The sequence below is a fragment of the Mustela nivalis genome, assembly GCF_964662115.1.
Source record: "Mustela nivalis genome assembly, chromosome: 1".
Lineage (NCBI taxonomy): Eukaryota > Metazoa > Chordata > Mammalia > Carnivora > Mustelidae > Mustela > Mustela nivalis.
The window spans coordinates 79159348-79303526 of NC_139020.1; the positions used below are offsets into that span (position 1 = coordinate 79159348).

At 39.3% G+C, this 144179-nt stretch overlaps 1 protein-coding gene across 5 annotated transcripts; it reads right to left on the bottom strand.

Moving 5' to 3' along the window:
* Nucleotides 1–14696: 14696 nt before the first annotated feature.
* On the bottom strand, nucleotides 14697–111658 carry MME (membrane metalloendopeptidase). Of its 5 annotated transcripts, none has more exons than XM_082685337.1 (23): nucleotides 111228–111658; nucleotides 106498–106664; nucleotides 105731–105766; nucleotides 78151–78312; nucleotides 77113–77193; nucleotides 76931–77026; nucleotides 76696–76814; nucleotides 74927–74992; nucleotides 62709–62843; nucleotides 60397–60498; nucleotides 58375–58511; nucleotides 58172–58265; nucleotides 56919–57047; nucleotides 56067–56165; nucleotides 53659–53739; nucleotides 52270–52373; nucleotides 35491–35549; nucleotides 29323–29442; nucleotides 27693–27826; nucleotides 26864–26929; nucleotides 23837–23932; nucleotides 23448–23524; nucleotides 14697–15884 (listed from the first exon to the last, which is right to left on the bottom strand). In XM_082685337.1, exons 2-23 carry the CDS (start codon nucleotides 106652–106654, stop codon nucleotides 15785–15787), a joined length of 2250 nt encoding a protein of 749 aa, XP_082541463.1. In that variant the 5' UTR covers nucleotides 106655–106664; nucleotides 111228–111658; the 3' UTR covers nucleotides 14697–15784. The 5 variants fall into 5 exon arrangements, with proteins under 5 accessions (XP_082541463.1, XP_082541465.1, XP_082541467.1 ...); XM_082685339.1 differs by lacking the exon at nucleotides 111228–111658 and adding an exon at nucleotides 110949–111068; XM_082685341.1 differs by lacking the exon at nucleotides 111228–111658 and adding an exon at nucleotides 110903–110922.
* Nucleotides 111659–144179: the final 32521 nt, after the last annotated feature.

Below are 144179 nucleotides of genomic sequence, written 5' to 3' on the forward strand. Positions count from 1 at the left end.
CCATCTGGTGTGAAGCAAAGAATTCCAAGATGGTGGATAAAAATGCCAGAAGGAGCCAAAAAACAGTCAAGAGTCAAAGAAGAACACCCAGGGAAAATGTCCAGCTGCACCAGATATCAGGTGAAGAAGAACAAAACTTGGATTGCGCTTTCCAGTTTGGGAGAATCTTCATTATAGGGGCTAGCATTGCTTACCAGGGCATGTTCAACTGTCCTTGGAATTTTATTTGTTTATTCATCTGAGTATGAGCTCTGGGAATTAATATGAGAGAAATGGCGGCCAAGGACAACAGCAAATTTCTTTATTTTACTCTAATTCTCTTTTGTCATATTAAATCCTGAATAGGACCAATTTCCATACTGTCATATGATTTGTAGTGTATGACATCTCAAGTTTAAGCCCACAGTTTCCTTCTTGATATATGTTAATCTCTCAGTGGCTGCAGGGTCCCTGACATTGTATTATATAGTTTCTCTGGGCACTCATATACAAATATTTAAATTTTGTTTCTTCCTTCCAGAGATGGATAACTTTCTAATGGCTCCTCCTATTTGTTAGTACACAGGCTGAGCTGTTGTAACAAGCAGACCCCATCCTCCTAATAAAATGCACTCAGACTCAAGCCAGATAGAAGTTTCTTTCTCATTTAACAGTCCAGAATAGGCCCAGAGTGAGCCTTCCCAGGGACCCAGAGTCTATCTGTCTTGTGACTTTACCTGCCCAGATTGAAACTAGCTCATCGACACATCTGTATGTTCCTGGATGTACTATGGAGTGCAAGCAATCTCCTTAGATAATAAGATCGGGAAGCTGAGTACTTCGCTTCTGTTCACATTCTATTTGCTGTAACATTATGACATATCCAACCACTCCTGACCAGAAAATACAGTCTCTAGCTGTGTAGCCATGTGCTCACAAAACTCAAAAATTCTGTCATAAAAAGGAAGAAAAAAAGGAGAATGGGCACTGGAACACAGCAGTTTTTACCTGACAAATCACACTGGGACATTAGGCTACATTTCAGTGTCCAGAAGGGATCTGATTGTTATATTCTGTACTACTGTATAGTAAGTATCTTTGCAGAGGAAAAGCACGGACATTCCTTGAAATAATAATCAATACATTTGTTATCATACAGCAACCTTACATTTTTCTCATTTATATTAAGCAACGAATGCACGGATAATGCCCTTTCCTGCAATATGTTTCAAGTGCCCTTTTGTGAGCCTCCATTGTATTTACCCTAGGATCTGGGGAGTCTAAAATAATTTCTACCAACCAATCAGAGCGGTCCCAGTGGTAAACAGATGGCACACATATTCAGGCGTCAACCAGCTCAGTATTAGCCCTGTCTAGGAGCGGGGCAGGCTCATCAAGAAGTTGTTTAGAGTGAAATGAAGAGCCTAATGAAAGGTAATTATCCTAAGGGAAGTGAGAGATGAGATTTTAAAGTTTTTTGGCAAAAATAAGATAAAACATAAAACAAAGGGAAGAAAAGAGAGAGAGAGAGAGAGAGACAAACCAAGAAACAGACCCTTAGCCATAGAGAACAAACTGCTGGTCATCAGAGGGAGAGTGGGTGGGGGATGGGTAAAATAGGGGAAGGGGATTAAGGAGGGCACTTGCTGTGATGAGCACAGGGTATTGCATGGAACTGCTGAATCACTATATTGTACAATTGTACACTATATTGTACAATCACTATATAGTACAGCTGAATCACTATATTGTACACTATATTGTACAATGTGTGTTAACTACGCTGGAATTTAAAACAAAATAAAATTTTAAAAAGTTTGGTTTAGGAGAAAGGAGATCCTTTCAGTACATTATCACCGAGCATGTTGCCACTAGTTCTGATTTGAGTCTTATGTCAAGAGGGCTGCAATAACAAGGCAAGTAAACACTGTCAATATATCTTTATTTGTTGTATAATGAAAGCATGTATTTTTTATTTATATTTTCCCCCTTAAAAATAAAAATCTTTGTGGGAGGTGGGAACGTAAGGTATCAATCACATGGTAGTTGCTGCAGCGGAAAGATTCCGCGTGCTGGAATCTCTGGCAGTAACAAGTAAGAGAGCCCGCAGCTGGGATCCCCATGCCCTCGGTGTCCAGCATCAGCGCTCTGGGAGCCTTATTACTGGGAAAAGGTGGCCATGTCTGTCCCTTTCATGGGGATTAGCAGAGCAGTAGCCCCCTTTGTACATTAGGAATTGGCATGAACAGGAAAAGTTTTCGGAGAAACCTGGGGCCAGAGAGGAGAGAGTTCTTGAGTGGTTGAGTGTGCTTGCCTTGGTGTGACAAGGAACATGAGTGTGGTCCTCAGAGGACCACAGAATACATTTGGGAGGAAGTTGAGATCTGGAATTTGATCCTACATAATGAATGGAAGTTAAGACAGAGGGAAACTGGTGAGACTTTCTGCCCCCCCCCCCCCCGCTTTATAAATGGTTAATGTTCTTAATCTGTTGTGTACAGTGTTTGTGGCCTTATCTAACAGAGCTCCAAGCCTGCTGCCTCACTGCTCTTGGACTTGTCATTGATTTGCCCTGATTCCCAGAAGAGGGAGGGGTTCCCACACAGCATCCTTTCTCTTCAGGGAACAAGGGATGCTGAAGTTGAAATTAAATGAAACTCTTCCCTAAAATATCCTCCTCGCTTTTCTCTTCAACTCTGTTTCTTTTCTGTTTCCTTGACCTCCCTTTGAGTACCATTGGCTACTTCTGATTCAAAGCTCCGCAACAGACCTAGAACCACACTAATAAGCAAGTCTCCCTTGTTCTAGTCTTTTGTTACAATTTTCTTTCTTTTTTTTTTAATGATTTTTTTTAAAGATTTTATTTATTTATTTCAGAGACAGAGATCACAAGTAGGCAGAGAGGCAGGCAGAGAGAGAGGAGGGAGCAGATTCCCGTTGAGCAGAGAGCCTGATGCAGGGCTTGATCCCAGGACCCTGGGATCATGACCTGAGCCGAAGGCAGAGGCTTTAACCCACTGAGCCACCCAGGTGCCCCTGTTAAAATTTTCTATTCTAATGATGTCTGCTTAGCACTAGCCTTGCCTCTTAACTTTAACCTTTTCATTTAAATTCAGTTATTCAACACATAGTACATCATTAGTTTTTGATGTAGCATTCAATGATTCATTAGTTAGTCACATATAACACGCACTGCCCATCATATCACGTGCCTGAATAATGTTAATCTGGCAAAATGTTACATAAGTCACTTTATAAAATGATTCAAAGAAGGGTTTGAGATTGGCTTAGTTGGAATATATTGGAAATATTTTGACAGGAGTGTTTGGTAGTAGAAGGATTGGGTACAATGACATACACTCAACTCATAGTCTCCAAACCGGAAAAACTTGATTGCTGCACTGTCTGGATACTGCACCAAGCCCAAAAGGTACTATGGTGAAGAAAACAGACATGAACTCTCGTGTTGGTTCCTAGGTGGCTGGTGTCACATTAGCACAATCCCCTTTTTTGACAGAGAATCAGGCTTTAAATTTCAAATGCACTTACAATGTGTAAGCTTTTTAGTCTGGAATTCTAGGTCCCCACAATTGGGCCCCAAACTACTTGAGAAGTAAATTTTCCTCTGGTTAATTGTAGACACCCCCTTCGGCTCTTTGAAGGATTGTCCCATTTATCAACTTTGACTCAAGTTGTTCTCGTCTCTTGGAATTCTTGTCTTGATATTTTCTCTTTAAAAATCTGTCTTGGGGCACCTGGATGGCTCAGGTTAAACATCTGCTCGTTCGTTAAACATCTGCCTACAGCTCGGGTTGTGATCTCCAGGTCCTGGTATCAGCCCCACAAGGGGCTTTCTGCTCAGCAGTGAGTCTGCTTCTCCCTCTGCCTCCGCCTCTCCCTGTCCCCCACCCGCCCCACTCATGCGTTTTCTTTCCCTCTCAAATGAATAAAGAAAATCTTAAAGAAACCTATCCATCTTTCAAACCTGGTTTAATGATGCATCTTACCGAATACAGTCTCATTCAAACTCCTTTATCATTTCTGCCATGACTAGACCCTATATCATAGTTAGTCTGATATCAGTTAACCTCCTCAAGTTAGCATTAGTCCACATGTTGCCATTGCATAAATCAGAGGAAGGCACCTCTTTCTCAACACACCTTACATTCATAGATTGGAAAACTGTGACATGTTAGAGTACTGAGAATATTAGAGCCATCAGTGAGAAAAGTTACAAAACACAAATCTGTTATATCTAAGACAAATAAGAAGTCCCCTAGATTGTGTTACTTCAGAAGACCCCCCTGGTTTCACTTATTAGATTTCACGTTGCCTTTGGTCATGGCCAGTTGGTAAATGATAAACAGCTGGATCTCTGGGAAGAATCCATCAACCAACCCATCAACCGAACAGCCAATCCTGACTTGCAATGTTGGCTGATCTGAAACTTCCAAAGTGGTATCTACTGGCTCACAAAGTTCATAAAAATTTAAGAATCAGCTCTTATCAGCTGGTCATAGCTGGCTCCCGCATACCACAGGCTGGGCTTTGTTCATCGATTTCTTTCTACAGAACTCAGCAAGAATGAGGAAGTCATGAGCAATGCACATATGGGACTTGTGGGTATTGGATGTTGAGAAATAAGGAACATTCTTGGTGTTGCTACCAAGAACAGCACGCACTTGCCAGTGTGACTATCTCCTCTTTATTTTTAATGTTTGAGCACTGGGGCAATATGTCTTTTTTATGACATAGCTGAAGTGTAAAAGTTTCTGAGAACACAGCAATTCATTAGCTTGCCCTAAGGTAGAAATAATACCTGTAAATAACCTTTCAGGAAAACCAATATGCCAAGTGCACTAAAATCTCAAGGCTGCTTTATGATTAGCACTTCCACGGTCCTGGGTTTCTATTTTCTCAAAGCTTTGCCTAAACAATTTGTATTTTAGTTACTTTAGTGGATAAAGCCATAAATATTTTCCTGACATATTAGTGCTTATACAGGGAAGGCCCTGTTGGTAGATAATTAGTTTGCATGCGGAGATGAAACGTGGGTGATAGGCAAGGCTTGTTAAGTATCAAACACCTAATCTCTGAAAGGTGAATTATGTTTATTTTATAAAGGCCAGTGTTTCAGTCTTTGCATGAGTGAATCAGGTATTAGTGAATCGTATTAGTGGAGAATAATGAAAATTTGTATCCAGTTATTTCAAACTGACGTCATACCATATACTTCACTACCTATAACAGATAATAGTTTAAGTATTCTTTGATTTGATAAAGTCGTGTGTATTTGCCATTAGAAGATAATATCTGAGTGTAGCACAATATTCAAAAACGTTTAAATTATTCTGAAGTATTACATAACTTGCAATATTTATTCCTACCGTATTTTCTACAGCTGCTATAACAAATTACAATCTGTTTGTGGTTGAAAACAACACAAATCTATTATTTTACATTTCTGTAGGTCAGAAATCGAATAGGGGTCTCCTGGGGCCAAAATAAATGTGTCAACAGGGCTGTGTTCCTTCTGAAGGCTCTAGAGGGGAGCCTGTTCCCCTGCCTTTTCCACTTTCTAGAAGCTGACTGCATCCTTTCGTTTGTGACCTTCCTCCACCTTCACAGTCAGCCACAACTGGTGCAACTCCCTTCGCTTCACTCTGGCCTTGGCTGCCTGTTTTCGTGTTTAAAGGCCCCTGGGTAATCCAGAATGATCTCGCCCTCCAAAGGTCCGGTAACCACCTCTGGCAACTATGAATTCTCCTTTGCCCTGACATATTCACAGGTTCTGGGGATGAGGAAGTAGACACCTTTGGGGACACACATTCATTTACATTTTCATATTTACTTCGGAGCAAACGAAGTTTCGAAGGAGTTCGACAGCTTCCCCAAGGTCTCTGGGCCGACGCCATTTTCTGAGCAAAGTGAAGAGGACTTGCCCAAATTGTTTCCCGTGGAATAACCGTCTTACGCAAATCTTCAATTTTGTTTTGAGTGTGTTCTTGCTTTCACTCTTTACTTTTGAAGAACTCCTCTGCTATTTAAAGTTTGCAGGTTTTGTGCTTTTTCTGTTTCAGGAATGTCTAGTGAGGAAAATGGTTTAAAAGGGATCAAGTAAACGACTCACCTAGAGCAACATGAAAGACAGCACAGGACGAGGAAAAGACAAAATTCTAGTCTTTTAGCTAAAAGCCCTCATATTTTTAAAGACCTACCGGCTTCATCAGTGTCAAGAAGTCAGAGGTAAACCATCAAGGTATTGGGGAGCCAAAAGCTTGCTGTGTAGCCATTGGGCTGGTCTTTGCTTCGACCTTGTGTGTCCCTAGGTCTCTCTGGCTCTCTCTGGATTCAGATTTTTTCCATAACACTGTGCCCTAGTTCCTCTGCACGATGATCTCTTTCATCATCTCCAAGGAGTTTGGTTTGCAAAATATTCCATCTGCCTGCCTTCTGGTTTTGAAAAGGCTTTGATCTTAACTCTGATTTTGACTCTTAGACAATGGAAATTCAGAGAAATCGTTATTTGCTAAATGTGATTTAGCAACAGGACTGGAATCAGAGTAGAATTCCAAGTTTCCAAGAGTGGGAGTAATATCCTTATCATACAACTTCTAGCAAACACAAGAAACGCACAGGATTCCTTTCAAAGTGGAGTGATAATGAGAAAAGTTTGAAAATAGTGTCGGATATCTGAAGAAATAAGGGAAGCTTTTCTTTCAAGAAATGCTTACAAGACATGTAAAAAAGCTAACGGTGAACACGGGATAGCTGTGTCAACAGTCTCACAGTGCACAGTCCCCTTAGCAGTGTCTGTCTTCGCTGGTGTCAATGTGGACTCCTTATTCGTTGGTTAGCTAATTTTCTGTAAGAGATACACTTAGCCACTATACTTCCTTGCCTTCTTCTCCCACTGACTAAGTCCCATCCATCTTATCAAGTGTAACATTTAAGTGTTACTTCTTCCAGAATGCCTGGCATGCTAGGAAAGAAAATTTTTCTGAATTCTCCGAGTTTGTTTTCTTATTATCTCTTGGCACATCCCACATTCAGCTGCATTTGTTTGTGTACAGTTTTGATGTCTCTACTATATTAAAAGGCCAGCTGTCTTATTTATTTTTATCTTCCAGTGGGCCCAGCAAAAGATAAATAGGCCTTTTTATGTGTGAAAAGGTGCGTGATGCTTCATCAAAGAAGAAGTGAATGGATACAGTGAACAAGTGTAGGGCCAGCCAAAGACTATCACTTCGTCTTGTTCTTCTTTTCCAATTATTTTTATTTTTGCTTCTAACACAGTACGTTGAACAGCAGATGTTCTAAAAGTATCTATAGATATAACTTTAAAATACTTAATGTCCTTTTAAAAATCACAATGGCTTTTGTAAAGCCATAGAAGTAATTGGAAAAAAAAACCACATCATTTTTCATTTATTTTTCTTAAAGGGTGTGTTTTGGGAATTATTAGCTACAAATGAGTTTATTTGGATGGGCTGAAATGCATTTTATACTGATATAGAGAGTTTTGATAGTAAATTTATGTAGATTTTGGACTTCTACATACCCTGGTTTGGTCCCTGGTCTTATCATTTACCACCTGTGTGAATTTGGGCAAATTAATTAAACTTCTGTGAAACTCAAATTCACCATCTGTAAAGCAGGGGTACCAACATTACCTCACAAGTTAGTTATATTAAGTGGAAACTCTATACGTACCTTGCGTACGTACGGTATAATAATGGTATTATTTATACCATTTATAATAACGTACATATAATAATACATATGGCATAATAATTGTATTATTTCTCTTCCTTTCTACCCTTCTATTATTGACTTTAATCTGCTTAAGTAGTAAATCTAACTAAAATGCATGGCTTCATTTTTTTTTTTTTTTTTTTTTTTTTTTTTTTTTTTTTTTTTTTTTTAACTTTTTATTTTTTATAAACATATATTTTTATCCCCAGGGGTACAGGTCTGTGAATCACCAGGTTTACACACTTCACAGCACTCACCAAAGCACATACCCTCCCCAATGTCCATAATCCCACCCCCTTCTCCCAAACCCCCTCCCCCCAGCAACCCTCAGTTTGTTTTGTGAGATTAAGAGTCACTTATGGTTTGTCTCCCTCCCAATCCCATCTTGTTTCATTTATTCTTCTCCTACCCACTTAAGCCTCCATGTTGCATCACCACTTCCTCATATCAGGGAGATCATATGATAGTTGTCTTTCTCTGCTTGACTTATTTCGCTAAGCATGATATGCTCTAGTTCCATCCATGTTGTTGCAAATGGCAAGATTTCATTTCTTTTGATGGCTGCATAGTATTCCATTGTGTATATATACCACATCTTCTTGATCCATTCATCTGTGGATGGACATCTAGGTTCTTTCCATAGTTTGGCTATTGTGGACATTGCTGCTATAAACATTCGGGTGCATGTGCCCCTTTGGATCACTACATTTGTATCTTTAGGGTAAATACCCAATAGTGCAATTGCTGGGTCATAGGGCAGTTCTATTTTCAACATTCTGAGGAACCTCCATGCTGTTTTCCAGAGTGGCTGCACCAGCTTGCATTCCCACCAACAGTGTAGGAGGGTTCCCCTTTCTCCACATCCTCGCCAGCATCTGTCATTTCCTGACTTGTTGATTTTAGCCATTCTGACTGGTGTGAGGTGATATCTCATTGTGGTTTTGATTTGTATTTCCCTGATGCCGAGTGATATGGAGCACTTTTTCATGTGTCTGTTGGCCATCTGGATGTCTTCTTTGCAGAAATGTCTGTTCATGTCCTCTGCCCATTTCTTGATTGGATTATTTGTTCTTTGGGTGTTGAGTTTGCTAAGTTCTTTATAGATTCTGGACACTAGTCCTTTATCTGATATGTCGTTTGCAAATATCTTCTCCCATTCTGTCAGTTGTCTTTTGATTTTGTTAACTGTTTCCTTTGCTGTGCAAAAGCTTTTGATCTTGATGAAATCCCAATAGTTCATTTTTTCCCTTGCTTCCCTTGCCTTTTGCGTTGTTCCTAGGAAGATGTTGCTGCGGCAGAGGTCGAAGAGGTTGCTGCCTGTGTTCTCCTCAAGGATTTTGATGGATTCCTTTCGCACATTGAGGTCCTTCATCCATTTTGAGTCTATTTTTGTGTGTGGTGTAAGGAAATGGTCCAATTTCATCAATAAAAGAAAGAACAAGAACCATATGATACTTTCAATAGATGCTGAAAAAGCATTTGACAAAGTACAGCATCCCTTCCTGATCAAAACTCTTCAAAGTGTAGGGATAGAGGGCACATACCTCAATATCATCAAAGCCATCTATGAAAAACCCACCGCAAATATCATTCTCAATGGAGAAAAACTGAAAGCTTTTCCACTAAGGTCAGGAACACGGCAGGGATGTCCATTATCACCACTGCTATTCAACATAGTACTAGAGGTCCTAGCCTCAGCAATCAGACAACAAAAGGAAATTAAAGGCATCCAAATCGGCAAAGAAGAAGTCAAATTATCACTCTTCGCAGATGATATGATACTATATGTGGAAAACCCAAAAGACTCCACTCCAAAACTGCTAGAACTTATACAGGAATTCAGTAAAGTGTCAGGATATAAAATCAATGCACAGAAATCAGTTGCATTTCTCTACACCAACAGCAAGACAGAAGAAAGAGATATTAAGGAGTCAATCCCATTTACAATTGCATCCAAAACCATAAGATACCTAGGAATAAACCTAACCAAAGAGACACAGAATCTATACTCAGAAAACTATAAAGTACTCATGAAAGAAATTGAGGAAGACACAAAGAAATGGAAAAATGTTCCATGCTCCTGGATTGGAAGAATAAATATTGTGAAAATGTCTATGCTACCTAAAGCAATCTACACATTTAATGCAATTCCTATCAAAGTACCATCCATCTTTTTCAAAGAAATGGAACAAATAATGCTAAAATTTATATGGAACCAGAAAAGACCTCGAATAGCCAAAGGGATATTGAAAAAGAAAGCCAACGTTGGTGGCATCACAATTCCGGACTTCAAGCTCTATTACAAAGCTGTCATCATCAAGACAGCATGGTACTGGCACAAAAACAGACACATAGATCAATGGAACAGAATAGAGAGCCCAGAAATAGACCCTAAAATCTATGGTCAACTCATCTTCGACAAAGCAGGAAAGAATGTCCAATGGAAAAAAGACAGCCTCTTCAATAAATGGTGCTGGGAAAATTGGACAGCCACATGCAGAAGCATGGCTTCATTTTGATCGCACAGAATTAAAGTTGGCACTTATTCAAAATTTAATATGCACAATCTGATCCAAACTGAGATGTCTTATAAAGCATTTAAGAAGCATCTAGTGTTACCAGTGTTCTGGACATCTGCTTCTTTAGCTTTCTCTCTTAGGAATGGTGATTTCTTTTCTTTTGGAAAGTTACTCTTCTCTGAGGATAGGGTAAGGGGATCAATGATCATAATTTCTACAACATCACCACTTCCCCACGCCCTCTCTAGTGAAGTAGACATGTTTTCAAAATGGGCTTTTTCTCTAGGATTTTCACTGGGTTTTCTCTAGGATATTAAATGTGGACTATAGTTAGATCCCGTGCTTCCTCTGTGAAGGAAGCAGAGAATTTTTGAGCCTGGGCATGGTTGACCATCACGTCTTTCTTTTGGAGAAAGGCAGCTGGCAACAATAAGGTAGGCACATGAAAGAAGGCCTGATTACTCAGACATGCCCCCTGTTTGGTACTGTGGATCAAGAAAATCTCTAGATTTGGCTAAACTAGCATGAGTGTGATCTTCATCTATGGCCAAAGTCAAAAAGAAACACATGGAAGCAGGGAGTTACCTCGGATTCATTGTATCCTGCTGTCTCCTCCCTATTCAACCTTTAAATTTTATTATCTGACCCCCAAGTAAATCATGGTGCCTCTCAGGTAGCATTTAGGTCCAGTCCCTATATAATTTAATGGATACTGTTTCAGTCATAGGCTATAACCTTAACCTTGGCCATGATTTGGTAGATGGTAGGGTGTTGTATGGCGGCAGACCCCGTGGGAGAGAATGCCAACATTAGCATCCTCAGGGGGAGTAAAGGCCAAAAAATCTCTGAAGCACATGGTTTGTTCTCAGGGAGCCATTCTGAGCACAGTCAGTGGAAGGTCTGAAAATTCCCTTGCTCTGTGTCAAGCGGTGTGTATCAAAGCCACCTTGGGAAACAGATCTGGCTTATTGTGGGGGAAGGAGGCTCCTGACCAAAATCTACTTCACTGCATTCCTTGGGTCTAAGTTGCCTGAGTACCAAAATGGATAGTTTCTTAAATAAATGAACACATCTTAAATTCAAAGGAATTCGGTTTCTTTTTTCCTTTCCCTTCCAACTTCTCTCCCTTATTTCTTCTTATCTTCCAAGTAACATTTTTTTTTTTAGGTGACTTTTAAGGTATAAGGTTTTTACCTTAGAGAAATATGTAAAATACAGAGGAAAAAGGAAATAAGAATCACCTATAATACTACCACTCAGATATTCCCTATTAATTTCTGGCACATATTCTTCCAACTCTTTTCTATGCAACAATATTTTAACATAATTGAAATGATAATGTATTTCTAACATTGCATCCTCTTCATGTTTTCTTTGAACAAATCTAAACATTTTCTCCTATTTCACTTTTTCCTTCCTATTGCTTTGATATTAAAGGTAGAGCTGCCATAAACATCTTAGTATCGCCTCTTTGATGCCGAATTTCAGGAGACACAGAGCATTGATAGCATGTGTTTTGAAAGATTTACACCCAGGTAAATAGATAATCTGGATACTGTACTTGGTCCCATTTTTGTCTTCCTGCATACAGAGAAAACTTTTCAGTTGCATTATAATTTGATATGATCAGAGCAGATATGACAACCAAGTGCATTTATAGGAGTTAACAGACATTAACACGTCTGACACCTGAAAAAAGTATCATTAGTTTCTCGGGAGGAAGGAAATTCAGAAATATAAAACTTGGTCACAATTGCTAGACTTCCAGTCTTCCCGCACTGTTCAAGCCGAGAGCCCATCATTATTTCTGGCAAGAGTCTATGCTCATTTTTCTGCCAGGCTTCTCCTGCACAGTCTAGAGGATCTGCTTTGTTGAACAACAAAATAGAAGCACAGTAGTTTGGCTACAAAGTGGAAAATAACAGTAGTATTTCTCACGTTTTAGAGGAAATGCAAAATACAAAGGAGTTAAAATTAAGACATTGTTAAAGAAGAGATTAGAATGCAATATACACGTGCCACTTTGACAACAGTCACAGGTGGCACCTCTCTTCACCTGATTAATCAAGTCCAATCCTTCAGCCCAGGGATGGTACACAAAGACAACTTGTGTTTCTACCTAAGTCATCATCTGGTTATGCCTCTGACTCTGTAACACTTGGCAACCTTTTCACTGAACTTTTGCAAAGAAATCAGACCAGAAAAGCATGGTATATTTGGAAGGATGCAGTGGTATATGCAAGAAAACATTGGTGAAATAGTTTATATCCTTCATTTTTAAATGAAGCCTGCAGGAAGCGTTAGATGGCAGGGACAAAAGCTCCATTTTGGCCATAACATTTTTCAAGGGGAGGCTGGAATAGGCAGAAAAGCAATACTATGAAAAATGTTTGTTTTTATTTTGTATTTTTGAGACTGGAACTGATAAACTTTCAGATTTTCCATCTTTGACGGGGTGGTGGGGGGGGAGTCTTCTTTCCAAACTAACAGGTATTTTCTACTTTGAGAATTCCCTCTGTGACAACAGGAATAATAAAGGCTTTAGAGAAAACTAGTAAGAACAGCATGGACCCAAATGAGATCACACTTTAGTCCTTGTCTTTGAGATACAATGTGGTCTAACTCGACTCAGGCAATTACATGAGAGTTCTGAAATTATCTTATACATTGGTTCTTCACTGGGGGACAGGTTACGAGCAAGGAAGTACTGGACACATTCTCCTCTTGTTGAGAACTACTGATAGAATCTTCTTTTATTTCATGTGGGAAAAGCAAAGGCCCAAGAGAAGGGATCAAATGCCCAAGGTCACTTTGTCATTAATGGCAGCTAAAACTAGAAGACTCTGCTCCCAGGATGGCATCGTTTCCACCTCACACCCAGAACCCACATGGACACTGCGGCATGGAGGCAGATTCCTTACCAATGAGAACTTCTTCCTCTGCTCATTCCTGAGTTATATTGGCTCGCAACCCTTTGTGTCTCAGCTTCTCAACTCTCTTCTTGACCAGAATTCAGCCACGATGAACTGGATTTATGTGTGAGATTACAAATAGGCCTCACGTAGAGGAACAACTCCAGGTGATTGGAACTCATTGAGAGACCCACACAACTCAACCACGATGCCATATACAATTAGTAATATCCTCACGTGTGAGGGAGGGGGTAGGTATTGATTGGTCTTTTCACTTTGGTGTATCCTTTAGTCCCAGGAAATCTGACATTTCTAGACACAGGAGATCCAGGCATTAGAAAGGCCTTTTCTTTCTTTTTTCCCTAGAAAATTTCACTCAAGTCCTTCCATAAAGGATGGGAGACAGACGTTTTAAAGAGTGGGGGAACTTAGTATCTTCTCGTAATTTATACTAGTTGTTCTTCAGCTGCTCTGACAGGATAGAAACTAAATGATTCAAAGACAGTTGTTTATTTCAGAACTGGACACTCCTATTGCTCTAACCACCAATCTTACTTGTGTTTTCAGTTTCTTTAAGGAAATATATTCATAAGTAGAATCTGAATTATCCATAATAATGGTAGCAGTGATATAAGAAAAAGATAAAGCTATCCATGGCTAGTTTAAAACTGTATTTTCAATATTTATAATAAGTTGATGAAATATTTGTGGAAATGAGCTCATTAAAATCTCAAGTTAAGAAAGATAGGTAAGTGCAAGTATGTAGGCTCATAACTGCACCATTTGTAACAGCCCCAAACCAGAAGCTTCTCACATGCCTATCAACAACGGAATGGATGAACGGTCCTATAACCACACAATAGGATAGTATTGTGTAATGACACTGAGAAACCCATAGTCGAATGCAACAATACAGGTGAATCTCAAAATGTAATACTGAGTGAAAGAAGCCAGATACAAAAGAACACATGCTCATCGATTAAAACTAATGTATGAAATTAGGAGTCAGGACAGTAGTTGTCCTTGGAGGAAGGAAGTGATGGTTGGAAGTACTAAGGACTAAGGCACTAGTAATGTTTTGTTTCTTAAAGGTGTTGGTTGCAGGGCTGTGTTCAGCCAGAGAAAGTTCACTGAGCTGTAACTCATGTTTAATGAAACTTTTGTGGATACACTATATTTTCATAACTTTTAAAAAAGGTAAATGGGCATTTTTCAAGAAGCAAAAACACTAACACATATTTTGAAGAGTAGTTCCCTCATTTTCATTTTTTTAGGAAAAAAGGGGAAAATGCCTCTTTTGTAAACTATTAATCAAGTAATGAAATTAACCAAACGAGACAAAAGGACAGGGAAAGAGAAGGAGATAAAAGCCTCAAGAGATAAATTCCTGTCAGGGACTAGACAGTGTCCTCCCCGAACTCTATGTGAGTTAGGGTTTCAGAAGCAGTCTGTGTGAGGTGGGGAAGCCTCCCATCTATGTTCAGAAATGCACTTTCCAAAGCTAGACAGCTGGCACAACAGGCTTGGTGAGTAATGGGCTTATAATTTCAATTTATTATCAAAATATTTCCATCAGATGACACACCTGAAAAGATAAGAAGATGCAGAGCTCCACAGACGCAGTGTTGTCCTTTTATCATAGCCCTCAGGAACAGAGTTTATTTTGAAAATCCCGCTTTAGACAACTGTCCAATGACAATTTTTAACCCAGAGTTTGTGCTTAAAGCTTTTGATCAATATGATGGATAAGTTTAAAAAGTCCCAAATCTTCCTGTGTACATCACTTTACAGATCTTGGTCCATAACTATTCATCTGTCTGAAACGTCAATATTCCATGATTACTTATAATAATAATTACTTAGTCATAAATGTAGTTAATAATTAAATATAAAAATTATTATTTATACATTACTACAAATCTCTTAAAAAGATCAAGTTTTGAGAGAGAGAGAGCTAGAGAGAACAAGAAATTGCTTAGAAAATTGCAGGGAGCCCCAAGAATCTCAGTATTGGTGAAAGCAGGTACAATGAAAACCAGTTTCAGACATTCATTTTAGCCCTAAGAGTAGCTTAAAATAAAATGATCTCAGAATGAATAACTGATGATTGGCAAAATTGGTTTAAAAACTACTTTAAGTCCCAAGGCCCCAAGATGTATAAGAATTCTTTGGAAGAGTTCTGTAGGAGCGAAATATTGCAAATAAAAGTAAAGATAAGTAGTTAGGCAATGTGCTTTTAACCCTCATGTCACAGCTGTGCTGTTGGAGCCAACTGTATGCTTCAATCTCTTTAATTTCCCTTTGATTAGAAATCCCAGTCTACATCGAGTGTTAAACACTGTTTTCAAACTGGCAGATCATATGAAAAACAGAAATGAACGGTAATATCTTCAGAGATCAAGCATTATTTACACAGTGAAAAGTGATTGATTTGATAGACACCGGACCCCCCCCCTCTCTCCACACCTTTTCCAGAATAACCTAACTTCATTTCTAATATGATGCTCTGTCATCTCTGTGAACTAACCCCATGTAATTACAATGACCTCTGTGGATAGAGTTCCCCATTTCTGTGGTGTTGGCAAATCTAGCCAAGGGCCACACCGCTTTTTCTGAAGATCACCAAACTCGGCATTTCTTTTCTGGATTCATGTATGAATTCTTGCGGCAGTGGAAGGCCTCTGAAAACTCGGGGGAGTTCTGCAAAGTCCCAATAATCCTGTGAAACAAAAAAAAGTCATTGTTAGCATTTGATACTTAGGCCTATGCCATGTAGGAGCTCTACAGAATTTCTTCATGTAGGCCTATCAAGGGAATTTGGAATTTACAGCCTGAGAGGAAAAAAAAAAAAAAAAAAACGTTCTACTCATTAACAGAATTTTTAAATGGACAGGCAACAACGTACAGGAGCACAGATTTTGAAGACTGTGTGGCTTGAAGCCTGGTTATGAGTTGTATTTATTTAGTGCCTCTGTGCTTCAGTTTCCTTTCCTGTAGGATGCATATAATAGTAACCCGCATCTTAAGGTTGTCATGGGGGAGTTAATTTAGAAACACCCTATGCATGTTGTAAAATAAGTGAATAGTTGATATTCAGAATTGCAGTTATTAGAAGAAGAGTTTGGTCAAAAATAACATCACAATTTTTCAGTACATCTTGGAGGGCTCACATGATACATATAATAGACTTTAAATAGATATTTGTTGATCTGATCTAGTAAGGAAGATCATTCTTTTCTTTTTTTTTCCAAAAGAACTTCATAGGTACCAGAAACTGGATTCAGCCTGAGTTAACTGGAAAGGGCTGGCAAAAAGTCAACGTCTTCTTATCTCTGACCTCAATGGGCAAAAACAACACTGACTGACCCACTGTCAGCACCAAGCAGCATTTGAGAGGAGAGATAGGTCAGTACAATGATGCAGAAGTCATATTTTCCCATAAACCCCAACCAGCTCCCTTCCTTCTCTTTCAGCTGGGACCATCCCACCACACCCACCTTGGGTTGAGAGGAAGGACAGGGAGGCAAATAGACGAGAGTGGTGGGAAGACCTTGGGCAAGGGACAGGAGAGTATGTTCTAATTACTGAGCTCTCCATACATGGCAGGTGTGCTAAGTATAAATCTTTGCAGTCTTATCTCCTCTGACCCATTCTCCACACAGCAGAATGATCTCTAAAGTTTAGGTCAGATTCCCTAATTCCCTTACTTAAAAATTTCTAAGGGCTTGAATGAAATTCAACTCCTCTCTATGGTCTCTAATGATCTGATGGTTCCAGCCTACCTTCTCAGCCTCCTCATAGTATGTTTCTTATCAGGCTCAAACTACACGGACCTACTTTCCAGCCATCAAACCAGCCATTTCTTTCCCTCTTCAGGGTCTTCTGTTCCTACGGACCAATACCCTGGAAATTACTGCCCAATGACTCCATGATCTACTTCTTCTCAGCTTTCTTGCCTCTACTTAAATACCTCTTTGCAAAGGCTTTCTTCAAAGAATGTCCTAATTAGTTCCTCTCACCAGTAGTAGCCCTATCAGTTCACAGTGATTTGTTCTCCTTCTTGACTTTGTGACACCAGCTTACACTGTAATCGGAGAGCAAAATCCTGTGCATCTCTGGTTCCCTGCTGCCCTCCCTGCAAAGCCTCACACAGTGCTTAGTATATTGTAGGACTCAGCACATACTTCCTGAAGAAACAAGCCTGTCAGCTGGTCATGGTGATTACATATATAGGAGGAACAGGACATTACGAAGAAAAACACTGCTTAGCATTTTTGTGTTTATTTGCTACTATGGACCAACTATGAGAAAAAGCAAACATTTCTTTTCTTTATCCCCATTCCAGGAAAGACCGATCTGTATCTAATTTCTAAAAGTCAGACTTCTTAATGTGTCAACCATTACCACATCAACCATCTCTCCATTCCCAATATCACAACTCCCCTATCCTTCAGGGAGAATGTAAACTTTTTGGTTGCATGGTTCTTTCTTTCTTTATTTATGTATTTATTTTATTTTATTTTTTTAGTACTCCTACAGGAGTCCTAAAGATTAACAGAAGTCTTCCTGGTACTGGAGTGTTGAGGTGGGGTGAGGGCCAGATCTCTTAATCCCCCTGAGATGGAGAAGACAGACCTCCCCAAAGGTGAGGAGGGGCCCAGAATGGTGGGTTGCATGAATGACAAAGACATGCTTCCCACTGTGAGCAGGGCCCTGAGAAGACCTCTGAGAGGATGGCGAGTAGTATGGGGCAGACTGAACTTCAAGGGCAGTGGTTCCTGAGGCCCTTGCCCATGACCACCAGAAGGAAATGAAGCTGCCCGACTTCAGATGAAGCCCTTGAATTGCAGAGATATCAGCAGGGACCATGGCAGGCTGGAGATAACTGGAGGCTAATTCCCTAGTTTCTGGGTCTTCAGATTCCCGTACAACCCTAAAAAGGAACACACTAAAAACTACTGAAACGTTTTACCTCCAAGCTTAGGGTGGGAGCTTGGAGATTGAATTAATTTGCTATAATAATGATGATGATGATGATGATGACGATGATGTGTCATTTCTTATATCTGAAAGCTCAAGAACAAATTCACTTGATGCTTGGTCAAAAGTGGTCATATATGTAGGAACAAAAAGACTTTTTTATTTTTAGTAATCTCTAAACCCAACATGGGGCTTGAACTCACAACTCACAACTCACAACCCCAAGATCAAGAGTCCCATGTACTACCAGCCAGGCACCCCAAGGAATAAAAAGATTTTTAGATATCAGGAATTTGTATTGGTCTTTAGTCTTTTAAGTTTCTAGGCTCATGGACTCTGAGACAGAGAGAAACCTTGTTTCTTTTAATTCAATCCCCTTCTCACTTCAGGAAGCCCTATGTGCTGGCTGAGTGACAGTCATCACGGCAGTCTGACTTGTTCCTCAAATGGAGCAATAAGCTCCCTGATGGACAGGGAAAGCATCTGGGATCTACATACTGGAAGAAAAGCTCTTTTCTGTTTTCATTTTATTAAACTTTTTTTTTAAAGGATTGTATCTTAGATATAATCATATGGGGACAAGTACTGCAGTAAAATGTCCAAACCCATGATTTAATTCTACATTTGTTAAAAAAAAAAAAATGAGGGGAATGGAAAAAAACAAAACAACCCACACACCTCTAAGAAGGGATGTCTTCACAAAGCACCCACAGCTGTTAGCCATGTAGCAACACTCAACCTAATGCACACTGACCTCTCCATTTCCGTTCCAGCTCTTGTCTTTCCATCCAAAGGTTCACCTAAGATCACTTGGTGCTGAATAATTAGGTCAACCGTGTACCAGGACTTCACTGACCTTCCTAGGATTCTGATTAATGTCTTATTGTTTACATTAATTCTTTGGGTGGATGACATAAATAATCTATTTCAGAAAGTGGATACATTATTAATCAAATGAATCCCTTCTCTTAAGAGTGGGGTCATATTTCATTAATATTACATAAAAGACTTCCATGAATTTCATGCTATATGAAAACTGTACAGTGTTTGTGTTTAATAACAAAAGATAAATGACTTTTATTGGTTATTTCTTAAAGTGATTTACTTGAAATTTTGACTTTATTATATAAAATGTTTTATTGTACTGTTGTTGTTTATTCCCTTGGCAAATAATCACTTGTTTTAAAAACATCTAAGGGATATGGAGCTGAACTTCAGCTGACCAAGAAGACTACTCCTGATTGTACTTAACTGGATTTTTAAATTACTGAAGGAGCTTTTTGCAATTAATTGGTCTTCTGAAAACCCTTTGTTACTTCTTTTAAATGAATGACTTGGTTACAAGGTTAACTAGCTGCATTCATAAATATACTATCCAATCTTTATCCCTGTTGTTCATGATTTTGTTAAAGGAAGGTCCCATTGATCAGCACATGCTCCACTATAAATTCACAAAGAAACAAATGCCTGAGTGGATTCCCAGATGTGATCTGAAGATTAACATTTACAAAATATCAGAGACAATGTTAATATTTAAGGCAAATAGAGGAAACATTAGTATTTCAAAGAGTAGATTTAGCATACACATACTAACTAATGGAATAAAAGGGAAGAGAATCACCATATTACCAGAAAATGTCTACATAACATACCAGAAAGAATATCTTACAAGTACTAGAACTTAAGCTGTGGAAAAAATATCTTGTTTTATTAGTGGTGTTAGTTCTATAAGTCCCCTTTTATTCTGAATGGAAGATAATATTGAGCAACTTAAGCATCTAAATGAGCACTACTTTACTATTGAGTATACATTGGTATCACTTTGTCCCTTTGGACATGCTTTAAAAAATGTATCAGACCCTTATATACTGTTGAGAAGTATTACATCTGGATAACTTTAGAGACACATCTGTAGATTAGATGGCCCATATGAGCACAACAACCATTCGAAGTGGGGACGGCGAACAGAAACTGAATTTCCAAAAAGAAGTCATTTAAATTGTGAGTTTAATTTCTAGCACATCAAGGAGAAATGTTTTTATTTTAAACACTAAAGTTTTAGAAGTTTATCTGAAGTACATAAGACTTTAGTTAGGAGGAATAAAACAATTACAGCTCAGACCTAACAAGTGGTTTTAGAGATTCAGCTTTATGTTGAGTATAATTTGCCCTCTGTTTTCATACTGTGGTATTCAGGCACAAGGTTACAAAATCTCTCTCTACTTCAGAAATGTTTCTACACAAGCCACTATGCACAATTTCTCAATAGCAATTCAGCGTCTATTAGATTTTAAGGCTCTTTAAAAAATATGTTTTACTTTGTACAGCCAGGAAGCAGCCTGTTTCCAAAACTAAATGTAACCTCAACCTTTTGCCAAGGAAATCCCTTTACCTCCAGAGAAAATAATAATTTCCTTGACAAAAGGTTGGCATTCCATTTACCCTTTTTAAAAAACAACACATACTTTTCTTACAATAAACAAAAAATAGTCAGAGGCATCTCTTGCACCAGAACAAAGAACGTTACAAATAAAGCCGCGAATAATTTTACATATTTTATTATAAAATAATAGGTATTTTTACAGAGAGCAAATTTTATGTATTTATAATATAGTTGTTTTCAGTTTAAAACTGAGGGTAGAAAACAGTTACATATTTACCTATATATCATTTAATCAGTGATCAGTTACTGACATTCTGAATTATCCAGACATAAGAAATGGACACAAAAATCCCCTGACTCTCAGGTAATAAAAACTGTTGCAAACTCCATATGTTTACTCCTGGAGACTCTTCTTCTGTTCAGACCTTTTCTTTTTTTTTAAGATTTTATTTATTTATTTGACAGACAGAGATCACAAGTAGGCAGAGGCAGGCAGAGAAAGAGGAGGAAGCAGGCTCCCCACTAAGCAGAGAGCCCAATGTGGGGCTCCATCCCAGGACCCTGAGATCATGACCTGAGCCGAAGGCAGAGGCTTTAAGCCACTGAGCTACCCACGTGCCCCTGTTCAGACCTTTCTTATCTAAAAACAATCCTAGCTCTAATTTTCAAACTTATATATATATATATATATATATATTATATATATATATATAATAAATGTTTTTTCTATATTAACACTAACGCTCTTAACTCGCAGGATAATCCTAATGTAAAATATCTAGAAACTGAGACACAGAGGTTAAGCAACAACTTATAAATGGCAGAGCCATGGGTGGAACTCAAGTGTTTCTTACTTCAAAGCTTGCATTCATTTTTCTTCCACCATTCAATTATAAGGATCTGCCTCCTGAGCTAATCAGAATGAAGGAATAGGATGGCAAAAGGCAGGCTATATAGTAACAGAAAAGAGAACGAGGGAAGAAACAAACAAACAGGAAAACCCTAATAAAAAGCCAAAATGAAAAGTCAAAAAAGCATCACCATATCCCCACTGGTGGCTCTTTAGTGAAGAAATAAATACCTCTCCACAGTCTAGCTTTTGAGGATTTCTCTAAGCTAATAAATACTAAAATGCAAACTAATAGTCATAGCAATAGTCTGTGTCACTTAAGAAAAAATGCTAGGTTTTGTTCAGGATACAGTGTTAATAAGGCAATAAGGCAGAAAATGTATTTTAAACAGAGAAATTTTAATCCAGCAGTTAAGGTAAAAATGTTAATACTCAAGGGACAAGTTTTAGTTATCAAAAACTTCCAATCTGCAAGCCCCATTCTCTCAGGATGTACCAGGTATTATAATAATATTACTTACACTCATTAGGTTTTTGCACATATATATGCTTTAGCTCATGAGGCTATAAAGGGAAGAGCTCTGACCAATTAGACTGTGATCATGGTTTATGTGAGCTTATAAAAATTGCCCTCTGTGCTTCAGAATGAGATTCCCCTATTTTCTCATCTGAAGACTTCAGTAAGGAAAAAGACAACTTCTAAAAATGAAAACAAAAAGTTACTTAGATAAACTGCAATGGGAATTGATCCAGTGACTTTTGCTGCTCATTATCTAAAAAGAAGTTAATTTGACTTTTCTAGCAAGACTGAATTTACCTTGGATCACATACTTAATGGGCGTACAATAAGCAGTTGTTGAGTGAATGAAATTTGAAAGAACGGTTAAGGCAAATTCTAAATGATGGTTATTACGATGGTGATACTAGAACAGGCTGAGTAAACTCTTTAATTTGTAAATGTGCTCTTTTTTTGTTTCATAATGGAATGTGGTTTTCCCCCAGGAATGATCCAGGCAGTATGTGTACATTCATTTTAGGTAGGGCTTTTAAAACTCAGCCCATTAATTCTCTTTTATTCTCAAACTGTTTTCCAAACCACTTTGCGAAATTTTAAGTTTGTTTTTTTAGAGTTCCTGCCTGAGAAGTATTGTTGATCAGTAAATCAGTGATGAAATGTTAATATTATGTGGGAAGGGGGAGCATTAATAATTCAGTCCTAAATTGGATACATGGGGATCCAGGATTTAACACTGGAACAATGGTTAGAGTGATTCTCTTTTGATACAATGCTCTCTTAGATTTTCTCATCTCCAAAGGACTTCAGATCTCTTCAAACTCAACCTTTCACTCTACAGAGCATTTCTCTCCAACATCCTTGATGGGCTGTCCTCTGACCTCTCTGCTTCAACGTACTCTCTTCTGGAGTTCTGGGGATAACTATGCTATGTTGGATAACATCTAATTAAACCACATTTCTCTTGGGACACCTGGTGGCTCAGTGGGTTAAAGCCTCTGCCTTCAGACCTGGTCATGATCCTGGGGTCCTGGGATCGAGCCCTGCATGGGGCTCTCTGCTCAGCAGGGAGCCTGCTTCTTCCTCTCTCTCTGCCTGCCTCTCTGCCTATTTGTGATCTCTGTCTGTCAAATAAATAAATAAAAAATCTTAAAAAAAAAAAACACGTTTCTCTTTATACATTGAACGGAAATCTTTCTTTGGAAAGGCTACTCATTGGTGCTAGGCCTCAACTTTTCATAGGCTCTTAAAAATGTCTTTGTGCTAGCTTTAAATAGGGCCACTATTCTCAGGCAACATCTTTGTTGGAATCCATCAAGCACTAAGCATAGGTCACGTACATTCTGAGGCTAAGAGCAGTCAAGGCTCTGCTTATGTAAACATGACATTTATCCTGCTGTGTTCTGTTGATCCTATCCGTGACCCTCAAAAGGAAAAAAAAAAAAACCCTGGTTTTCCAAATTTTACAGTCAGAGTTACAAAAAGCTAATTTCGGAATGTGGAAGTAATGGAATCAAATGTCGGAACAGTTGGACTGCTGCTCAAATCCACGCACCTGAAATTCCCTGGACTGTGAACATCTGTTTTAATGGAGTTGACAGCATACTCTGGCCTGTAGGTGCCACACCACACCTAGGGATAGAAACAGAAAAAGGAACTTAGTGTGCTTGGGTTCCATCAAAGAGTATTTGTGTACGAAAATTAAATTGGAATTCTGCATTTCTCAACCATTTACTCTTCAAATAATGTTCAGTGATAGGCAACCAGGAACATAATTACTATTAATATGAGCTGATAGTGTTTTATAAACAGTAAAAGTCAGTCACGTCAAATGCTCTGCCACAACTGATTAAAACAAGAAAACTCAGCATGCAATATCTAACTAACTATGAAATTGTAACTCAAAATGATTTTCGTATCTATCAATCAAGAAAGATATAATACCTGGGCAAAGTTCAAGAAGAATAATTGTTTGTGGTTTAGGTCAAGTCCAGGAAGTAATTTTTCTTCACCATTCTTTTTAACATAATTCTGATAGGCCTAGGCAGTTAATGAAATGGAAACATGATGATTATAATTTTCTAAATTCATGTATAAATATGTGCAAAAGACCATCCCACCCCCTGTAATAATCTATTTGCATATGGCAACCTACAACTGGTTCATGGATTAGAAAGAAAACCAGAATTTATTTACAAATGCTTTGAAAATGTCAATGATCAGAAAGTGTCAGTTGAATGAATGGATGACTTATGTAAATGATTAAAAAACTTATCTAAACGTCATTCTGTAGATAGATGGATAAGTCTTGCCAGGTGGAAGAATGAATTGCCAAGGAAGTCATTCTGTAATTGCCATATTTAGCTCAGTTACTACTCTTAGCAAAAAAGATTTACTCCTGACTTTGAATGATTCATGCCAAAAATCAAGGGACTCCTTAAGATCTCTTAAAAATTAATATCTAAGCATATGAGTAATTGTGGTGGCACCCCAGAAGACAGCGCAAATGGACTAAACCTCAGTTACATTAGGAAGAAAGAATTTAGGTCACTTGGATGTCAGAAAGTGTCTTTAATTCTTAAGGCTCTATGAATACTATTGAAAAATGCAGTTTTCTTCTACTAAACATATTTAAGGAATTTACAATAAACTTTCTGAGATGTGTTACTTCCAATTTAATACAAAGGAAAGTGATCAATTAGATAAGCAGAAGATATATTTCATGTCCTCCTCCTTGCCATTAACACAGATTAATTGAGTCTCTATTATGTAAAGATACTAGGAACATGGGGAAGACTTGAGCCTGCTCCCTCCTGGGAGCTCACAATCTAGCAAAGGGGACAGGGTATTAGATGCTATGATTTCATGTATAAAAAATTATAATTTGCCGGGCACCTGGGTTGCTTAGTCATTAAGCATCTGCCTTTGGCTCAGGTCATGATCCCAGGGTCCTGGGATGGAGCCCCACATAAGACTCCCTGCTCAGTGGGGAGCCTGCTTCCCCTGCTTGTGTTCCCTCTCTTGCTGTGTCTCTCTCTGTCAAATAAATAAATAAAATCTTTAAAAAAATGATAATTTTGGTCATTATAGTAAGTCTGTACTTGTTTTAGGTGAAGATCGTCATGGAAGTACCATCAATGCATTTTTTATAGCATTTTTACAGCAATGATTTTTAATCTGTCTGAATTTTAGAAATAACTGCGGGAGAGTGAACAGTGCCCATGCCTTCCACTTCCAGGCAAGATGGAGTGAGAGGGACTGGATTCACCTTTCTGCTGCAACAACAAATGATGGACAAAATATATGTGCATGACACTGGACATCAGGCATAAAAGAGAGTGATTGCTCTGAGATGGTAAACAAATAATTTAAGCCCTATAAATGTCCCAGCTTATTGCCTTAAGGATTTCCAGGCTACAACACAGGGAAGGGAAACTCAACTGGAGCCCAAGGGACTGCCTGAGTTGAGAAGGAGCTGAGAGTTCAAGGACACCAAGGAGAGGGTCCTAAAGAGGAGAAAGCTCTACAGGACAAAATCTCTAGAGATCAGATGGGCACCTCAAGATTCACCCAGTAGGTCTTGCCTCAACAGTGGAGAATAATTGTCCCTAGACTAAGCACGACCCTAGCCCCTCTAACAAGTTGTAAAAGCAAGCTCCAGAAGGATCAAACCATTTCTGAGGAATTGAATCATGTCCAAGTATAAAGCTCAAGAATATCTGTAGGAAAATGAAAGTACCTAGCATCCAACAAGGTAAAATGCACATTGCCTGGCATTTAGTCAAAGTATTGCCAACCATTCAAAGGAGCATCACTTTACCATCCCCCAGGATTCTGCTGGGACTCACTCTTTTGTCAATTTTGTAGGCAGTTGAATCTTCCAAAACTCACACTTTGATCATCCATGGTCACTGCCAAGTTATGGGCTCTACCTGTCATCTTTCCCACAATGCTCTGAAGCTTACCCTTTCCTGGCCCAACCACTGCCTCCTCCCCTCTAATCCATACACTTCTATGGTGGGCAAGTAATCTTATAACCTCATCCACTGCACAGAATACTCCATCCGTCCTTGCCTTACAGAAGCCTGGTTTTTCCTGGGGCACGTTGTCCCCTGTACCTTCTCAAGCAGATGGTGTTCATTATTCCAAATGTCAATTACCTCAGCATTGGAAGAAACACTCAAAACTACCCTCACTCCTTCTTGTTGCTTCCAACACCATTATTCCTCTACTCATTTGTGAAAATCCCTACTTTTTTTGTGCACATGGCATCAACTAGACCATCTTTTAATCTCTGCTCCAATTATCAAATAATGACATATTTTATGGAGGGTTCACAGCTGTGTCTCTAACACTGAGAATAGTGCCAAACACACAGTAAAGTCCTCAACAAGTATTTGTTGAATCCAAGAATGAATGAAAGGCTAAATGAGCTTCTAAGGGATGTTCCATCGATACACTCCGTTGGGTGTAACAGTTTGGATGACCAGAAGGCCGTGTGTTGGAGCTGAATCACTTCAGTCTCTAACTGGGTCGTTGTAACTGGACTGTGGTTATCGTCCCAAAGATTGCATCACCTGCTGTAAAACTGAAGGTCCTATTTAATACACTGGTCAATGACTGAAAAAATTCTTTCGAGGAGGCCCCTTTTATTAAAAAAAGAAAGTATTTTAGAGCTCATTTCTTAGAAAAATGTTGCTTCCTCTGTGGAACTTGCATGCCTCCTCATTTCTGATATAACATTCCAGGTTTCCTCTTCTCAGCTTCTCTAGACTGTTCAGCTCAGTCATAACCATATTGCTTTTTCTGGCTAGCACACTTACAATCCCCTTTTCCCACGTGTATTTTCTACTTTCTATTCATTGTTTACTGCCTACATTATATGTGCCTTTTGCAAAAGGCTTTAAATGAATGATTAAATAGGATATTATCACTCCAACCACTAAAATGGGAGAAAGTGTTATTACTCACTCTGTATGCTTGGCCAATACCTCCATTATCAGCAATATTTTCTCCCAGCGTATTAATTCCATTGAGCTGTTAAAAAATAAAAGATGCTTAAAAAACCTTACCTGTATTCGGATTGTTAAGAAGGCATCAATAATGCACTTAAGATTGGATTTGTCCATTCTTTAAAAAGTTAAAAACAGAAATCCTATATGATCCAATAATTTCACTACTAGGTAATTACCCAGGGGAAATGAAACTACTGACTTGAGAAGATATATTTATTTACTGCAGCTTTACCTTAGCTAAGTTATGGAAGCAACCCAAGTGTCATTGGATAGACAAATGGATAAGGAGGAAGTGAAACACGTGTACACATATGGACCTAGAGTGTATTATGCTAAGTGAAATAATTTAGACTGAGAAAGACCAATACCATATAGCTCCACCCATAAATGGAATCTTAAAAAAAAATGAATAAGCAAACAAAAAGCAGAATCAGAACTATAAATACAGAGAATAAACTGGTGGCTGCCGGAGGGGAAGGGACTATGGGGAGGGGCAAAATGGGTGAAGAGCAGAGGGAGATGCAGGCTTCCAGTTACAGAATGTGTAGGTCACCGGAATAAAAGCAGAGCATAAGGAATGCAGTCAACGATACAGTAATAGCAATGTATCAGGAAAGATGGGAGCTACTCTTGTGAACATAGCACCATGTATAAACTTGTCAAATCATTAAATTGTACACCTGAAACTAATGTAACATTATATGTCATCTATACTCCAGAAAAGAAGCAAAAGTGATAACAAAGACTGAATATATCTGAAACTTTTTAAGAGAATTCCAACGTACGTGCTGTCCACCTGCTAGGTCCCAGGAGAAGTTTCCATACTGGTACACCATGCACTGGGATTGGGCTTTAAAATTATTTGCTGACTGTTGAGTCCACCAATCAACGAGGTCTCCATCCTTGTTAAAATTCCTGCCTGTAATAAAATGATTTAAGTAAAAGGGGAACTCATTACATCAAGAATTATGGTTAAGATATCTTTAATTCAAAAGGTACGGACTTAAGATTGGATATGTCCATTCTTTAAAAAGTTAAAAACAGAAATCCCATAGGATCCCACTCAAGTGGGCCGGTAATGAGAAGAACTGTTCCCCTTTCACATCCCGTGTTGATGAAACGTGGACTGTGAGGGCCTCCTTTGCTTGTGGGCCTTCGTATTGATCCAGGCTTTGTACCCACATGGTTCCTGATACCTCAGCCGAGGCCACCAGTTAAGTCACTCCTGAAATCGTGCCTTGTTTCTCTTGGATGGTTTTCATATGGACCAAGTCTGTTTAATTTGATATTTTGAGACTGAAAAATACTATTTTTATTCTGCATTCATTTCATGTCTCAAACCCCTCATGAGACACTGTGGACTCAGAATTTCCCTCTACTTCAAGCACAAAGAAAGAGTCACTTTTTCTCCTGGAGCTTTCCTGCTAACCCTCCTCAATCTTTCCTTTTTCTGAACATTATCTGCCACGTTTTACCACTTCATTTTATCATCCTTTTAAATAGTTACTTACGATATAGTGAATGAGAAGCAGGCTACAAAGGAAAACTACTTGGCCTCACATCCTGATTCCACTAATTCCTAGGTTTGTAACTTTGAGCAAGTCTTTCATGTGCCTCTACTTTTTTCCATTAAAAAAAAAATGGAAGTGGTATTAGTACCTACCCATGAATATTATTATATGCTTGAATTAACAGGCATGTAGTAAGTCCTTTCCAAAACTGTACCGTTCCTGTCATCTTTTCTTTTTATGGCTCTAAAGTTAAGTCTAGTTAAGGCTTAATTATTTTCTTTCTGTTATTTTCTTCCTATTGTCTCTCCACTCGCAAACCAATTTTTGCCATAGCTTCAACTATCACTTCTCTATTTATCTCGTGCTTTTTTCTACTTCTATGCCTCTCAAATTTCAATGAAACTCTAAATCTATTTTTGCCATTTGAGGCAGCATATAAACATTTAAGTGCCCATGATTTGCAAAGTCCTGAACTAGGTAAAGGATGAAAAAAAAAAGTTCTTCCCGTCCGTGAGCAGTTTAAGTCTTACAGGCACCTTTCTTTTACTTTTTCATTATTTTACATCTGGTTTAAAACACGGACCCTGTCCTCCAGAAGTCCAGATAGATGATATGTAATGATGAAATAAGAGCAAACATTATCGTTGGTGTTAACAAACACAGTTATCTTCTAAATGTGGATATTTGTGTTACTTTGTCAGAGTGCAAAGCGCACACTGCTTATCTCACTACTAGATATTTCTGATCTTCCTAAGCAACAATTTAGAAGGGACACTGAAAGTATGATTATTAGTCAATGGTACCCTTTTGATTAAATGTGTTCTCCTACTGATCAAGTACAATAACACTGTTCAAGTTTATCAGGGTGTGTCCCCGCCAAAGGAAAGTGTCCATGGTACTTTACCATTGTCATCGAAGCCATGGGTGATTTCATGTCCTATGACCATGCCGATACCCCCATAGTTCAATGAGTTAGACTGATGGGCACTGAAGAAGGGAGGCTGGAGAATGCCTGCTGGGAAGACTACAAGGAAAGAAGATGGTTAAAAATGATTTGTGGCATTCTTCTCCGACGGCAGGGCTGGGCTGGGCTTTCGGCCTGCTAAGCTACTTTCCAGTTCATCAGTTTCACTTAATTGTATACAAAAGTCTTCTTGTGATGAAACAAGAGTAGGTCTTTTATGATTGATGACAACAAAGAGTTCATCCCAAAGCAGCACCAGGATCTATGATTTGTAATCATGATTCACTTGTATAAATGATACCGTATAATCACTATATGAGCTCTGCTAAGATTGTTGTTTGCTCTGAGGAGTTTAGAGCTAGGAGAAATTACCATCTTCATTCAGAAGAACTTTTCCCACTGCAAATATTTGGAAGGAACAGTTATTTAATAACACAAATACTGCTTTTTAAAAATAAAACCACAAGTATTACTTTTAATGTCATCTCTAACATTTTATCCATCTATATTAGCTTGTTAAATAAACAGAACTACTCGATCGAAGGCTTCTCCCAACCACATTGACCTACGTTATTTCCCACAAGGCATCTATGGCTATTTATTTCCTTCTTCTCAGTTGTTGTCTTTCTTTTTCTTATCATCCTCACCTGCTCCAGCACCTCAAATACCAGTCCTTTGAGAACAGACACGTGTGCACCTGTAAGTACACTTCTTTACTTGCTGAGTCCATTTTCTTTTTTTTTCACTCATTATCTCCAGCACCTAAATCTAGAATGGTGCCCGGAACAAAACAGGCGCTTAGGAAATATGTTGAATAGGTGAATTATCAATGATAAATGAGTGAGCCAATGAATTTACCGTGGTGTCCCAGAGACGACTAAATAAATAAATCACACATTTTTTTTTTATGTCCACCTTGACATCTGCCTTATCTTGGCTAGCCTTCTACACATATATGTCTCACAAACTTTAAATTTCATGTGTCAAATATCAAACTCGTTTTCTTCTAAGCCATCACTCTCTTGACTTTATGTCTGCTAGTGGCATTTGAAGGGTCTCAACCACCTGGCACGACATTTTCTACTTATCTTAGACACCTATTTTTTTTTTAATTTTTTAAATATTTGTTTGTTTATTTATTAATTTATTTTTACCAAGTCTTAACACAGTCTACTTAGGAAAAGACGAGGTCATGCATCTTCCTTCCAGGAGCATCATCTTCTGTTTATTTCCTCCTATCAGTCTTATTGCCATCATCCCACTTCATATTATCATTCCTTGTCTTAAGAATTACTTGAGGGGCGCCTGGGTAGCTCAGAAGGTTGGGCCTCTGCCTTAGGCTCAGGTCATGATCACAGGGTCCTGGGATCGAGCCCCACATTGGGCTCTCTGCTCAGCAGGGAGCTGCTGCTTTCCCCTCTCTCTCTGCCTGCCTCTCTGCCTACTTGTGATCTCTGTCTGTCAAATAAATAAATAAAATCTTAAAAAAAAAAAAGTGTAACTCTGGTCATTATCACTCCCCTGATTTAAAAAAAAAAAACAAAAAACAAAAAACAAACAAAAACAACCTTCCAAAGGATCGGTTTGGTGCTTTCTAATTAAATACAGCATCTTCTTTCTGGCCTTTGACTCCATGGTCTTCTCCTACTTCATCTCTCTTATACCTCCTCCTCCCCTCTTAATGCTCATACTTAGCAATTTCATCTTTCATGTTTCAAAATCCTAGTGTCTACTGAATTATGTTCTTAGCAAAAAAAAAAAAAAAAAAAAAATCTTCAGTATCAACACCCATCCATGTAAAGCCCTAAGCGATCACTATTTGGGATTCCAAGAACACAAGAGAAGTCCCTGACCTTAAGAAATCTAAGATCTAGTTCAAATAGTAGCAAATGTTGTTTCTTTGTCTTTCCAGTGAGGAGAACATGGCAGCACCTCAAATGGATTTCAAAAGATAAATATTAGATATTTATAGAAGAGACTTTAAAAAACATGCTGGACAATTTAAGTGCTCTCCAGAAACTTAAAAAAAGAATCTGGAAAGTTGCCACAACATCCAAAATGACAAAATAGTTAGAAAATAAATATTGCTGTCCTTGGAGAATTTTGATGAAAGTTATACCTCACATGTAGCTGCTTGAGTTATCAACAGTGCCAAGAAATTATTTTTAGCTTAAAGCATTAAAATTATGTGCAGTACTTTATTAACTTAAAGTGAATACTATCTCCCACACTATGTACTTTGATTAAAATCCACCCTTTATATAAAATGTTCTTATGAAACGTGCTATCAAGACTAAACATTAACTGTAAAGATCCTGCTGCTTAAATTATATCCTGATATGTCACTCTTCAGGCAAGTGATAAGATTTTTATGGCTCATATTAATTACTAGTCTTCAAGTTCAGCTTTGCAAATTATGACTTCCCCTTTTACACTGTCAGCTAAATCTCAGTGATGAGGACTTCCCCATAGCCTACTGCTGTTACTAGTAGACTTCACAACTGTTGATAACAACCAGCTGCTTAGTTGTACATTTTTTATGTTCACGATTGTCAACAAGTAAGTTAACTGAATAAGTCATTGATCCATACCACAAAAAATTCTGTTCCTCCCTCCCGTGCCCTCAATTCCCTGGTTTGGTTTTTTAAGGCTGCAAGCAATTCAATTTCAGAATCTTTGATATAAAGGTTGAAGACATTAGGTAAGATCAATATTGGGTGAAGAAAGTTAAATATTAATTTTTACGTTAAATGAAATAGCAATATGTTTTGAAACATTTGCTCTTGATTTTAAAGTCTGAAAATAAGACTCCTAAGAATGAGGAAGGTACCTTTAGAAAAAGTTGTTATTTCAAGGTAGTCAAACACCAATATGCTGAATACACTAAATGATCCACGGAAGGTTTCTGGAGTTGATGGGGCAAATGTGTGGGGAATGAGAGACAGAGAATTCATCACTTTCGGTATGCCTTTCCATACGGGAAGGTTTTTGTTTGTTTGTTTTTTGTTTTTAAGATAAATTTTTTTTTAAAGATTTTATTTATTTATTTGAGAGAGAGAGAGAGAGCGAGCATGCACATGAGCCAGGGAAGACAAAGGAGGAGGGGGAAGCAGACTCCCTGAGCAGGGAGCCGGTGCGGGGCTCGATCCCAGGACCCTGGTATCATGACCTGAGCCAAAGGCAGCCACTGAACAGATTGAGCCACCCAGGTGCCTCTGATTTTTTTAATTGACATGAAATGACAGGGGTGCATAAAGCTTAGAAAATAGTCTACTTGTGTGAGTTGTAACAAAAAGTCATTGGAATTGAATTAAAAAGAAGAAATTATTAATATGAATAAATCCCTATATGGCAATAAAACAAGTTCTTTTTTTTTTTTTTTTTTTTAACCATAGCATAGAAAGGCCAAGTCCATGAGAAATTGTATGTGATCTAATTTAAACTATTTGTGTGCAGACGGAAGGGTCATTATGAGACATATGCTAATTTTTTAAAAAAAGATTTTGTTTATTTATTTGAGACAGAGAGGGAAAGAAAGAGCACAAGCTGGGGAGAGGGAGAAACAGACTCCCCACTCGAGCAGGGAGCCTGATGTGGGGCTCGATCCCCTGACTCCAGGATCGTGACCTGCGCCAAGCGCAGATGCTTAACCAGCTGACCCACCCAGGTGCCCTGAGACATATGCTAGTCTATACCAGTTCTAATTCTGTAATGCACAATATCAAGATTAAAAAGTTGTGTATCTATGTATATAAACAGACAGGCAAGCACACACACACACACACACACAGAGCTACAAACTCACTTTTATCAAGAAGAAAGATGGAGGTCAGGATCTTTAATTATCTTTTAGTTAGGACTATCCCCACTTTGAAGATTTAAATGAATTGTCAGAGAGAAAACGTACACATGTCAAAGATTTCTCCTCTTGCATGACACTTTCCCTTCTTCTGAACTGCTGTTATTAGCACACAAGCATATGAAAAGACATTAACAGTTTTTCAGATTTCAAGTTTCTATCTGATGATTTATCTTGAGAGTCTTTAAAAGGTCTTTCTTACTAAGAATGGTTATTGTAGCCAATTCTTGATTATTCAGAGGATAACTATCTATTGTGTGAAATGCTAGGCCACTTTTATCTTCTTTTTGCTTTTGCTGTGTGCGTCTTTGGTTTGAGGGTGTTCAGTTCAAATTGAGAACATTCTGTCTTCTCTGATCAGGGAATCTCCAAGGCAAACCAATTTCAAGCTGGCTCCAGGGATATGGGATCATTCAGAGCCAAACAAGGTACTGTCTTGACCTGAAGTGTGTGGATCTGCTCTAGAGAGGGGCTGAAGGGATGAACATGCCAGGGTGGTCCTACAGAGGGCCTTCTTGTTGGAATGAATCATCATCAGGTCTGATAGGATCCAGGGTCCTTCCTGAACTGGATTAAAATGAAGCTACATCTCTTAGTCTATCCTAATATAGACAAAGGCCAGGCTGGCTCACTTTGCCTTGGAATTTCACTAAAAGGTCATTCTGCTTAAGATTCTCTCTGTTATCGTCCCCCTCACCGCCCCATACACGTGCATGAACATGTGTGCATGCTCTCTCTTTCTCAAAAAACAAAACAAAAAACAAAGTGAAGCCTCTTCAGAGAGAAAGGCACTTCTAAGAAAGGGTATGAATGGTTTCTAGGAATACCTCCCAAAGGATAGTCTGCATGGTTCTGAGTTGATCATTAAATAGTTGATCATTAAATAGGAGTTTAGGTTATCATTGTACTAACTAGGAAATGTATTAGCCTAGACTTTGAGCTAATTGATTTTAAGAGGTGCACATGCCTTCTTTAGTATTTATACATTATATAAAGAAACTTTTCTGATTATTCATTTTCATGTTATCTACCAAAATAAATTCCAGATGGATTAAAGAGTTACTCCAAAAATAAAGACCATAAAAATACTAGAAGAAAATGTAGATAGTTTCTTACTTTAACTCTTCCTAGGTTTAAAAGCAATGGGGAAAGCTATAATCAATCTTTAAAATAAAATAAGGTTATAATTTCATAAAATTTGTTTTTAGCCAATGATAAAAAATCTTTCAGGATTTTTCATCATTTCTAATCTAATTAGTAACAGAGCTCAAGACAAACAAGGCTCAGGGCAGACTCTAAAATGAACTCTGAGATGTTTATTTTAGAATAATGCTGAAATTATCTTCCCTTTTGATTCTTGACCACACTTAGAAATGAAGGGCTAGACTTCGTGTAACTGGAGAAATTGACTAACCAACTTCTGTTTAGTACAACTTTGGTAGTACTGAATCTGTTTGGTGCCTTTCTATGTATTTAAAATCCTCGGGGGGAAAATGGGTCCATCTATGTAATACTTAAGAAAGAATTTAAAAATCTCAAGGTCTTCCTAGGAAGAGAATCAATATACTTTTGTTATAGTAAGCCATTTAGTTATATCACTCACTCACTTAATAGTTTCTACTCACTCACTTAATAGTTTCTACACAGATTCCTACAATACTACTCTTACTGAACATTTTTTTTCTTTTTTGATTAAAAGTAATCAAGTAAATGTAATTTCATATGGTTCAACTTAATATAACCAACTTTTCAGATTTCTGAGAAATTTGGAGTTGTCTAGAGAAACAGGTGGTACAGATAGGGACCATCCCCAGCAGAGCCAGTGTACAAAATTGCCAGGAGAACCGGATCTCTGCAAAGCTGGTTCTTGGAACCTTAAACTCCTTTAAGATTCTGATGCTTAGAGAGTCCTACAGTCAATATAACTTTATGGAGCTATAAGAGATGTTTAAAAAGTTTTTAGAAATAAAATAAAAGCACTTAGACATCAGATAAACCACTTAGCCACAAATGAGAACACTGCAAAAGAAAGAAAACCACTTATGTAATTTGTACTGACTTAAAATTTGCTATTATAGTGGAAAGAGGTACATGGATGCATTTACTTTCAAGTAGTACATTCAATAAAGCAATCACTCAGCCTCAACTGTGCTTTTATGGGGAGCACCAAAAACTGGTCATGCAATCAATGCACTACAACTTGGTAACAACAGAGAAATATTAAAGAGTTATTTAGGAATAGGCCTTACCTATCTGATTTCTGCCTGAAGAATAAAATGCATTGACTACAGCTGCTCCGCTTATCCACCTATGGAAAACATAAGAACTCGTTACAAATTGTACTATTAGTATCCGATTCAATGGGCTCATCACCATAAAAGCATTATTACTATTCCAAGACCAATATTAACTTTCTGTTTGAAATATGATCAACAAGTTAAAATTAGCTCACTAGGTGAGCCATCTTGTTCAAAAGTATTTCTACTTCTTGAAAAATCAGTATGTATCCATGTCTGCAGTCCATTACCTCACTTGTATGAATTTTTCTGGAGGTACCTCATAGTACAAAACCCATTCAGATGTACCTTTTTGGAAACTGCAAATGGACTGACATAATATTGAAACATGTTTACCTTTATGTTTCTAATACTAGGTAACTATACCAACCATTCTGGAGTATTTGACAGGATATTGAACTACAAGTTGTTAAAATTTTAGATTCAAGTGTAATTTTTATTTTAATTTCCTAGTTTATTTAGACACTGAGATAGTGTCTAAATAAGGTATTCAATTGCAGGTAATCTGCCTCTGACTACTGCCATGTTAAATTATTTTCTTTTAATGCAGCGTTCCAGCTAATTAAGCAAAGGCATGAATTTGTACGATGACTGCAAAATGAAATCCAGGTGGTTCTGAAGTAGGTTTGTCTGCCTGTTTGTCTGTGTAGGTGCCAATGTTCCCATGTCTTTCTGCTCAGATGTTATGATGACTGGATAACAAGAATCACTGTTGGAATATTACTCAGCCTTAAAAAAGAGTTAGATCGTGATGTTTGTGGCAATATGGATGAACCTAGAGAGTATTATGCTAGGTGAAAGATGTCAGGCAGAGAAAGTTCAGATGTCACATGATTTCACTTCCATGTGGAATCTAAAAAACAAAACAAATGAACAATCAAAAAGCAAAACAGACTCATAAATACAGAGAACAAACTGGTGATTGTCAGAGAGGAGGCGCGTGGGGGCATGAGCAAAATGAGTGAAGGAGAGGGAGAGGTACAGACTTCCAGTTATGGAATGAATAAGTCACTGGGATGAAAGGTAGAGCATAGGGAATGTAGTCAGTGCTATTATAATAGGGTTATATAATGACCACACTTGTGATGTGGATAGACGGAGTTGCGAAATCACTATGTTGTACACCTGAAACTAATGTAACATTGTATGTCAACTGTACTTCAATAAAATAAAAAATGAAATCATTGTTAAGCCCTTTTTTTGCAACAGGAGTAATACCCCCATCTTAATAGAACATTACATATATCTCTATACAGTCATTGAAAAATGGACAATACGCGACTTCAGATAACCTCTTACATGGCAGCACACATGCATACACTTAAAACAATCCTATATTATTAGCTAATGGCTTCATTGTACTTACATCACTTTCAGGACAACAATTAATGGGCAATTATTATCCTATTTATGGAAGGAGTTTAGAGTAATCAGTACAATGAGATTAAATTAGAACACTTTCCAGACCCTGCTTTGCAAGGTAAGCAAGACAAAGTCAGCTGCCCAAGTCAGTACTTTAGCTACAATTTCTGTAACTATTGCAGGATGTCAGATTTGAGTCCTATTTTGATCTCTTAAAAAGAACGGAGAGAGCCATATATAACAACTGTCTGATAAATTCTAATTAAGCATGGGCTTTATCTCCAATAACATGATGAAGATGTCCATATAAAAAAATTGGGGAATTAATGGGGTGCCTGGGTGGCTCAGTGGGTTAAAGCCTCTGCCTTTGGCTCAGGTCAAGATCCCAGGGTCCTGGGATCAGGTACTGCATTGGGCTCTCTGCTCAGCAGGGAACCTGCTCCCCATTCCTCCTCTGCCTGCCTCTCTCCCGACTTGTGATCTCTGTCTGTCAAATAAATAAATAAAATCTTTTTTTAAAAATTGGGGAATTAAAAAATACCCAGGCAGCATTTCTGTAAATTCTTCTTCTGAAAGAAAGTAAGTTTGACAACAGGGTAGATGGTCGATCAATGCCGTTTCTTTAGTTTGATGTCACCGTCATTCTAAATAGAGAAAAACATTTTCGAACAGGATGGTGTGACCGATGTATCATTTGTTCCAATTTCATCACAGTTGAGTCATCAGTATTTTAATTCCTTGCAGGTTGAGGATTACAAGCATATAGCTGTATTTATTTTAATTTAACTCCACTCGATTTCCATATGATTTGGGACGACTCACAATAAAAACATGCAAACCCGGGGGTGTTAAGACTAAAATCAAGAGATCTGGAACTATACAGAACAAGTAAATTTTGTTTGTGTGACCAAAGAGTATTACAAAAGGAAATACTTATATAAGTAAAATCATGCTAAGGAAAATTGATTTTTCGGAACTATGTTTACCTATATTCACACAAGTATTACAACTCAGGTTCAAGTAGGGTTCTAAATTGTCTGGCAAGGGGACAAAATGGACAATGGGCTCAGGCTACCCCTGAGGACAAAGAACATTCCTTACAGGGACTCCTTAGAAAGGTATTTCTGACTGTCCTCAAAAATCCTGATAGCAAATATGGCAGTAGATCTGATGCGTAAATAGCTTAAAATTATTAACTTTAATTGTTATAAAATTGATTTAATGTGTTTCCAGGTCTCAGTTGTTTTAAGGCTCAGTTTCCCAATTATGAACTGATTTAGTAGCAATATACTCTGCATGGACTTTTGCGGTAATCACAAGTAATATGCCAACTGTTTTGTTCTGAACTCAGGCACATGCTAAAAACGAAAGACAAAATGTGCCATTCCAAAATGTTTTCTCAAACTAAGTAGACTGCAGAAAGAAGGAGTTAGATATATGAAACTAATGTTTCAGACAGCGGCAGAACTCAAAAGCAGGGCACAATAACGTTTATATACCCTTCTCATGTTTATTCCTTTTGTAAAAATAAATGCCATACCTTTGTTTTAGCACTTTTCTGCTCTTCTGTTACATTACTGTGAGGAGTTTAAGATTGCATTTTGATTCACGTTTATAACTTTGCAGGAGGGAGTGTTTTACATATTAATATGTCCATGGTGAATTATATTTTAAGAAAATCTGTAGCTATTTATGATCACAGAGTTCTCAAATAAAATTAGAATTACGACAGTTAGTTTCATGGAGCACTATTGTGTAGTGTTTGTCATTTCTTCCTTGAGAACTTACACAATGCACCGTCAGACCACCCCCGGGTGATTACCCAGATTCAAAAGCACAGGGCATACTGTTCTGGGAATGATAGGAGCCTGAATACTGTGTTCAGACCACTATATCTTTTTTTTTTTTTTTAAGATTTATTTATTTATTTGAGAGGGAGAGACTGAGCATGCATGTGAGTGAGGGGAGGGAGAGAGAGAATCCTTAAGCAGACTCCCTTAGTGGGGAGCCAGGACACAGGGCTCAATCCCAGGACCCTGAGCTCATGACCTGAGCCAAGACCAAGAGTCAGATGCTTAATGGACTGATCCATCCAGGTGCCCCTGGATCACCACATCTTAAATAAAATGATGATGACAGCTAGAGGTTCAATGTCTAATACATCCAGCCAGTTGTGAAATATCTCACTATGTTAAAGTGAAAGCTAAACCAGAGCAAAGAAAATACTTTTCAAGTTAAATGGTGATGTAACAAAAACTGCCAGTTACTCTGATGTGGATGCAGCCTCAAAGTTTCAGGAAAAGCTTCCATTTATGGGACACAGAAATTTGATGGGGAATAGCAGCACAGAAAAGAGAAAATGCTCAACAGAAGAGAAAACAAAATGGTGGCACTTCTTGCCTGAAAACACCAGACACTGCAGGTCACCTGAAAATACCTTTCAAAGTCCAGACCAGACCCAGACACTAGCAGCGTCCCGGAACAGGAACTGGACCGGAGAAACGAAGTAGTACCCTGTTCTTTGATTTTTCTTCCAAATCTCTGTGTATAGGGGTTTGGGTATGTGGGGTATTCAGTGCAGAGCAGGAAAGCAAGAAAGAGGAAAACTTAATTTTTAATTTTGGAGCCGTAATTTTGTCAGGTGACCTGATGCTTGTTTGGGAGCACTCCACCGAATAAAGAGCAGCATGGCTCTCAAAGCCGAAAAGTGTGGATAGGAAACATGACCGAAATATCCTTGAGAGGGGGACCAGGTGTTTCTCTTCTAACTCTTATTACCCTGAAGAAGTCTTCTAACTCTTATTACCCTGAGGAAAGGAAAGCACAAAGACATCATTTTTATAGCAAGGAGGAAAGACAGACGTGGACAGGCTGATCCTCCAGCCTTTTGAATGAACAAACCCACCGGATTGCAAAAGCACCTGGAGTGAAACTCCTCTTTCACCCGCTCATGTGTAACTTTCAGACTTAAAACAACAAAACGGTTAATGCCCCTTTCCCTGAAAGTGTTCGGTTTCCCAGCATCTAGTGGTCCCAGAGCAACTCCTTCAAAGTCAGCAGAACAAAACAATGGTTTTCTCTATTTTCCTCAAGTGCTCCTGGAAAGGAGAATTCTCATTTTGAAGCCGCAGTAACCACTGTAACCCTTCACATTTATTCATTGTCTCTGACCCAGCCTTCGGAGCGTCCCGGATACTATCATTCATCTTTCAAAGCAGTCACAGAAGACAGATGACACTTCCAGTTTTCAGGTATAGAAACTGAGGCACAGCATGCTTTTCTGACCTTTTTCTAATACACTTATACGCGAAGTGACTCTACTCGGAAAGGAGTATGTAAACTAAAGGGAAAGGGGAGCTTCTCATCTTCCATTACAACCCCCTACTTCTGAGCCGTTGATCTGTGCAATATATAAAATTTCAGGACCATGATGAACGCCATTACCAAAGTCTTTAAAAATGTAAGTGCTTTTCATTTACTTATCTTCAATATGCACAACTCACTTTTATTTATGTACACTAGCAATGAACAATCCAAAAAGGAATTAAGAAAACAATCCTATCTACAGTACTACTAAGAAGACTAAAACACTTTGGCATAAATTCTACAAAAGACGTGCAAGAAGTGGATGCTGGAAACTACAAAACACCATGGAAAGAAATTAAGACTTAAAAACGTGGAAACAATATATGGCTTTCATGGGTCGGAAAACTTAATTTTTTTAAATTGAGGAAACATTAACATATAACATTATATTAGTTTCAGGTATATAATAGAATGCTTTGATATTTGTATACACTGCAAAATGACCCTTACAATAAATCCAGTTGCCAGTCACCATACAAGGTTATGAACATTTTTCCCCCTTTTTCTTGTGGTGATTTTTATGCTCTCGGCAACTTTCAAATATGCACCACACACTATTGGCTATAATCAGCATGCTGTATATTTTCCCCGTGACTAATTATCTTATAACTAGACATTTGTACCTCTTGATCCCTTTCTGTCTATTACCCATCTCCAGCCTTCCTCTGTGCTGGCAAGCTCCGTTCTGTTCTATGTATCCATGAGCTTTGTTTGTGCATTTGTTTTTTAGATGCTGCATATCAGAGAAATCATACTATTTGCTTCTCTCTGTCTACCTCATTTCCCTTAGCGCAATACCATCAAATTCCATCCATGTTGCCAGAAATGGCAAGATTTGGCTCGTTTTTATGGCTGAGTAATTTTCCACTGTGTGTGTGCATGTGTGTAGATGATGTATATGTATAAAAATACACATTCATACACATATATGTAGCACATCTTCTGTATCCACTCACCCATCAATGAACACTAGGTTGCTTCCACATCTTAGCTCTTCTAAATAAAGCTGCCATACATACACGGGTGCATATATCTGTCTATACTAGTGTTATTATTTTCTTTGAATAAATACCAAAATTGAAATTTCTGTGTCATTTAGTAGAGTTCCATTTGTATTTTTAGGAAGCTCCATACTGTCTTCCATAGTTACCAATTTACACTTCTACTAATTCCACTACTAGTGCATGAGAGTTCCCCTGCCAGCACTTGCTGTTTTTTCATCATTTCATTTCTGTCATTTCAACATCAACAACTTATTGTTTTAATCATCATTCTAACAAGTGTGAGGTAATATCTCATTAGGATTGATTTGCATTTCCCTGGTTAGTAACATTGAGCATCATTTCATGTGCCTGTTAGCCATCTTGTAGGTCTTGTTTGGGAAAATGTTTATTCAGATGCCCTCCCCACTTTTTTATTGGATTGTGTGTATATACATACACATACACACACATATAAATAATTATGTATGTATTTTGGATATTAACCTCTTATTGGATAAATGATTTTGAATATATTCTCCCATTCAGTAGGTGACTTTTTGTTGTTTTAATGGTTTCCTTTGCAAAAAGTTTTAGTTTGATATTGTCTTTGCTTTCAGAGTCGGAGCCAAGAAAATCATTCCCAAGACCAATGTCAAGGAGCCTACTGCCTAGGCTTTTTGATAAGGATTGCACTGAACCTGTCGATTGCTTTAGTAATATAGGCACCTTAACACCATTAATTCTTCCAATCCAGGAGCATGGAATATCTTTCCACTTATTTGTGTCATCTTCAATTTCTGACACCCATGTCTTTTCAGTATACAGGCCTTTCACCTCCATTTCTCTCTTGAGTTTGGTGAATGTCTTTATGACCACTATTTTTAACTCTTTATCAGATAGGTTACTTAACTCCATTTCAACTGAGACTTTTTTCCTGAGGTTTTAACTTGTTCTTTCCCTTGGAACATATTTTTCTAATTTCTCATTTTGTTCTACACTGTTTGTTTCTATGTATTAGGCAAAAAACTGTTGAAGGAGTGGCCTTGTGTAGGAGAGGAACCTTATTGTTCAACTTTGCCCTGGGTCTTTGTTGTCTTCCAACCTTTGTAATTATCAAAGCAACTTGATTTATTCTTCATAGATCCCAGTTGTTGATGGTGTGTCAAGACCTGTCCGTGCTTCAAAGGGAGGAATCTTATTTAGTACCCACTTTCAGGTTGATGGGAAGACCCTCAGGCAGCAATTTCTAAAGTGTGCAAGTATATACAGTTTTGAAGGACAAATAATCATAAATCCTGCTGGCCTCCAGACCAAATGATCTTCAGGTGTCTTTGGGCTACAGTTATAAAAACTGGGACTCCAGAAAAGTGTGTAAGCTCCTTTTGGGGAAGTACTGGGGAGATGTAGTAGAGGCCGAGGGAGAGCACAAAGATGGCATCCCCCAGCCTACATTCTCTGCGAGCACCTCCACAGCCTCTAGATTTGTGGCAAACTTGAAGTCTGCCCCTTAGACTGAAGCTCCAGGATAAGAAAATGGGTCTCTTTCCATAGGAATACTGGAGGTGTGTTTCAATCTTTGGTCTATGTAGTGCCCTGGGGGTGGCTGCCTACCAAAAACCATCTCTCAAACTGTTAAAGTCCTAGGGAATCCAGGAACACAGGCCCTTGGCCACCAGAGCCAGCTAATTAAGGGACACCTCTGTGTATACTGTATCTGGCTTCGGCAAAGCAGTAGAATGGCACTCTGAGGTAGGCTAACAAGGCATAGCTGAGGCCCCTAGTGTATGCTATCAAGGTAGAGAGAGAGCAAAACTGGCACCAACCCACGCCTCTGTCCCTACAGAGTCCCAACAGGCCCATGCCCTCTGATAGATGTGGTAAGATTAGCAAATGAATTTCCTTCACATAGAGTCTAGGCCCTTTTCAAACTTCTACTATTGTGCTGATCCCTGGAGAGAACTGAGTCTGCAGGTGAGCCCTTTAAGGGTGTTACCTCCATTCCCTCCAGCCCTTTGCACCTCTTGGATTTGAATTCCATTAGTTTTCACAGCCAACATCTTTCCACTGCAGGTCTCACGGGCTGGGCTGCCTGATGTGGGAACAAACCCCTCATGCCTCAGGAAGAAGCTCTGGATTTATGAGATCCCTCCTGATTGGGGGTCACCGTACCCGGGATGGGTTTCTGGCAAGATCACATATCTCCCTCTCCCATCCTTCTCAGTTTGGGCCTTTTACTGTTTGTCATGAAGAAGCTGTCCAGCTAGTTTCTAGGTCTTCCACATGTAGCTGTAGATTCAGTGTGTCTATGGAAAGAGGGGAGTTCAGTAGGATCTTCCTGTGCCACCATCTTGGACCGCCCCTTTGAAAGTGCTCCTTTTAAAACTGCTTCAAATTTAGGTTTCCCCCTTACCCTAATGCACTTCAGGATGCAACCCCTACACCACATGAAGTCATTCTAGAAGACCATCATGACCACACTATAACAACAGCTACTTTTTAATGAGCATCTAACTTATATGCCAGGCACATTATATAATATATAATAGAACAAGCCCATAAGGCAAAAATAGATGTTATTTTCCTCAGTTTATAAAGGAATCATTGATGCTCAGAGATAATATGCAGGTTGTCTAAATTTACACAGTAAGTGGCAGAGCAAGAATCTTAACCCACAGCCCCCCTTCCCTCACCTGACTGCAAAGTACAAGCTCTTTCCACTGTTCCGTAAAGGGCAATATTTTTTACCCAAAGGTAAAAGCATAATAGGACCAAAGAACCCCTTTAAACTATTCACTGTTGCTGCATAAGAGTTGTTAACTTTAGTACTCATCTGATTATCGGAGAGGTGAGAGCCAGGACTCCTATTCTGACATGACACTGGGAGAATTCTTCACTCCTCTTTCAACCCAAGGCCATAGAAATCACTAACCTGGTTTTCTTCCGGGAAGTCAACCAATTGCATGTGTTTCTAAGTTTGGCAACAAGGCACACTCTTTTTAGTCTTCAATAACTGTATGTGTGTATATGTACAGATGCGTGCTACCTCCACTTTGTGATATACCAAATTCAGAGAAATTTCCCAAATTGAGAAATACATGGGTGGGTGGATCATTTCTGTCAGAATTTTCTTTTGGTGATGATTTTCCTAATTTAGAATAATCTTGGGATCTTTCAGGAAAGAACTGAAACTTCTTCCTTCCCATATAACCCTTAGCAACGCTATAATTTGACATTATTGTCTGTCTAGCTCATTACACAGTAACTCCATGAAGGCAGTGATGTTCTTTTTTTTTTTTTTAAATTGTAGTAAGAACACTTACCAGAAGATTTATCTTTTTAACACATTTTACCACACTGAAGTTGACAATACACTACTGTAAACTGTAGATACAACGCTGTACAGAAGATTTCTAGAGGTTATTGATCGTGTTTAACCTAAACTTTATACCTGCTGATTGGAAACCGCTCTCTTCTCTAGTCCCTGGTAATCACAATTCCATTTTTTGATTTTATGAATTTTCCTATTTTAGATACCTCATGTAAGTGGAATCATGTAGTATTTGTTTTTCTCTGTCTGGCTTATTCACTCATCCATGTTGTTGTATATCGCAGAATCTCCTTCTCTAACTGGTGTTCCATTGTTCGCATATACCATCTTCTTTATTCATTTATCTGTCAATGGAAACAGGTTGTTTCCATGTCTAAGCTGTTGTGAATGGTGCTGCAATGAAAACGGGAAGGCAAATATCCCTTAAAGATCCTGATTTCAAGTCTTTTGGATATACATTTAGAAGTGGGCTTGCTGGGTCATATAGTAGTTCTATTTCTAATTTTCTGAGGAACCTCCATACAGTTTTCCATAGCAGCTACACCATTTTGCATGCCTACCAAAGATGTGCAACAGCTCCAATTTCTCCACACTCTTTACCAACATTTGTTGTCTTTTTTGTCTGTTTTGTCATAATCATCCTGACAGCAGTGATGTGTGAGCTCACATTCCATCCCTACTCAGAGATGTTGAGAATCTTTTCATTTGTCTGTTGGCTGTTTGTAGGTCTTCTTCAGAGAAATGCCTATTCAAGCCCTTAGCCCATTGCTAAATTGGCTTATTAGTTCTTTTGTTAGAGAGTTTTAGAAGTTCCTTATGTACTTTTGAGATTAACATCTTTTTAGGGATATGATTTGTCCATATGTTTTCCCACTTCATAGGTTGTTTTTTCATTCTGTTGATTATCTCCTTTGCTATGCAGAAACTTTTTAGTTCACTATAGTCTTACTTGCTTGCAACTCTATCTCTAGGGCTTAGAATAGTGTTGGGAACATGAGAGGCACTCAATGCGTCCTCCAAGAGAGAAGAGCCTCTCTTCCTGAGATGCTGGGGCGGGGGGAAGCACTAGGCCTAGGTGAGGCACTTGGGCTATGCAGGCTGTAGACAGCCATGACCACTAAGAACTATGACCAATGGAACATCATCCCCTCAAGACGGCAAACTAGTATAAAAGTTCCAGAATTGTTTTGCAAAATTCTCCTAGTTTAAAATGTCAACCTTTAGATTATTGAATTCCCTTATTTCCCCTCCCCCTCTAAAAATCAAATCAAACCAAAATTTTCTTGGATGCTAATTAAAAAGCAGAAATGTTTTACCCCTATCACAGTGAGCACCGTAATGTACAGAATGGCTGAATCACTACACAACCTGAAACGAATAGAACACTGTATGTTAACTCTACTGGAATTCAAATTTAAAAACTTCATTTTAAAAAAGCAGAAGTGTTTTTACTGATAAAATGTGTTTTGCTTATGGTCCTAAGGCACACTGGAAAAGCATAAAGCCTGTCAGTTTAATGGGAACATACAAGATGGAAAACTAAAATTTTAATCTATTACAACATGCGTAGAACACAAGCATCTCAAGGCAGATATTGCCGTAGGGAACGAGAATGATTTGTTTAAGTTTGGTCTAGCTTAGTTATTCTGTCTTTTTGGCTCAGTAATACTTGATGAGCCAAATAATCCTTTTTGTAAACCTTCCCCACATACCTACACTCATGGAGATTCATTTGTGTCTCAAGAATCTGTCACTCTGCACCCCCACCCCAGACAGTTCCTACCAACTCCCTCTGTACTACCTCATTTACCCATATATAATTTACATAATATATATAATGCACACATACATAATATAATAGCCTTGCATGCTCTTTTTCTTTGGATAACCAAGCTCACTGATACAGGACTTCATGAAAAGAAGTCTGACTCTAGAAATAATTAGTGAAGGGGAAACATCAGAATAGTTTTTTTAAAAAATATATTAATTTATTTATTTTGTATTTTTTAAAAGATTTTATTTATTTATTTTCGCAAAAGAGAGAGCACACACAGGGGGAATGGCAGGCAGAGGGGGAAGCAGGCTTCCCGCTGAGCAGGGAGCCCAATGCCGGACTCGATACCAGGACCCTGGGATCATGACCTGAGCAAAAGGCAGATGCTAAACCGACTGAGCCACCTACGCGTACCCAGAAGGGTTATTTTAGAAAGAAGTGAGGTACTTCCCTACCTCTGGTGACTATGTTCCTTTTCTCCTGAGTGTCTTGATGTACAAAAGCCAAGGAGGAAAACTTCTTGGCTCTTATCAAACCTTCACAGTTAGGGCCATAGAATTTTAATGCTGCGAAGAACCTTAGAAATGTTATACAGTCTAAATCAACCCACTCGTTTTATAAATCAGGTAACTACATGCCTTTTAAAGGGCCACAGGTAGTAAATGGCAGCCCCAGGACACTGAGAGAGTTCATGACTCACTGCAGTGCCAAAACGACGAGGTCACTTCACAGGGTGCCAACCTCCCCGCCATGTTTGGTGGGATTGGCCTTTCAGGAAAAACCACAGACCGACACAACTGCTGGGCAGCCAGCCTCAGGAGGACCAACCACTTGATTTAGGGACCGACGCCACCCAACTAGTACAGACTAGAAAACAACAGCAGGCTTGAAGAAATAAAGATGAAGACAAATGAACCAACCGTTTTGTTTTGTTTTGCTTCTTGTGACTCCTCTGTTCTCTTCCTTATTAATTTAAAAGCTGACATGTTGGGGGGCCTGGGCGGTTCAGTCAGCTAAGCATCTGCCTTTGACTCAAGTCATGATCTCAGGGTCCTGGGATCAAGCTGCGTCAGCGGTGAGTCTGCATCTCCCTCTCCATCTGCCCCTCTCCCTCTGCTCCTGCTCTGTCTCTCACTTTCTCTCTCAAATAAATAAGTAAAATCTTTTAAAAAAGTAAATAAGTAAGTGCTGACATGTCCCTTCCAGAGAATGTTTCATTAATACTTGAAGGTTTAATTGTCATTTTAAAAAAGGTGCTGGGGCGCCTGGGTGGCTCAGTGGATTAAGCCTCTGTCTTTGGCTCTGCCTTTGGCCCAGGGTCCTGGGATCAAGCCCTGCGTCAGGGTCTCTGATCAGCAGGGAGCCTGCTTCCCCCCGCCCCCGCCCCCGCCTGCCTCTCTGCCTGCTTGTGACCTCTGTCAAATAAATAAATAAAATCTTTAAAAAAAAAGTGCTCTCCTAGCACTTTGTTTCTCTGCAACAGCACCAACAAAACTCTGCCTTTTATCAGATTTAACTGTTACTCAGTTGCTTCTTTCCCTAGATGGTGAGGTCCGAGATGCAGGTCCACATTTTATTCCTCTGTATCCTTTATAGTGCATAGCACAGTGCTTTGCACACGGCAGCTGCTCAATAAAATGCCTATTGAACTGGTTCCTGTCAATGTCTCTGTGTTTTTATTTTGATGCATAACAGCGGGAAAGATACAGCAATGAAATAAGTCTTAGTAGTTTATGGTAAGTAACTCCGTGGTTCAGTGGTCATGATTTACAAACACTGCCACAGAACAATGATATCACAGAAAGTTCTATCCTAGGAAATGAATAAAATAACATCAAGTCTAAAAACAAGAAAGGGAGTTCTTTTTTTGTTGTTGTGCATTTTGTTTTCTTTTTTGAGTTTTGCTAGCTCTATTGACTCTAATTGAATAATCATGTTACTGGAAGTAAATCATTAGAGATCATATCTAATTAACTTTGCCAGTAGATATTATATTCTCCATTGAGCACTATTACTATCTGATAATATGACATATTTGAAATTCTTTACAAACTGGCACCAAAAACCCAGAGAACATAATGTTTCAGATAATTTTGGAAATACTAGGCACTCAGAAACCGCATGAACCAAGCTTTTTTAAAATTTAAATCCATGCCCTTCGCAGTTGTCAGCTGCTCAAATGGGCAGAAGGCTATTTTAGCGAAATGATTAAATCAGGTATTTTACAGACACACTTCCTGACTTTCTCAATTTTTTTGAATCTGTTAAACAGTGATAACAGCAGAAAGCTGTTGCTTAACTTCACTAACTATGATGGTGAAACGGTGGGATGTGACAATCTTTATCTTAGCGGCTGAGTCAACTTCATCAGCACGATCACAAACTGGCTATCATATCATTTATGAACCCCACAAATACCGAGGAAAGGTCTATATTCTAGTGTTCCAACTCTAGAGACACAAATATATGGTTTCTGCTTTCAATAAGGGCTAGCACAGGCACGAGGTGAAGAGAAAAATGCAAGGGGGTACTATGAATAAGGAAGGAATGTTCCAGTTGAGTCCAACAATGTGTAGGTTTCTGTGAGATGAACAAAGGCTGAAAGGATGGTCCCAGGTAACGAACAAGGAGGAAGAAAACATGCAGCAATGACTGAAAGTAATTCCTATGGCTGGAGCTTTGGGCAACACTGGGCGGGGGTAGGGGGTGAATCTCAAGGAATTCTAGAGAACTAGTGAGAGGAATGCAGAGCCTTGTACCTGTTTTGTAAGACAGGCAACAGGTATATACTGAAAGGTTTTCATCAGGAAATAATAGGACTCGATCTGTGTCTTTAAAAAAATTCTCTAGGCTTGACACAGGACCAGAGCATGGGAACACATCCAGATCTCTGATGTCAGGCTCAGGGGACCCTTCTAAAGGAAAGCTCCAGAAGCATTCCCAAAGGAAACGAACAATGTTCACTGAGTAACAGTGCGCAGATCTGGAATTCTTGTCCAGCAAGAACCCATACCCCACTCCCAGTCTTCAGAAAGAAATGGCCTCAAAACTGGAGAACAATTCCATGGTATTGCAGGTTTGGTTCAAGAACCACAGAGCAAAACTCAAGAAAGCCAAACAACAGCAATTAGCTGGGGCGGAAGTCAAGACCAGCTCTTCCAAGAGAAATATGGATGCACCTCCGGTATCCCCCAGTGGTGTCTACCCTGCTTCCCTGCTTTCCACAGATCACCAATTCCTTCCTACCAACTCAGCACATGCTCCAATTTTGACGCTCTCCCAGACCATTCTGTTGGCAACAAAATAGTCCATTTTGGCTGCTGCCAAGATCCTAACATCTCCTCCCTTTGTCCCATTATGGAATCTCAAATTCTTTCCAGAAGCTTCACTGCTAATTCTCTTGGTTCTTCGTCTCCAAAAAGAACTTCATGAGAGAAGCTAGACACAAAACATCACATATTGTAATGATTTGCAATGATTCCCATACAAGAGACAGATATAAGATCTACATAACATGGATGCATTTCAAAATCATCTCTGTGAAAGAAAAAAGACACAAAAGGGCCCACGTGGTGGAACCGAGTGGAAAGAGGTGCCAAACAAAACTTACGGGAATGGGGATGTTTCATGTTGTAATTAGGATGGCAGTTACCTGCATGTATAAATTCATCCAAAGACATGGAACTATAACTTTAGCATTATGTACACCGCAAAAAAGAAACAATCAAGGGAAGGACCCAAAAGGTTCTACTGAGCTATGCATTCTGCGGATGCAACATTCATTGAAATAGTGTAAGGGCACCTGGGAGGCTCACTCAGTTAAACATCTGCCTTCAGGTCAGGTCGTGATCTCTGGGTCCTTGGATCAAGCCCTGCATCAGGCTCCCCATTCAGCAGGGAGTCTGCTTCTCCCCCTGCTCATGCTCTCTCTCTCCGAAATAAATAAGTAAAATCTTTTTTTTTTAAGATTTTATTTATTTATTTATTTAACAGACAGAGATCACAAGTAGGCAGAGAGGCAGACAGAGAGCTAGAGGGAAGCAGGCTCCCTGCTGAGCAGAGAACCCGATGTGGGGCTCGATCCCAGGACCCTGGGATCATGACCCGAGCTGAAAGCAGAGGCTTTAACCCACTGAGCCACCCAGGTGCCCCAATAAGTAAAATCTTTAAAAAAATATATTGTACAGGGGTTTTACTTGTGATTATTGTAGGGTAAGAGGACTCGGGAGAAAACCAACACATATGATGAAAGGGAATGAAAAATGCAAACTGTATTACCAAACGATTACAGAACTTTGGACTCTATTAACTTAAAAGGAAAATATCAAGTAATAATTCAACCATTTTTAAAATCATGAAGCATCCTTCTGGTGTCATATGGGTGCAGGTTATATTCGCTATTTTCAGAAACACTACCTGACAATATTTCTCTGTAGATATTTTATACAGTACTGGCAATGATTAATTGTAAGCATATGTATTTTTAAAGAAATGAAAATCTCTAGACTTGTAAGAAACTTCTCAGATTATCAATTTACCCATGAATATTCTTTTTGGTGACTTTTTGTGGGTTTCCAGAAATAGGATTTCACAACCCATTATAGCACAAACCATATGCACCCATTCTCCTTCCTTCTTTGCTAGCGAGGGCATGACATTCTCCAGCCTCTGCAGCCTTATTTTTAGCACCAGACAATACAACATTTGCTGCACTATAAACTCCAAAGTCAGCAAAAGAAATCAGACTCTCTTATGGGGTACCTGACAGGTTCAAAATGCTCTGTAGGGATTGAAATGTATTGGCGTTGTCGTTTAGGAATTTTGTCCAACCTGTACTTGGTTTAACTGGGAACAGAACAGCCTGCCATCAGACAGTCCCCTGTCACTTTGTACCTTTCCCAGCACATTTCCTTTCTGCTGGTAGAGCTTATTATATCATGCCTTTCCTACCCTCTGCTGTGATAATGTAATATAATATAATCAAAGTTCACCTTCAATCTCCTAGTTCCCAATGATACCTGGACTGAGTGTTCTAAAATATTAATTTAATAAATGAATAAGTGAAAAAATAAATGAACACGTGAATAAACCAAGCAACTCACTGGCACATTATTTTTGTTCATTACCACACAAATCAAGTTAGTATGTTTATTTTTCATTTGCTCATTCATTCCTTCATTCCTTCATTCGGTTTCAGCTGAAAACTTTCTATGCGTTTAGCACTGTGCTGAACAGGCAAAAGGAATGAGAGCCCCTGTTCTCCAAGAGTTAAGAGCCTGGCAAGAAAAAGTCAACATGAGCAGCTCTAGGGATCTAAGTGCAGAAACCCATGTGGGTAAATATGTTAACCACACCTAATTAGTTGAAAACTCGAGGCTGAACTAATGTTAATGTTCATATGAAGCACGAGTGCCCCTAATAAGCAGAGATGAAGAGCATTTGGAGGCAACTCCCATGATCTCCTATTTGGCTGCCACAAGGCTGAGGGTGTTACACAGAGCAGACTAGGAAGGGGATGGGGCTGTGGATGACTGACCCAAGGAAAACAAGTGGGCACTGGGCTAAGACCATTCTCAGTACTGCAAGTGCAGCATCACAGAAGGCTTGTAGGAGCGCTGGGTTACCTAGGCTAAGGCATTCCTGAGGAACTTGTCGACAGAGTAGAGGAGATAGGCAGTAAATGAGAGAAAAACGAAGAAATAGGGTAGCCTGAGGATAACTTCATAAAAAATTTTTATATTTTCTTAAATCTTTGACCCATGTCTAGTATGACAGTCTTAGATGTGGAGGTACTCACTCCGTTGACAGACGTTGCACTTTTTAAACATTATTTTAAATCGACTTCTTTTTCTTAACCCAACAATGAGAGGGACAAAGGCCCTTTTCTGAATGAACATATAAGAAACGAATATACATACTCGTCCTTGTCCACCTTTTCTCGGAGCTTCTTTAGTTGTTTATTTTGGCTGAACTTCAAGTTTTGAATTATGTTCTCAAAGTATTCATCTTCCTTGTAGTTCAACTATATTACATAAAAGATTTTGGGAAAAGTAATCAAAATTTTTGCTAAATGCATAGGGATATGTTCTTAAACGTATCAGTTAATGAAGTTAACAGACAGCATTAAAACTTACCAAAGAAGGATTGGATTCTCATTAGCCTAGTTCTCTATCCCAGGTCACTGGTGCTCTAACTCAATCACTACTTTAGCCTATTCTTCTGGAACTAATCAATAAAACCAAGTGTCTGACAAACTTTCCTATATTGACATTAGCCCTTACATGATAGGCGAGACAAGAGTCCATTCTTAATTTAGCACCTACTATGTACTGGGCACTGTTCTTAGCACTTTATATATTTTACATTTTTAATCCTTATAATCTTACGAAGATGGGCTATTAGCACTATTTTAAAGCTGAAGAAACTAAGGCAGACAACTAAGTCACTTGCCCAAGTTGGTGAGTGGAGGAGCTGGGATTTGAACCCAAGTAGTTGTCTGTGAGTCTTTGCTCTTAGCCACCTGACTCCTGAGACAAAGACACCGCCACCCCCAGGCCTCACATGCTGCAGCCCGTCCATCTACAAGAAGAAACAGTCAAGCTTTTCTACAAATGGAAAGAGACGAGAGGACACTGTGGCTTGTAAACCCGCATGGGAGGGATCAATGGATTAGTAATCACTGTCATTCCCAGGTCTGGGCAAGAATCACCTTACTGCCACCTGGGTTTCTAAGGAGTTGCAGGGACCACAAGGTTAGCGACAGGACCCTCAAATGGGTCTGAAATCAACAGCGTTGTGACTTGAATTGATTCTGTTCTCTTTTCACTGTTACATTTCCAGAGGGGAATGAAACTGCTTCTGGTTTTCAAACAGTAGGTTTTTGTTTTGTTTTATTTTTTCAATACAGAGGCATGACCTGGTTTTTATCCCATGGAGGAATAATTGGAAAGTGGAGGAAAACGGAAGACTTGACTTTTTGGACTTATACGAGAGGAAATAAGGAGACCGAGTGCTGCCTGTTGCTCAACACTCTGATGTCCGCCCTTGATGCATTTCAAAGGACACGAGATTTTCCCACTACTCTTCAGTGGACTATATGGAAACCGAAATAACAAAACCCAAATATGAACCAGGCCGATGAAACAAAAGGCTAAAACTAAAATGCAGTTTTGTCTTCAGCGTAAAAGGCTTTATATAACGAGACCTTCGGGTTTAGGCCATTCTACATCACTTCTGGCACCCCACAGCTAGAAATGACATTCCCACCCACCCTAGGTATCACCAGCACAGTCTTCGTAGAGACCTACCTCAGCGTATTCACTGTTCAGTTTATTTTCATTTGTAATAATGTCATCGGGATAGCCAATTCTTTCTTTAATGGCTAGAGCCTAGGAAAAATTAAAACATTGAATGTAAGGGTGATTGTGTAACTTCCAAATGCAAACATTATAATTTGCCATGACTAGCGATCGGATAATTTGATCCATATTGCTTACAAAAATAGTATTTGACAACACTTAGATAGAGATCTTTGAAATGGTTTCTCACTGGAGTCCAAAATATACGAGAAACAGTTCCAAAATTTTGCTTCTAATACCCTATTTTCATAGGTTCCAGCTTTCCCAAAAAACCAAAATGAAAACTGACAAGGCATCATTCCACATGTATTGTACTTCTATGAACTTTTTCTCTGAAAGGCTTTTTTTCTTCAATTTTATAGGAGGGCTAATATTTAGAGCTTCCATTCTAGCAACTTATAATTATCTTTCCACTTCACTGACTTAGCTCAGAAAACAGATATGGGTTTACAGCTTTAGTGCTAATATTCCTTCTGAATATTGAGTCCTGGAGTCTGTATGTTCTCTTTTGGTCTCCAAACCCAGTGTACCTACCTTCCCACAGTTAAGTGAATGGCATTATTTAAATAAATAGAGAACAGGATTTTCCTTGTTATACCAGCTCACACTGACCACTTGCTTACTACATTTCTAACTTTTATTTTTATTATTTTAGAATTGTTTACTTTTGTTATTTCATTATTGCTATTTGTTTCCTATTATGATTTCTATTTCCATTTTTTATTTCTCTCATTTTTCTCAAAGATATTTGACTTTTGATTCTATCATATTATATTGTTCTTAAATAATTTAATTATGTTACAAATCTGTTTCATAAGCACAGGATTTCCGCAGCAGATCAGACAGGATATGTGTCAATAAGTCAGTTTGGCCAAGTCCGATTTCTTGTAGATTTCCACACCACTGCCCATTACAAACAGCCTCCTCTTGAAGGTTTTTTACTTTCTAGAAGACACTTCCCCAATGAGTGTTCTAAGAGGCACAAACTCTATAGAAACAGGTCTTCTACATAAAAAGGATTTATTGTCAAATACTTTGGGTAAATACTGTGACAAAAATGTTAAGCAGACTTCTTTACTGCAGTCTAACGTGTAATGAGTATTAGATACGGTGCCTGAAAATCATACCCTAGGAGCATGTAACCTAGTCTAAGGTGGGGGCAGGGAAGCCTTCCTACAGGAAGTAATTTCCTAAATTCTTTGAGACAGGGACTCTTTTTTTATGGAACTACTTATGGGTCCAATGGCTTATAATACCACCTTGGGAAATGATGATCAAGCTCAATCCAGCTGGCCACATCAAACAGAACCATGTCACAGAGAGCCAGAACACAAAAGGAGTAAGTCCAGCCTGAATGTCAGGACCCAGTCAGTGATGGATAGATAGGTATATTGCGGTGCATAAATTTCAGACCTAACCCAGCCACAGCTTTGGGATAGCCGAAAATGACAGTCCCTTCACATGATTTAATCCTGGAAAACAACTAGACTACAGCTTGGCTTTCATATTATAATAAGTTCATAAAATCTTTCTTTATCAGTTTGAAGAATGGTCTGTTCTTGCCACCCCGACTGGAGTGGAATTATCAGACTGTATGTGAATACTACTCCCAAAGCATATACAGTTTTCACTGGACATGTTCCTCTTAGTTTTATACTTATCGAGACAAATAATCATAGTGAGTTTAAACCCAAGACTTTCTTAAACATCTGACACCTCTGTTCTTATGCAAGATATTAGGAGTCCCAATCACAGGTACACAATGGGGATAGAGAGGAATAGTTATACGAAGGCTCCCTCAATATCTCTCTACCTGTAGATCACCATGTAATACTCAAGTAATACATCACCTTACCTTTGCTTGACAGAAATTTAGAATTTTTCTCACTAGGTCATATAAAAATCTAAATAAGGCATGTTTACAAAATTGAGCTGGAAATCTGTGATTAAAAATTGGAAGGATATTTTTAGGCTTTGGTAGAATCCTTTTGGATATGTTGTATAAAAAGAGAAATAGTATGAATCACTGATAGTATTTTTCAGATATTTATTGTTCACACAAGATTCCTTCTTATTTTCTGAAGAGTCCTTTTTTTAAAAAAAAAAAAGGAAAATTGGGGATATTTCAAAATTTTGAATTGAATATGAAGAGTAGGAGTTTTTATTATCTCAAGATAATAAAAGGTGTAAATCACAGAAACAAATCTTTATCCACGAAAACTGTTCCTGGAAATGACATCTTGAAGGAGATTGCTTTCATTTTATGGAATCCCTGAACTTCCTTAAAAGTTCATCTTTTCATGTAAAGAAATTGTTTAATAGTTAGTGCTGCCTTTTAAAATTAATTATTAATTTACCTTTTCCTCAGCTTTCTTTTTTGTTTCAGCATCCATCCAAGTGAGGTCATCTAAAGTCTGAATAAAAACCTCACGGATCTGTGTAATCAAATCCTCAACCTTAAACCACAGAAACAGAAGACAAATTTAGGACATGAATTACTTTTTTTGGTAACACAAATTTTAAAAAATAGGATTATAAGCTGTCTTTACAGAGCTCAATAACATGTATTTATAGACAAACTGTGACATAAACACATGGATATATGGGGATCATTATATTTTTCAAGGATTCTTGCTACTACCAACACTAAGGATTAAACAGAGTCTTACACACACCTTAATTAAAAAGTCATCTTTAGAATGTAATGGTTTCCATGATCATAAAAGAATTCACATAAAACAGTGTCATCACTGTTAGTAGTTCAATTAAGCAAGAAGTAGTATTTTAATAAGTTTCTTTCACTTTAAATTCCATCCTCTTCATTTCAGTAACAATGAAAAATGAAGTATATTTTTTTAGTATCTCAAATAAACCCTGGCTTACTTTCAACATTTTTCAGAAAACACTGATTCTTGGTCAATCTTGCTAATAGAAGAATTTACAAATGTCTCTATCAACAGAACATGAGTGGGCACCGGGTATACACTGCTTCCAGAAAATGGACAATTGGTTTTGGATCAGACAATATTAAGATTAGAAACATAACCAGACCCTTGGGAGAGGGAGGGGGAGTCACTAAAAAATAACAATAAATCATGATTCCAAGATTTTTCTGCCAATCAGTAAAACTTGAGCCAAATTTTTAACTATTGTAACTGCACATTGAGGAAAGCCACGAACTGATAGGAGTGTCATGCTGAAAACATTACCACATGTTTACTCTCTCCAGCAAATGCTGCTTCCACATACAGCCTTCCCACAGCATTTTCCATATTCCCATTGACATAGTTTGCACAACGTCTCCATGTTGCTGTTTCTGATGTTGTGCCATAAAGGGCCTATGGGTAAGAGAAAGGAAATGACATCTGACCACAAATAGATGGCCACAGCAAAGGTGAACACACATTCCACAGGACTCTTTATGTCCCCTAAGTTCTTGCAAATGTTCATTGCTTCTCCTCACAAGGCATGTTGTCCTCACCCATGACAAAATGTAATCCAATTGGACTGTTTACTTATAAATAATCCAAAAATAAGGTATATTTTCGGTAGCATGTCCCAGTAGAACTTTCGGCTATTACAGGTGAATATCCTTCTAGACAGCTTTAGAAAACAACAACAAAATGCCCTCCCCTCAAAACCAAACAAAAAAACATAATAGTTCCGACTGCATAAACATAAACATGAAGTAATGTTCAGTTTATGTAACAGGGGAGAAATCTGGTATACAAGGAAACACATTCCTGTTTTTTAATGTTTTAGCTGAACTTCCAGTACTTAGAAGAACTGTACATATATAAATTTAAGTACTAACGAGGGGATTAACTGAAGTAAGGGAAATTGCGCGAGATGCCATTTTAACATTCTTTAATTTTAAAAATTTGCCCACATTTTCTTTCAAAGAGCAAATGCTAAAAATTTCAAATAAGCAGTTATTTCCTTTTCATAACACCAACCAGTACATTTGCCAAAATGTCTCCTTCTATCCCTCCTGTCATCTCCCCTCACTATTGTTTAAATAGTGAAGGTACAGCCTAATGAAAGGCCTTACGGTTGCCCCCAGGTAGGCGCACTATCAGTGGATTGTCTACATCAATGTAGTCCATCTGTCTGCATGTCTAGTGTGCTGTATACAAGCACCTGACAGTCAAATTATCTGAAATATATACCCTTGCAATTACTTTCAACACAACAAAAAACCAAGCCAGTATTCTCCCACAAACTGCTCCAATAACCAAATGCAACTCCTTTCAGAGAAATTGAATCTTGGTGCCAGAGCAGGACAAAGCCCATGAAAGCTGGCTTTGCTAGGCAACATAGCCAAAATATGGGCAAAGCAGCCAACACTTGGCATGTTGACTCCTGGCAAAGTTCGCCACATTCTAGCGGCGTACATGGCAAGCCTTCATAACCATGTACTCCTTATGCTTTAAGTCTTAAGAAAAGAGATTTTTTTCTTCACCTTGCGGAAAGCATTTCTGGACTCCTTGTAGGTTCGGCTGAGGCTGCTTACACGATCCATTATGAACTGCCAGGACATTAAATTTTGAAGATCTCTGTATAAAAAAACCCACCACCCAGCAACAGAAAAGATGAGGCTGCAAAGCTTCTAAAGAGTGATCGTAAATGTAAATTTTGAGGACATAGGCACTCTGACAAACCTACCTGGCAGAATATTTGGTAAGAATGAGCTTAAGTTTGGTTAAATATTCTGGAGCATAAACCACCACATCTTCCTCATTTGCAATATTAATATTCACAGTTGACATGATTTCATTTGTGAAATTTGACCAGCTGAATGGCTGGAAAAAAGCAGGCATGAAACATTCAGTAATTGTGGATTTGCCTTCTTGGTTCTAAGACTCAATTATGGTCATGGAGTCAGACATTAGGGTGTCAGTCGCCTCATTCTGTAATATCACAATGATCAGTCTGATATTTGCTTGGAATTTTTCCTCCATTGTTCCAATCAGTTTCTGAATTAAAAAAAATTAGTTCTGTAGCATGATTATTCAGATAGCAGCATTAAACTAACCAACCACTTCCAATCAGTTTCTGAATTTAAAAAAATTAGTTCTGTAGCATGATTATTCAGATAGCAGCATTAAACTAACCAACCACCTAAGAGCAAAAGCAAAGCCTCTAAGGATAGAGAATATACAGCTAGAAATTTAGCTCAGTGTTGCCCATCTTGGTCTAACTCACACACACAGAAAGGACATTTAGCTTTAAAAATAAAGCTTCCTGTAGTGCCTGAGTGGCTCAGTCATTAAGCGTCTGCCTTCCGCTCAGGTCATGGTCCCAGGGTCCTGGGATCGAGCCCCACATGAGGCTCCCTGCTCAGCAGGAAGCCTGGTTCTCCCTCTCCCACTCCCCTTGCTTGTGTTCCCTCTCTTGCAGTCTCTGTCAAATAAATAAATAAAAATCTTCAAAGACAAAAATAAAATAAAAATAAAGTTTTCTTGGTTTACACAAAAATTTAAATGGGTATAAAGTGTTTATCTTTTAATAGTGGATATAACAATCCATTCAAACACCGTTAATACACCTCAGCAGAGATCCAGCTATAAACAACAGCATACTATTGTCATAGGGGAGGTATAGTAATGTTAGAGATACAACACAAATGGTCCAATGAAGCCGAACACCATATCTAAAACTATCAGTATTGGGTCGATAGGCATGCAATTTTTACACTTTGGAGCTGCTAAAAGATGAAATCTTGTATTTTATTCTCTAAATGGGAATCGTGGTTATTCAACCAACAGTAGATATAAGAAAAATAACACAAACATTTGCGATTATGCAAATCTTGCTAAAATGCCACATTTCAGTGTTTGAAAAGTTCACACATTTGTAAGGATATAAAATATTGATAACTTATTAAGTATTAATAATTGCTTTTCTCAATTTTCTTTGGTGGTTTGGACCAATCTTTCAAAACCAGATTTATGAAGCCCTCATTGTATTAAACAGTTCTATGTGACAAATTCCTAACAATAGGTCATGTCTTTACAAACCTCCCCCACCTTTTTTTTACTGTAATTAGGGCCAGAGAGAATTCTATCACTGAATGGATCTTGCTTCAGTTCCCAATCACGTGCATCAACTAATACACAAGGATACATACATAGCCCCCCCAAAAGATTACTATATCCTAGCTAATGAATTACTACTATTCATAATGGAATTTATGAGCCAGATTTTTCTCCTTATTTCTAGTGTTCTATGTTTCCATCATTGCTCTGAACATCTAGGTTCATGGCCTTGATGAGAATATGGCAAGTTCTATATATAAATTATCCTTTTTAGGACTTAAAAAAAAATCTAGTGATTTTATTATTTGACTGTCCAAGTCCAATGGCTATATGATTGTCTCTCAGAAGGATTTTCCATTTTAATGTTTTCCAAATCCTTTGCTACAACAGTTTCATTGCACAGCTGCCTTGAAAGGAATTTTACCTTTGATATTCACTCTAACTCAATATAATACAATGACTTCACATAGGTCTGTGTTCCTTTTTCCAGTCTTGTCATGAAATCAAATGGTTGGTGTCATCTAAATTCATTTTAAAAAGTTCAATCTATTTCAATAAATAAGTAATCACTGAATTTTGACAAACTATACCTCACTATTATAATTTTGGAAATGGCACAATAACAGAGAGCACGAAACTTGCTACTTACCTTCCCGTCGATCTCTAGTGAGAAGTTATTCTGGATCTGGGCTAATGTCATTTTGTTATAAAGAAGCATGGGGTCATTTCGATCTTCAGGTTTAGTTGTAGCCTACGGATTTAATTTTTGATCCTTATTTTACAACTAAGAATACTTCAGAAAAACATAACTCTCTATGAGGGGAAAAGAAATATGAAATAGGTACAATATAAGTTCTATTTTCTACACTTGTTTTATGGTTAAAATAAACTCAGATCAATGAGAAAAGTGAAATTTGGGAGATTTTAAGCATATTCAATAACAATCATCAAGATTTGGCTACCGTGTTAAGTATAAGATACTTCAAAAATCTTTTCATACTTTGACAACTGCTGAACCACACAGGCAGTGTCCACAGGCCTCCTTCCTTCTAAGGGTCATGGTCAGCTCAGTCATTTCTGTGGTTGTTTTATATGGTAACTTCCTCAAATACAATCACCTGCAATGCATCTCTCAAATATCCTCTCCCACTTCCTCATTGCTACCATTCAGTATCCCAGTTAATATCCAGATAAGAAAAAAAAAAAAAAAAAAAGAAAAGAAAGAAAACCATAACGATTTCTGCAAGAATTTCAAGCCAAGTAAGAGAAAAATTTCCTAATACAAAGCATGGTTATCTGAGGAGAGTGATAGCACCTCCTACCTTTGTGACTGTCCTCTTATCCTGCCTAGACAGTATACTCTACACTCTACAGCATTAGACTCAACAGTTTTATTTACTTATTTTTCACAGAATCAAAAAAAAAAATGCAATAACAACTCCCCAACTAGCAGCTGAAATAGAATAAAAGCAATTTTAAAGTCAAGAGAGACCAAAGGTAGCTTAACATGGGAGTTATTTCTGGGTTACAGTAGCCCCTTTAGGTTATTTATTTATTCACTACTTTAAAAATTATTTATTGAACATATGAATGGAATAAAAAGTTGGATAATGCCAGAGATACACAGGTCATTTAAAGAAGACTAAGACCTCACCACAACCTAAGTCTAAGAGAGGAGAAAAAAACATAGATGCAAATCATTTTGAGGTAGGATATGCCTATCAGAGAGCTGAGGCTGATCAAAGGAGAACATGGTCTGGGAAGGTGCAAGTGGCAGAAACCCAGGGCAATACACTGTTTTCCTCTAACACTTCCATTTCCAGCACAGAAACACCTGTAACCCACCCAACCGTCACTCATCCAACCATGGTTCCAAGCAAAGTCTGGTTCTGACTGGAGATTTGGGGTTTCACGTAGCTCCGGGAAAGCTAAAATTGCCCTCAAAGATTTTTAGTCTTCAAGATTCTGATGGCAGTGGCAAACACCAGGGGGATTCAGGAGCACAGACTTGTCTGCAATGTCAGGGAGAGCCCTAAAGATTCTAGACTAAACCAACCGTGGGTTTAATCAGTAACCTTAATGCTGCTTAGACAGAGTTCACTCCTCGAGACTGCAGACTCTTTCAGAGGAACATCGGACAAAAAGGTGCCAATTCAGACTTCAAGGGTTCATCGGGACCAGAAGTAACTCAGGAAAACACGCTCTGGGCTTTGCTGTTCCTGTCAGAACCTCTGAGCCAGCCTGGCAGTTGGAACTTGGTCACACTGTGTGGTCACATGGTAGTGTTCAGGGACTAATATTAAGCAGAGGAAGAGTCAATCTCTGTGATCACCTTAAACTTTAAAATAAAACAAAGCAGAACTATACACACCAAAACTAAAATAGCTTTGTGGAATAGTTAGCCATCGCATGTGCCCTGAACCTCGAGGACATCCCACCAACCATCTGACTGCAAATAGTTAAGCTTTTGGTATAATCCACTTATCTTAGGTAATTAAGTGTAACTAGTTTAATATTTGTCGAACTTAGTTATGTCTCCTGGATGTCAAGAACTCAGTTTACTACAAAATTCTATAGTTTCAAAGGTTCTCTTAAAGTCAATGATTCATTTCTGAGCTATGCATTTTTACCAGTTGTTGAAAAAGTTGCACCTTTTTACCTTTCCAATATGTTAGAGAGGAGAAAGAAAGAAAAGAGTGGGAACACAGGATGCCTGGGTGGTTCAGTCAGTTGAGTGGCTCAGGTCATGATCTGGGGGTCCTGGGATCCAGCCCCACGTGTCTCACGTCTCAGGTTCCCAGCTCAGAGGGGAGCCTGCTTTTCCCTCTGCCTTCTTCTCCCTCCCGCCAGCTTGTATACTACCTCTCACCCACTCTCTCTCTCTCAGATAAAGAAATAAAATCTTAAAAAAAAAAAAAGAGTGGTAACATTATTCAATGTATCAGAGAAAATGTGTTTTACATTGGCAATTTCTTTTTCCAATTCCATAATTTTCTTCATTTCCAAAGAAAGCTGGTTTTCATCGATGGGCAGTCCTTTCTCCTTACGAATCAGTCTGGCCACAGAAATCATAAAATCTACATACGCTGTACAAGCCTGCAAAAAATACACAGCAGTGAATTGCTGGAGAACATTCTAAATATTTATCATGGTAATTTAACTTAAAATTTATTTATAATTTTTGGTAATACTTAAAGCATAATAAAATAGAAGACCTTTACTAAATCCTAAAATAAATGACCTACACAAATTCTTAGAAAGTCAACATGTGGGGCACCTGGGAGGCTCAGTGTGTTAATCCTCTGCCTTTGGCTCAGGTCATGATGTCAGAGCCCTAGGATTGAGCCCCACATCGGGCTCTCTGCTCAGCGGGGAGCCTGCTTCCTTCTCTCTCTCTCTGCCTGCCTCTCTGCATACTTGTAATCTCTCTCTCTCTCTCTCTGTGTCAAATATATAAATAAAATTTTTAAAAAAGAATGTTTAAAAAAAAGTCATCATGTGTCTGAATTAAAGCGGAACAAAAAACTATCACTTTGAAAGTACTAAGTAATTCATAACCATTTGGTTGGGGAATTCTGTCATTTTCAATTTTTAATCGTTATTTAAAATTGCCTTACTAAGAATACAGTTGCAAAAACACTTGATAAGAAATAACCTAGTAGTTTTTCTTAAATAATAATAAATTCCTTTCCTGAATTCCATCTCCCAAGTTTTCTCTGCTTATATATATCTTATATATCTTTTTCAACTGTTCATGAAGAGAAGGCCACAAACTCACATACACACAGGAAGGACATCTTTATGTCTCTTCTGGCCAAGCAGTTGTTTTTGTTTGTGTCTTGAGTTGTTGTTGTTCTGTGTGTGTGTGTGTGTCTTTGTAAATAAGACTGTGTTCTCATGAGGTCCACAAACCTGGAGGTTTTAGTTAAGACTAGAGATGCTCACCTTAATATGTTAATGTAAAATTTCTAGATTTAGATATCGGCTCTTTCCTAAGGACCTAAATTCTTTCCATTTTATCTTCACATGCATTTTAACTTTGTGAGGTAAGCGATAATCTAGTTATATTAACCTCTTACAGAATATATAAGTGACTAACTCAAACTAAGAGTGGCATCAACACCAGGAAATTGAAGACCACTTCCGTAATCTCAATCGTTGCTGTTCAACCATTATTATCCATCAGCAGTTAAAATAAATTATGATCTCACCTTGTGAAAATTTACTCAAAATTCAAGTTTCTAGCACCAGCTTAATGACAAGACAGACAACCACAACTGGGGAAGTCATGTCACGCAAGTGTGGGATTAACGGGCACATCTATGCTTCTAATACTCATTCCCGGGGTGAATACCAAGGAAGGTTATACAGTCCTTAACACCTTATAGTTTCAAGAGGGTTTATATTGATTATTATATTGATTATATTGATTATCAGTGAAAGGGCACACTTACATTCACTATGAGTATGAAAGGCCCATCTGAATTTATAGCAACTATCAAGAGGATCAAACATAAAACTTATAGGGAAATAAATATTTTATCACGCAAGATGTACAGGTATTATCAATTTGAAAACCAAGAAGACAGCTTAAGGTAAGGTTTAGATACTGGCACTCCATGACCTTCAGTGACCTTTAGTAAGTGCTAAGTAAACAGTTCCCCAGGGAGAGGGTTTCCTTATTCTCAGACATCCAGCCAGCATCTCTATGCATCTACCTGCTGCTCAACTGAACTGACTGTTTTCAGCTGTGGGCCTTTATTAAAACCCAATTACAAAGGTCGCAGGGATAAAAGGATGTTTTTATGCATATTCTCACCACGTCCATTCTTTTCCTATTAAAAGGTAATCAGAATTCTTCTTTCACTTGGAAGTAAACAAATCCGTCTGAGTTCTTATCTCCTGGGACCAACTATTCCAAACTATAAGCATGCGGTGTTTGGAATTAACTATATTTCAAATTATATGAATTCATCTGCATTCAGCAGGGAATTAATACCATGAAGGAAACGGTAATTTGAATTTTCCAATAGCAGTCTGCTGAGATTTTTGTTTTTCTCTTCTGTGGGCTGCATTTTTGTTAACGAGGTAAGAAAGCAGTAACAAGAATGCTCTCCTGCATGCCATTGCCCCTGTGAACTGGTTCTACTCCAATATCTTTATAGATACACTTCAAGACTATGGAACTTGGCAAAGGCAAGCACAAGAACTTCGGATGTTGCTTCTCGTCCACCAAGCAGGTCCAGTTTCTCAGAAAACTGGAAGCACAGGCTCTGTCAGCAGCTTCTGGGATACTTGACTCTTTAACACAGCTACACAGAACACACCACTTCCTTTAATGAGCTCCATTACCTGGCAACTATTCCAATGTAACTGATTAAAACATGTGTCTTAGTATCTTGATTATCTTTCCTGGCTTCCAAATTTATCTTGTAGCTGTCAGAACCCAGGCTTACTCCTGCTGTTAAATATATAAATATATAATTTATATATAAATATATAAATATAATTGATATGTTAATCATACAAGGTATGATTCTCTACCCTAAGGTTCTCATTTTCTTCCTTGAGATACTTTGTAGATATGCCAAATGATAGTAATTGTCATGATTTGGGGAGAAAGTAATCAACATATATTTTAACACCTGAATAGTAGGTTGACTAGGATATTTTTAAAACTGAAATTCAATTTTTCTATTTTGTCACTGAGAGAGCAATTAGTTACTAGGACAAGGTCTGAGTCAACCACCTTGACAGTCATAAGGTAGTTTTTGTTGAAGCCTTCATATGGAGAATCCTTGGGGTGAAAAAGAATCCACCAAAATACCTACATGGCCCTTTGAAAAATTAAGACATTGTAAATCCCAATTCCTATAATAGCACGTTCAAAGATGACCATTGGTTTTACACGGTTTTATGGGAAAATCCATAATATCAGCTTTGTGACTTTTTAAATAACATGCTGTCAATGAGATGATATTTACTAATACCCAAGACCATGAACTGTCACTCTAAGTAGAACTATCTTCGCTTTGCAGGACCAAGCACTGATATTTAAAAATTGGCTCTGTTCAGAAATTGGGCTTCTCCTGCTTGGAAACAAGCTGGTATTTGTTGATTGCCAAAGAGAAAGACAGCAATGATCTTTGACTCCTGTGCTTTAAACTTCAATATCTTTGTTTATGAATAACAGCAAGATCCAGGGATGAACAGAAAGCGTTCCAGTTCGACTGGCTGATATTTGGGTGCTTTGGTATGATAACCACCTAAGGACCAGGAGCTTCACTTCTAAAGATTCTGTTCCAGGACACCCTGCTCTTCCCGATTTTCTGCTTTCCCCTTTCTAGGGAAGACACATGGAGCGTAAGGTGCCTGAAAAGTCACAGAACTGTGCTCTTCTTAGCCACTGATGCCCGGGGATTTAAAATGTTACACAGAAAGTTTCCTGAAGGAACACACAGGGGACATCAAGCAGGAAAAATAGGTTTCCTACCAAAAAGGTCTATTGTTTGTTTGTTTTTTTCCCTGTTTAAACATCATTTTCAGGGAGCACGCAGAGGCCAGCACGTGGAGACTTGCTCCCCAAAGAGGGACGGCAGAGATTCAGAATCACACAGCCGTTTCTGGGGACCAGAATGCATAACGAACCCCTGATCTGAGCAGGAGAAACAAAGGATCAAGAAGATCTGTGACGGACCCGCCCAGGGACTCCTTGGAGCTTTCATCTGATTATTCATGAGGAGAACCTTATTGCGTAACTTCTGAGGAAGTCTTCTTGGGAAGAGGCATGTAGTTCCTTTTATAAACCCGATTTAATCCATTTCAAAAAATTCTCCCGTCAATGCCACACAGCCAAAATGAGTCTCGTCATATCCACCAAGTCTCGAGTTTAAAAGCTCAGGTTTAAAAGTCTCAGCTGCCTGTGCAAATGATGAAGTAGTGGGCATTCTCAGAGGATGGGTGCCCTGACTCAGAGCTGGTGGGAATCAGGAGTTACTATCTTCCCTCACTCAGGTCTGCGCTAGAAATCCCTCCCATGCACTCGCTTCACATCTCATTTCTACTGCTGCTCCAGTTTGCTACTGCAGAAAAATGAAATCACTCCAAAACTCAGTGACTTAGAACAAAAATACTTTCTTCTAAACACAATCATTATGAAAAATTACTGAGTATGAACTTATAATTTAATAAATTGTATTAAAATAAAAAATAGGAGTGCCTGTGTGGTTCATTCATTAGATGTCTGCCTTCAGCTCAGGTCATGATCCCAGGGTTGTGGGATCAAGTCCCCCATTGGGCTTCCTGATGGGGAACTTGATCCCACTTCCCCCTCTCCCACTCCCCCTCTCCCACTCCCCCTGCTTGTGTTCGCTCTCTTGCTGTATCTCTCTCTGTCAAATCAATAAATAAAATCTTTGAAATGAAGTGAAATGAAATAAAATAAAATAAAATAAATAAAATAAAAATAAAAGCTCCTTTATGTTTTGTTAAATACAGATACCTGGGCTAGGTAAATCCTCCTGACTGTTAGTCACCTGGTGCCCAGAAGGGACAAAATGAGGTCAGCAGTTTCCCCTGTAGGATCTGTGTTATCAAGTCAGCCAAGTAGCAGCCAGTGATCTTTTTAAAAATCAAATCAAAGTACATCTAAATTAGCAACCCACCCCATCCGTAGTCATTCACCTTATATCATATCACCTTGATCTCTTTCCTTTATCACACTACTATCTGCATTCATCTTATTTCCTTAAATTATTTACTTCTTTGTTTTCTATCTCCTCCCATCAGAAGGTGAGTTCCAGGTGAACAAGGATCTTTTCCGCCTTGTTTCCTCAGCATCTCTCCTGCCTAGAAAACTATCTGTCACATAGTAGAAGCTCAATAAATACCTACCGATTTAAAAAATGAAGTTAAATTTTAAGTATATTAAATAAGCTTCCCTCACTTCCCTCATCAGATTCTCAGCCCAAGGCTGGAACAGTTTCTCTCAGCGTGTTTTGGATGAGCGGGCAAACAAACTCCTCTCTGGCTTGCACCCGCTCATCTAAAAGTCTGCAAACCTCAGCCTGTGCTCCTTCCTTCTTTCCTGCTCTGCATTTTCTCTTATCAGACACACAGACCCTGGATCATCTCTTTCTGGCTTCCAGCCATCCTGGCCATGTTCCAAGTCCTCTATCCTTGACATTCAAACACCTCCATTCTTTATAAACCCTCAGTTTTTCTAAGAATGTTCAATTTCTTTATGCCTCTGAACAACTTCTTCTCCGCCATGCCTCGTAACACTATCTTCCTGCTCCACCTTCTCTGGCTCCCATCCACTAGACCACGGGTTCCCTCACTTATCTTTTAGCCCTGAAATGCTCTGTTCAAATAAATACCTTACTGATGTACAAGCAAGTAACATAAATTGTGGTGGATAATCTTGAAGTATGTAGACATGAAGGTGTGGCCCCACAGAGCCCTGCCATGGACACGCATAAAGAGGTTAGGAAACCACTACTCTGGCTGATTCTACTTTCTCAGACAAACACAGAGCATAAACGTATCTATAGCCCAGTTACACTCTGATATTTAGGGCTGCTAACCTACAGATTTCTTTACAAACGAGGACAAGGTAACAATTAGCCTTGATAATCTAAAGAGGGAATGGAAGGGAAGCTTTGAAAACAATTCCAATTTATCCCCAAATACAGAGTTCAGAGACTCTTCTGGAGGTGTGTGATTACTTAAGAAAATTCAGGCCATCATTCCTTTCAGTGAATCAATCAATGTACAAAAGAACTTTCTCATATAAGGCTGATTTCATTGAAAAATTCCGTGGAGGGCATAATTATTTTTTACAGGTAGTGTGTATCTTTCATATTATTTTCCTTGCATGAAATTTATACCCTTGGAAGGGATCAAACTGTTTCAAATCTTGCTACTTCTGTCCTTTGACATAGTAGTGTGTCATTCAAATTAATCACAGCAGGTTTCTATTGCTTACAATTAATATTCTTAACTGACGCATGGATTTTTTTTTTAAGATTTTATTTATTTATTTAACAGAGAGAGAGAGAGAGATCACAAGTAGGCAGAGCAGCAGGCAGAGAGAGGAGGAAGCAGGCTCCCTGCTGAGCAGAGAGCCCGATGTGGGGCTCGATCCCAGGACCCTGAGATCATGACCTGAGCTGAAGGCAGAGGCTTTAACCCACTGAGCCACCCAGGTGCCCAACACATGGCTCTTTTAATCTGTGAGTTTAAGCAAGTCATTTTACTTCTTTGGGTCTCTGTTTCCTCATTTCTAAGATAAGGATTTGGACTAAATCCTCTAATGTCCCATTTAGCTCTTCAAGTCTGTGCATGAGTAACCTTAATTATTAAGAAAATACAGGATCCTGGGGTCCCTGAGTAGTGCAGTCAGTTAAGCATCTGACTCTTGCTTTTGGCTCAGGTCATGATCTCAAGGTCATGAGACTGAGCCCTGTGTCAGGCTCTGTGCTCAGTGCTGACTCTGCTTGAGTTTCTCTTTCCCTTTGTTCCTCCCTTCTGCTTTCTCTTTCTCTCTCAAATAAATAAATAAATAAATCTTAAAAAAAAAAAAAAAAAAAAAAGAAAGAAAGAAAGAAAGAAAGAAAACATATGATCCTGTCATGTAAAAAATAAAAGAATATATATCTCTGGTTTCTATTGCCTGAGAGCACATTCTCTCTTTAAGTGAGAGGGAAAGTACAGAAAATGAAAAGGAACAGAGGTGTTTAAAAGTTTAAAACAACCAGAGAAATACAATATGCATTTTTCAAGATATAACACTTAAAACTGTCAGAATAAAAGCACACAGTAAGTTTGAAAGCAGGAAGGTCTTTTAACAAGAGAAAAATAGGTTTTGTCTTTGAGGAAGAAGGTAAGAAATAGTTCTTGAAAATAAAAATGTATCATCTATCTTCATTACTCAGTTGTGTAAAAAAGACAAGGCATTTTACTGTTTCCAATGCACATAATTATCACAAAACAAAAACTCCATTTGGAGGGTATCAAAAGCAAGAAAAACAAAACGAAAACAAAACAACTAACAAAAAAACAAAAGATAAAACCAACCAAACAAAAAACACCAAAAACATGAAAAAACCAAAAAACAAAAATCAAAAAAACCCATGCTTCTATGAGACAGAATGGGTAGGCTTTCTTAGTAATCGTCCTGTTTCCATTGTTCATAATAAGTTTGGCTTCATATGGAGGCAGATGCCCTGAAGGATCTGGATATCCCTGAAAGAGGGGTCAAGGAGGACCTGAGGAAATGGGCTTAGGTAATGATTTGATCAAAATCTGTGACTAGGGTCCTTTTGATCAGAGGGGGTGTGACCCTCCCTCATCCCCAGCCCCTGAAGTGCATCTGCAGAGCCAGACTCCACAGTAGAGTTTGAAAATCATTGGCTAGAGGCACAGGCAAAGAAGCCAGGCTCTCTAGTCAAAAATGCAACACCTTTCTTGGTAAAAGTTTGGTCACCTCATATTAATCCTCAAATTATTATTGCCAATAAAATAAATTGCCAAAATAAATTATTGCCCAATAAAGTTATGCCACTAAAATGACATGGTATGCAAAAATATGGGACCCACAAAGTGTGTGAACATATCTCAGGCAAGCTGAATGTAGCAGAGAAAGAACTGGAGAGTAAAAATGGAGAACTTGAGGAAAAGGGATGCACGGTTTATGAGATGCGTATAAGACGCTTGCTTAGAAAATACAGTCCCTTAAGTGGGTAGGAGAAGAATAAATGAAACAAGATGGGATTGGGAGGGAGACAAACCATAAGTGACTCAATCTCACAAAACAAACTGAGGGTTGCTGGGGGGAGGGGGCTTGGGAGAAGGGGGTTGGGGTTATGGACATTGGGGGGGGGTGTATGCTTTGGTGAGTGCTGTGGGGTATGTGGACCTGGCGATTCAGACCTGTACCCCTGGGGATAAAAATATATGTTTATAAAAAATAAAAAATTTTAAAATAAAAAAAAAAGAAAATACAGTCCCTCAGCTACTGATGTTCTAGAGCTCACACCTGCCCCCAAATCAAGGTGAAGAACTAGGCAAGACCTCGAAGGATTGGGTGCTTCTAGCTTCCTTTTCTTTCCTCTCTTCCCTGCCATGTTCCCCTTCAACTGTTCATCCCCATTTTCATCCCCTGATTCGTTTAGTAGTCACTCGATAATTCTTAAGGGTCAGAATCTGACCTGGATACTGGAAATAAAGCAAAGAATAATCAAGACATGCTACTGTTCATTACTTTTACAGTTTCCCAGGGGCAAAAAATGACTTTAAATAAAGAAGTATCCAGAAACCCATGTAGTACGGGAACATCAAGGTATCTTCCTCTACTTAGAAGTTTCAGGGAAGGCCTTCATAAGTAAGTACAGTTTAAATGTCAATTTAAAAGGTGAGGAGAAAGGAAGGGGGCTGAGCAAGCGGTAGAAGTGTATGGAATGTTCCAGGCAAAGGGAAACAGCATATATAAAAGCCTGTAAGGGAGAAAATCAATGCAGACCAGTGATACACTGATACAATGATATTAAGACTTCTTCTAGCTTTATGACTTTCCCACTAGAAGTTATTTCGTTAGCCTATCCTTTTCACCATTTTTTTTTTCATGAAGCAATACAGCCCTGAGGAAAAAGTCCTTATGCGGGCTGGCTTTTCTCAAAGATAGCAAGGTAGTGTGAGAACTATACCTGATAGCTGGCTAGGGATGCAGAACAGAATCTAAGTGAGGGATGATGGGTGGAAGTGACTGGGAGACAGGAGCAAACATCATGGGGGCAGTAAGGAAAAAAGTGGAATTTCTTCCATGGCCACACATACTCTCCCCCATCTCCCTGCAACCCTCTTCCCCAAATATCAGATTTTTTTAAAAAAAATATTTTATTTATTTATTTGACAGAGAGAGAGAGAGAGAGAGAGAAAGAGATCACAAGTAGGCAAAGAGGCAGGTGTGGGGGAGAGCAGGCTCCCTGCTGATCAGAGAACCCCCCCACCCCCACCCCCACCGACAGGGTGCTAGATCCCAGGACCCTGAGATCATGACCTGAGCCAAAGGCAGAGACTGAACCCACTGAACTACCCAGGCTGATATTTTAAAATATCAGATTTTAAAGGAAGGGGAGGGTCCAAAAGTATTCTAGTAATTACCCATTTCCAGGATGACAGAGTTTATCCTAATATGCCAACTTCCCTCAACTGGTTGCTTGAGCTGGAGCACTGAGTTGAGAAGTATTCCAGGGACTGAGGTTAGCAGGAATGGGCACAGTGACCAATAGCCCTATTTATGGAAGCAGGACAAGGCAGCAAGCATGCTATGTGTTTATGAGCCTAGTCCAGATCATCAAAGGGCACCTCATTTGAACCGATGACTTCCAGGCTGTAAATGCCAGTGCTGCTGGGTTTTCTCTATCACTTGCTCATTTAAAGAACCTTACCAGCATAAATTACTATTTACAAAGTTGGAATGACATAATGGAAGGAGCTATAGACAGGGACCAAAGTTCTAGCTCTGGTTCTACTACTGTTTTTCCGAGTGTTCTAGGGCAAACCTCGGAGCCTCAGATTTCTCTCCCATGAACTTTATAAATATATGACTCATTCCAGGTTTGATCACCAATATGTTGTTTGACTATAGATACTATAGTATCTCCCGGCCCAGCAGATGCAAACAGTGGCAGGACTGCTAAATGCCTTTGATGCCCAAGATCCCCTTCTGCCTTTTAGTAACAGAACTTGGCTCCTCGTCGACCAAATTTTAAAGAGGCACATACAGGGCTTCCCAGCTGAAGACTATATTTCCCAGCCTCCCTAGCCACATGCTAAGCAACAGAATGCATGCACTTCTGCATACACAAAGAGAAATCTCTTCTCTTTCCTGTGGCATGAAATGTGAGCATAGCATTGGTGAACCAACTCTGCACAAGTAGACGACTATCAAACACGAGAAGAGGTCGAGGTTTGAGCAATAAGATGGTCAAGGAAGCTGTGGCCCAGCCATCTCATGGAGCAGAGCTTCCTTCCCCACCTGACTGCCTGCCTCCTACTGTACTATAGGAGACAGAAATAAGCTTCTCTCTGGTTGCAGCTTCACTATTTTTAGGTCTCTGTTACCGTAGGTTGGCCAGAACCCAACTAACTTACAAACTGAAGGGCATACAGGGACCAGGAAGGCAATACAAGTTAGTGGTCATCTAAATAAAGACTCCTTAAATCTGGAGAACAAATGCCCAGTGGCAAGATGCAAACAGCCCAGTCCAACTGCTGCTACATGGGAATGCAGGCCGAGGGTTTCCAATCTTACTAATTTATCAAGAAATCTGGATTCTTGAGCAAAATCTTATAAGTTTAAAAAAATTGGCAACTAATCCAAAATTTAAAAACACAAAGAGGGATGCCTGGGTGGCTCAGCGGTTAAGCATCTGCCTTCAGCTCAGATCATGATGCCAAGGTCCTGGGATCTAGCCCCACATCTGGCTCTCTGCTCAGCAGGGACCCTGCTTCTCCCTCTGCCAGCCGCTCCCCCTGCTTTTGCACTCTCTCTCTGACCAAATAAATAAATAAAAACTTTAAAAAGAAAAAATTGCAACAAAACTTCAGGTTATATAAAAATGCCTCTATATAGACTCAAACCTCTGATGGCCAGTGTGTGACCTGTTCTAGACGATGAGATAGCACTGAATTTAAAATGCATAAAGACAGGAGCACCTGGGAGACTCAGTCAGTTAAGCCTCTGCCTTCGACTCAGGTCATGATCCCAGAGTCCTGGGATGGAGGCCCACATCAGGCTCCCTGCTCAGCAGGGAGTCTGCTTCTCCCTCTCTCTCTGCTGCTCCTTCTGTTTGTGCTCACTCTCTCTCTGTCAAATAAATAAATAAAATCTTATAATAAATAAAATGCACAAAGACATCTCTCATCTCAAGAGAGCTTGTTTCTTTGGGGAGGGGGCGTGGAAGTAGGAAACTTTATCACACTGGTATCAGAGTTAAAGTACCAAAAAACACATATTTTTAGGACTGGAAAAATCTGAATGTTTTTAGGGCACAATCTTAAATACGAAAAACATCCCAGTTGATGATGATGACAATGTAATATAATGAGTCAAAAATTTCTCAATCACCCTCAACTCTGGAATAGGAAGTAGCTTGAAAAGCCTATAATAGCTGCAACCCACACAGTAACTAGATTATCATAAACTCTAACACCCCACCTCCCTTTGACTGTCTGTGCTATTAATTGTGGCCTTTTATAATACACCTTCTTCTTCATTTCAGTGTTGGTTAGCCACTCAAGAAGAAAATTTACAGTGAATTTAGTCCCTGCCACTTGAACTTAATAATAAGGCAAACTAAATTTTGGTGTAAACATATTTAGCTAATTGTTTTCGTTAAGCGGTAAGTTCAGACATAACCCATATATTGTAACCTATCAGGATCATCAAATACAGACTTAACCTTACCTCTGAGTTACAAAATAATCACAAGGAAAACATTTAGAGAACTAAGATCCTTCGCATCTTAGTGATAATGCATCACATAGCTGAGTGTATCTTGTGTTGTTTTTTACACCAGTAAGCATAGGCACACGGGTGTAGTGGGAGCACAGCAAGGCTTGGAGACAATATGAAATACCCCAGGTGTCCAGCAGGTTTCTGTGGTGTAGGAAGCCCCTTGACTCACTGACCAGCATTAGAGTCAGAAAGCTGCGAAGGTTTTGTCTGAACCCAAAGTGACCGATCTAAGCAGTTCCCTAAAAATCCCATCCAAGAGATCTGAACGGGTACTCAGTTGCAAAATGTGTCTCACCACGGACCACTCCCCGATCCTGGCTTGGCACTGCCCTAGATCATGATTCATCTGCTCAGTTCTCAAACAACTCAATTTATAGAAGAAATGAAACACTTAAAATTCACTTTTCAAAATGGGTCATCTGATTTCAATAGCAAGAATCGAGACACAAATCTGGAATTGCAAGTTTCCTTATTTCTCAAGAGACGTTCATTCAGTCTGCTGAGAACATTCATTCAGTCAAAGGAAGCTTGCTATCGTGTGTAATATTGTCTGTTCGGAGTGAGGAACACAGAGGGTGAAGTTCCCATCTGGCCTTAAGTCTTTGTATTATTTGTAAGTTTACACCAATTGTTCCTGTAGTTTTCTGTGTTTGTTTACCTCTTCATATATCCCAGTGCACTCATAGTAGTCTCTGGAGGGGAGGCCAAGTCGAGGCTGGTCAATCTATAAAAAATAGACAAGGAAGAAAATAAGCCGTTCAGTTGATGTCGGACAGTTGGGACAACATAAGCATGTCTATCTATGTATGAACAAGATCCTAGTGTTCTTGCGGCTTATAGGGGTAATAATCAGACAGTGAGTGACTACAAATTAGGCAATGGTTTCCACACCACCTGGAAGTGTTACTCTGATGGACAGTTAGGTCATCTGGAAGATCATGCTGCAGGTATTTGAGGAAAACCAAAGAAAACTTGAATGAAAATACACCGGGAAGGATTTTTTTTTTTAATGCAAAACGGATGGGGCAGGTGGACAAAAAAATGTTACAATTTAGGACTTGCAATTTCTAAATTACAGATTTACAGGACATTTGGCTTCCTGAGATCCTAATATGTTCTCCTGGGGGACATTCTCTTCTACTCTCACCCTTAATGGGGATGGAAAAAAAACAAAGAGTGGAAACCTCTATAGTAACCCTAGAACGGTTTGGCTAGGGGAAATCTTGCCAGAGATTTCTTTTTTTTTTTTTTTTTTTTTTTGACACTCCCCACCCTAGGAGGATAGAGGAGACTCCTCCTCAGTTCTCTCCTGCTCTGCTCAAATCCGGGCAGCTCTGTGTGTGAAAGAGAAAACAAGGCTCGTCTCTGGTGTGCCTGGTCCACTGTTTTCCAGTAAGAGCCACTGGAACACACTCGCAGTTCTGTGGGATTGCTTCCGAAGCACTACATGGTCAGATGATGGCGGGGCAAGTGAGAGCATGGATGGATTAGAGTGAGGAAGCCAGCAGCTGAAAGAGCCCAGGACAATACGAAAGAAACAGAACCCAGAGGATTGGTATGGAAAGAACTAGAAGGTTCTTTCCACAGAGAGGGCTCAGCCCCTTTTCCAAACTCCAAACTCCCCCTAGAGAATCTCTTCATGGTGATCTTGGGGGATGCTGGCACTTAAGAGTCAAAGGAGTGAATTCTGGAAGGAGAAAGGACTTCACCGTAGAAGAGAGTTGCGTTCAATCCCTTTTATGATTTTGATAAAAATGGTCATAAAGATTTATGCAATAGTGACATAAATACTTGCAACTTTTGGGGTACTTTCTTTTAAAGGAAATAAAATAAAAATTCTGTAAATGTTCCAGTCCATTCCAAACATGCTCATTAAGCATTAATTTCATCTTGGGTGGTACCTTAAGTAAATGTAAATGAATGGCTTACATGAGAAAAAAAATTTAATAAATTCATTTTAAAAGAATATTTTATTTACCTTCACCGAAAGAAAGTTCAGATACTCTTTAGTAACAACTAAAATTGTATTCAAAAACTTTTTTCTATGTTCTTTTTGGAAGCAATTAGAAATTTTTGGTTTCAAGACTTGCATTACTTATGTAAACCAAACTATGCTCCTTTCGTGAACACACAGAGAAATTGGATGTTTTTTCTAAGTAGGAGCCCCTTTCATCTCTTTATTTTATGAAGAAAGCAGTGTCTAGACCTACAGTAGCAGAAGGGAGAGATGAATGTCTGAAACACAGCATTGAGAAAATACTTTCAAAATTGGGAATCCAGGTACTGGGGACAGAGCACGAATTTATTACTATCTTGTTCATGCAGATCAAATGAGAATATTCATTATTCCTAAATATCAGTAACAATGTATGTAGATGTTTTGTTACAATTTAGAGATAACTTTGGCTGTCTGCCATACAAACTTACATGAATTATGTGGTTCACAGAGTTCTTATCATCAGTGCCAACAAAAAAATTAAGAATGACTTTTTTCCCATATTTAGAATTTAGTTGTGCAATAGCTTTCTCAGCTGTCCAAGAAGTACCTAAAGCAATGAAAGGTGAAGCATATTTTAGAAGCTTTAGTGCATTAATATGATACTATAATAACACAGATTTGACATGGAAATTATTTTTTAAAAAAGAAGGAAAATTGCTTTACCATATGTTTGTTCCCAGTTTTCTGTTGCTACCGGCCAATCATATATATCTGGTAGCAGACTGAGTAGAGGTTTTCCACCTCTACTATCAATGGCAGCTTTTGAAAACAATGAAAATAAATTCATTATGAAATCTTTGCATTTGGGGGCACACTGTTAAGGTAATAAAATGGAGAGCACTTACATTCATTTATACAAGATCTGTACAATGTTTTTGCTTTCTGTACTGCTACTATATCTTCAGTTTTGGGTTCCTGAAGAACATCTGAAAATAGAGCATTTAATAAACCACATTAACATAATTGCTCATTTGCAGCTGTAATTAACATTTGCAGTGCAAAGGTACAGGAAAGAAGCTTGCTTTTGTGTATGTTCCCTCCTTCCCCATTCTAAACCCTATAGGAAAAGCTAAACCCCTTACCAAATCATTATTCCTAGTGCAGAACTGGGAGTTGATTTCATTAGCCAAATTAGATGAAAGTCTTTTTGATGAGATTATCTTTTTTTGTGAACAGTGATGTGTACTGCTCTGCCATACATAAGTTACTTTTTTTGAAATTGAGATTAAAAAGAAATAATAATACAGAGGAATATGGAATTTAATACAATAGTCTTCCTGATGGCTGGAAATAATTATCTTTGTGTGATTGTACTGCTCATGCTCCAAATAAACTGACTGAATTATTCTACTTGTTTGGATGTTTGAAAATAGCAAGAATTGTGTTTCTATGGAGTAACGTCTAGAAGAGGGGAACAGGAGATGGAGGAGAGCAGAAGACCAGATGAGACTTCCTCAGCTTACTGGGGAGAAGGTCTTAGCTGGGTTAGAATAAATATACCTACTCTGGGATGCAAACACAGTAGTTCAACACAGTAATGACTCAATATTGACTTCAGCCAGGGCCAGCATGGAAAAACAATGGAGATGGCGTTTAGTGGCAATCTACTTCTTAGAATGTGAAATGGCGTAAGATACCATCTCTAGGGATGACAGAGCTTCATCGTACGCATACCCACACATGAAAGCAGGAATGTGGAGCTGCCAACATATCCATTTCAGTGTTACCACCCTCAGAGCGACTTAGTGGTGAGCCACAAAACTTGGAGGGATTATCGACTTTAATCTTCTGTGACATTCTCTGTAATGGCTAAGAGCCGTAGCTTTAAAATATGGATATATTAAGAGAGAAATCTTTGATGCATAGACACAAACTCCACTAACCTTTCAAAACGACTTCTAGTTCATCTCTTAAAATGTCAAAGTTACTGTAACGGGAGCTGGTCTCAGGAATGACGTTGCGTTTCAACCAGCCTCCACAGGCATATTTAAAAAAGTCTGTACAAGGCTCAGCAGTGGCATCCATGTTCTGGATCAGTCGAGCGGCTGGAAGACCAGAGAAAGAAGGAGATAAAATGAAGGGTGTATTTCTTAAGTGTTTTGGAAGGGGGAATAAGAGCCCTGTTGTTTCTCCTTCATCATCAAGTCAACTGGACTGATGGTCCTTTTTCTTACTTACGTAACTGTCACTTGAAGAGGAATGGTGACTATCTACGTGGAGTCCTCTTTTCCTTTATTATAGCTGCTTGGGTTTCTTTCTGAGTGAGAGGTCTCGGTCCTCCCGTCCTACATCTCACCCCCACCTCCAAATAACTGATGTTCTTGCTAGTTCCTATCTCAGATGAAAAAAAGAATACCCGTCTGCCTTAGCCAACCCAAGCCTGGGGCTGACACAAGGTGGTTCTTCACTCTAATAACTGAAGCTGTTGCCTCTACTCCTCAGGTTTCTATGTCTCTGAGACTCCAAGGGCTGTGGGATTGTTTTTTGTTTTTAAGTAATACCAACAACCCACGTGGGGCTCGAAGGCACGACTCCGAGAGCAGGATTCAGGTGTCCATGTGGGACTGCTCATAGATTTCATCATTTTAGGGAGGATGTAAATCTGCCGTTATTACTTCTTGGACCTTGCTTACAAAATTTTTGCAATTCAAATTTGACATCTGATTTGCATTTGTTTATGTAGAGTCTGTCATTATAAAATTGGTTTTGAACTAAGCCTGTTAGCTTTTCTTATGTCCACTCTTTCATCCTAGAGAACCTCGATGAAAATGCAAATGAGCCAACAGCGAGGATCAACAGTGTGCAAAACACTGACTGTGCTGGGTGCCCCAGTTAGAAGGATGTATAAAATACAAATTAACGGCTTGAGGAGGTTATTACGTACAACGCCCCCAGTTTCTAACACCTGAATAGTGAGAAAACCTTCCCACGGTCCTCCCCACGTTCCTTCTCCTACAAGTTGAACTGTTCTGCGGTGAAAACAAAAGAGCAATTGAGAACACAGTGGTATCGAGAGAGTGTTAAGTTCTCCAAGGAGCTTTTGAAAATACTGCGCTTCCTGAAGAAATTAATTAATTAATTAAAAACCTCCAACAATCGCTGAGGTGTGCGGATTCTTTCCAACTGGAAATGGTTCAGTTTATCTTCCAGCTGAACGTCAAGCTCACCCCGCTCCCGTTCTCACCACCTTCTGGGTGTGTTTGCTTGGCGGCCCCTTCGGGCTCCATGTCTCTGACGCCAAGCCCTGGGTCATCTCCAGACCAGTCCTCTCCTGGACTCCTGTGCTCTGCTGTACAACATGACCCCCATCGTGGCCTCCCAGGCTGGAGCCTTGGGTAAAACTCTGCTTTTTCCCCCTGCCCTTTAGGCTTCTTGGTAACCCCTCTGCCTCTTTTCTGTACTCTTGCCATGATCAGTTTCTATTTTCACTCAAAGTCCCCCAACTACTCAGGGTGCTAGTACCCTGTCCCTTCTTGAATATATTCCCCACGCCCTTCACAGATGAAACTTACCCAAATAACACTTTCACTAGTCACTCTCTCACTGGAAAATGTCAGTGGCTTGACACTGTCCAGGTTAAATTACGAAACTCTTTAAGTTGGACTCTAAATCTTTCAGAGACTCATCAAAAGTCTCTCTCCACCTTCTCTCTTTTCCTCCCCCCTCTCTGTGTTTTCACACAGACTCTCTGCTCCAGCCAGACAGGCTTGCTGCGTGTGCCACAAACACTCCTGTTTCTCCACCTGGTGCTGCTGTTTCTCCCGCACTGCCCCCCTCTAACTTCTCTTCCCTTTCTTCCCAAACGCTACCCACTATTCAGGGTTCAGCGTATGTCCCATCTTTTCCCCAGAGTTCCCATGACTCCACACTTGAGGGATTATTTCTCTCTCAGGACTCCTGAGAGCTCATGGCCTCACTCAGTCCTGAGTGCTCAGATGAGGTTTCTCACTGTGGACACCTACTCCGTCTTCCTGACCAAGTTGATGAACTTAGCCTCTTTGTATTCCCATCACCTGGCACCTCATAAAAGGCGTGCATAAATGGTTGTGTGTGACCACCCTACTGAGTCACCGTGAGCCCCACTCCCTCCTCCTACACACCTCTTCCTCTGCCCCTGCGGGTCAGACCAGTTCTCATCTCATGGCCTCCAGTCCGCCCCATCCTTGCAATCAATGTCCACTGTTTCTGCTCTGTTTCGGGCCCTCCTTCTCTTAGGCTCTGCCCAAGCCCTTTCAACCAAGTTACAGCCTCAGGCCTCTCCCCACTCCAATCCATCCTGTGTGCCAGTCCGATTATTGCTGTAAGATTTTCGCATGCCATTTCCACTCTGAGGTTTTCAATATGTCCTGTCTGCATTTATAATAAAATCCAGAGAAACATATAAATATATACAAATATATAATAAAATCCACACCTGAAACTAATGTAACACTGTATGTTAATTACACATGAATAAAAAGAAAACAAGCAAAATCACAGATGGAATAAATGACTCAGAGAAATTTTATAAAAGAAAAAAATCCAGATCCCACAGCATATTGTCACTCTGACCCGTCCAGTGAGGCGTCTCTCTCCCCACTTCCTCACATGCGCCACCTGTCCCAATTAAATGACCCTGTTCGGTTTCTGCTGTGAACACCTTACAGTTTTCGGCTTTTGTAACTTTGACCATGGTGCTTCCACCCCTATTAAAACATCCTTTTTCATTTTTTCATGTTTAGAGATTTGAGGCGTTTTCAAGGCTCAGTTCAAATTGTCCTTCCTCACCAAGGACTGTCCTTACAAAATCTGTATCAGCTGCCATAGTATTCATTTTTGTTGTTCGAAAAACCACGATCCCCTCCCCTAGACTGTGTGGTTCTGGGAAAGAAGGGAAAGCACTTTCCAGGTCTCTCACAGAGCTTCAGGTCGCATTCAGTCAAGACCTGTCGATAAAAAAAACTCTCACCTGAAACGTCAAGTAGAGATTAGAAAATCGACGTTAAAAAGGTAGAAAAAGTAATTCCCTTAAACGTTGAAGGAAATGAAGAGATGACAACAGGGGAAGTGAAAATAAAGGCCCTCAACACTGGGCGAATTACCCTGTTAAAAAGAGGAAAAAACCAGAAAACTGGAGCCTGAAAGAAGTATGTTCTAAGCATACATTTTTAGCAATTTTATGTAATTCTTATCTTTTAAAATACCTTTAAGTACTTAAACTGAATGTCGGAGAGGCAAGTGCCATATTGCGAGCACTTCCATCTCTTCCCCGCCAGGGAAATGGCTGGTTTGTGTCCTAACACCTCCAGGAGCAACGAATTGGAAGGGCAGGAGAGCCGTGAACGCGTACTGAGCGAGCCCAGTGAACACGGACAGCAACGGGCAAGTCTTCCTGCCTGTTTGGAAATACCTCACGCTCTTTTAAACACCCTGAAGGTGTTTAATAGGAAGAGCCGTGGCTGCCCTGGGCTCCTGAGCCTGACCCGCTGCCCTATGAAAAGCCTCTACACATCTCCCGTCTCCCACAAGGGAAACAAGTGCTCCTTCCCCGCTTAGGGGGAATTCGTCCTTGACACCCAGTGAAACGACTCATATCTGGAAAACAAACCAAAGAAGCAGCGTTCCGACAATTTGTGAGGGCTGGTGCAGGCCAGAGGTAGGAAGGGGCAACTTTGCCAACTCCTTCCTGTGGCACTTTTTAAATCTCCCTTTGACCAGAGAGCTCATCTGGGCATGGGCGCTTCCAATCACTTCAAAGAACGCTCTCTGTTCTGGCGAATATTTGGGGGCCGTGGGCCAAGGCAAGTCATGGGCTAGCACTTTTATGCCGGGGCTTTGATCAAGCTTCCTTTAATCTCTTATCGTGGGTTTGATTCTCAGTTTGCACCGTATCCTCCGGACCTCCTCTGGGCTGACTTTTCTTTGAAGTCAGCGGCAGACCTGTGGGTAGAAGGGCTGTAGGAAACAGACACACAACTGTCAAACTGGTTGTAATTGTTTCTAGATTTTGCACTTTGTTTTGAATTACTCAGCCTCTCCCCAGAGCCACACCTGGGCTCTTCAGATGTTTCCTTATCTGTGTGTTTCTGACTTCTGAGTAAACAAATGGGGTTTAAAAACAAATAAAATTATTCACCTTCCTCATCAGACACAGAAAAATGATGTAGTAAAGGCAAACGTATGGACACGGAATGGTGTTGACCAGATGTCTGTATAAAAGCACAGAAAAGTCTAAAAGACATTTGCAGCAGTTATATCTGGGTCGGCGGATTATGCATGTGTTTAATTTTGTCTTAGTTGCTTATCTTTATTTTCCAATTTGTATTAGATGAACATGCATTGCTTTTGCAATAAGAAAAAAAAAGCATTTTTTAATTTAAGAAAATAGTCACATAAAGACAAGAGAAGTAATCTTCTATTAATAATGAGCTTATTTCTTATGAATGACAATTCCAAATGTTCTAGGCTGATAATATATGGCACACCATTTTTTTTTTTTCTAACTAATCTTCTTGTTACATTCTCCCAATTTCCTTGACTATAGAATTTTTAAAACCAGCTCAACTACCATCTGGGAAGTTATTAATTACTGTATTCATTACCAAGAGTCCATTGTGTGGGTATGGATTAGAAGATGCTGTACAAGCTGGGAAAATGTTTGGGGTCCTTAAATCAGCCAGACCTGTTTTGACTCCCCGAGCTTCACCACTTTTTAGCTGTACAAGATTAAGTAATTTCCCGAAGGTCAAGAAGCCAGTAAATGATGGAGCCCCAGGCCTTGTACTTAGGCTCCCACCGCTCTGAGTGCCCCACCTACTTCCCTCCATATTTTGGGTAGACTAGATGGAGCTGTGTGAGAAGCAGTGATTTGCATTCTCTCCCTTTCTTCTTTTCCACTCTTTCTCAGTTGCCCTTTATTTTCCCCTTGCTCTCGACTTCCTCCCCTCCCTGACACTCAGTAAGCATGGCTTCCCTCTTTCCCTAAGGTCAGACTTATCACCAGCACCTAGCCCTGGGTCTACGGTAGGAGAAAGCATCAGGACTGGGAGGGTCTGTAGTACCCAGGAAGACGGAAGAGGTTAAAACAACAACAACAACAACAACAACAACAACAACAACAACAGATGAATTCTTCACAGCAGGGCAAGCAGATGGGCGAGTGGTGTGGAGCCCATTTGTACATCTTCTTGAAGTGGGCATGTAGCAGGATTCCTGCCTTACTTAGGTTTGCATATAATCCACTGGACTCTGGAGAGTGAAAATTCTCCGGGATGTACGTTTCAGAGCAGTTCGTTTCAACCCTGGCTAATCATGTGAGTCACCAGCATTCAAATGCCCAGGATTCACCCTGATCAATTAAATCAGAATCATCTGGGTGGTCTAGGCATTTTTTTAAAGGCTTCCCAAGTGGTTCTAGTAAGCAGCAAGGGGGAAATCATCAGATTAGAGAACAGAGACACATGGAAAATGAGGACAAGAGAATCCAATATCCAATTGGATTCAATATCCAATCCAGTATCCAATCCAACATCTGAAAGTAAAGATGGTCTCATACTTGGATGAACCAGGCATATCTCAGCTTGCTTTGCCAGTCTGTGTGAACGGGCTCCCATCATGACAACCTATTCTGCCTAAGTGCACTTCAGTCCCTTATAAATCCCTGGCCCAGTAGTGCAGGAAGCCACACAGGAGTCTCCTGTGTACAAGCCCACTCCTGCCCTCCAGGCCTCCACTCTACTCTATTGCCTTTGGCCTGCACGACCTTTCACCCCAGACCAGATCCTTGACGGAGCTCAGGGTGTAGGGGCTCTGTGAAACTGCCCTCCATCTGTCATTGTCCTGGAGGAGTCCCAAAGAGACTCCTGGTGCCTCCAGGTAAATAGCTGACTTATATTTTACCTCCATGTTGCCCGCTCCCAAGAACCACAAGGACCGATAGGCCTGGCTTAGAGGAGACTATACTAGCAAAGCCTGCATTCCATTCAGAACTATTTCTCTTTGCTGATGGACAAGGCTTTGTTTAAGGGACCTTTTTGCTGAGTTTGACTTTACTCCTCTACGGATGAGTTCTCGCTTATCTCAGGACGCTCCTGGGCCTTTCAGGTGACAGACCTGGGCACAATCACTCCACCAGTGGCCAGACATGATTAGAAATGATGAAATGGGGTCACCTGGGTGGCTCAGTGGGTTAAAGCCTCTGCCTTCAGCTCAGGTCATGATCTCAGAGTCCTAGGATCGAGCCCCACATCGGGCTCTCTGCTCAGGGGGGAGTCTGCTTCCTCCTCTCTCTCTCTGCCTGCCTCTCTGCCTACTTGTGATCTCTGTCTGTCAAATAAATAAATAAAATCTTAAAAAAAAAAAAAAAGAAATGATGAAATGCCAGTTACACTGGAATTTCTCTACCTGTTACCTCAAGAAGAGGAGATCCTTGGTCTGCCTTTGGATGCCAGTGGCGTCCATGCCATATGGTCCCCCTTTCCGACCTATATACCCTGTTTTGTTTTGTTTTGTTTAATTTAAAGATTTTATTTATTCATTCATTTATTTATTTATTTAAGAGAGAGCGAGAACATGCCCATGCACACATGGGGGGCGGGGCAGGAAGGTGCAGAAGGAAATGGAGAAGCAGACCCTGAGAACATGACCTGAGCAGAAGGCAGACGTTTAACTGACTGAGCTGCCCAGTGTCCAAAACCTTGCTTTCCAACAACATCAATAGTTTGCTAACTGAAAACAGGATTTTTGGCACTATGCACAAGAAATATTTCAATGTTTATACATATACATACCCTAGAGGCTAGTTTTCTGGTCCTGTGTGTGTGTTTTATTTTATTTTCCTTTTTAATGTGTGTGTGTTTTAAAGAAATTTCTGCATGTGTCAGGTGCTCCTGGGGAAACCGTCAGTAAAATAAAGGAAATCTAAAATAAGTACAATTGTCACAAGTAGCAAATAAATAAACTGGATAACATAAAGCTTTGTGCTATGAAACTTTATTATGGACTTAACCTTATTTAATGTTGGTTCCTACTTAATAGATCACAGATGCTTTTCCATGAGAATGAATTCGTGGGAATTATGAATATGGTCAATTCTTTTTATTTAATGCAGTTTGTTGTAAAGTCACAACCAACACTGAATTAGCAAGTAGAGAGTCTTGGGGAAATACAGGGTTAGGTTCTTAAGAGCCTTGGATTATACAGCATTTTCATCAACTGATCAATACATAATCTTATTTTATGTGTGTTTTTATTTAATTGAAAGACATGTTATTTGATATATGTCATTGGCTATTAATACTGAACTCACAGCCGATAGCGCTATAACTCATGATGGAACAAAGCTTATCTAACACAGGTTTTTTTCCTTGTAAGGCATAACACATCTTTCTGGTACTTGGAAACACTAACAGCCCTTCACCACTATGTCTGGGAGCCATTTTAAACCAGGACATTACCAACAAAAAGCACAAAAAATATGAAAAATACAGCACTAAACAGACCGAGAGAAGGACCCTTGCTTATAGTCCTTGTTGGGGACACGCGTGGAAGATGACTCACATCTTTCACCAACTGCTCAGGTCTGCAAATGAGCTCAAAATCACCACAAGTATTGATTCTGGGGTTACAAATAAATTTTAGCCAGTAGGTGAGTTAGCAAACAGGGGATTTGCAAAAAATTAGAACCAGCTATACTTCTATTTTTTCTTTGAGGCTTTTGAACTATCCAGGAAATGTACAAAACAGGCAACAATATTAAGTGGGAATGGATTCAATGAACTTCATCCTCAATTATTAAAGTTATATTTTAGGGTCAAACATTTTAAATAGGTTAGGCATCTATGTACAACGTAAGTGACACATCTGATTCTACGAAAAGATTTCTTTCATGGCCCTCTTACTCTGCGTGGGGCTAAGGTTTAGGAAATGGTACATGAACAAAACTGTTTTCAACTTCTTCTCTCCAAATCAGCCCAAACTCTTGGCTTTTTGACTCCAACCACATTAACATTTTCATTTTATTACCTTAAAATGACTATAATCAGCCTGGCTTATAACTGTCCTGGAAGTGTCCAGAAGAGGTCAGAGAAATGTTGGGGTACCCAGGAACAAATGCTCTTATAAAGACCTTAGGACACCCATTTCTGACCCAACCTTCTGTCCTAAATGTTTGCTTTATTAATAGACACTATGCCTGATATTACTTACTAGGCAAATTTGACAAGTTAAAAATCTTTTTTGACAACATGCTGAACGTATTGCTGACCTCATTCCCCTGCTAATACCCTCCTCTCGCCATCCCCCAGCCAAAATTAAGGCAAAGTCAGAACGTTTTGAAAGAACACAAGGAAAATGCAATGTAATCACAACGGGTCACAAAGGACTCCATTCAAAAGGCAGTAATGTGGAAACTAGAATCTAGGGGACCATTCCTGAAGGGAAAATGACTGAAAATTAGCAAGCACACAGAGTAACACTAATAAAAACCAAATGGTTTTCATTACAAACATTCTGGATTCTTCCACGGTCCACTCCTCACTTTTAAATGAAATCCTTGTCCCCAAATTGCTTTTGTGATACCTTGGTTAAAGAAAGGTTGGGGGTGGGGTGGATGAGTACTTCACGCTGAATGTTCTTGACTGCTAGTTTATCATTTAATCAACCACTTCCTATCAACCACTAGCTGAGTTCCAGCTAAGCCAAGGTCAAGTCTTACACCAGTCTAAACGGTCAGCACCAAGAAAAGCCCTCACTATACATTTGTTCAGCAACTGTCTGTGGATTTATACAGGTAGAGGGAATCACAGTGAATTTACTGAGAGCTGCAACTCTCAAGAAAGGAGACCAACTGGGGCACATGGCTGGTTCAGCTGATAGAGCATACAACTCTTGATCTCAGGGTTGTGAGTTCAAGCCCCATATTGGGTGGAGAGATTACTTTAAAAAGAAAAAAGAAAAGAAAGGAGACATATTATTTTGTGTTTTAGCTTGAGGAATAATTAGATTATAACTATTTTATGTATGCATGTGACTGATTTACCTTAAATATATAGACAAAAACACACATGTGTGCATGTGCACACTTCTAAACGGTTAACCTGGAATCCATCTGTATCAGATTTACAGGGACAACCTCACTATCGGATTCATACATAGAGTGTAAAATATAGGATCTTCTTTTGGGTTTAGCCAAAGAGGCTCAGGTAATACTACTACTACTATTACTAATAATAGTCAATGATTGACATGTGTTAGGCACCAAGCACTTCCTGCTCTGGAGGCACTTTTCTAAAATCCTTAAAATTTGTTTTCCTTAAACTGTATATGGTAACTCTAATTTTGTTCCCATTTTAGAGCTGTAGCAATTGAGGACTGTTGTTGAGCAACAAAACCAAGGTTTTGACCTCAAGCAGTGGTGGACAGAGTCTGAGTTCTTCTGTGATGTTAAATTGTCTCACTGGCTTTAAATTGTTTTTCCTTATTAATTTCTCTGCACAGTAAGATGTAATTACCCCTATTTCAAGGAAATCTAGGCACAGAGTGGTTACGTTTTCAAGATCACCGATACGACTTTAGATAGAGCATAGGTCTAAACTTAAGCTGACATTTTTAATACAGTATCATTCTTTCATGTCCAAATAACATTAAAGAAATTTCAGAAGCTACACAGAGAGCAGAAGAGAAGCCAAATTAAATTATATAGCAACCAGTTTTGGGGGGTGGGGTCTGATGAACAATTAAGGCTTTAATTGCTCTATAACATGAGTATAGCTACATGAATTCTTTTCACCTCATTTGGCCCTGAATTTTAGAATTTGTTGAGATAATCACAGAAATCTCAAGTCTAATGGACCCACAATAATAATCCTTTTTTGGCTCTTCTCAAATTAGTGAAATTCTTCAGCCTTATCTTATAGCCCATTTCAATGAATGGCTCACAGCCAAGAGATGACAGTCAACAATTTGCCAATAGGGATTCCTCCAAAATTCACAACCCAAAACATATTCTGTTAATAACAGAAAGCCCTGAAACTGTGTTACAGTTAAGTTAAAGTGCCATATGTCTAAAAATAATTTTTCTTTTCCAGGTCCAATTTGCATTTTGAATCCTAAAAGATTCTTTGCTAGCAAAAAGCTATTAGCGATTCTACTGCAATTTAAATACAATATATCACTTAAAATAAGTTATCAGGGCTGCATGTTGATTATAATGCTAATGAATAAAAATGCTCCTTTTTGAAGAAAGATACTGAAGGTGATGAGAAAGGCTAAGCTGTTTCCTCAGCAACTCCCGACAGGCAGATAGCTCCCTGGACGTTGGCAGGTTTGTCCAAAGAGGAAGCAGGGAGTTTACACACCCGAGTTTCTCCCATGTAAGCATTTTGTTATTTCAGGTCATGTTATTGAACAAGAATGATCAGAGCAACTTCACTAATAGGTAATTACTAAGAACAACTCAAAACATTCTGCCTTTGCCACCAAATTTGATTAGACAGTGGTGCAAAAACTCGCAGCAGCAGGATAAGCTGGGTCATCGGTGTTTTTAGAATAATGAAGTCAGGGGTGCCTGAGTGGCTCAGTTATTAAGTAAGACTCTGCCTTCAGCTCAGGTCATGATCCTGGGATCGAGTCCCGCATCAGTCTCCCTGCTCAGTGGGAAGCCTGTTTCTCCCTCTCCCACTCCCCCTGCTTGTGTTCCTTCTCTGGCTGTGTTTTTCTCTGCCAAATAAATAAAATTAAAAAAAAAATACTGAAGTCAAAATCAGTTATGAAGTTTCTTCTCTAGTAAGCACTATTCAATTCAGTACATGTAACAAACAGCGCTCAGGTGACGTCAGGTTGTGTTTGGCTCCACTTCTGTTTTTTAATGAATAAATAGCCCTTTTATATTATAAAAGACACAGAGGATTATGCTCAATCATTTGCCTTCTCAAAAAAAAAAAAAATTCTCCTCGTGGAGCATAAAAGACTCTTCATTTCATCTTGACAAATATTTTTGAGTCCCCCTATACATCGAACACTATTCGGAACTAAATACACCACAGTGAATAAGCAGGTAGTAATCCCCACCCTCAGAGCTTGCAGATTTTCTTCTGAAACAACACTGTTTCTTTCATAATGTACATGAACTCCTCTAGTGGAACTGTATCTAGCCATGCCAGACTAGAGGTGGACAAGGAGAGCCGGGCTAGTGGTAATGTGGGTCCCAGAGAGCTGGAAATGCTTCCCTTAGTAGGAATCGAGGTGGAAATTCTCCAGGAAACAGGAAAAGAGTGGGAAAGGGAAATACCTCCAGAAACTGTTTCTGTGCTGACCTGATTCTAGATTTAGCAAGGTAACTGAAACAACGGGGAAGAGAGTGTCTGTCTTTGCTGCCAGCAGAGGAGACAGATGAGCAGAGAAGGGCTGAACTCAGGACCCTTGGCAGAGAAAACACAGAGCCAAGAAATCCGACTTCTGTCAGCAGGACAAAGCCTGAATAAGGACACACCTTTGCCGCCATATTGGTGTAACGGGTTCCCTGAAAAATCACTTTGCCTGGAGAACAGCGGTTTTGTGCCTTCAAGTTAAGGAATCCGAGAATAAGTATAAGAAAATAAATAAATTATTTATTTATTTATTCAACCAATATGTATGGATAACTTACTATGTGCCCCACACCATGCTAGGTGCTGTAAACAGAATGATAAGTAAGTTGGAGTCAAAGCTTTTATTGCAGTGGGCAAAACTAGACATTGGTCAACTAACTACAAGTGAGATGTGAGTTACGGGTGTTTAGGAAGTGCTGGGAGTGAAGGAAGGATTGGCTGGGCAAAGGAGGAGAGAAGGGCATTTCATTCATTCATTCATTCATTGGTCATTCACCAAGTACCAAGCTGTTCTCCAGGTTGAAAAGGTAGGTGATGGCCTTGACATGAGGGCTGGAGTGTAGAGGCTATGGGTGTGGAAAGGTAGGTCAACTTCTGAAAAAAGGGTGCAGGATGGATAAAGACGAAGAGCTTCAGCACCCCCGGAGTGCTGCCTATCTTTGACTAGTGGAAGCAAAGGGATGGGAACTAATAAGCAGGAGCTTGGCCTTTGTCACCTTGTCCTGTGAGGGGGAGGGATGTGATTGTGAGAAAGCATTGACTTGTGTGGAGCCTGCAGGAAATGGCCAGCCTTGTCCTGTAAGTCCTCATCATGGGCATGTCATGGAGAGAGCTTTCCTTTTATTTTCAATCTCCATGGCTGGTCACAAAGTTCTAAAGCATCTCTTGGACACGTGCCCTGCCAAATCAGCTCATCCTTCTCTGAGCCCTCGCTTGGATGGATCTTCTCCATGAATCCAGATGCTGGCTGGCATCCTCTGTGTTTCATACATCACAACATCATTTGTATGACACATGGTGAGGTGAGAGAGGGAGCCTCAGATCATCAACGAGGCAAAATAACTCAAAGTATATTTCACAGAATATAAAAGCAATAATAATTGTAGGTACGCTCCCCACCCAAAGCAAGGAATCTAATCCCAATACTTTGCATGATGAGTAGATAATGGACGTTCCAAAAGAATCCTTCCTTCTCAGTTAAGTAAGTCTTCTCATAGTAAATTATCCATCTGTTATTTAAAAGCTTTGAAAAGCACACATGTACTCTATCAGCATCTTAAAACATTTTGATATGGCTTTTTTTTTCTGTTACTAAGCTGGAAGTAAAAATGACTTTTATTGTTCATTTAAAGTCAGATAGGCAATATCTGAAAAAATTTTTTAACTTTTCACACATAAATTGTGTGATTTTCTTATATTAAATAAAATAAGATAAAAACCTGATTCCATCAAGGTTTTAAAATTAATAGGTATGGTAGTTGATGGCTGAGGGAAAAGGAGGATCCTTGGCTTTCTGCGCTGACATCCAAAATTAGTGAGCTGTTCCTCCCTCGGTAAATGAAGAAACATTTTCTTCCATGTAAAGTGTTAGTCATGTACATAACGTGGGCTCAGGTAGAGAAGTCTGGGCCAGTCCACTGAGACTGAGTCTTATTTTAGGTAGATTACAAGGGTCAGCAACAGAGGGAATTCCCAGCAAAGTGCAACGGAGGGATGGAAACCACAGCCAGTTGTGACAAAGGAGCCATAACCAGCAGTGTGATCCAAGAAAGTCCGCGAAGTTCTGGCAAAAGGTAATGAGGTTAAGAGCTAAGCTATGTTTCAGTCCCAGAAGACAGGGAAGGAAAAGCAGAAACTGGGGAATGACCAGAAGTGAGGTCCCAAGGGACAAGGTTAAGAACCCATGTAACTGGAGCTGGGGTCAGAGGCAGCTCAGGAGGCATGAGACAGAGCAAATTTGGAGTCAGAGCCACTGACTGTAACCTTAGTGAGTGCTTGGGCCTGAAATGGGTCTGACCCTGCCACACGGGCCCTGCGTGGAACACAACCAGTTGGTAAATCTTGCAAATGTTCTCACTTCTTTTCTTGGTTTTAATTTTACTACCACAGCTAAAATAGATCGGGTCAAGTTTCATAGTGTCCATTTCTACTATCTTATAGTCCCTTTTAAAAGATTCATATTTGCATGGATAGGAGTTTATGGGGGCTTTCAAGGTGTCACATGTGCCAATTCTTCTCAACATATTGTTATATCCTTGCTACAGAATAATATAGATAGTGCTCTGAGAAATTTTCTGTTCAGTTAATGACTTTTTATATATGACTTCCTTTACTTGATCCACTCAAATATAATTAAATATTATTTCTCTGAACAAATACAACTATTAATATTTTGCTCCTTGGCTTCCAAGTTAGTGAGACCATTAATTGCTATATACATATGTTTAGGCATAATGAATTCATCTGGCTTCAGACTAGCAGAGGTATCAAAACAACCTAATTTCAGTCCGGTAATTTCATTATACCAGAAAATTAAGTCCATGGATTTAACAAAAGCTTTCTTTTCAGGAAGTATTTTTAAGTAACTACTGGATCCTCAAGCACATCTTATTATAAGTCTATAACGATTCGGGAGTTCTTTAAATAAGAATTTCTTTGAAGTTCAGGAAAGCCTTGATTAACCCAAGAAACTATTTAAAGATACGGCTTGGGCCATATCCATCATTTTATAGTTGACTTGCTTGTTTCTGCTTTAAAAATCAAGCACAAAGAAACGGATGCAGGGCTGGCCATTGGGCTGGCTTATTGATTTCAATTTGACTGAACAATGATCTACTCTGTCCTGTGGACTAAACCTCCTCCCCATTTTTTTTAGCTTCACAGCTAAGGTCCTACTACTGTTAGACTCCTCTGGACTAAAGTAGGGTCTTCGTTTTTGTTTTTGTTTTATTCATTTATTTGTCAGAGAGAGAGAACGCGCGAGCGAGCGCACAAGCAGGGGGAGCAGCAAGAAGAGGGAGAAGCAGGCTTCCCGCTGAGCAGGGAGCCTGATGTGGGAATCCATCCCAGGACCCTGGGATCATGACCTGAGCCAAAGGCAGGTGCTTAACCAATTGAACCACCCAGGCACCCCAGGACTAAAGTTTTTTTAAAAAAGATATTTTTGGGGTGCCTGTTTGGCTCATTTGGTAGAAAATGTGACTCTTGAACTCAAGGTTGCAAGCTTGAGCCCCACACTGGGTGTAGAGATTACTTAAATATAAAATTTTAATAAGTAGATACAGGGTATCTAGGTGGTTTAGTCAGTTCAGCATCTGCATTTGGCTCAGGTCATGATCCTAGGATTCCAGGGTCCTGAGACTGAGTCCCATGTCAGACTCCTTGCTCAAAGGAGAACCCACTTTTCACTCTGCCACTCCCTCTGCTTGTGTTCTCCTTCAAATAAATAAGTAAGTTAAATCTTTAAAAATAAAGTAAAATAAACAAGATTTTTAAAAGATATTTTGATTTCTAAAATGTGACAAATCTGTTTTGGGTTGTTTTCTTTTTTTTTTTAATTTGGAAGGAAGACTGTGCCTGTGAGAAACGTTTAGACAAACACTTTGTCTTAAGAACTCACAGATTCACTTGGAGTGAAAAGATAAGTAAACATGAATTCATTAATAATTCTGTCAAGTGGAGCTCAACAGCATCAGGCCAGACAGGTAGCCTCCAGCATTTCCTCTCACTGGTTGCTACTAAGCCACTTGAATTACGTAATTACATATGACAACACGTGAGCCCAAAGCCCTAACCTGTGCGAACTAACTTCTAGATCACCTGGCCCGTCCTAAGACTCAAGAATCTTCCTCTTGTCAGCAAATATTTACCTCCATTCAAAAGGAAATCTCCTGAAAACTCATCTCTGTGAGGGGAAACGGGATTAAAGGAGCATTTTAAGTGTTTAAGTAATAAATAAGTATTAAATGAAGAATTTAAGTATTCAGCTCTAAGCCCACTCGCTGAGTACTGCCACCAACTCTCTGCTTTAACCCAAACCCCTCCTCCTGAAGCTCCCAGGCCCTCCAGCATTTCAAGACCCGGAATGGCACAACGAGCTTTCTCCTGTCACTCCACGAGTAGCATCCAAATCATCACTCTTCATGGGCTTTATTTAGGCTTCTGCCAGTTGGACCACTCCAGCCTCAGCTACCGTATTTCTTTAACTTTCTAAACATTAGAAAGACGGACACCTCACTGAGTCTCTCCCTCCATGAAAGTTCGGCCATCTTCCCAGGTAACATCAGGCCTATGGAGACCACCTCCATTCCTCCTCAGCTAGAGAACTTCTTAAAGTTCTGAACTGCCATGACCTTCCCCTCCACTCCACATCAGTACATGCATTTTTTATGGTCCCATTCTGATGCTGCCATCACCCAGAATAGTTCTGCCTTCGAGATCTTCAACTTGAGTAACCTATGCTCTGACCTTCTGATCTGCAGAACTGTTTCCCTTTCTTTATTCCCTCTACACCTGCCCTTGAACTTCACTGAGAACTCACATCCCACTCTATTTTCCCTTTGCCTTCATCTTCCATCCAGCCCACATCCTGTAGTGCCATCATTTAAACCATCATCTCATCAAAGTATTCGATTCCCCTGCCCTCTGCAGGGAAGCCTACCCAGAATCCATCCAGCTGCCCTCCTTATCCTTCCAACTCTAGGCTGAGATATTTAATAATGTATTTTATATATTGATAGATTGTCTCCTTTTTTACTGTGAGCGTCTTGTGAGCAGGGACTTTGTGTTATTCACTTCCACATCCTCAGCAACTAGAGCAGTGCCCAATAAATATCTGTTGGAGATATTATCAGTGAAAATCCCATAACTGCCTGGTTTCATGCCATTTCAAATAATGGCCTTCAGTTTCAATAGGGTTATCAGTCTTGTGCACAGCCTTCCTACATACTTGGCCCTGGTTAGCCTTCCCTTCCCCTCTACACACTGCCCCTTTCCAGCTTTCAATACTCCCACTTTCTCCGCCAGCTTTTGCTTCTTACTTCGCAGCGGAAAGTGAAGTAACGGGATGGTGGGTGACATGCCTTTCTAACCTTCCCAGCTTTCATATGCATTTGCATTCAGACCACCATTGCCTCTTTCCCCCTGGCAAGAGAGGAAGAGGGGGCCCTCCTCTGTCTAAGAGGAGTCCTGACATCTTTCCCCTGGATATGTCCTCCCTTATGTTCCCAGGAACAAGACATACCAAGTTTCCCACCTTCTGCCTGAAATTTCAACTTTTTCCTCTCTGCTTTCATTTCTCATCTTATCAACCTTGCAGCTGCACTTAACTCCAGCAATCTGATTTTTAACATGCTCTCTTCCTTTTGCCTTGGTGATTTTACGCTTCACTGTTTTTCCTCCTACCACCCTGACTTCTCCCCCTCCATTTTGACTCCTCCCCCTCTATCCTTTTTGGAAATCTTCATTCCCTTACCGGCAAATCTCAACCACATCATGCATATGCTGATGGTTCCTGAATCCTCATATCCAATCCTAACTTTGCCATGGAAGGCTAGTATCTCAAGTCTACACTGGCTCAAAAGAGACTTTTTACTGCATGTTAAAATCTGTCCATTTTCTCCACCCTGTTACCATTCAAACCCAGGCAACGATTAGCTCTCATCCCAAAAAGTGGGCAATGGAATAATTTCCTGCTCACAGACATTCCTGACTTATAGTCAGTGATCCTTCCCAACATGATCAAGCATGCTTCATTTAAAACCCTTCCTTCTGTAACTTCTCAGAGCTATTAGTAGACGGTCCAAACACTTTAACATGCACTACGAGATCTTACACCTGCTCATCTCCGTGCCAACACCCAACACTCCCCCTTCCCATCCCCACGTTCACATCCCTATACACACCCTCTATGACACAGCCCTACAGCTATTCCTTCGGTTCCTCCATCTTGCCAGTCTCCCCCTCACACTTGGGACATGGAAATGATATTCCCTCATATGGGTAAGTCTTCGCCTCCACTTTTCGCAGGTATGAGCTAGCCAGCAGGCAAGCTTGAGAATGCTACACCTCCACTTAAAATCCTCCAGATTATCCCTGTAAGATATTTCTCTGTTTTCTGTAGACTTTAGGAGGAATCACAACCCATGTGGTACATGATCAGGCTCCCATTTACTTTTCTAGTACCATGACTTGCTAGCCTAGTGCATCCTTCCAGCCATCATGAACCACATTCAGGACCTAAACTCACCAAGCCTTCTTCCCTGGTGTGCTGCATCTAGCCTGTGTTCGTGCTCCATGGGTCTGCCAATCTCTGACTATCCTTCAGCCCTTAGTGGGTGCCATTTCCTCTTGAGAACGCTTTCCTGGCCCATTACAATCACTGTAGCTGTCCACTCCCATGACTAATCTGTTTTAGGTGCTCCCCTCTCTGCTTGCCTCTGCCATAGAGCTTATCCAAACCATTGGGTCATTTTGTTTCTTGGTCTGTCATACTGAGTGGATGACCACTTTTCTAAGGACAAGGTGTATCTGAGTTCACGTTCCTGGGTGTCTAGAAAAGGGTGCAACATTTAGAAGGTGCTCGCTTAATGTTTTGGGGAAAAAAAATCAACAAACGAATGGACAGATGAATGAGTAAATGAATGAGCAGATGAGGAAAGATGTGGTTCTGATGTCTCTGTGAAAACATTCCCACCCACATCATTCCCAGGACACTTGGAAGGATGTGCTGGTTCAACTTCAACATTACTAGTGAATAGGCCCAGTGCCTCAGCCACTCTAATTTAATTTTCACAGGGTGGCACAGATTGAAATGCACCTGTTAAAGGAATTCGTTGGTTAATATACCCCTCCTTTTAAAAACACGAACATTTGTGTAATTCTTATGTACCTTAATATCAACTGATTTAAAATGTTAAAGTGCTTTTCTTCCTGACACCTAACAGAGACCACTCCATTGAAGGAACAGGAACTTGGCCTGGGTATTATTTTTAAAAATTTTCCCAAATTATCCTAATAAGCACCCCGAGTTGAGAATTTGTATTTTTCAGCATGCCTCAGACTTTATTGCACACACTCTTCTGCTGGTTGCTGATGGTTCCTGAATCCTCATATCCAACCCTAACTTTGCCACATATATTAAAATTGAAGCTGCAGACTCAGTAGGTCTGAGGTGGGGACTGAGAATGTGCCCTTTTGCAAGTTTCCCGGCTGATGATGATGCTGATGGTCTACGGACCAGACTTTGAAGAGCAAGGATCTGGTTATTCTCCTACTGCAGCATGTCTCTGGCTTATTTACTTTTAGGGGGGGTTGATCCATGGCAAGGGAAGGGCTAATGGTGAGAGTGTGCCAAGGCAAGCATAGAGTAACTATGTATTCAAATCAGTGTACCTGCAGGTAGGTCCTGCTTTATAGGAAACTTGGATCTAAGCTCCCATTTTTCTGACGGTGCTCGTTTTAACTTCTTTACAGGCTGACCTGTCAACCACTGAGCTAAGATAGAGCACAGAAATCAAGGAAAGTGTTAATAAGGGATGACAAATTTTACCTGAGGATATCTAGAGTGTACTACTCTTTTCTTTGTCTCCCTCTCCTTCCCTCTCTCTTGACCACACTTTCATCTTTAAAAATACATTGACTGTAGGGGCACCTGGGTGGCTCAGTGGGTTAAGTCTCTGCCTTCGGCTCAGGTCATGATCTCAGGGTCCTGGGATCAAGCCCCATGTAGGGCTCTCTGCTGAGTGGGGAGTCTGCTGCTCCCCCCCACCCCACCTGCCTCCCTGCTTACTTGTGATCTCTGACAAATAAATAAAATCTTAAAAAAAAATACTGACTGCTTTTTGACTCTCAATAAGTAGCTTTAAACAGTGTATCTGTAACTTGCATGAAAAAAAGCACATTAAATGGAATATATCTGTGCCTTATACCTAAGGGGCACCTCCCCAAAGGATGTGTAATGTGAAATGGGCTGTCATTAGTCTTTGCTGTTTCTCTGTGAAATGAGACACTATAATTCCAATTTTGTAGATAAGGAAAATAAAACTCAGAAAGCTAAACTTACTTAATTAAGATCACATGCTAACAACACAGGATGTGGCCAAAACTTGCATCCTAGTTCCCCCACGCTACGTTGGCTTTAATGGAAAAAGAGATTGTGCCTTAATTATTCATAACACTTGCATCTCTTTGAAATACAGCTTACTATTTAACAGCCTTTCTTCTATACATATCTATGGCTGGAATTTGTCTATTTTCTATTCATCTAATTATTAACATATTGAAAGGAATACAAAGTGGCCTTAGAAGGCCACATAAATTAATTCCTATACAACAGATGACAAAGAAAAAGGAGGATAAGAATAATGCTAATGTATCAGATGGCATACAAAGAAGTCCTATAATTACAGGGTAAAAAAAAATTTTGACTTTTAGTAGCAGTCTAGGGGAAAATGGAAACATTTTGGAGAACCCTGTATGTGAAACCAACACATTTTAAAGCAGGACTATCCAGGGTAACTGCTCCACGGCTGACCCCGTATTCTGACCTTGATTCAGAAATGGCTGGTCCACCAAGCCCTCTGATCCCACCTGCATCCCTGACTCCCTCTGAAAGCAAAACCCCGGCTCATGCAAACAACGCTTCCAAAGTCCGATGCTGAAGTAATTTTAATTTCCTACTTGATTTTCTGTTTCCCAAGACTTTCATCAACATTACGCTCATAAAATCCAAGAATAGATACTCGCTCAAACAGAGATGCTTGAGTGAGGTTATTTGGAAAAATTTGGTAGCCCCTGAAAATGACCCATAACCATTCTGAATTGCAGAAATGGGACTAAATATTTAATAGCAATCAGGAGATCAAAATAAAATTACCTATAGACGGACACTGACAAATAAAATCTTTAAAAAAAATACTGACTGCTTTTTGACTCTCAATAAGTAGCTTTAAACAGTGTATCTGTAACTTGCATGAAAAAAAAGCACATTAAATTTTTTTTTTTAAGATTTTATTTATTTATTTGACAGAGAGATGACAAGTAGGCAGAGCAGCAGGCAGAGAGAGAGAGAGAGAGAGAGAAGAAAGCAGGCTCTCTGGTCAGCAGGGAGCCTGATGTGGGGCTCAATCCCAGGACCCTGAGATCATGACCTGAGCTGAAGGCAGAGGCTTTAACCCACTGAGCCACCCAGGCACCCTTGGTTTTGTTTCTTAATGATCATATTAAGTTACAACTTACATACCATAAAATTTGACCAAGACTTTTTAATAAATTTATACAGTTGAACAAAACCATCACCACAATCCAACTTTAGAACACTTCCACCTCCCAAAAGACTCCCTTGACCCATTTGCAGCAATCCCTGCCCCACTCCCAGCCCCAAGCAATAACTATCCTTGCCTTGTGCCTTTTGTAATTTTGCCTTCTCTGGAAATTTCATATAAAAGGAAGTGTATAATATGCCAGCTTCTGTGTCTGACTTATTTCACTTAATATAATGACTGAGGTTCACACGTACTGTTGTATGCGTCAACTTTTTATTGTTGTGTGGTATTCCCATTTATGGCTGTACCATATTTTGTTTATTCACCTGTTGATAGACATTTGGGTCGTTTCCAGTTTGCGCTATTATGAATAACACCATAATGAACAATCACATAAAAGTTCTTGTGAGGACATGTGTTTTCATTTCTCTTAGGTAAACACCTAGGTGTGGAACTGCTAGGTCGTATACAAAGAGTGTGTTTAAGTTTTTATGAAAATCACCAAATGTTTTCCAAAATGATTTTTACATATTCAGTTGTGATGTCCTGAGGTATTTTCCACTCACACCAACATATATGATGGCTCCAGTCTCTCTCTACATCCTCACTAACACTTCATACTGATTTGTTTGTTTGTTTTTATTAAGCCTTTCTAGTGGGTATGAGGTGAAGTTGCATTGAATTGAAAGACTATATTCCAGTTTTCAGTCAGTCAGAAATAGGCTCAAGAGCAGCCTCCTCCACTCTACCACTACACTGTATCTCCTCTCCTAAATGATCAGAGGAAATGAAGTCTTTCAGGATTCAAAGGTTTGGGAATTTTCCCCTCATGATTTTTTAATTCTCTATTTTTAAATTTCCCTTCAATAATCTATGAATATTACCAATTTGATCTTCCTATTATATCAAAGGGTTACTGGAAAGCACCTTGCTTTAGCCTATGGATTTGGTGATGAACAGAACAAAGGAAGACCCTCGAGCCACAAGGGGTTTTCCCACACCTCTCACTCTACAATGTTAAGTGTATAGCTAGGGTCCTCATCCCAGCCTAAGCTACAGTTTACAGACACTTTCCTTCCCATATAGGTAATTTTCATAGCTGTAAAACAAACCTTAGGATTCCAAATAAGCTTACCAGGCATTGCTAATTTTCTTCCCCTTTAGCCATTTCATTCAACTTACCTATGTTTTCCATGCCTTGGCCATGCATTAAGGGGGGAAAAATGGCAGTGCACTCCTGCTTAAATTCTACCCAGCAGGTAAGAAAAATATGTTACATATGTTTGTATTTATCACATAATTGATTCCCTTCTTGGAAAGGATTTGATTGACAGATGCTAATTATAACCAGAGAATTTTTAAAGAGAGTATTGCTACACAATTGTCAGGAGAATGGTGTCAGGAAAGCTGCCCAAAGCAAACTGTCACATGCCACATTTAAATTAACAAGGCAGCTTCCGCTGGCTTTCCAATAAGATACCTGCTGTGGAAACCTGCTGTGTTCTTACTGCCCAGAGGATTTTTTTCCACCTTAATTACATAATGAAATAGCCTCATCTCCTACTCTGAAAGGCTGCCACGCACCAGGTAGCCCTCCAGAGTCCGTCTGATGTCTTTCCTGGACTGATCTAGTTGTGCTATGTTCCTTCATGGAGACTTCCGGGCTGTTAACAGGCAAGAAAGGAGAGAGACCATGGCCAATGGCGAGCCAGGGATTCCCTGTTGCTTCCAGGAAAAAGTCAGCTGATGCCAAGATACCTCACCTAGGGCATTACCAGAATCTGATCCTTGCAAAAATGATCAGGAATTTGAAGGTTCATATTCAGAATATGAACCCATCATCTCACCATGCTGAATCTATCTTTCAAGTGAACAGAATGCCTCTTTTCTTTCTATTAATAATTAAACACTCATCAAAAGTTTGCTTGGTAGGAAAAAAAAAAAAAAATTTGCCTGGTGAGTAGAGAATTAAAGAGAAAAGGAAATGAACAATTCTGAGAGGTTTCATCCAGGTCTCCATGCTCTGTGAACCAATCTCTCGGGTCTACCATAATTATGCAGTATACAACCTACACAACTGTACGGACAGTCTTTTTCTGTCTCTTGTGCATCATATTGCTCATGTATCTTAACTTAGCTTCTCTATCCCCTGAAGAGTCTAAGACAACACTGTTAATATTTGCTTCTTTAGACCCCTCAATTCCAGGTTGTATTTGCTGTGCTAAAAATCACTGATGAAGATGTTCAATGTTCTCAGTAAAATAGTTGGTTTCTGGATTGAAGAGAGATTTATTTATTCTCCTCCTTCTCAGTGTGGATTTAATTATTTCAATGCTCAGAGAGTCTTCTTATGCCTCTGAGCATTAGGTTCTAGCAGGAGAGGAGGCAATCTGCTTTCATATGTACAGACATAGGGTATTAAATGTTGGAGAGACTCCTAGTCTCCTTTGAGACAACATGGAGAATTGGTCATGAGTATGAGTTCTGGAACCAGGTGCCTGGGTTAGAATCCTAGCCCAGGTTCAATCATCTGCAAAAATAAGATGTAATGGTACCTATCTACCAGAGTCATTATGAGAATCAAGGGTGTTAATATGTAAAAACCGCTTACAGTAGTGCTAGACACATAAATAATCAGTGGTAGTTATTATTATTTTATTGTATTATATTCTAGTATTATTCATCTGTATTCTATTATTATATTCCTCTACAAATCCATGTCACATAACATTCCTTCCCTACATCTCTATAATACATTCCTCAATTTATTTTTCTTTTATTTTTTAAAGATTTTATTAATTTATTTGGCAGAGAGAGAAATCACAAGTAGGCAGAGAGGCAGGCAGAGGGAGAGGGGGAAGCAGGCTCCCTGCTTAGCAGAGAGCCTGATGCAGGGGTTGATCCCAGGACCCTGAGATCATGACCTGAGCCAAAGGCAGAGGTTTAACCCATTGAGCCACCCAGGCGCCTCAACATTCCTCAATTTAGTAATGAAGAGGCAGCTTGGTGGGAAACATCCATGTGTGTAGGTGGGCGCAAGTCTGAATTCTTCAGAGATAGCCTTCGAGTAAGTAGCTACGGAGGATGTCTTGGTTCCCTCTGACCGCTATAACAAATTACCACAAACCTAATGGCTTAAAACAGCACAAATTTACTATCCTGCAGTTCTAAAAAGGGGTATCAATGCAGCATTCCTTCTGGATGCCGTAAGAGAGAATCATTCCTTTCCCTTTCCAGCTTCTCAAGGTAGCACACATCCTTTGGCTTATGGCTGCTTCACTCTAACCTCTGCTTCCTGCACTTCTGGGCTTCTATCTCCTTCTTTGTTTCTAATGCTCCTCCTGCTCCCTTCCCCTTAAAAGAATGCTTGTGATTACACAAGGCCACCCAAATAATTCAGGTTAATCTCCCTACTTTGAGATCCTGAATCCAATCTGCAAAGTCCCTTTTTTCCAAATAAGGTAACATATTCACAGGATCTGGGGACAGGAAGTGGCTATCTTTAGGGAGGCATTACTCCACCTACCACAAAGGGAAAAGCACTGGATATCTCTGGAGATCGTCAAGCCAATGGAACCTACTCGGAGGTGACTCTACCATCCCAAGGGGACCATGGCAATGTCTGGAGACAATTTTTGGCTGTCTCAAATTTTTGGCTGAGAGGGCAATGGTACGAGACATCTAGTGAATAAAAGGCCAGGGGTGCTGCTAAACATCCTATAATGTATGGGACAGCCCCCTCCCCCCAAAAGAATTATCCAGGCCAAAATGTCAACAGTGATGAAGCTGAGAAGCCTTGATTTAAAGCATGTGATTCCTTGAAATCTTCTGAGTCAGTAAGGCTTCAGCACAAAGGAAGCCAGTTTCAGGACTTAGAATCACATGGAGAAGTTTGAGAGATCACAAGTAAACTCATAACTCCATGTTTTTGACCATCTTAGATGGTAAATAAGAGATGAATAATATTACTCATGCTTTAATAGTAGGGTTTTGAACACTGCCTTAACTTGTTATTTGTTAAGTAGTGTTTGTTTTATTTTGGGTTTGGTGTAATCTTTCATACTGATACATTTCATACACACACAAATTATCTTTAGGTATGTGTTATAAACATCATTTGAGTCTATTATAGATATTTAAATTTACAGATGCTCAGATTTAACATACCTAATACCAAATACACTTCAAGATATCCATGGCCTGCAAAATTTCATTTTTGCCTTAGTATGACTTGATTTCTATGTATTGACTTCAAAGGATCGAAGAGTTTGGTTTTTTTGTTTTGTTTTCCCCCTGGCTTGTCATTTATTTATTAATTTTTTTTAAGTCAACTCTATGCCCACTGTGGAGTTCAAACAACCCTGAGATCAAGAGTCGCACGCCCTACTAACTGAGCCAGCCAGGCACCCCCTGGTTGTAATTGAAAAGTGTCCAGTGATCCTTCTGAGTGACCCAGAGAGCAACAGGCACAGCCACTGTCTACTTGTGAGCTGTTGTGGTGATGTCCCATCAGGTTATTCCTATTCAGTTTATAGAGCTGGTTAGCCTGTGACGAATCTTATAAGCAAAGTATCAGCTGTCTTCCAAGAGCTTTATTGGCTTCATAAAGTCAACCTTAGCTCCTTTAAAGATGTCTGGTCATATCTGAGTCTATGCATGTTTCTCTCAAATGCGACATTTCAGTCAAAGCCTGGGCCTCATAACCAATGTTTCCAATTAGGGCCGCATCAGCTCTTTGAGGGCAGTGGGGGCTCTGGGAGCCTGTGCAGCACACTCATCACTTGCCCTGACACCCTCATCCATCCGGAGAACGATTTAAGCTAGAACCAACTTTCACTGAAAGTGAGCACTTTGCCTAGAAATACCTACTTTTCCACTTCTCTAGAATTCCATGCTTGTGTTTGAATTCCCCCAGTCTTTTAAAGTCATCTAGAACTGTCAAGAGGAGACTTTATACTCTTTTCAACATCTTTTTCCTCCCATCTTTCTCTTCCCTTCCATCCACTGGACTCTGCCCATTGCCTTTTTTTAATACTCTCTTCTGCCCAAGAATTCCTGTAGAATTTTGTTAATTTGCAGCAACTTCTAAAAATAGCAGTTGTATCTTCTATGGCGGAAAAGGTTTACTAACTAGCAGGGGACTGTGGGCGTGTGAGCAGGCACGAGTGTGAATACTGTATCCACGAGTGTGTGTTTCATCTTCATTTCATCTCTCAGGAAGAATAGTAACTATAAACCTGGAAGTATTCTAACAGTTTGTAAACAGAGCTGAATAAAAACAGAGTTATTCAGCAACTGACGCTATGTCTACTGTATACGTTTCTCTGCCAAGGAACAGTTTTGGAACTGTTTTACATCTGGAATGATTTCTAACCTCCCATTAAAGGATACATGTCAAATATGTCTTAATGAATGGAGGTTTGCTAAACACTATTTTAAAAAGCTGAAGGCCCACCTCTAAGGAGTAAGTCACATCTAAGAGTCCAGATTCCAGGTATCACATTGCTAATTGTGGTAGGTACCCCAAGGGGAATCTGCCCAGATCTCTATGCCTCCCTAATGTAAGGACTCCATTTCTTCAAAAACAAAATAAAAAAGAAAGAGAAAATGGAGTAAGAAAGAGAGAAAGTGTGAGAGAATCTATAGCTTAAGAAACTTAAAAGACATGTCAAGTGTATTAAGGACAGAGAAACTTGGAGACAGTCAGAGGTTCACAGGAGACAGAGGGTGACAGGTAAGCAGGAGGTTCTCGAAACAGGAAGGTAATGAGCTTATAGTAAAAGCAGCTGGTAAAGAGAAAAGTGGGGCAGGGTTTGGAGGAGGAGCAAAAGGTAAGATTGACAAGTTAAGCACACACCAACTCTGGAACAGTGACCCTGGACATCTCCCAGCCAGGGTATCTGTGCAGCCATTTCCTGGGGAATAAATAAACTTCTTTGGTTTCTGGGAAAGCCTTTGGATAGGCAAGTCCCTATTAGTATGTTGAGCAGCCAGTGGTAATGTCCCAATCAGGCCTCCCTCCAGTCATGCAACCACATCTTAGGTGTCCTGCCAGCACACATGAGTTCCAGAACGACTACAGCAATGAAAATCTCAAAAAACAATACAGAAAAGCAAAGGGCAAATATTCAGAACATAAGACTATCACCTAAAATCCTGAGACAGTTTCTCATCATTATTTTGCAAAGGACAATGAAGATCAAAAACCCAGATAAAACCATCTAACAGCAAATGGTTCAAAATCATTTGGGACAGGTTATTTCTCGGAGGAAATGTAAACATTAGAAAGGAGGTTTAGACTCTCCTGCCAAAGGAGACAAGAGGTAAATGCTGTGTTCATATCCCAGGGTGTGGTGCTCAGTTGCGACCTTTCTTCTCCTTGTCAACATGTTTTTCTTTTATGCACCACAGTCTAACCGATATGCTATCTCAGAACTCCACATGCTTTCTCTGTTCCCTTCTCTGACTTTACAGACTACATTTCACTCCCTTCTTGGTTCTCACCTGCTCACGACCTGCATCGAGAAATCAACATTAATGATACGACCACGCTCACCAGTTCAATGGGTTGATTTTCTTTCTCCAACCATGGGGCAAGCTCCATTAAGCTAGAGATACAGTTCTCTATCATCCTACCAAACACTCCAGGTATGAAAAAAGTAAGTTCTTTTTTGGAATAAACTAGCTAATTAATCTACTACTTATATTTAGATTCTCCTTGACTATAAATAAATGAGGTATAAGGAATAAAAGTATAAACAAAGAAAATGTAGGGATGCTTGCCTATTAGCATTTGATTTTTAAATGCCATCCATTATCTGCAAAACTTTTAAATTTAAAAGCCATCTTCTTACCTGATTTTATGCAGTCTGATGACTTACAAATACCATCTAGAAAAAGAAGGAAATATGCATAAATATTTCCAATATGGTTTTCTAATTTCTCACTACCTTTTGTTCTTTTAAAAACTGCCAACTAAATAATCAATTCCATCAAGTAAGAGCTAAGAAATCCGAGTATTTATATCATTGTCAATAGCTAGAAATAAATATACAGAAATAAAATTGGCAAATCCTAAATTTAAAATTTTGATAATGATGAAAACAGTGCATTAATTGTATCATCTCTACCCACTAAGACCTTAGGTCTATCAGATTGAAATAATCAGCCCTTTGATAATCTTTTTTTTCTTCCTATTAAGGAACCAATCTTTTCTAACCCTTATTGTGAAAAACTTCTAAGACTCAAATTAGAACTCTTAGATCCCTGTGAGCTCCTTTACATTTTCAATGACACAACAAATTGCACTAATTGAAGTTGGCCATAAAATTGTGCACACCTTAATTAAATAAAATTATACATTAGAATCCTTCTAACATAAGCATGAGTACACTAAATATACTCGGCAATTAATAACTTAGCTCAAACATGACAGACATTGTACTTGAGTCCGAGTTCATTGTTTAGACATAGCGATGTGACATTTTATAAAGGAATCTTTAGACCACCATCCTTCAGCGTCCCTCTCTTTAACACATTCATTTGGCAGATGAAAAAAGCATCAGATGAAGACCCCACTCTTGTGTGCAGGTATGTGCACACAAGTGTGGTAGTAACTCACCATCATAGGTTGCATAGAGTGCGATCATCGTTGCAGCAATGACAGTAAGGAGCAGGACAAGGACCGAGAGACTGATCTCCAAGGAGGTCCATCGTTGTTTCTTTGGCCTTGGAGTACTGATATCCGTTATATCCATCTGACTTTCTGATCTGCCCATCACCTAAAATCTGTAAATAAAAAAAAAAGAAAAAGGTCTTTGAATACCACTAATAACAAATTAATAAATAGAGAAAAAGAAGAGGAAATGTATGTACAATTTTCCATAGGCTTGATGTGGCTAAATAAAAGTAAAGAGTTAATTCATTTTAAATAGAAATAAATTGTTGTTGAAAGTCAGAATTTTGATTCTGAAAACAAAGAGTACAGAGCCAATGAATCAGACATGACAGGTCATAATCAATCCATCTTTCTCTCTTTCTTTTTCTTTTTTTTTAAATATATATATATGTATCACTGATGATCCAAGCAAAATTAGACAAGAAGTCTCGGCTAAATACTCACATAGGACTCCTTTGGCAGTTCATAAGCAAATAACTGCTGCACCATCATAAAGCAACGTTTTAAACTCACCCTTCTGAACTTTGGACAACATCAAAGGTGAATTTTGTATCTTGCGCCAGTGGCTTCTTTATAAGCATGGAAATCAATGACTAATACTTTGAGGTTTTGACTAAGCAATAATTTGAAACATGAATACAGATAAAAACAAAAAAGGAACAAACACTTGTGAGAGTTCATTTTTAGTCTTAAAAACAACTTTTATTTTACAGTTCAAAATTATACCTACTGCTGATGTGGGTATCTATTAACTGGTTAGGCAACATTCTGAAAATGGTCACTTGTTAAGCCCAAAGTCAGTGGTTTACACTCAGGGATGAAAGATGTTACCCTTAATCAATGTTTCTTTACGCGATGGAAGAAGAAAAAAATATATATAATTTTTAAAAATTCTACTTATTTAATTAAGTATTATTTAATTTGTATTTAAATTAATTAATTTAATTGTATTTATTTAAGATACTTATTTAATTTGTATTTAAACTAATATGAATACTTCTACTAAGAGCTGACATTTATTGAGTACGTCCCATGTGTCAGTCACTAGTTCTTAGTGCTTTATACATACTAACTGATTTCATCTTCGTAAGGTGGCCACTAATATTCCAATTTTGTACTTAGGAAACTGAAGCACAGAAAATTCAGGTAATTTGTCCAACTACACAACTAGTAAATGTCCTTTACATACAACACATTTGGTCACTGCTTGAAATAGAAATATATCATCAAACAATAAAAGCTATTTTAGATCTTAGTGCCAGAAGTTTTGAGAGGGGGGGAAGGGAAATCAAAGGCATGTAAGCCGAAATACTAAATTTCATTATGTTCTCTTAGAGGCCTTGTGATTTTTTTACTGACCATCCACCAAAGCCCAGACTTCAATTTTTCTGCATGACTATAGAAAAGAGCATCATAAACTGACAGACTAGCTGTTTATAGTTTGATACAAATTAAGCATATAATTTAGTTCCTAGATGAAGTGACTGCTCAGAAATACCCCTAGAGTTAAAGAGCTTTGTTGAATACCCACAATCTCCTGTGAGTGTGTTTTGTGGAAACTGAGGCACAGGATAAAGTTGAAATGGAGTCTATATTTGAAGTGTGGCCTGGAAGATCTCGCTGATAACTAGGAATTCAATCTCTCCAGTGAGTTATTAATAAGTGAACAACAAATGGACTTTAGAGTTCTGGATACAAAGTCTTAAGCATGCTGTTCTCTTGATTACACGAGGCTATAACCAAGGACAGACTATCAAATAAAAATATTTTATTAGATCATGAAAACTGTGCCTGCTCAATAAAAGTGGAATGTAATGTACCTGAATGTTAAAATGTCTTACTTAATGGTTATGTAACTCATGTTGGCTTAGTCTCACAGCGCCTGGGGTTATGATATGGAATTGCATTGATCGTGGTCCTTGGAGTTTTAATAGGGATGGTGACTGGGGAAAGAAAAGATGGGACCAAATTTAGTACTTGGACACCATACAGAGAGATTCATAATAAAAAGAATAATTTTCCCAGTTTCCCCAGAAGAATTCAAGAGCAACCCAAAGAGCATCTGAATATTAATCACATTTCCCTTTCTGGAGCATGTATCTTCCTGTTCTAGTATTTCAGAGACAATCTATGGAAGAGTATTTCTCAAATAATACGATCCACTTCTCCGTTTGGTTCTTAGAAACAATAATCAGTTTCTCTAGGGCTACGAACAAGGGCAGCCACAGGGTTAAATTAAAGCTGCTCTTTGGCACCACCAGGCTTCCAACTAGCAAGAAAACTAGTAGGTAGGCATGTCTGTCTTTCTCCCTGCTGTGTGACTTTTTCTTCACATCTCCTCCTTACCATGGAGATTGGGGTAAGAGGCAGCTGGGCTCCCAATGGTTGTGCACCTAAGCCCACAGAAACTGTTATAGGGAAATAGAGGCAGTGACCAAAACTGCTAGTCCTTTTACTGGCATCAAAAAGGTATCATCTTTGAATCACCTGCAAACTCTCCATCTGCCCCCCTTGTAAACGCTCTGCGACGTGTTTTTTGCTCCTAAGTAACACTTCTGAACAGCACTGAGCAAAAACAGAAATGAGGCCAGTGTAACTGCCTAATTAACCTTGTCACTCATGTTCAGATATCTGTGGTGGATTCACTATTTTCTTGTAAGAAAACTGGGGTCAGAATCTCAAACACAGGATGGAAGATATCACCAACTCCCAGTCACAGAAGAGCCACCTTCTGCATTTTAGGGGAGGGAGGGTTGGGGGCAATTGCACAAAAGAATACAAAAAAAATTTATAAAGTTGACACAGTTCCATATAAAGTAGGATATGCCAAAAAATACCTAACACGTTTAAAACACTGCATCTCAATGTAGTGATATGGTCAGAAAAACTTAAACCCAAAAGTAGACACATCCCCAGGAAAGCATAGAGATCTAGGAGATCTAACCCAAAAAGAAATCTGTGAATTTCAGTTTAATAACATCCCCCAAAGAATAAATGATTATTTTGCTTAAGTAGAAACTGCATTTCAAAGCAATATAACACAGCAATTCCTTTATCAATTGAGAACAGGCATCACTTCATGACAGAGTCCAATCAAAGACCCTACAGGATAATAGTTTTGCTAAAGGGAAGCCTATAAACCAAAGTGATTTTCCTCTTCACAGCACTTTACCACGCTAGCATTTCTGCAAGCCCCTCAGGGTACACTACTGAAACAGTTTGTATGATGGAAACTGAGGCACAGGAAGCAGTAGAAACAGCTTCCATATTTAGGCTGTGGCTGCAGAAGCTGAGCAGGCTCAAGAGAAATCATTTCCTTTTTTTGCCAGGACATTAATTTGTAGGTGTTCCCAGGGCCCGGGGTACGGAGTTCCGGACACCAAGTACCAAGCACATCACTCCCATTTGCAGTGTAGCTATTCAAAAGAAGTCACAGCTTGGAGTTCAAGAAAGTCTCGGACAAATTTCTGTCTGCGCTGGAACCCAGAAAGAACGCAAGAGTGAAGACGCTGCAAGCTTTCCAAGCCGATCTGCCGATTAGCAGGTTCTAAACGCTGACACCGCAAGTCAGGTTAACTACTTTTCAGTTTAATAAAATTACCATTTGCATCACCTATAGGGGAGGAACAGGCTCGATCAAGTGGCTAAAGAGGAATGTTAGGCTGCAATTATCCTCGATTTCAAATACAAATAGCAAGAGACCGATCAGGTGAGGAAACTTTCATATACAAAAGAACTCCCCTCTGCTCCCGCCCACCAACCCTCGCGGACACAAGCACGCTATCAGCATAAATTATGTAAGGCAAGATGAAGAGGTAGGATAACGAGAGATCTTCAGGTTAGGAAAAGTAAAAATAGAAAAGTGAGTTACAAATGAGAAGAGAATCCCACAGAAACCAAAATGAAAACAAACCTTCCCTTAAAGGGGGGGGGGGGGGGGGGGAGAAAGAAAAAAGAAAAAGAATGGCAAATTCCTAGCCCCCAAATCCGTCCCCCTGCAATTCGGCAGCGCTGATCTCGACAAGCGAACACAACCCCCGGAGGCAGAGGCTGCAGGGAGCTACGGCAAGGAACCTGAGGAGTCGCCCCGACATCACTCGCAGAGCCCTCCTCCCAGGTCACCCTCTTTGCCCCTTTGCCTCACTCTTCAGGTCCTAGTTGCGGCTCCTTCCCAGGGCACGCCTCCCTCGCCCACGCCGCAGGGTCCCGGGCGCTCGGTGGCACCCGACCCGAGCCGCCGACCCTGCTCCGCGCGCCTCCCGGGCAGCCGCTCCCCTGGGTCGGCTGTGCCCGCCCCGTGCCCGTCCCGCCGGCTCCCACCACCCGCGCGCTCTCGCGCCCTTCGGACCCTTCTCCCCAGCTCCCAGGTGCTGGCTCGCTCTCCCGGGACTCACCAGTGGGATTCGGGAGAAGTTGGAGGCGGCTGAGCAGACACATCCCGACCAATGAGCGCGCGGGGCCGGGCGTGGGGAGCCCCGCCGAGCGCCGGTCGGTCCGTGCGTCCGCCCCAGCGCGCCCCGAGCGGCGCGGGCTCCGGACTGCGGGCGGCGGTGGCGGCGCCGGCGCCGAGCCAAGGCCGGACTCCAGGGAGGTTCCGGGCCCCGCGACGGCCGGGGCCCGGGGGAGCGAGGGGGAACCGGGCATCCCTCGGACCCGCGCCCGGAGAGACTCACCGTGGCCTCTCAGCAGATCCCGCGCCGGGAGTTGGGCGGCTGCTCCCGCCTGCGCTCGGTCCAGCTTCGCCACTTGCACATCTCCGCGCCCCGCGCGTCTCGGCGCTCTCACCCCCCCTCCGCCTCACCGCCGCAGGACGAGCGAGAGGAGCAGTTCTCTGGGTGACCTGAAGGTTTCCGCTAGGTCTCCCGAACCCTCTCACATCTTGTGTGGGGGGCGGGCGTGCGAGTGTGCGAGAAAGCGCCCCCCCCACACACACCTCACCCTTCCCAAAAGGGCTTTGCCAAATATTCTTGGAATTGCTCAGCTTCGGGGCTTTCAAGAAAACAATACATTGCCTCTACGAGATTGTGTAGTGCTGATGAAGGTTCTGTTGCTCTCCCTAGTCAACCTGAGACAAAAATGATTCGGTTTTCGCACGCAGTCTTCTTTCGCTCATCTTTCTCGCTCCTTCTCCTGCCTCTATCCAAGCTTCCTTCCTTTCTCATTTTTTAGGTTCTCTCCCTCTTTTTTGTTTTTTTTCTTTCTTCCCTTTCTTTCGTTACCCCCCCCCTCCCTTTACCTTATTCTTTCTCCTCTATTTGCTTTCTCTCCTTTTCCTTTCTTTCTTTCTTTCTTTCTTTCTTTCTTTCTTTCTTTGTCAGCCCAAAATGATGTCAAGAGCTATATTATGTACGGAAACCCCCCACTCCCACCTCCTGACTCTTGGGAATCCAGTGATGTGTATATCTGAAGGCTTGGGGATGGGGAGTGAGAGAGTCAGGAAAAATAGGCTACAGTGTGTCTGCTCTACCTACTAAAATTAGTTATGTGTCTGGACCCTTGTCATTTTAGTGGAGTCAAGCAGCACACCATTTTCATGTAAGACATGCAATTCCTTCTCAAGGAAGTTTTAAGAAAAAGAAAATACTTTTTGCACAGAGGCGATTCCTTTATAAAAGCTGCCTTTAGCAGTTTTAAGTGTCAAAGAGCTCAGAAGAACTAGACCTCCCCTATTGGTTTTGTTGTTGTTGTGCTTACATGATTTTTAGTTCAGTTATTCAATGCCAAACACATATGAGTAGCTTTAACAGTGATCCCTTTTCGAATCATGTCTAATTGCAAACACAGAGAAACACACACACACACACACACCTGGGAAGGTCCTACTGAAATACAAGTGACTTTTCATGAACTTGCAATTATCTGTTTTTAACATCAAGCGACTGTCAGATTTTACATTTTTTACATGGTAGAGCTGAAAGGCAGGGAAAAAAAGCGGTACTTGCTAATAGTAAATGGAATACAATGGAGAGACATTTTTTCAAAAAGTTAAAGCAATCATTAAATAATTGCATTAATATAGGTTAATCTAATATATAGGCTTCAAGAGTACTCTTGAAAGCGTATCTCTATGCTTTACTCTTTCTTGGTGCACTTGTTAGATGCCACTTAATCCACATGCAATCCTAAAATACAGATATAATTGACCTACAAATGAGCATAAGGAGCTTGGCTAAGTAAAAACCATCTAGAACTGTTTCAACTGGAAATGTGAACCCAGTTCATTTTTTTTTTTTTTTTAAGATTTTAGTTATTTATTTGACAGGCAGAGATCACAAGTAGACAGAGAGGCAGGGAGAGAGAGAGGGAGAAGCAGGCTCCCTGCTGAGCAGAGAGCCCGATGTGGGGCTCGATCCGAGGACCCTGAGATCATGACCTGAGCTGAAGGCAGAGGCTTAACCTACTGAGCCACCCAGACGCCCCTCTTTTTTTTTTTTTTTAAGATTTTATTTTTAACTAATCTCTATACCCAATGTGGGGCTTGAATTTACAAATCCCAAGATCAAGAGTCCCGTGCTCTACCCACTGAGCCAGCCACGTACCCCTAAACCTTGTTTATTTTGATTCAAATGCTGAGTTACTGGTATCCTCATTATACAGAAAGTCCTGAAGCATAGATAGGTGAGCTACTAAAATTCACTGTGTGAAAACCTAGATCTTCTAACACTCCAGTGCTTAATTTTTATTACTGTTCAGTATAATTACCAAAATGTTATTTCAACCTTACATAATCAACAGTGAACTAAAAGGAGTTCAAAAAAGTCCTCTCTTTTTTTTTTTTTTTTTTCCCCAGGTAGCCAGTCCTCAGTTCCTTCATAGGGATCCCCATGTATTAAAAATGTAATACATTTCTTCTGATTAACATAATAATGAATGTTGGGGGGGTGCCATGGCCAGAATAATCCCTAAATTTGCATATCAACAGGAAATGCAAGTCAAACTCATGCCCGATGTTAAGATGTCTATTTAAACTTTTCAGGCTACATTTTGTTTTCCAATTTGCACAAAAATTTTAAACAGGAAAAGTTCTTTTGTAAGGTAATAGAATATCCTTGTAGTTCATGAATATCTTATTACCAGTAGAAAATAAGGCAGTCTGATTTGTGTATAGTGCCTCTAAACTTATAGCTGAAAGTTGGAAATAAAGGTGATTCACTTAAATTCTTTTAAAAATTAAAGATTTGTTAATGAGAACTTTTCAGACTGTTCTGTTATAGCATATATCATATATATCATAGTTTTAGTCCTGTCTTGTGGCTCGAAGAAAAACCCTATAGGAAGCCAATTTAAAGATCCACTCTTGGTAAGAGTATTTCACAAGAAAAAAAGAGTGGATACAGAGTACACAGCAAAGGAAAGATGGCATGGTTAGTTATCTTTAGACTGTCTTTCAGCTGATAGTCAAGTGTGTTTCCCACAAGAAATCTAATCTCATTAAAGTTTACCAGAAATTTAAGGGTTTTATCAAATATGCTAAATTCCTTCCCAGAAGGAGGTTATACAAGTCTGAGAAGATTTCTCTTGTAAGGAATCTAATGAAAAGCCCCCAGGTTTGATGAAACTCAGAAAACTGAGATTTACAGAGGTTGTTCAAGATCATGCAATTTGGGGGGTTATAAAAATGGAGGAGAAAAAAGTCCGCCCGGCTACCACGCCTAAGTTATTAAGCGTGGAATGCTTTGGTTCAGGCAAGTTGCAGAATAGATCCTTAAAAGCTGATCTTATATGCAACACTTACAAATGCTTGATAAAAGTCTTTCTTTTAAAGGCCCTCTAAATGCACCACTGAGCCAGCAAGAAAGTGAAGGAAAAGCCAAAATCATAGAATTCAGCCAGGAATTCAGCAAGGCTTATAAGCACTAAAAATGGCCCTGCCCAGGGGTATCAACCTACCTCTGTAGGCCTCACCAAACCTAGAGCTGCAGTATTAACAGGACTTAGAAGTGCCAGGGATTTCGTAGGGAGCGGGTGAAAAGTCAGGTCAGAGACTCCTACATAAAGCTGAGCCCACTGAAAAGAAACATTGGTAGTGCAAAGATGAACTAGAAAACAGAAAAAACAGAACTCAAACTCCATTCCCACTTCCTCCCTTGCCTCCCCACGCCAAACATAAATGTTTGCTTTTTTCAGCTTGACTTAGGTAGGTGTATTTAGGCCCAAAACTTCTGGTGCAAATTCATAACCAGACTTCAGACGGACAGTAGGGCTAGGATTTAAACTAATTATGTGGCTTGAAAATTCCCAAGTTAAAAATCTATAATAAAGTGGCTTTATGTGAATCTATGCCAAACAAAAACTGAGAGAATTATTATTACTTAACTTCTCTAAAGGAACTTACTGAGAATGAGTTTATAAAACAAAATGATACTGACTGAAGGGTCTGCATTTTAGAACAGCCCCATCCGTCTCTGCTGTTGGTCTGCTAGGCCCCATTTACTCATGTTCCATATTTTGCCTCTGAATCAGGCAAAGAAGCTACATTCCCACTTCAAGGGGGAAGCAAGAATGTGAACCGTTCTCTGAATTTTGTCCTAGGCCCCAAACACCTGATAACACCTAAGAGAAGCCAGATCCCAAACATTTTCCAAACAAATCTCAGCTCACGCTGGCATCAATACCCCTATCTTCGGTAATTCATGGAATGACACCTACTGTTCACCTGACACTCACCTTTGATGGGAGCCAACCACGGATTCCTGAAGAAACATGTACCCTAGACTCTTTTCCAATATAAACCCCTACTCCCAAGCAGTGATGAGATTCATTCTCTTTTCCTTTCTGAGTCTCCGGGGTGTTCCATCTGCTATTCTCTGGCAGTCACCCTATTCAGTAAACTGTTTTCACTTTCTCGGGTGCACATTTGATTTCTATTCTGTGTGAAGTTGAGAACCTTCTTGATAGGTCCTGTGGGACCCTCCCCCGGGTTTGTCGACTCAGCCTGCCTGAGTTAATACTAGATAGATCAGATATTAAAGAAGGAGTGGTAAGCAAAGAATATAGTAGCAACATAGATAAATCTAAGCAAACATTTGACTAACAAAATATCTGGGCACACAGATGGCCAACAGACACATGAAAAGATGCTCAGCATCCCTGATGATGATCAGGGAAATACAAATCAAAACTCCAATGAAATAAATACCCAGTAATGCAATTGCTGGGTCAAAGGGAACTCTATTTTCAACTTTTTGAGGAACCTTCATAATTGTTTTCCAGAGTGGCTGCACCAGCTTGCATTCCCACCAAGAGTGTAGGAGAGCTCCCTCTTGGGGTATTTGCTCCCAAAAATACAAAGGTAGTGATCTGAAGGGGCACCTGCATCCCAGTGTTTGTAGCAGCAATGTCCACAATAGCCACACTGTGGAAAGAGCCCAGATGTCCATTGGCAGATGAATGATAAAGAAGGTATAGTATACACACACACTCACACACACACACACACACACACACACACAATGGAATACTATGCAGCCATCAAAAATGAAATCTTGGCAATTGCAATGACATGGATGGAACTAGAGGGTGTTATGCTATGTGAAGTAAGTCAATCAGAGAAAGACAATTATCATATGGCCTCACTGATATGTGGAATTTGAGAAACAAAGCATAGGATCATAGGGGAAGAGAGAGAAAATGAAACAAGATGAAACCAGAGAGCCATACAGGGGTAACTGGGTGATGGACAGTGGGCAGGGTCTGTGTTGTAATGAGCATTGAGTATTATATAAGACTGATGAATCACAGAGCTATACCCCTGAAACAAATAATACATTATATGTTAATTAATTGAATTTAAATTTTAAAAAAAGGAAAAAAAACTCTACAGTGAGATATCACCTCAGACCTGTCAGAATGGCTAAAATCAACAACACAAGAAACTACAGGTGTTGGCGAGGATGAGGAGAAAAAGGAACAATACTGCGCTGTTGGGGGAATGAAAACTGATGCAGAGCCATACTCTGGGAAAAAGTATGGAATTTTTCCTCAAAAACTTAAAAATAGAACTACCCTCTAATTCAGCCATTGCACTACTAGGTATTTACCTGAAGACTACAAAAATACTAATTCAAAGGGATTTATGCACCCCAGTGTTTATAGCAGCATTATCCCAATATGAAAAGAACCCAAATGTCCATCGATTGATGAATGAATAAAGAAGATGTGATATATGTATATAATGGAAAATTACTCAGCCATCAAAAAGAAAGAGATACCTAAAGGGGTGCCTGGGTGGCTCAGTTGGTTAAGTGTCTGGCTTCGGCTCAGGTCATGATCCTGGAATCCTGGGATGGAGTCCCACAACGGGTTCCCAGCTCAGCAGGGAGTCTGGTTCTCCCACTGACTTCTCTCCTCTCGTGCTCTCTTTCTCTCTCAAATAAATAAATGAAATCTTAAAAAAAAAAAAAAAGAAACCTAAAACATAAGACTATAGAATGGTTAAAAGCAAAATGATGGGTAAAGATACATCAAACAAATATTAACCAAATAAGAACTAGTGTAGAAATATTGTAATCAGACAAAATAGACTTAAATTTGACCCCCCCCAAAAAAAGAATAATCAGTTGAGTAGGGTAGTACAACTCTAAACTTGATTACATCGGGGAGCATGCATTAAAAAAAAACAAAAATTACAGAACTACAAATGAAAACTAGTTATTCGCCATGATAAGGATTATTTTAATATTCTTTTCTCAATATTTGATAAATCACATGCACAAATCAGAAAGGACATAGAAGATCTGAATAACAATACTAACAACGTGTCTAATAGAAATGCTTTGATCATTTCACCCAAGAATTGGAGAATACCCACTTGTCCTTGATAAGTAATCTTATGGAAGCTGTGGGCTAGATTTTGGGCAAGGAAGTTTCTACAGCAGTTTGTATCTTAAGGCCTCTTTCCTTTTTTTTTCTGTTGAGAGTTACCTCCCTGAAGTTTGCGTTTCAAGGAGATAGCCTAGATAAGAAGGTTAGAGTTAGTTTAGCTTAGGGGAGAAGACAAAAAAAAAAAAAAAAAAAAAAAAAAAAAAAATCCTATCAGGTTCTGAATATCAACTTCTAGTTTGATCAACAATTCAAAAAAATCGTTGTTTGTTTGTTTTTTTAAATTTTATTTACTTATTTGTCAGAGAGAGAGAGTGTACACAAGCAGGCAGAGGCAGAGGGAGAGGCAGACTCCCTGCAGAGCAAGGAGCCTGATGGGGGACTCCTTCCCAGGACCCTGGGATCATAACCTGAGCAGAAGGCATTGGCTTAACCGACTGAGCCACCCAGGTGTGCCATCAAAAAAATCGTTTTAAATATCCTTCAGTTTCAGCTGGGAAACAGTAAGTATTTCTGGCAGTACTAAACAGCACCTTGGACTTCAGAAACATCCACAAATTGAGTGCAAAAGGTATTTTATTTTTCTCTTTTTCAGGTAGTGATAGTGATGGGGGAGAGCTAACTCTGGTGAGAATCCTCACCCTTAGCGGGCTTCTGCCAGTTTTCCTAGGATTTCATCTGCAGGCTACATGTGGGGTTTAAAGCAGAGGGTGTAGCTCTGGTATCTACCAGAATTTGGCAAGGTTTTCTTTAATTTAATTTTAGTTTTCCTGAGCTGTTTAAGGGGATAACGTAGCAGTTTACTGGATAATTTGAAAGAGTGTCATCAACTCGGGGAGGGGTCCGTATGGAGGTCCTCCTTTGACAGTACGCGCAGGGGCATCCGTGAGACCTCTGACTTGGTGAACTTCCGTTTATAGACTTAGAGTCTCTTTAGAGTGGAAGGACGACTTAGAGGATAAATGATAGAAAGAGTGCTATACAGGAGGAAGGAGGGGAGCAGAAGGAGTGAAGTCCGTCTTTCGTTTTAGGTACTTCTTGTGTCATTTTTGTGTGGGTGATTTTTTTTTTTTTTCAACGCAGCTATTTTGGAATCTCGAAGCCTTTTGAAGCCTTCTGCATACCAATTAAAATAGGTATCTCATTCTGTTTGTTTAATTTGGGAACACTATTTTTAAGTGCGCTTCTTAAATGATCTTATCTAATGGGAACATTTCTCATAATGGCCAATGTAATGTCCCTCCCTGAGGGCTGGCCACAAGTTTGTAGGACCCTGACCACAAATGGAATTAAACCCCTACTTTTGTCCAGCCATATTTTGGAAATCCCAACCTGACAAGTTACTATGTTCTCAGGAGACAAAAGGTTTTTTGGCAAGATTCTGTCATTATTGTAGATATTTCTAAGTTCCAGGACCACAGCAATTAAACATCAAATAAGCAGGTGTGCTGGAAGGTGGCACACTTAACCTCCTTAGACTATATGACTCCCATTCTTCTTTGGCTAAGCCTTTGGATCTCTTGGAGCCAAACTAACGTTAATAAGGATGTGCCACTGGGATGGAGATTGGGTGGTGTTTCAGAATAAGCCCCATTGCTCAGAGATTTTCTTAAGGTTGGCAGATGACCTAGGGTCACTCTAACCTGTCCTGGGACCGACTTATCCTAACCTGGGAGTCTTTAGCGTTAAGGGGCAACCACTTTAACAGCTTTTAAGTGCTCAACCCATGCCCATCAAATTTGTGCCCTTTTATCTTCCAAGAGTCCCATGAACACTAGCCTTTACTTAGTAGACCCAATCTGATCACAGATCCAGTCCAGTTCTTAAGTTGGACCCAGTCCAGTGTTTAAGTTGAACGCAGTCCAACTACCAGGATTTCCCAATGTGGAATCTAGGGATTGGGGAGGGGACTGAACCAATGGACCCCAAAGAATGGGGATTTCAGACTGATTGCAAACAAATGGGGAAATCTAGCTGCCAGTAGCAGTTCCCAATATGGCATCTGGGGCAGGATTCCAAACAAGTGTAGAACTGCCAACTAAGCCACCAGCAGTTCCCAATGTAGAATCTGGGGACAGAATCAAGGGTTGGGGTTTCTAGTCAAATAGGGAACTAACTGGAAAGTTAATCAGATAGGTAGTTTCACATAAAGAGAGTGGAGCCCAGAACTGAAAGGAACTTACCCACAGGCCTCAGAAACCACAGAAATAGTGAGAAAAACTGAACTCAAAGGCTCTCAGGTTACCACTCCTGTTTTTCTTGTTGTCTCTGAAGCTATCGGGAGTTTGCTTCTGATGTTTGCCACTGCTGCCGCCAAATCTGTTTTTAAAAAGTCAACTGTGGAAAGTTGAAGATCTAACTGGCTTTATTAGATGAGTCATAAATCAGGCAACATCCAAGCTAGCAAAGGAAGAGGAGCTTCAAAGACCAGTACAAAATGGGATATCTTTATAGGCAAAAGGGGCAGGGACAATGGAAGAGTGGGTTATGACATCTTCCTTTGGGGACTGGAAGGATCTATCAGGTGGATTACTTCACGACTGCTTAAACCAGATTGACTGGTTTAAGATTACATACCTGGGGGAGGTTGTAATTACATTAGGTATTAAGTCTTGGTTTGCTGAAGTGGGGCTTAGCACAAGTGACTCGATTTGGGGACCTATTTCTTCTTTTTTTTTTTAGCAGTATATATAAGAGAATGACCTTGCAATAAAGAATCATTTCAAACCCCAAAACGCTCAAAACATAAAGAGTTGGATATGTTTAATTACAAATTAAATTCTATCTGTTTGCCAAAAAACTTTGTAAAGAAAATAAAAAACAGTGCACTAAGGAAAGATCTACAACATATTCAAGTGGAAAATTACTGGAATATTAAAGCCAGACAATCCCCCCAAATGGATAAAACACAGACATGAAAACAAAAGCTAAGTAAAAATGACCATAGCCTATAAGAAGGTACACAATCTCATTAATGGGCAAAAATCAATTAAAACTCCAAAATAAACCCAAGTTTTATTCAACCTGACTTCTTACACATCACTGGGAAGAGTATTACTTTGTACAATCTGCCAGAAGGAAAAAAAAAATGTAAAGTCCTTGAGGCACCTGGGGGGCACAGTTGGTTAAGCATCTGATTCTTGGTTTCAGCTCAGGCTGTGATGTCAGGATCCTGGGATCCTGCCCCACATTGGGCCTCCACGCTGAGTGTGGAGTCTGCTAAAGACTCTCTCCCTTTCCCTCTAACCCTCCTGCTCATTCTCTCTCTCGCTCAAATAAATACATAAAATCTTAAAAAAAAAAAACAAAAAACAGTTGTTCTTATAAAAAGCAAATGATATTATTGGCTGTCTTTTCAATGGAATTTTGGGCATTGCCCAGCACAGAAGTAGGAAAACTTACTCTGTTAAAGGGCCAGATAGTTAATGTTTTAGACTTTGTCCACATACATTTCTGTAGCATATCCTTTTTTTTCCCCCTTTAGAACTCCTTAAAAATGTAAAAAAAAAAAAAAAAAAAAGTATCATAGTTTGTGGACTCCATAAAAACAGGCTACTGACCATTATTGGATCTGGCCAGGCAGCTGCAGTTTAGGGATCCCTGGCTAACAGATCCCCCAGGATAAATCTGATTTATTGGGGTGTATACCTTGGGTGGCTTTCTACTGACCTTGCTATTTTGCAACTGTAAAAAGGTGGCCTTTAGCGGAAACCAATAGTAACACAAATGCATTTGTTTGGGAATTTGTAGGAAAATGATAGCAATGGAAATGATTCTTGTTTAAAACAATGCCAATAAATATTTTCTGGCAAAGACACTAATGATTTCCATTGAAAAGATAACCCCAAACATATCATTTTATTGGCTTAGGCCAATAAAAGTTTGACAGGCCAATATAGATTTGGGGGGAAAAAAAACCCAACACACTTTAGCAAAGAATTTTGGAAAACATTCGCATTATCTGGAAAGTCAAAAAAGCACATGATTTACAATCCAGCAATTCTACCTGCAGATACATATTCCAGAAAAAAGCTTGCACATGTGCACCTGGAGATATGAGCAAGACTTCATCACAGCATCATCTATAATAATAATAATAATAATGAAAACCCCTAGAAACAACACAAAAGTCCATTGATGGGAGAGTGGGTAAAATATTGTAATACATTCATAAAATGGAATACTAGGATATTACACAGAATGCGAAATGAGCAACGGCAGCCAAACAAATCAGTACGGATGGTTCAGAAAAATCATGTTGAGTGAAAAAAGCAAGCGAATCCCACGCAGGATTGTATAGATACAAATAAAACAAAAGATATGAAGATTTTGTCATCAGGGAAGCCACAGATTAGTGGGCAAGAGAAATGCAAACAAGGGTTTACAACAGAACATGGCAATTTTCATAATTGAGTTACATACAAAGTTCATCTGATATGTGATAGGCAACCTTTTTCCACTGGGCATATCAGAATACTTCATCACTTAACACATTTTTTATTTGATTTGAGGAATTTGCTAGATAGAAGAGAGGATAAACACATTCAAGACAGAGGGAACATAGAGAACATTCTCTTTGTCTTGAATATTATATGAGATACATTGTAGTTTTTTGATGATTTCAGATGGTTTAGTATTGCTGAAACACAAAAGGCATGGGGAGGGAGAACAGATTGGGGGCGGGGGTGTATCTAGAGAGAAGGCTGAAGAGGTAGGGACCAGATAATGAAGAAATTTGTTCGTGCTGCAAACTGTGTACACTTTGTTGCAGATGATAGAAAACCATAGTGGAATTTGAGCGAGGGATCAGGAAGGTCAAAATTGTACATGAGAACGCCCAGGTTGCATTGCTGGGCATGGAAAACATGGACATAGGAAGCAAAAATGTAGGCAGAGACATCTATTAAAAAGCTAGTGCAATGATTCTTATATAAAATGTTTTTGAGGGCACCTGGGTGGCTCAGATGGTCAAGTGTCTGCCTTCGACTAGGGTCATGATCCCAGGGTCCTGGGACGGAATCTCTCATTTGAGGGGAGAGGAGCCCCTCCTCCCTGCTCCGCGGGGAGTCTGCCTCTCCTCCCTCTCCCCCTACACTCCCCCTCATGATCTCTCAGTCTTTCTCAGATTAAATAAATAAAAACTTAAAAATAAAAGAAATGTTTTTATGATAACTGAATGATCTAAGGCAATGAAAGATTTTCAAGGAGGTGGAATCCACAGGATTCATGGGGTTTTTTTTGTTTGTTTGTTTGTTTTTGTTTTTTTTAATATTGAAGGTAAAGAAGCAGGAATCTGGATTAAGTCCTGCAGTTTGGAGCCGTGAGGTGAACCTGCCATGTCCTGAGATAGGGAACAGTTAGTAGTGAGCAGTGACAGGATGTCAGACATCTTGTTGAAATCGCAGCACTTCTTTCAAGTGCTAGGATGTAACAACGGGATGTTCATTGCTTCTGGCAGGTCAGCAAAATGTCTGAATATTTGTTATGGGCCGAATGCAATAATTAACTGTGACGATGGGACCCAGAAACATTGTAACTTCAAGTCTCAGTCACCAAACAGTTTTCTGATTGGTCATAACTGATGGACTGAAAATTAAATTTCAAAACGTGGAATTGAGCCTATTCCCTGCCTAAACTGTTCCATGTGCTCGGATTCTGCAGGGCAGGAAAGTCCCTCCGGGGACACGTTGCACTTTCCCCTCACATGAGGACGTGACTAAGCTCAAGGACAGAGCCGCGTTCATCCCCCCACATTCCCAAGCAGCTCTGGAATTCCTTTACTGACAAGGTATAGAGAAAGGGCAAGAGTGGGGATTCGGCAGCACGGCTTGTGTGGACAGGCTCGGCATTTCTCAAACCTGGAACCAGTTCTAGCTGGGAGGGAGGGTTGTCTGTGGCGGGCACTTTGAGGATGCCCATCTCCACATACTAAGGAACATGTGCGTCTGATTCCCTCCCATTAGACCTCTCTCATGCATTTCCTGTGGACATCTGTGGCAAGAGCAAGGAGTTGAGTACTACACAACAGCGGCAACAGGAAGAACCCAGATTGGGGACAGCTGTTCATCCTTGGCACGGTCTACCTTTAAATTTCTGGTTCTTTCTGACTCTGACCTTGAACGGGTGTCTGTGTGTGTGTGTGGGGGGGGGGGGGTTGCTGATTACAAATAGTGGAAACTAGGACAAGCAAGATGAAGAAAAGAGATGTGGCTTCCAAGCAACCTCTGAGTGGAAAGGTTTGCATCTTACCTTGATATAATTACATGGTAAACGTGATCAATTCCCAACTGCTCTTAGATCCGTAGTTTCCAGGAAAAGGGCCAAATGAAATAGAAGTATCTTGATTTTAGACTTTGACGGTTTCTACTTTATGCCCCCTAGCAATTCATTTGCAAAGATAAAGTTTATCTTTAACGCTGTCATTCTTAATCCTTTCCGGCCGACAGTCAACCATTCTTACCAGCCCAGATTATCGCATTTACCTACATTCTTTAAGTCCAAATGAAAAGTTTTTTTTAAAATTCACCCTGATCTGTACAGGCAGATGTATGCACAGAGTGGCTTTTAGTGTCCATTTTTAGTATAATGTTTAAAATAACTGAATGCGAAAGCCTTAGCAAAACTCACTGCTGTCAGTAATTGTTATAAAACCTTTTCCAGTAGAGTGATTTGGGAATACTGTTTCACAAGTTTGTTCAGTGGGCATTGATACGTTTTAAATGAAAGAAATGAAAGTATTAATAGGATCCATTTGACTAGGGCAAAATTTATGTCATTGAAAGCTCCAAAAATATTGAACAGTGTGCTCAGTCTTGTTTGTGCTGCTATCAAACTAGTTGTATTATTACAGGAGGGTTATTGTCCGTTCCCCTAGCCCACCTGTGATATCTATGGTTATTGGTGGAGGCGGCAATTACACTCCTGGGGGAAACTTATCTCTTCCTGTTCTCTCTGGTTATGCCCATTTCCTGCTGCTTCTGGAGCTAGGGAGGGAGGCAGGTCCCAATAAGGTATTTCTGCGAGGACTGGCTGACATTACAAAGATAAGGGATAGGTTTAGTCACATTCTTTGTAAACTGAGCCACTATCAGGGTATTAAAATAGCTAAAGGTAATGGAGCCTATCCCTAGTCTGTTAAACGGACAGTATAGCTTTTTACTCATTTGAAACTCAATGAATTTCTTTCTGCTAAGGAATTCAGGGTCAGATTAATTTCTCCAGTAACTCTTTGAAGTAGGTGTTAATAAAATTAAAAAAGGTTTCTCCATAAAGTACAATTTTTCTCCCCCTTTAACAGCTCGGATAAATTGCTAAGGCACAATTTCACATCTAGCAGGGAGTGATTAATATTACGCTAAAGTCTCAAAGAAAAAGGGTCAGATGAGTACTCCTCAATGACAAGGATGCTCACAGGCCATCCAGATCACTCACTTGCCTGTTCAGCCTTCTCCTGGGCGTGGACAAGCCTCTCCCCTCTGAGCTGCCCCGCTCTAATCCTCTCCCCTTGTTACGGAAAACCCTCTTGAATTTTAGCCATTATTTCTAGCCCTGTGATTTTTAAAAAATCCCTAATACGTGTATTTCCTGAACTTTCCCTTCTCAGTTCCACAGCACTGTGCTAATACTAATTTCTCCCATCCTTTCTTCCCTCCGTGTATCTACCGAACAAAGCATCTTTACTCCTCTTCATCTCCCTACCATTTCTTCCTTGATTGTGCTTCCCCATCCTTCTTTATAATTTCATAAGGCTTCTGGTCTCATGGCACACAACTAACAAATCTTCATCAATTAGTCCAGTGCATTTCTTCAGTGGCAGACCCACTTTTCCCTCCATTTGTGGGACACTTCACATACTCATGCTACTGGGACCCAACAAATTTTATGGAATCCGCGTTGCCCAAGTTCATCTAGGCTTGCCACATCCAAATGGTCTTTAATGACTTCTTTATTACTGTCCATATAGTAAGTTCTCACGTCGTAACGTTTTTTTCTGTATAGGATCTCTTGCATTCTTTCCCTACATTTCATTCCCACAGCCAACATTAACCAGCATGAATTGTTTTCTCTTATTTTTCCAGGATTATTATATCAATATTTTAACTATTATCCTTACCAAAAAACCCCCACAATTTCGTCTTTTCATTGTATCAGTTCATTGTTTACTATTGTCCCTGGTTGATCACCATGAAGCAAGGAAGAATTCTCCCCTACAAATTTAAGAAGAAGCATGGCCTTTCTGACACCTTGCTTTTGGACTTCAGGCCTGGAGCTGTGGGACAAGAAATTTCTGTTGTTTTAAGGGACCAGAGGTGGTATTTTGTTAAAGCAGTCCTAGGAAACTAATACTGATATCTAGGAGCTCATTAAGTACATTGGGGTAAAAAATCATCCAGATATAGGTAGCAGTGTGTTCAAAGGCATATGGAAGTGGAGAAGTACCCAGAGGCATCTTATCAAAGCAATTGAGTTGCTTACAGAATCTGTGTAGGTCAATGAATAATAAATACACAAACAAACAGTGTGTGCTGTTCCTACACTTGATCTTAGCCAAAAGGCCGAGAAGCGATGTGTGTGCTGTTCCTTATTGTTCCACACAATGAGTATGTGCCTGAGAATGAACAAAAGAAATGAAACACAAAGCTTAGCCTCTTTCTTATTTTTCCTGAGCCTGTCTCCTGTGCCTCTCTTCATTGAGTGTTTTGTCAACGGTTAATATAGTTGTGAAGAGTACTTTAAAAAAAAAAAAAAAAACCCAACAAAAAACAACATAGCCTCTATACATGAACTGAACACCTTATCTGGTTCTCAACTAAAGAAACAGGAATCTAGGGGCACCTGAGTGGCTCAGTGGGTTAAAGCCTCTGCCTTCAGCTCAGGTCATGATCTCAGGGTCCTGGGATTGAGCCCTGCATCGGTCTCTCTGCTCAGTGGGGAGCCTGCTTCCTCCTCTCTCTCTGCCTGCTTCTCTGCCTACTTGTGATCTCTGTCTGTCAAATAAATAAATAAAATATTTAAAAAAAAAAGAAACAGGAATCTATTCCAATATGGACAAAACACTGCATATATTTTAATTTATTAATCAAATTATCATTAATTTATATACTTATTAATTAATATATTATAATTATATATAGTTAATTAATTTATATTTATTGCAACATTATTTATAATAGCCAAATTATGAAAGCAGCCAAGGTATCCATCGGTAATGAATGGTAAAGAACAGGTAGTATATACATACATACATATTGTATGTATATACTACAGGATATTATTTATCCATAAAAATTAATGAAATCTTGCCGTTTGCAACAACAGGGATGGAACAGAGTATAATGTTAAATGAAAAAGAATTAGTCAGAGAAAGACAAATAACATATGATTCGACTCATTGTGGAATTTAAGAAACAAAACAAATGAGCAAAGAGGAAAAAAGAGAGGGAGAGAGAAACCAGGTTTTTCACTGCAGAGAACAACTGTAACCTTAACTGTAGAGGGGAGGTGGGTGAGGGATGGGTGAATTAGGTGACAGGGATTAAGGAGGGTTCTTGCTGTGATGAACACTGGGTGATGTATGGAATTAAAAAAAAAAAAAAAGGCCTCAAAGACGGAGGGGAGGGTATAGGTCATCAACAGACCAGCAATTTTTATTTTTTTACCATGCCAGTGTAATTCTGATACAGCTTAACAGAGCTTTTTTTTTTTCCCCCTTTTAACAGTTTATTCATGTATGGTACTTTTAAGTATAAAAAGAACTGTCACATATATTAAATAGCTACATATATTCACTCATATCATATAACATGTACCTGTGTGTGTGTGTGTGTGTGTGTGTGTGTGTGTCTGTATACTTACAGTGGGGAAACTGAGATAAGGAGAAATCAAGGAATTCTCTGAAGTCATAGAACTAATAAAGGGAAAACCAGGATATGAATTCCTATATTCTAACTTCAAATTTAGCATTTTTCCAACTTGAGTATGATGACTGCCTATATATATGTGATTTGCCAGCACAGAGTTCCTCTTCAGGGAAAATTTTGCTTTCCAGGCAACATTTGACAATGTCTGAAGACATTTTATGTGAAGGGGTACAGGTGGCATCTGGTGGACAGAGGCTAAGATCTGAACATCTTACAATATGCAGGACATCCCTTCAGAAAAAGAGTTATCTAGTCCAAAATGTCAGTAGAACCAGGGTTAGAAAATTGTGATCAAGCCTAATGACTAATAATGAATATGATTACTACTATGCTAAGAAATAATTATTCCTAAGCAGTGTTTTATTTACCCTGGAAATATCCCTGATTGAGTACATAGTAATTCTCATCTAACCAATGAGGAAACTAAAAGGGAGAGATTAATTTGCCTCAGACAGTGGCAGGGCTAAAACTCAAACACAGGTATTTGTTGCTAAAGGGTTTACTTTTAACAGTACATTCTAACTATCTCACTGACAGGAAGGTCATCACATGATAAAATGGGATTCTAAATAACTTTCTGTTAAGGATTATTTTATGCTGGTTGCCTTTGCCTGACAATAACTATTGTATCCTTTATAAGACAATGGTGTGGTATAAAATTTATGGAGATCAATTTTAGTTGGCAGAACAAAATCAATCATACAATGAACACAGAATCATGTTATCCTGACTGAAAAATAAATGTTTCTGCCTGATTTATACCTGGGAGAACTAGAAATGTAATTTTAAAATCCTTTTACCTCTTTTAAGATAAAATTTATAAGGGACTTCTGTGATCACTCAGCAGATTTTATCCACCTATATCATTGGTGAGAATTTTTTTTTTTTTTTAAATGACAGAGGGACCTTAGGAGTTTGAATTAAAAAGTAGCCATCAAAAAGCATTCTGTATAATTTGGAACAAAATTTCCACCGTGACAACAGAAAAACAAAGGAAGAGAATGTGATAAAACGGTGAAGAACCATGGGGCCAAGATCCAGGAGAAAGGTAACTTAGGAAAGGAGCCCTCAGTGTGGGGCACTTTCCCCCTAGGATCACGTATCAGTTCTTGATGAGGTCTGAGAGCCTGAGATGGGCAGTGTTTCCACAATTACTACAGCAAGAAAAGAATAGAAGTGGCTAGAGTTTACCAAAAGAAGGAAACTAGTAAATTCCTCAGTGCTTTGGGTTGGAACACCGAAAGGATATACCTTAAGGAGTAGGGTTTACTGAAGACCATCAGTGCCTTCTAGCATAGTTTTTTTTTTTGAGGTATTATTTATCTGTCAGGGAGAGAGAGAGAGTGAGTACACAAGTAGGGGGAGCAGCAGGTAGTGGGAGAAGCAGACTCCCTGCTGAGCAAGGAACCCAGTGTGGGACTCGATCCCAGTATCCTGGGATCATGACCTGGCCAAAGGCAGATGCCCAACTGACTGAGCCACTCAGGCATCCCATACTTTTTATTTATATAGCTGTTTTCCACCTTGGCACGTATGTTTCATATATTATATGCAAAGATACATTTATAAGGCATATCTCAAAGTTGTGAAAGATTTGTAGATTGTCTTAAGCTCTCCCTACGTCAGGTCTCCTCCCCAACCCACCACCATTTTGCTCCTTAGGACCTCCCCTCCAGAGCAGCCACTGGTGCTGGCTCTCTGGGAAGGATCTGAGGATCTAGAATAATGGGACATTAGAGCTGGAAGAAAATATTAGATTCTCTTATTCAGACCTCCTCATTTATAAAAAAGTACATTTTATATATGTATATATATACATACATATGTGTATATATATGTATATATAAAATATAAATATAAATATAAAAATATAATATATATATAAAAGTACATTATATATATATATATTTTTTTTTATAAAAAAGTACACTAAGGACCAGAGAAGCCAACATACTTGCCCTAAATTACTTGCACTAAGGTAGAAATGCCTGTTGAGAATTAGTAAACTGTCATAATCGTAAGTATTTCACTTAACACCTTAAGGAAGCTTCTAACAAAAGGAAAGGACCTTTAATAATGGGATTTAGCTTCTAGCCAGCCAAAGGGACATTTGCAGATCAAAGAGGCTGTCTCACATAGATGAAATTATATAATTTTGTTGCAACTTCTCAGAACATCATTTTTGTCCCCAGCCTCCCAAAGGGCAGGTATAAAGGTCTATTCTTGGAGTGAGTAACCTATGATCTCATGGCCCAGTGTAATTTTAGGTGGCACAGAAAGTATCTGTGGCCACATTCTGCCCTTATCCTTATCACTCAAGAGAGCAGTCAACAGATTAAGGACTCCTGCTTTGAGACCCTGGGTCTCATGTCCCCAGGACCCAAATCTATTCAATGACCTTTTTACTAAATTCTTACTTTTTTTTTTCATTTTATTTTCTTGTGTGTACTATACTATGAGTAAGGAGAATTTTTGCTTCTTTCCTACATATGTATATGCATGATTTTTTGTCCTTTTTTAATTGAATTTACTGCCTATACATTTTCATTTACCTAGAATTTAAGAATTGAAGAATTTTTACACTATTGATCTAGTTTTGATTTTTTTTTCTTAAGTATTTTATTTATGTATTTGATAGAGAGAAAGAGAGAGAGATCACAAGTAGGCAGAGCAGCAGGCAGAGGGAAAGGGAGAAGAAGGCTCCCAGCTGAGCAGGGAGCCTGATGCAGAACTCGATCCCAGAACCCTGGGATCTTGACCTGAACCAAAGGCAGACACTTAACTGAGTAAGTCACCCAGGCACCCTAGCTTTGATTTTTTTGAATAAATCCTACATTTTATCATTTAACATACTGGTAATTTATCTCAGATGGTGGCATCTTCATTCATAAGTGAGGTAAGACCTGTAGTTTCTGTTCACTATGAGAGGCAGGCGTATAGTCAATAACTTGCCTTCTAGAACCAACTCGCTTGGGTTCCATGGCAGTTCCACCATTTACTAATTGCAGGATCTTGGGGAAGTTACTTAACCTATCTGTGTGTAAGTTTTCTTACCTGTAAAAAGCGATAATAATAGTATCTATTTCATAAGCATTTTTATGACAATCCAATGAATGTATATTCATAGAATACTTGCAATTGTTCTCATTATACAAAAAGCTCTTTATAAGCATTAGCTATTTTAATGTCTTTCTGGCCAAGTTTTGGTATCAATATGCTAACCTCATAAAATACACTTGGAAATGATCCTTCTTTTTCTATGATTTGGAAACACTTAAAAGGCAGAACACTTATTTATTCCTTGAGGATTTGAAATAACTCAGTTATGAAATCACCTGAAATCTACATCCTTCGGCAGGGGGTGGGGATAGAGTGACAAGTTCATGTTTTCTTTATCTTCCTGGAGTAGTTTTGGACATGGGTGATTTACTGGAAAAGTATCCTCATATTTGAAAAGTACTAAGATTTTTAAGAATGTATTAATATAGGGTTATTGTTTTTAATCTTCTCCTAATGAGGCATAAATGTATTTTTTCATTTGTGGCCTTTTTAAAGAGTCAGGCTATTATTTTTTTTTATCAACTTATTCTTTATTTGTCCTTTTCCATTTAATTCTGGTGTCATCCTTTTTTTTTTTTTTTAAGATTTTATTTATTTAATTGACACAGAGAGAGAGATCACAAGTAGGCAGAGAGGCAGGCAGAGGTGCAGGGGGAAGCAGGCTCCCTGCTGAGCAGAGAGCCCAATGCGGGGCTCAATCCCAGGACCCTGAGACCATGACCTGGGCTGAAGGCAGAGGCTTAACCTAGTGAGCCACGCAGGCACCCCTCTGGTGTCATCCTTTAAAATTGTTTTCTCTTCTTGGGTTTTTCTAACTTGCATTAAATGCTTTAGTTTGCTCTTTGGTACAATTTCAAAGTGTGAAGAAATGGTTGAGAGATATTTCTTCTCTTTCTCTTTGTCTAACAGGAACACACTCTATTTACATGTTATTTGTTATGATTCCATTATCATTAATTAATTACTTTATTCATTCAAAAATGTTTATTTAGAACTAGACATTGTCCAGGGTGATGGCAGTGGGTATAGGGCAATGAAGACAAAACGAAAAGGGCATTGTCTTCAAGAATTTAAAATGCAGTGGTTAAATGAGCTTTGAGGAAAGGGAGACACTCTTCCTCTTTCTTGGATCCGAACTGGTAGAATTCCGCTACCTAGCACTTGGGGTCAATTCTGATCAGGAGTCTTTATTAAAAATTTCGACAACTTTGACAAAGTGGTTGTGGTATTAAGGAGGGCATGAACTGTATGGAGCACTGGGTGTGGTGCATAAACAATGAATCTAATTTTTTAATTAATTAAAAAATTAAAAATAAGTTTGAAACAGCAACTGCAAACATGAATGAAAGAACATTTCAGTATGGCAGCAGGAGTCAAATAAATAGATACATAACCAAGCCAGAGAAATAGAGGTAGAATGTAACAGGCGTGGTGAAGATTCCTTCCTCCATGCATCCCATGAGCCACAGGGGAAGAGAAGATGAATTCTACCCTAAAAAATATCACTGATCTTCAACTCTTCCCTCCCTCCTCCCTTCCTACATACATAGTCATTACAATTTGAAGAAAAATGAACGAAAAAAAATGGCAGCTCGTAAATCCTTTGAGAATCTGAAATCTGAACTGCTATGCCCCAGCACGCCAGAGTCAGGCAAGTTCCCCAGGGCTCACCCCGGGAGGTGAGCTGGGTAAAGTCCGAAAAATTTATAATAATCATCCAAACTAATTGGTCTCTTGAAAGTGTTTAGGGACCTAGTATCAAGGATGCTGAATGAGAAAATGAGATAAAATCTTCTGAGGGAAGAGACCCTTGGAGAACTGCAGGTGAAACCAATCAGTTTTCTTCACTATGAACCAATGCCTTACAGTTCAACACAAACAAACAAACAAAAAACCTGAGTGGGAGGAGACTGCGAATTACAGCTGGTAAAATAGGGTAAGGGAATTGAAGGTCTCAGAATCTCTATTTGAAGTTGCTGAGTGGGGAAGAATAAGCTGTATCTAAGAGTAGTTCCATGTTAAAAAAGAAAAAAAGCAACAAGAAACAAAACCCCCAACTCTGTGTCCTGACTGGGAGTGAACTAAGGCCTTGAAGTCTTAAAAAAAAAAAAGGCAAACCAACTTTTTCTAATATTTTTTATGTAACACACATTTAGAAAAATTTGTAAGTTGTAAGTGTTCATCTCAACGAATTTTCGCAAAGTTAAGACATCTGCACAATTGCATCAAGAAATGGAATGTTGCTAGTGCCTCTGAGGTCTCCCAGGGCGCCCCTTCTAGTCATGTCCTACTCATCCCAGAAGCATCATTATTCTAACTTCAAATTCCGTAGATTAGTTTTGCCTGTTTTTGAACTTCATATAAATGGAGAATTCAAGCAGTTGATTCTCTGTTAATCTGTTTGGGCTGCCAGGAAAAAAAAAAAGTACAGTAGACTTGCTGGCTTAAACAACAGAAATGAGAAATGTACTTTCTTACAGTGCTGGAGGCTGGCAGTCCTAGACCAGGGTTCCAGCCAACTCAGTTTCTGGGGGAAGCTCTCTTCTGGGCTTGCAGATGGCTGTCTTCTTGCTGTGTTCTCACATGGCAGAGAGAAAGCAAGTTCTCTAGTGTGTCCTCGTAGAGGACACTGATCCTGTCTGGTTGTGGTTCCAGGCTTATAACCTCTTCTAAAGTTAATTGACTCGGAAGACCAAAATTCAGTCACAATGGGAGTTAGGACTTCAATGTATGAATTTTGGGTGAACACATTTAGTCCATAATAGATTATCTATTTTTTGCTCAACATTGTTTGTAGTTTCAGTTTGTTCATTCTTTTTACTATACTATATTTCATTATGCTAGCATATCACATTTTCCCCCATTTTATTTTTATTTATTTATTTTTAAATATTTTATTTATTTATTTGACAGATCACAAGTAGACAGAGAGGCAGAGAGAGAGAGTAGGAAGCAGGCTCCTTGCTGAGCAGAGAGCGTGATGCGGGGCTCGATCCCAGGACCGTGGGATCATGACCTGAGCCGAAGGCAGAGACTTAACCCACTAAGCCACCCAGGTGCCCCTCCCCCATTTTATAGTTGAGGTATTTGAAGAGTTTCCAGTGTGGAAGTACTATGAGCATATTTTATATATGTCTTTTTTTTTTTTATAGATTTTATTTATTTGTTAGAGAGAGAGAGCGCAAGCACAGGCAGACAGAGTGGCAGGCTAGAGGCAGAGGGAGAAGCAGGCTCCCTGTCAAGCAAGGAGCCTGATGTAGGACTTGATCCCAGGGTACTGGGGTCATGACCTGAGCCAAAGGCAGCCGCTTAACCAACTGAGCCACCCAGGCATCCCTATATATGTCTTTTAATGAACACCTGAATACATTTGGAGAGCACACAAATATTATACCCTTGTTGGGTATATATCTAGAAGTTGACTTGCTCAGTCATGGAGTATATACATGATTCAGGTTTGGCGGGTGGATACTGCTAAACAATTTTGCAAGATGGTTGAACTAGTTTATATTAGCAATTTATGAGATTTCTGATTATTTTAGATCCTTGCCAACTTAGTCATTTTTATTTTAGCCATCTGTTTATCAGCCAAAAAATACTCACTGAAGCCTTTAGCCCATTTTCATGTGTAGTGGATTTCTAACTGATATAAGAGAGCACATAGGCAAGGTCATCTACCTGCGATTGTTCATAGCTGGACTTAATTCTTCCCATTTGTGCATAATGAGGGAATTGAGGGTATTTGTACCAAAACTTATGGGATAAAAATTTGGTCTTTGTAACATGGGAGGAAGACAAGAAGAACATACCAACATTGTTCAGGACCACAAAATAATAATCATTTAAAAAGGAATTAGTATAAAAAATTCTAATGAATGAAATAACATCATAAAAAAAAAAACACCAAGGCCAAGGATATAACAGTAAATTGCACACTGTATTAGGGCTATTCTAGGGCTGCCATAACAAATTGCCAGAAACTGGGACATTTGAAACAACAGAAATTTAATCTCTCACAGTGAGAATGAACTTCTGGTGATTGCTGGCAATCCTGGGCCATCTTTTCTATCTGTGAACCTAGGAAACCAGACAAGTTACCTGCTTTCAAAATATAATGATAGGTCAAGCATGGGATAGACATTACCATTCCCAAGGAAGAAATTGGAAGGAAAAAAGAAAAAAAAAAAAACAAAAACAGGCCAGTAGTTCTAAGCAAGTATGAAACCCAAGAGAGCAAATTCCATTAGATTCAAGGCCTGGGAATAATCATCTAAGTCTTGATGCTCTGCCTTCTGGACCTAGAGCAGTGGCCTTAGCCTCTCTGGCCTCTTTCTTTGTATCTGTAGTTCTGCCCTTGGAACCAGTTTGTTTTCTTGAAGGTTAGTGTATATTTGCAGCCAAGCTGCTTATCAGTTATGAGAGCCTTCCTTCCTTCATTTTTGCCCCATCTCTGTCCCTTTTTAGTCAAGGCTGGTAGTGTTTCTGCAGGTATAACATTCTCAGAAGCCTTGTTAGTCTCCCACATAGTTCACAGCAGTCTATGCCATCATACCAGAAAGTCCTCCACCGATCTTTCTCATTATGGTTGGGATGAAATTTGACCCATGAGTTACACACCTAATCCATTCAAAAACAGGTTTTCCAGAATCCTTGCTCCTGCCTTTAGAGTATACTCTCTAGGTAGCCTGAGAATTTTCCAAATCCTCAAATTCTGGTCCTTTTTTTGCTGAATAGCTTCTTTCTTGATTTATCTCTTTCCTTTCACATTTGACTATCAGCTTGAGCAAGGAGACACTAGGGTGAACCTAACACACTTTGCCTAGAATTATCCTCAGCTAAATATCTAAGTTCATCACTTATAAATTCTAATTTTCAGCAAACTCTAGAACATAACTCAACCAAAGTTTCTGGTGTTCCATAACAAGAATGATCTTTCTCCCATTTGACAATTACATATCCCTCATTTCCTCCTGGGACCTCACCAGAAGCAACTTCGATGTTCATGTTTCTTTCCAATATTCTGTTCATGGTAATAGATGTATTCTCTAAGATGATAGAGTCAGTCAGTTAGGCGTCTGCCTTCAGCTCAGGTCATGATCCCAGGGTCCTGGGAGAGCCTGCCTTTCCCTCTGCCTGCTGCTCCCTATGCTTGTGCTCTCTCTCTCAAATAAATAAATAAAATCTTTTTTTTTTTTAAGGCTATATTCAGGAAATTTCAGATTTCCTCAGATTTTACAGTGACACAATCTTTACTGAGTTCTGAAGGAAGAGTTAATAAAAAATTTTATGCAAGCCTTGTTATGTAAATACAAAGGTAAAGGTATCTTTCTATTTTTCTTTTTTTTTTTTAATTTTTAACTAAGCTTTATACTCAATGTGGGGCTTACTTCACAACACTGAGATCAAGAATCCTAGGCTCTGCCGACTGAGCCAGCCAGGAGCCACTGAGGCAAAGGTTATCTTTAAACAAATGCAAAAATCTCAAGAAATAATCTCACTATAGCCCATCTCCCCCACCCATCACAATGAAAAAACTCTGAAGAACAAAGGAAACAGAAGCAGATATGTGGTCAAAGAGCAAAAACTGAGTGAAATGTGCCACCGGGCATGAGTTTCTCATTTATTTATGAACTTATCTTTCCTTTGTGTCCCTACTCTAAGAGTAGGCCCCACAGAAATCAGGGGAAAGGGCCACCACAAGCTGAAGGGTGTCGTGTGAAGGCAAGTCCTGGCAAGGAGAAGAGTTTTTCTGCCTGGGTTCACGATCCTATGCAGGTATCAGCCTCCCTGCTGATCAACCTGTACATAGCAAAGCCTTCAAGAATGGAGCTGAGCTTTGAGCCATATGCACAAGTCTCACCTTCACCCTGGAATAATGCCTCCCTGGAACAATGTCTACACAGGAAAGACCCAAACAAAGGCTTTAAAAGATCTGATCTGAAAACTGGACCACTCGAAAAATTCTCATACCAACCCATGAATGCCTGGGCCAGACCTTAAAATGATTAGCAAAATCTCAAAATACTAAACTGAGATTGGAATTCCCCACTCACAGAAATGAGACCGAACTTACTGTTTAAGTCATATATATCTTCCATATACACAGAACCAAGAGTATGTGTCTAACTCTCAGGGGAAAAGAGAATGAACCGCTGTCATCTTCAAGATGTTCCTAGGTAGTGAAACACTCAGGGACTTTCATGCAACTATTATATATTCTAACTATGCAACGTGATGTAGAGACACACTCCTAAAAAGAATAGAATGAGAGGAAGTCTCATCAGATAAGTAGAATCTATAAAAAGGAAATAAAAGGAAAATTTGAAATGATAAATATAATAAATTAATTAAAAAGGAAACTTACTGATAGTCTCACAAGTTGAATTGAGAAGACAGAGGAGCAATTCCATAAACTTGGACGTAAATCAATAGCAATTATCCAACCTGAAGAATAGAGAGAAAAAAGACTGGGGAGGAAAAACAAACCAATCGTTTCAGCTCTCATGAATTAGTGAGACAATAGCCCCTAAGTAGAGTCCCAGAGAGTCAGTACAAGAGATAAAGAGGCACGAAAAAAGTGGCTGAGGAAAAAATGGCTGAAACTTCTCCAATGTGTTGAAAGTCATAAATTTATAGATTCAAGATCAGCAAATCCCAAACAGGATAAACTCAAAGAATACTAGGAAAAATAAGGGAAATAAGAAAACACTTTAGAATGAATTATATTTGCTCGCTTCAGCAGCACAGATACAAAAATTGGAACAATAGAATGAATTATATTTAAAAGACAACAAAGCAGAATTTATGAGATAAAGCTGTGCTAAGAAGAAAACTTACACTTTCAAATGCTTGATATTAGAAAAGAAGAAATCTGGAATCAATGCCTAATATTCCGCATTAAGAACCTAAAGGAAAAGCAAAATAGATCCCATAGAAGAGAGGAAATAAAGAAAATTAACAAAATCAAAAGTTGATTCATGGAAAAGACCAATAAATGAACACATTCTTAGGTAAAGTAACCAAGAAAAAGGAAAAAGAAGTTAAATTGTCATGACTGGGAATGAAAAAGAGGGGCACTTTGGTGGCTTAGTTGGTTAAACTTCTGCCTTCGGCTCAGGTCATGATCTCAGGGTCCTAGGATCAAGCTGCCTGAGTTCTGCTCAGTGGGGAGTCTGCTTCTCCTTCTGCCCCTCACCCAGCTCATGCTCCCTCTTTCTCACTCTCTCTCTCAAATAAATAAACTCTTAAAAAAAAAAAAAAAAGAATGACAAAGAGATTAACACAGAGCCCACAGATATTAAAATGATGATTTTTTTAAAAATCTCAAACTACAGCTTCCTGAAAATTTACACTTTTACAGAGATCTTCTGGTAAATAAAATGTCACACTAAATTTGTGCTAAACATAACAGCAGTACACTCTGAAAAATCAGTTCAAATAGTGTCATAGATAATTCCAACCTGATTTAAAGTATTTCAGTGGCAGGTGTTGGTTGGTTCAGTTGTTAGAGCATGTAACTCTTGATCTCAGGGTTGTGAGTTCAAACCCTGCCTTGGGTGTGGAGCTTACTTAAGTAAAATAAAAAAAAAAAAAATCAGTGAATAGTGAAAGAAAGAAAAAATTTTCAGGATGAATTCAGGAGAAAAATGATATCAAAATGCACCCCCTTCCCTAAAATACAAGATACAAATATCTTCTAAAATTTTGCAAATATCATTAAGTAGTCGATTAAGGAATACTTACTTCTTGACCTGGTGAGGTTCATCCCAAGAACGCAAAGATGTTTACACATTAGAAAATTAATTAATATAATTACTCATTGGCCTAAAAAGAGGAGAACTGATTATCAATTTTATCCTATTCAAACAAAGATAGTTGAAAAACACCCAGCATAACTAAAGTACTTAATGGAGAAACCCTATAAACATTCAAAATAAAATCAGGATGAAGCCCAAGGATTCCCAGGGTTAACAATATTATTAATATTTTTCAGGAAGTAATAGTGAATACAAATTAAACAAGAGAAACCAATAAGAAGCATAAACACTGGAAGGAAAAAAGAAAAGAGAAAACAGGGAAAAAAACCCCATCATTTGTAGGTGAGATGATTGTCTACCTTGCAAATTTTAAAGAACCACACACAAGGGGTGCCTGGGTGGCTCAGATGTTTAAGCATCTGCTTTCAGCTCAGGTCCTGATCTCCAGGTCCTGGAACAGAGCCCCACATCGGGTTCCCAGTTCAGTGGGGAGTCCGCTTCTCCCTCTGCCTCTGCCTCTCCCTCTCCCTCTGCCTCTGCCCCTGCTTGTGCTCCCTCTGTCTCTCTCTCTCTCTCAAATGAATAAATAAAAAATCTTAAAATAAAAAAAGAACCACATAAAAAGAACCTTCTTAGAATTAATAAATTTTAGCAAGATGTTTGATTTCAAATTAATATATAAAAATCAGGACATTTTCTAACAGTAAACAGTAACATGTTAGGTAAAAAGAAAGAAAAGATCCCATCACAATGGTTACAAAAAGACCAATACAAAATGAGAAATGTATAGAATTTTTAAGACTTTTATGAGTACATTTTTGAAACTATTGACATTGATAAAGAAAATGATACCTCATTTATGGGTAGATAAGAAAAATGATTAATTAATGTTAATTCAATTTACTAGTTTAAGCCATTCAGTCTCATTAAAACACAGAAAGGTTGGTGGCAGGATTAGACAAAATGTTACCAGAGTAAACTTGTGAAAGTAAACATATAAGTAGAAAAAGGACAATCCTGGAAAAGGAAAGTAATAAAAGAAAACTGGTCTACCAGATAATAAAATGTGTAATTAAGTTAAAATACCTAAAAGAGTGAGGCACCTGGGTGGCTCAGTGGGTTAAAGCCTCTGCCTTCGGCTCAGGTCATGATCCCAGGGTCCTGGGATTGAGGCCTGCATCAGGTTCTCTGCTCAGCAGGGAGCCTGCTTCCCTCTCCCTCTCTGCCTGCCTCTCTGCTTACTTGTGATCTCTGTCTGCCAAATAAATAAATAAAATCTTAAAAAAAAAAATACCTAAAAGTTTAGTACCAGCAAAGAAATACACCTAGGAAACAATAAAGGACCCAGTGATTGGTGCAACTATTTATGGGAAATTAGCATATTATGAAGGTGCCATATCATATCAGTGGAGGGGGAAAGATTCATAAATAACACTAGAAAAATTTGCTAATAGTTTGGAAAAAATAATATGAATAAATTTGGAATAAATAATACAAATTTTTTTCTAAGTACATCAAAGATTTTAAAACATAATAAAATTACTAAAAGAAAAGTTGAATAAATTTATATACCATCTTGTTATGGGGAAGCTTTCCAGCAGGACACCAAACACCAAAGCCATAAAAGTTAAAAAAAATTATACTTACAAGAAAATTCTAAGCATAATTTTGTAAAAAAAAAAAAAAAAAAAAAATTTAAAAAGACTAATTTGGGAAAGTATTTATAACAGATAAATTTACAAATGGTGATTTTCCAAATGGTTTATGCAAATGGCTACATGAAATGAATGCAGAAAAACATACAAATATATGTAGAAAAACATGTGAAGGTGATAAATACTTAATGGTAAAAGAAATGTAAATAGCCAAAAACATGAAAACATACTCACTTTCATTCCTAATTAAAGTCAACAAAAGCCAAAAATGGTGATCTTTTTCACCTTTCAGATCGACAAAATTAAAAAGGTTTGCTATCCAATGTTGGGGAGGGTATGAAGAAATAGACGCATTCATACACTACTAGTGGGAAAACAAAATATACCACCTCTTTGAAAGGTAATTTGGCAACAGTTAAAAAATGTGAAGTTTCAAACTCTTTTTGGTATATAATGTAATTTGTGTAAAACATTAAACACATATATGTGTATAAATTTGGGTGTGTGTGTATCTTTCTCCTTCTCCCTGAAGGATCTGTAAGAAACTGTTCTCATCAAGTTACCTTTGGAGAGAAGGACTGTGCATGAAATGGGAAGAGAGACATACTCTTTATATCATACACAGATTTGTTTACAGATTTTTCTTTTTCTTTTTAGACCATAGCTCTTTATCTTTTAAAAATTTTTTTATTGGGCACCTGGGTGGCTCAGTAGGTTAAGCCTCTGCCTTCAGCTCAGGTCATGATCTCAGGGTCCTGGGGTTGAGCCCCACATCCGGCTCTCTGCTCAGCAGGGAGCCTGCTCCCCCCCCCCCCACCTGCCTCTCTGCCCACTTGTTTTTGTTATTTTTTTTTCTCTGCCCACTTGTATTCTATGTCTGTCAAATGAATAAACAAAATCTTAATTTTTTTAAATTTAAATTCAACTTAATTAACATATAGTATATTATTAGTTTCAGAGGTGGACTTTAGTGATTCATCAGTTGCATATAACACCCTGTGCTCATCATATCATTGCTCTCCTTGATGTCCTTCACCCAGTAATCCCTCCCTCCCCACCTCCCCTCTAGCAGCCCTCAGTTTGTCTAGATCTTAAAATAAAAGGAAATTAACCAGGCCCCTACCCTTCACACCCTCACAAAAGATGACCGGTCTGATCGAAGGAATTCCACTACAGAAATTCTCAGCAGCCAGACTGCATCCTTTTCTCTGAGCTTCTCTAACAGAAGCATTTGAAAGAGCAGTTGGGAAAAACTCTCCATTCCTGAGTGCGCACATTATCTCAGTGAAGATGAAAGCCAGCCTGGTCGTTAAGACAGCCAACTCCATCTGACTAATTTCTCTAAACTCCTGAATTGAAATACTCTTTTGTTAAAATAATCTTTTTGAGCTAAGTAGAGTTCTTGTAAAATGACAAAATTCAATTTCAAGAAGATTAAAAGAAGTGGTTCAATAAAAGTTTAGAAACATTTAGAGTGTTTATCTCTTTCCTTATCCCAGATTGAGATAGTACGATGCTACTGACCATCTTTTTTTCTCTCTGATTCTGAATGACCGTACCTTTTAGTAACTTGATACATGGCCTTTGGGTCTTTGGCATTTAAGATGTGGTACTTGAGAATTTAATTTTTTTCATTTTCTTTAGCTCTTTGTCTTCTATTAAAATTGAACTCCCTCTTCATTGTTTTCATTCATTTCTCTAAGATACCACACTAGACACTTCTATTTAAATAGAGACCCTGGACTTTGAAGACAACTTCCAAAAGGGCTCGGGGTAGGTTCATATGCCTTACATACTCTACAAGATGATCTGCGCAACCATTTCAAAGGAAAAGTCATGGTTGCTGGTCTTGATTACTTTCCCTTATTAGTTTTATTTCTCTCATGGCAAAATCCTTCTTTTCTCTGAAAACTAAATTAATGGCTCTTTTTTAAGATATAAAACAGTTTTGTGTTGTAAGTGCAACATAGCCTTCTGCTACCCTTCCATGTAATCCCTTCTGGAAATTCTCTGCAAGAGAAGTAGTCAAGAAGCCAAAGACACTGACCTTTGCCAGGTGTTTGGCTTTGTAAGACCTTTACTCTGGAATCAAGTTTAAGGACTTCACTGCCTCTATATTCAATACCTCCTGCCCATTCATTTTGTATCAGATTGCCTGCTTTTAAATTGTTTTATTACTTAGACTGTCTGGGAATATTTTTTGGTATAATTGCATGTTATCTGTTTTGTTCATAGATTGGGGGCCAATTTCCCATGATGTCAATGAAGGTTGAGCTTCAGAGCCCCTGTCTTGCCTGGAGCCCCTGTAAATGCAGGAAGTTTCTAGAAGCTATGGAGTATTCAGGGTGAAGAGGGGAAAGCCGCTGCCATCCGGAAGCCTTAGCATGTAGGCATATGTAGCAATCTGCTAAGAGATATCTTAGAAGAAAGGGGCCTGAATTTCCAACGCCCAGAAAGTGGTTGAAATTTTTCCTCTTATTCCAAATAAGGATTGACTACTGTATTCCAAATAAGTATTCCAAATTATTCCAAATAAGTATTGACGACTACAGCTAATTTTGCTTCCATGACTTGTAGGTTATTTTTCTTCAAGAGTGTCTGCCAAATTATATTCACTTAAGGTTCTATAAATCCTGAGTCTGTCATGACTCGAAGGTAAGCCTGTGAAAAGGCCACATTGCTGCTTTCATGGTGGTAACCCCCAAGACCTACAACAGTGCTTGGCACATAGAAGATGCTTCATAAATCTTTGCTGAAAAAATATTGAAATGAGAGAGCTCCAGAAGAGCAGTCCAAGATTGCTGATCTAGGAACAGATATGGCTTCTTTCAGGAGCTGTGGAAAGTTTAGTGTGGTTGGAGCCTGGAATGATAGGGAAGAGAGAGATAGATGTTGGAGCCATATGCAAAGTCCAGAAAATTCTAGGAACATTGGAATATTTTAAACATTTAGACATGACTGACTTCATATTATTATTTTTTTAATGACATGAACATCTTTTTTTTCTTTTCCAGTTCCCGTGTAGTTAACATACAGTGCTATCTTTAGACATGACTGACTTTAAATAGATGCCCTTGGTTGCTGCATGGAAAATGGATTGCAGGGAGAAGCAATAGTTAGAGCAGGTCTGCAGGGGAGTGATGGTGGGCACATAGACCACAGTGACAATCAGAGAGGAAGATTGAGGTAAGGAATTCGGGATGGATATGGGAGATAAAGCAATAGCATTTTCTGGTGGACTTAATGTGGAAAGGGAGTAGGAGAAAGAAACAGTGTTTCATGGACTTTTGTGTTGAGTAAGTTGCACAGTGAAGGGGGAAGTGTAAATCTAGAGAGGTCTACAGAACACCTAGTGTAACCATGTGCTTTCTTTATAATAGAAATTTACAACTCAATGGCGGATTTCCCTAAGGCTTTGAGACACAGATGTAAAATAAACTAGCATCAGTCTTGCCTTCAGGTTTTCTCAAATACAAATTCTAAACAGTTACTCAAAATTTCTAAATCGTGACTTAGAAGACAATATGGAGGAATCAAGATAAAATTAAAAATACTTGTAATTTTTCAAATGTATTTCATTTCAAATACAGATCTGAAAAATGGCTGGCCAGTCTTTCTTTTTTTGAGATAATTTGGAACTTACAGGAAAGTTGTAAGAATACTATAAGGAAATCTTAGATATTTTTACCCAGGTTCTCCCAAATTATCAACATTTGCAGTATTTGCTCTAATCTGTCTCTGTCTGTCTTGCTCTTACTCTCCCTGTCTTCTAAGTTTATATGCATATATATACACATGATATATCTCATGTATATATACACATATTTATATGTATGTTTAATATTATGCTTATACATTATTCTTTTTTTGAACCACTTGAGAGTACGTTACAGACATGATGTCCCTTTGCCCCAAATATGTCACTGTGAATTTTCTAAAAACCAAGAAATTTTTTTCCACAACCACTGTAAAATCAAAATAAGGAAATTATCTTTAATGTAATACTATAATTTAATCAATCAAGTTTATAGAGATTCCTCTGGCCATTACTTCTAAATTTAAAAATCTAGCTTAGTATCTTTTCCCAACAACGTTATTGGAAGACAAGTGGGCATTTTAAAAATGAGAGGTACTTATTCAGTATCAGCTGACTGAATCTCATTTCAAATTTATGATTATTACCCTCAAGAGGACCCCTGGCACCACCGCTTGGCAATTCTACTGTATCTCCCTGATCTATTTAATTCTCACTCTCTCATTTCCATTTTTGTTGCATTGCTACAATTTTCTTGCTTCTCTTTACTCTCAGCTGATGATCTAGCTTTTTATTTCACTGAGAAAAGAACAGCCACCAGAAGAGGACTTTCACACGTTCTCCCCACAAAGCCTATCAAACCATCTTGTACCCACAT

Coding starts and splice junctions, on each gene's coding strand:
- MME (XM_082685337.1), bottom strand. CDS start 106,654: ATGGGCAGATCAGAAAGTCAGATGGATATAACGGATATCAGTACTCCA. Junction 76,815..76,930: donor AAACTGGGAACAAACATATG/GTAAAGCAATTT, acceptor TCATTGCTTTAG/GTACTTCTTGGACAGCTGAG. Junction 60,499..62,708: donor TGGAAAAAGAAATTGCCAAT/GTAAAACACATT, acceptor TTAAATCCGTAG/GCTACAACTAAACCTGAAGA.